The sequence below is a fragment of the Chlamydotis macqueenii genome, chromosome Z (assembly GCF_036417535.1).
Source record: "Chlamydotis macqueenii isolate bChlMac1 chromosome Z, bChlMac1.mat, whole genome shotgun sequence".
In the NCBI taxonomy this organism is placed as follows: Eukaryota; Metazoa; Chordata; class Aves; order Otidiformes; family Otididae; genus Chlamydotis; species Chlamydotis macqueenii.
The window spans coordinates 32,470,629-32,614,807 of NC_141593.1; the positions used below are offsets into that span (position 1 = coordinate 32,470,629).

Here is a 144,179-nt window from a genome sequence, read left to right on the forward strand (position 1 = left end):
CAAAGCTTCATCACCCTCAAGCACTCAGGTTAAGTCTCCAGGCTTGAAACCAGCAGCTGACTGCATAAACACTTTTTTTTTGCTCTTGAAATACGAAAGGAACACTCATGCCAGCAGCGTTACTTTGATCGCTGGTGGCCAATGGCTCGGGCAGTTCCAAACACCTTTCACTACAGAGAAAAGCAAACAGGCTGCCAGGAGCCAGCAAATACCTTTGTCTCCTTGCTCCTTGTTGCCAGAGACTTTTTCTTGCTTCATTTTCTCCTTGACATTGAGAAGGAAATCAATTTAATTCAGGCTTGCCACTTTTGGGCTTGGTCAAAGAGGTTTCCTAGCTTGGCCAACAGAATAAAGGTTTGAGCTCAAGTTTGAGTGTCAACAATACATACAAGTGTACAAGTTCAAACTAGCAACTGAGTAAAATTAAGTACAGTTCCTACATTAAAGGGAACAGTCCTATGAATATGAGATCTTTGACACGGGCCTAAATAAAAAGCTTTTAGCAGGGAAGAAGTCTGCAGTGTATTCATACTTCATGAGGTCCCCACAAACACTGCACCAGTATCCCAGATACATCAGTATCCCAAACGTTTCTCAACTTCAAATCAGATTTCATTGCCCTGAAAGTGCAAACTGGAATGTACTCCATTCCTAAACACACTAGGCTAGTAGAAAAGATGTACACTCACATTAGAAAAAGGTTAATTTGGAATCGTGATAATCACAATCTAACAGAGAAAAAACAGATAATCCCTCTGCTGTAGTTCTTCCTGACATTAAAATACATCAAGTATTTACTCCCTTTTTAAAAATCCTTTGAGATCTACGGATAAAAAAGGATTAGAATGCCTACTATAATTTCTTCCATGAAAAAAAAAAATAGAAGTCATGCCTAGAAGGAAATATCTGCAGGGTAATAATAAGCACTTGCACAGTACTATTTCCCAAACTATACATATTTATGCATATATATACATGTGTGTGCACACACACGCACACCGTGCCTCTGACATCCTCCCCTCACATATAAACATCCCCCCAAACACACACACAAATCAAAAGAAATGGGACCAGAGGGAGTGCTGACGGGAATGGTTTGGCTGCTGGCAAAATAAATGGCTTTGAAGAGTCTCTGACTTCTTAGGGTGGAAAGAACATGACACCATAAACAGTAATACAGCAAACAGTAAACTGTTAATGAGTTATTTCTACAAAATGCTAATACATTCCACAAATCTGCACTTAAAGACAAAAGTCTAGTTATATTTTTTTTTTCTCCCAGCTCTAGTGACCACAACAGGAAAAGTAAAGGCCTTTTTTCCAGAGGGCAAGAGCCTACATACATAGAATTCTGACGGTCAGCTGCCATTTGAGACGAACAAAAGCCAAGTTGTTCTTAGGGAGATAAGGCACAGATTGAAAAGCGAGCCTGCTTAGTCATAATAGGAAGTTCAGCGCAGTCCAGGAGGTTCCCACCTTGTCTTGAGCAATCACTTTCCTGGCCAGGACAGATTTATAGTTATTGCAAAGGCTTTGTTAGAGATGCAATTTAACACACAGGCAGTCACTACTGTTATTCAATGTCGTGAAAGGCACTCTAAAAGCTTCACCAGGAGACTGTGTCCACAAACATTATTGCGAAGTGATAACACACATATTTGGTTAGAACAACCTCTGACTCTACATTAACAATAAATTCACATGGATTATTTCTCCTTACTTATATGCTTAAAAAAGGAAGTATATGACAGAACAGGAAATAAAGGTAGAACAAATGCAGGCCCTCTGCATAATCTTTAATTAAAGTCAAGACATTCAACACTACATCTTAAAAAAAAAACCCTACAACCAACCGACTTCTAGGACTGCAACTGAAGCTTGTTGGATTGGTGGTACACATCAGTATACCAACTGAGGAGAGCAGAGTACACACCAACCCCATCAGTGAGCGCCCCGGAGCCTGCTGCATGCAGGGGTGGGTGTCTAACCATGGCATCTCTTAAAAAGCAAGTCCATCAGGAACAATATCAGAGCTTCTGTCCACCTCGGACCTGAAATTAGAACTTTTCATACAGATAGAAATCTACAGTTACTCTTCCAAAAGGCTGCCGGACCTTATTTTCCATTAAAGCGTGACTTGCAAGGGAAATGGTGGAGCCTAAGCTTGCTTTACAGGAACTTTTCCAGCACATGGGAATTCAAGCAGTGAGCCGCCTAGGTGCACGCAAAAAGAAGCAGCTGCAGATGCAGCTGGTATTATTTAAGACCACCGCGAAACAACACTAATTTACTACCTTAAATGTGTCACTTGTCCTATTTAAATTCCTAACTATCAAAATTGAAGTCTCTGGCCCAGACTTTTTTAGGTTTGGAGTTGCCTGGATTCTCCAAGAGAATTCCATCATTAAGAGTGACATTCTCCTTTACTGCCTGTATATATTCATCAAAACCAAGAAAAATGACATATTTGAAACAATCACTGAGTATTTTTTTTTTATTTCAAGAATATCAGAAGACTAACACCTTATTAGCTCTTTGCAGGCACTTTACACTTGGATGAAGTATAAAATCTGGGAAGAAGAGTTGTTATCGACTTACTAAAAAAGCATGACAAAAATATGCAAACACTATCACTTCTAACCGTCTTCTGGTCTTGCTGGCAGTAACAAAGGCTAACACTTTCCCCATATGATAATCTTCATTATCATCTGTTCAGCGGTTCCTGTCGCAAACGGGATTTTCCAGTGAGCATTTTGCTGCTTTAATCATTAGGATTATATTGATATTTATAAAACTCATCTGCAACACTGACCTTTCTACTCCCATTAGACATATTCACATTTAAAAGGGGGAATGAATAAACTTTTTCAAGCCAAAACATGTATGTCTTCGATAGTTTCAGTCAAAGATTCTCCCTGAACAGTGAATAACTCATTTCCTATTAACTACTCAAGATGCTGCTCCCATTGCTTTTTGCAAAATCCCCAATAATGTGAAACTCTGAAGTGCTGGACACACTGGCTATGGGATCCCTGTGACGAGAAGGTACTTGAAAAGTTACAGCATGTAACTTTCATACACCTTTAATGTCCCTCAGCCTAAGTGGTCATGGGAGGAGCTCAACAGGAAACTCAGGCTTCCTTATTTCTGTCTGGCGTGCAGTAGGGGAATCCTGATAAAGCATCCTAAAAATGTACACTGGGATCTTGGTTCTCCCAGTTCTGGTATTGTGTACTCCTCTGTGGCTATGGACAGTGAGGAGCATAAATAAACACTACGAAAACACAACAAACTATGACACTGTTGCTGACCACTGCTGAGTCTCAAAAACATATCCCACATCCTGTAGAAATACTCATGAAGAACATTCACTCCCTTTTAGCTATAATGCCTACCTTGCTTAGTCGAAGTGTATTCTTAACTACACCGAACTACACTTAACAAAGTGTAATCTTAACTAATAAACTGCCAAAGGCTGAAATACCAGAAAACATTAACAAGTGCAGACAAATTCAAAGCCTCTCATCTTGAAACAAAAACGTTTCACTTGTCTATGTAAACTGGCCATCTAACTGCAAGCACTTAAAATATCCAATGTAGCACTCAGCTAAAAACACATATAAGATTTATTGTATGTGATTCAAACACTCCCTTTATGTAATAATAAAGAAAAAGCTACATATTTAAACTATCTGAAGATCAAAAAATTAGACTGACCAGAAAGTAGTGTGACGAGAAAGACTCAGTGAAAGCCTTCTTAGTTCACTTTCTAAGAACAACTTGCTGCTGCCACTTAACAAAAAAATCTTGAGTTAAAAATTAATAATCCAGTTTGGATAACTCTGTTATCTTCAATGGAGACATAGGCAGCTTTCAGGATCAGTAGTTTATCAGATATTATTCTCCTCTTTTTTCTACAGAAATAAGAGAATCAACATCTATTTTTTTCTGCCCATTTCACATGACCATTTTCGCTGGCAGTAGAAAATTAAAAAATGTTGTGGAAGATTTTTACCATAGGAGAATGAAAACATACGGTAAAAAGTTAGGAACCTTGATCTACTTAGGCATCACCTTTCATTACTAGATACACTCTTCTCAAGTGTTTGAAATGGATCAGTCTAACCTGACACTGCTAGCATTTTCCAGAATATTGGTGGCATGACTTCATAAGCAAATACATAATGCTGCAATAGTGGCTATGAACTAGAATGCATTAAATTCAAGATCTACACAACTGTTGAGGAAGATGCATTATGTCCGTTTCAGAAAGAAATAAAACCAGCTTGTTGAATGTGCTAAGGACAACAGTGTTAACAGCTTGAACAGCATTTGTAAAGGAAATGAAAATTTTTATGCATTCTTAGTAGTTTCAAGTGGTGCGTAAGACAGAAGTGCTCCCTACACATGGATGTTTTAGATGCTTCAAAGAATTTGTTTTTAAAAAGCAAGAGAATGGAGTATGTGGGAGACCACTGCCAGCCTCTTTCCAATGTCACTCTCACTTTGACATAAGGCCTTCTTTGCAAAACACTATTCAAAATAATAAGTTCCTCCACATTACTTGCAAGTCTTTGTTAGTAAAACAAAACATCTTTTTGCCACTTAAGAAGAAAGATGACAACTTTTTTCTTCTTTTAGGTTTGTTTTATTTTTTTAGGAAAGTCCATGTTTAGGTTTACCAAATATACAGCTTCTTTTCTTTTAAAAAGAGGCTGGATATGGTCAAGAGAAGGGGATCCCATTGGCTACTAAATTCCACCCACTCTCTGAACTGAGAATTAGCAATACCATTGCTTCCAGAAAGGTAATCCAGCAGAGGAACGAACAGGAAAGCAGCCAGGCCAATGATACTTGTTAACTTCAAGAAATCAAATATGTGCATTCCCATGAGCCAGCTGTCCTTTGTCCAGACCCATGCTTACAAAAAGTGAGTTTCCTTCATTAATGCCACTCTAAGATTATTAGCATTGAATAGCTGAGAGGTAAGCAGGGTTAAAATAAAGGACTACGTATCTGAATGGACAATGGGCTTGAGCCAGCTATGTCCTGGAGATGCCAGGCCCTTCAGCTCCAATCCTGTCAAGTCCCACCGTTAACACGGTCACACAGAAGAAATATAACCAAAACCAGAAGACTTGGTAGAATTGAGGCCATAGTACCTAGTACTTTACTAACCCCTGCGATGTGAAAGTTGCGTTGAATACAAAATGATAAAGAAAACCAAACATCCTAAGCCTGCAAAGTTTATTATACCTCATGGTGCAGTGCATGGCAACCACTAAGCAGTGGTCATGCAACAGCTTTCCCGGCATGGGCCTTGGGGGAGAACCTGTGCTCTGAAGCAATGGCACGGGTCACAGCTAAATGCCAAGTCCCACGCTCCATGGCTTACTCTTTTGATCCCCCATGGCAAGTCTCATGCCTGAATGAACGCTTTTTAAACACAATGAACAACGATTAATGCTGTCTGTTTTAAAAAAGCACAGCAGCTTCATATTAATTCCCAGATAGTTTTGGTATCTGGTCTCATGTACTTGCTAAGAGTTTGCAAGCAAAGGTAAAATCTCAAAATCCAAACAAAGCCATTTCTGACAGATGCTTTAAGGTTCACATAAAGAGTAATGCTATTTTTATCTTATTAATTTATTTTTTTAAATTAATCTTTCACTACAGAATGAACAACGCAAGCATGCCATTGTAAAAGAACCAGAAACACACTTGCAACTTCATTTTTTCATCATGACAGTTGGGAATTTATTCACTTAAATCCTCCATTTAGACACAACAGCAGTAACAAAATATCTGTACACTACTTCTGTTACAAATAGAGATACTATTTAAAGTGACTTTACATACTCAAATGTGGGCATTTCTCACTCCAACCAAGGAATAACTATAGAAGAGCACTGAACTGATAACAACAGCATCCAATAACAGTACCATCTGTTTTCTTTCATCTTAGCCTATCGCAGTGTAACTTCTAGAACACTTAAAGAGACAAAGAGGTCGGGTTTTTTAGTTAATTCACTTAGACCTAGCTATCAATTTGTTAACACTATCTCACAAACATTCCTAATACTGTTTTGTGTCCCACTAAAGCAAACGCTAGTCTTTTCTATCTTCCCCTAATAATGGCTTGACCATTGCCTGCATTTTCAGTCCAGATTTCTCTTAAATTAAAACCAACATGGTGGCTGCCTTGATACAATATTTTTTGCTAATTAACAAAAAGGGTCTTGGTGCTAATTAGCATGCTAATTAGGTAGGTATCTTTCTCCCTCAAAAGACGTGGCAAAACTTTTCTGCAGGAAGGTAAATTATGGGCAAAATCTGCTGTATTTGCCCGATTCCTAACAGCCAGTTTGAAGGAGCAGAGGCAAAGGTAGGCTACAATCAGCTAATCGTTTCAGTGAGTGTGGTTTTTGAATAAAGTTTTAGTGAGGATCCCAACACAAAAAAAAACAAGGATGTTGATAAATCTATTGATGACACTGCTGCCCAAAGAACAGCTCCACAGTTGCATCAGACTTAGTGGACGCTGTCTTGCACTTGTGCCTCTGAAATTAATAGCCCCGAACTAGTATTTCTGGCCCTCAAATATCTTCTTCTGCTTAATGCTGATGCAAAAAGATCTTCACTGCTCTCTTACTACTCACCTCCACTGGGAAAGATTTTCAGCCTTAACCCACTCTCAACTCCTGGTTTTACACCTCCTCAGTCCAAGGAGAACTCTACCTTAGCTGCTACTGATAACGGCAGCAACATTGTAACACCAAATTCTTCAATCTTGCCTTAATCAATATCCACAAGTCTCTGCGGCGAAGTAACCTGCCCTGAGTGGTCTGTTTACTCCGATTCAAGCAGCTCGCAGAAAGGTCTGCACCGTGTCTCTGGTTAAATCTTGCATGTTGGAAGAGGACAACCTTTGCTTACAGACATTTCAAATTGGGAAGGTTGCTTTCACACCCATAGAGGCTAGAAAACACTACTGTTATAAAGGAAAAGTCTAGTTCCTCTAATACTGCAGTTGCTGGGTGCTCTCGTTCACCAGGAGCAGTTTCCACTAGCAAACAGATTTTTCAGCCCTGAGCACAAGTCCTCTCCTTTTAAAACAAACACACACACCCTCCTGCCTCAAAAAAACCACCACCAAAAAACCAAAAACCAAACCAAAACTCTCATACCTAAGTCAAACTAAAACATAGTTTTCTTTTTTTTTTTTTGTGGGTACACTATGACTTAAGAAATTTAAACATACAGAGAAGCAAAAAACTCCTCTCCAGTCACCCTCCCAGCTCCTAATTGGACATTGTGAAAAAATACAAATAACCATCTATGTCCATTCATCATCTGCCTCCAGGTTACATACTTTTCCTTCTTTTCCCAAAATTCCATATTTTGTTAATACTTTTTTTCTTCAATAACCTTATTTGTTTTCTGACTGCCCATGCAAGCCCCTTGTTGATTTGGTGCCTTTACCATTTTTCCAGCATATTTCAAATAACCAAAGCCTCTTAGCAAAACATTCCAGTTTTGTTGTGTGGTTATTAATGCAAACATTCCTTTTTTTTTTTTTTTTTTGGTTGCTTACAAGCATTCATTACAATACTGACAGGAAAAATATCTATATCTTTCCATAGTTGACATAACTCCATGCCAGTGGTTTGACAGAAAGATAAATACTTCTATTGTATACAAAAATATGGTTAAATGTTATTTTTCTTCAGTGTTGTAACACAGGCCTGTGAGGCTGGAAGAGCAAGAAGGCTATATAAACATTTCCATTCTCTTTGCTATGTGGAATGTAAATAATATAGTCTTATTGACTCTACTCCTTTGGGGAGCCAGTTCATGACAAAACAGTCAAAGTGACCGTTCCTTTTGTCCTTTTCAGAATAGCAACTGCTTCCTCATGGGTCACCCCTTCTAAAGTCTGCCCATTCACAGCAATGATTTGATCCCCTCTCTTCAGGCGTCCATCTTCTGCTGCTGCACCCTGAAATGATACAACATGTAATGGCAGACTCATTCATTTCTTCTTCTCCTTGCTACACTGTCCTTACGGTCTGAATAAGATTAGTTCAGCGCACAAAACCCCTTAAAACTTTTATGTTTTTCAATGATTCAATTACAGTCAACTGTAGTACTATCTGCTAGTGCTGCAGTATGACCTGCCCTGTCTAAGTTTCCTAATATGTAGAAGTTGGATCTACAGGATTTTTATATTCTCTTAACCCTATTCATCTAGCTAGTGCAACATCGACATTCTACTATCACAGAAGTAAGACTTTCAAGACCTGAAGAAGTTGTCAGCAACTGGTATAAGAAATTCAGTAATCAAAATCCAGCTCTGTACTTTTATGGTAAATCGAAGTTTGGGATTTTTTATTCTATTTTTTTTTTCTGATTGAGCACTGTTTCCTAGGTCAGTCCAAACTATAAAATCTAGGACAGTACCTGAGCTTCTCCAAAGGTCTACACTGAGTTCAATTATTTTATCTTGGTCTACCTTTCAGACTCCCAGTCAAAATAAATAAAACAGTTCCTTCTACTACCTGAAGAAAAGAGACTCTAAACATAAGGCAAGGGGGCTGTTTTTCTAAGTATGCGCACAATTCTACAGTTTTGAGACTTGAAGAAGACTCTGTCACGTGCAGAGTCATATGCATTTGAAAATTCTGAATCTTCTTAAGACTACAGCCTTCAAATGCTGCAAGTGTATTTTGACCAGCACTTGTACTAAGTAAGAAAAGCTCTGAGAAACTGTAACAATGCTTTGGTTTCAAACTCAGGCCAAAATTTAAGATAGCATCTGCTGTGAACTAATAAATGGATTGACTGAACAAATGTACACTTACCTTTGCAAACACTGTCTTCACATAAATGGGTAAGTCTCCATGCGGACTGCCATAACCGCCCACAATACTAAAACCCAGGCCATCTGGTCCTCTATCCAGAGTAATGGTTTTGTACTGAGGAGGTCTAGGAAAAGGAAGAGTACTGTGATGTTGTCTGACCTTACGATTTAACATACAAAATATTGAACAAAAAACATTCTTCCTTTCAAGCTAAGCAATACATTTCCCTTTCCACTATAACTAGAAATGCTTTTATTATACAAACTGGATATTTTAGCTGACATAACACACTGTCTAATGCCCTCATTATTACTTAAAGGCAGCTATTTCAAACATCTTTTCCATCCAGTTCAGTGCATAGTTACAGCTGCCATGTCCCACTACCAGTGTTTACTAGCAAAGTAGACATGCAACACCCGTACCTCAAATCTCTGCAGCAAACATCTACTTCAATAATTCTGTAACCCATTACACCTTCTAAAAACATCTAAAATTAGCCCTAGTAGTTTACGTTGATAGGTTTAATTGCTTCTCTCCTCTAATATATGACTGTGTATTTGTATGTATGCATTTATACAGACCATCTATAGGTATATTCCCCAAATATACTTTAAGACATTTTTACATTCTATCTTTTCAACTAGATCTGTGTGGCTAAAGAATTCCGTTCTCTCTTTTCCTGCTCCTAGAAGAAAAATGCCTCAGATTTATGACAGAGTTTGAGGCAAAACTTCTTTACATAGCTGTACCTTGCAGCATATCCAAAGTAGTATTCCTTGTATACCAGAAAAGCTCAATGCTCCTGATAGCCTAGTGCTAGAAAACACATTATGGAAAGACAGGTACCATTGTGGAAAGGGCTTTGCTATTTAAGTTGGAGAAAAAAAACATTTTGGATATATCAATTCATCTCAGCTACTAAGGCTCAGTGAAACAAAGGAGGCTGTATTTACACAGAAGTCAAAACACATCACTACTCTACAGAGGGGTAAAACAAGGCAGAAGAGCAAATCACATAATGCAAAATGCAGAAGAGGACCTATGGCCTACAGGTCCCACGTATACCAAATGCATAAGTCACAATTCATCCATTATTTGCTAGAATTTGTAATGTTTTTAGGTTGAGTTCCACCTAAAATAACAGGATATAGAGGTTGTATATTCTATAGTTACTGACCCTAAATCATCCTGAAAAATGCTGGTTGAAGTTAGTCCCGCAAACGAAAGACTGGACACAGGTGGATCCTGCTGCTGACCAGTTACGACACTTACTTCTCCTCCAGCTACAACCTAGGAACAGAGTTTGCAAACTAGTAAAATAAGAATGCTGACACTAAAATAATTAATTGTAGCAGCTGGCAAAACAGTATTCAGAAAATATTCCAAAGGTCACTGAAGATTTTTTACCTGCAACTCAATAGTGCCTGAAGCACTTTTTAAGAGACTAACAGCCTGGGAGTGAGTCATGCCCTCAGTAGATGTTCCACAGATGCTAACAATCCTATCCCCAACCTGCAGAAGAAAATGTAGAAAACCTTACTAACAACAAGGTTAGTTACACAGATTTATTTGTCACTTTCTTTCAACAATAGCACATCTCTGTATTTACATTTAGCCAGATTTTATCAGTGATACAGAGCAGGAAGAACAGTGCATCTTCTCTTGAAGGCAAATCATCTTTCAACTATATAGTGACCCAATACAAAGGTAGAAAATTAACAACACAATTAGAAAATTATGCTGGGTTACTGTATTCAGTGTAAAAAAGTAATGATGCTTTACAGAATCGATCCTAATACTCCAGAAATAAAAAGCATGTAAAATGAGGTGCATTTTGCACATCATCTGAAGACAAGACAGACTGAAGTAGTAAATTATCAGAGACTGTATGTTTGAATTCACCCTGAAATAACATTGTCCACTTTTCAAGGAGCATGAGTCAAATTCAGCCACCTCTAGTACCACCTCTGGTACAGACTCAATGCAGTACGCATGTAAGTGCTGTATCAGATAAGACCTCCTACTTTAACTCAGAACCTAAAAAGTACTATCGCTATCCTAAGACAGATAAGCACAGAAAACATGAGAGATAAAACAGACTGCATACATGCAGTTGCAGTAATGACCACCACACTCACCAGTGGAGCTCACTTACAGAATCCATTATTCTGAACCACTCTCTCTACTTTAAATTTTCACAAGCTGATTACCTCTATTATCCAAGATTGCTTTAGGATCTCCTTCCCAAAGTTAGTATCTTTCTGCAATTACCTTTAACCATGCTAGCAATCTGAGTTACTGTTTTGTCAATCGAAACAGCAAAAAATCTTGTCACAGCCAGAAGCACTTATGACTATATCATTAAACTGCTAATTTATTGCCTGTCTAAAGTAATTATTGCACATTACCCATACAATCTTTACAATCTTCTTAACCATTAACTTACTCTGAGTTTCTGAGTCTGAGCTGCAAGTCCATTTGGATGCATCATGGCAATAAATATAGGAACATCTCCAAGAGGACTTCCTACACCTCCAGCAATGCTCACTCCCAGCGAATCTGCAGGGCCCTGTTATTGTCATGAAAAAAGATTAGATCTTTCCAGACAGGAAAACACATACAGAAAATTGCAGGCTTATCTCTAAAAATATTATATATATTATATAATATATAACTTACACATTATATATATCTTATGAAAATCAGAAATCTTATGTCTCAATAAATTTTTTAAGCTAATACAGTTCACATCATTTTAAGAAAGTGCAGAGAGCCCAATATATATTTCTTCCTATTAGTGGTAGGTGACAATTTGCTGACTTAGTTCTATGTTTTATCATAACCAAACTAAATACTTACAGAATTCAGCATCAGACCCTTGATGTCAACATAGAAAGTCTAGGCAAGGAAAACTGGACAGATGGGATTGCTTGTCCTTAATACTGTCTGTATCAACCTACTATTATGAACCTCCCGAAGACTAGAATTAATCTTTATGCTCCCCCTAGTGTCCTATTGTTGAAGAACAAAACTAGCTGTTCACTACTGTACAACATCCTACTACTTAACTGCAAAAACTGCAATTGTAAACTGGTATTTGCAGGTTCTACTGTAAAAAGAGAATGGCTGAATACAATCCATGTAATCAAGTGAACTAGATGCCAAGCAATGTCAAATAAATATTTTGGATAATCAGAAGCACTCTGTGACTCAGATCTTATACTCCTGTAAATATGGAAGTTGACTGAATTTCAGAGTTGAAAACCTGGCAGCTGTCATGCAAAAGCCTACCCTTTAAAAAGACATGTGAAGAAAAATACTAAATACTAAAAAATGGTCTTGCAACTTTAGTACAGTTCCTGTGACTCCACTAAAACAGAGTCTGGATTTAACTCAGTCTAATAACAATAAAACTAGGTCCCATTATCTCTTACTAACACCTCCTCTTGCTTTCAAAACAGGTCACAAAATGTGAGAATATATCACACTGATTTTACACAAAAATCTAGGCAGTGGAGATCACACAGTCTGGATATGAAAAAACAGGCAAATTAATTAGCTATTGCCACATTAATTCCTCTCTCAAAATGATTAAAAGGGCTGGACTTCCTTTCTGTAAACACATCTATTGACAATAGCTACAAAACCTGTTCCTGATACATACCATTTCATGTTGTAACTTACCTTTTTTATTTCAACTGTTCTTAGTCCCTGTATTTCAGAAGCTGCTGTCAAATGAATTTCAAAAAAGGAAAGTTAAACTAGCATTTTTAGGAAACTTTTCCATTATTTTCACTATAATGATTCCAACTTTCTGCTGGTTTATTAGAGACATATGTTTTAAGCAGATTTTGAAGTTGCTGCCATTAAATTAATAGGACTGAAGTACTTCTAGAATGAGTGAAAAAGTAATTCATTCTCTCAATTTAAATAACTTTTGAATAAGACTGCTAAGCATGCTCAAACAGAATAGAAGAAAACTAGTATTTGCTAGCAATACTTTAGTCAGAAGTAACTGTTCTAAATTTGAGCATGAGATAGCTATTTCATATCTATTCTAAATTAACTATATTTTATCTGTATTTCTATGAATGGACAGCTTGACTGAAGATGTATTTAGATTAAATAGAAAATTATGGCTCAACTCAATACCTAAACTGTGGTATAACAAGCTCCTGGTTTCTTTTATAAATTCACAGATATATATGATGTACTGTACCATGACCACCCTTGTAGCGTTTTAATGACTAAGGAATCACTTTCAGGCCTACAGCACATAATGACAACATTTTAGAGAAAGTTAAATATCTCGGCTACCAGTGCACATGAACAAAATACTGAAAGCACCAAAGAAACCTTACTGGTATTCTTCTTCAGACCACTTTCAAAGACTTCAGGTGCACCAGACCCAGAAACTGGGAAACTGAATGATGAGAGACTGCCGCTTCCTTCACTGACCTAAATACAGTGTTAGACTGGGATTAGAGAGCAGCTTCAGACATGCAATTGATAAAAGTAATACTGTAATCCCCTGTATTCAGTGGATTTTGCTGTATTTTACTTTTTCTGTGCCCAGTTAAAGCTGACATAGCGAACCTCCACATGTTTCTTGGTCACTCTAGAGGGCTCCTTATTTGAAGCATTATTACACCACATGCCTATAACCCCACGCAACACTTTGAAGCGCTGCTTCTGAGAGCCAGACTATGCCCTTGCATTTGCACCTTCTACCACCTCATAGAGAACTCTCGGTGCAAAAGTTAGCCACGGTTATCAAGGTAGGGACAGAATACAAAAGAGAGATCTTTATACATTCTCATGTGTATTATCATGTTCACTCACTTCATCAGCTAAAACTAAGATTAGGCTTTCCACAGTGAGACTCGTCTGCTACCTGTTACAGACTCCTCAAAACATTCAACATTCTGAGCTTGTTTTAACTTAACAGCTTAGATTAAGACCACCCAGGGCCTGCAGGTTTTCATTCTGTTTGGAATTACTTGTTTTGAATAGAGCCTAACATTTCATTCTTATCGAGTCTTAACCTGCTCAGTTTAAAATGTTTAATTATGATTTGTCTTAAAACTATTTCTACTCAATATCTGATGATCTGCATACCCAGTTAACAACCAGAGAAAGTTCTAAGGTAACTCATGAGCTCTCAAAAATACAGCTCCTACTGGAGAGAATCACAATGTGAGCTGCTACCACATGAAGGATGCATTCAAATGCAGAAACAGATGTGCCTTTGTAATACTCCACCATTAGATGAACAATAAAACAAATAAATCTGAGAGAAGCCTTATGGAAAGGGTGCAAGTTTCCTGCTTCTGATGATCAAGATTACAGTAAGAATATGTAAGGATTGGAGAAATTCACTGAGTTTACTGAAACAATACTCCATTGCATTGCCAAGCACTCCTAAAGTAACAAAGAGGTTTAAAGTCCACTCTAAGTTCTTCTGGTATTGATGAGAATTAGAGCTGTCTCTGCTTCCCAGGCTGGAGCCATAAAAATCAGACTAGGTAGTACAGCAAAGCCATTTCTGGAATACATTGTTGGCGGGATATGTCTTTAACAGATACAACATGCTAAAGTGAACATATAAAATTATTACTGAAAAGCTGCAAAGTAGATAAAAACTACTTTTCTTCATCTTGGATCAGATATGTGGAAAATTATTATCATTATAAAAATAATTATTCTTATTTGCTTTCATTATTTAACACATTTTATTTCTTCCCCACTAAACAGTTTTACAGTTACACACCTGGCTGCTCTGTGATGTTCTCCTCTCAGCGTGGAATGGACCAGCTTTTATTCTTCCAACTTCTAGTCTTACCGTACCTAAAGAACACTAAAGAACCAATCATTTATAACACATCTCTTCCATCTACAACATCTATGACAATATTTAAGTCACTTATTAGATGGTGGAAAAAGAAAAAAATCTAGACAGAGAGGAAAATAACAGGCTAACAATCCTGTGATGCGCACTAAGCAGACAAGAGCTCAAGGTAGGATCAGAGCCACACAAACTGAGTAGACCATGATATTCAATATGAAGCAGGATACTTTTTGGATTAAAGTGTATTACAATACAGATGCAAAAATTACACAAGACCACTAATTCTGTTACCTGTCACTTAACAGGGAGCAGGTTTGGCTTCTCAGTTGTAACGTTAACATATATTCTCAAGATGGCATTTTTCAAGGAATAGTAAAATTGTCTATTTTCACCACAAGCACTAAAAGTAGTATAACACCTCAAAGTACTAATCATTATTCCTGTTGATATGACTGAGAACATGGAATTTAAACTGGTAGTTCATTATCTCTCTTCCACTCTTGAAAATAGCTGTTATTCTGGATCCATAGCAACATAACTAAAGAAATTTTGAGCAGGAGGTTTTCGAAACATCTATCTGTATTTTCACAGTAAGACATAGACCAATATATCAAAACCAACAACAGAACATACCCATTCAAATATGGTTTCCGTACCTCATATCCTCTTGCTATTCTCTTAGGGGCAACACTAGAAGAGATGTATTACTAAATTGCTTTTTATTTTTTAAATAATATTGACTTCTCTATATCCTGGGAAAGACTTGATCAAAGCTCAGGCAAAACTGTTCTTTCCTGCTTGTATGAATTGAGTCGTATTAAACCATACGGACAATTCTTACCCAAAATGGAAAATCAAGGAAGTAATGTACGTACCTAAAGTTACCATATCCTAACATAAAATGCAGACCCACACATGAGATTCAGAAGTTATAATGTGTGAAAGTGGGAGGTAATACTTTCCAATTGAAGTTGTGAATAAATCAATTCATATTTAGTTTTATTACAGCTTTCTCTCTCTTCCTGAAATCTCCCATTTGATAAATGCATTGAGTCAAATAAGAGGAAAAAATGATGAGCTTCTCATGTTTTAGGGATACTTAAAAAGAAAGCCTGCAAGAATAGGTGGGATTCTCAGCCTGACGACACATTCTAGTGGTCTCATGCTACTTAAAATACTTCAAGATTTTCCAAATATTCTAAATAATTTTCTAGCAAAATACACTGCAGGCAGTTCAAGACAACTCACTCCTAGAATTTACTCTAGTGAATGAAAACAGAACTGATACTTGAACAAAAAAAGGTGACTTGCCTACATATGAGTGATTGTGCTTTGCTCTATTTATACTATGTGAACAAAACAGAATAATTTATAGTAACGTATCTGAGGCAATCCCAGACACAAATACAGGCTGGGTGGAGAATGGATCGAGAGCAGCCTTGAGGAGAAGGACTTGGGCATGCTAATGGATAAGAAGCTCAACAGGAGCTGACAGTGCATGACTGTAGCCCAGAAAGCCAACCGCATCCTAGGCTGCACCAAAAGAAGCGTGGCCAGGAGGTGATTCTACCCCTCTACTCTGCCCTATGAGGACAGGCTGAGAGAGCTGAAGCTGTTCAGCCTGGAGAAGTAGCAGCTCCGGGGAGACCTTATAGTGGCCTTCCAGTACCTAAAAGGGGCCTTTAGGAGAGGAGGAGAAACTCTTCAGCAGGGTCTGTTGTAATAGGACAAAGCGTAACGGTTTTGAAACAGAGGGAGGTAGATTTAAGTTAGATATTAGGAAAAAATTTTTTACAACGAGGATGGTGTAACACTGGAACAGGTTGCCCACAGAGATGGTGGATGCCCCATCCCTGGAAACATTCAAGGCCAGGTTGGACGGGGCTCTGAGCAACCTGATCTGGCTGGAGATGTCCCTGCTCCTTGCAGGGGGGTTGGGCTAGATGACCTTTAAAGGTCCTTTCCAACCCTCACTATTCTATGATTCTATTTTATCAGTCTCATTTCTCATGGCTAGGACAATTAATTAGTTAGTAGGATGAAAAATTAAAAACATGAATATATGAATGGTAGGTGGGAACTAAGAACATTCAGGTCGATATTCCAAAATGCTTGCCAAAACTTTCCATATAAAATGGCATTTTAATTTAGAGGAGATGTAGAACTGCAGCATATGAAGAAGAAACACATTGTCCTTACAGAAAATAAACTATCAAGTAAGAACAGACAAGTACTGATAACACACAAGAGTACAGTAATGAATTCACTACGAGAACACAGACCTAGTTCTGGCATTTCCACTTAGAGGCATATGCTGAAAATACAGAAAAAGTGCTCCTACCTGACCTTTCTAACTGCTTCCCAGACCTACAATTAAAAAAAAAAAAAAAGAAAAAAAAACCTCAAGACCTGGAAAAATATACCTTTGAATGTGAGTGCAAAGAAGCATGATCACGTGTCTATGTATCCAAGAGTCAGCTATGAGCTATGAGCAGTAGCTGTTAATTTTTTTTTCCAGTGGAATGGTTTTCCATTGGAAAATGCTGACTCGATGGAACCTTTATCATGCAGCAGGAATGTCTCAAAACCCTGGATGGAAAACAGACAAGCTGGCTAACCAGCCAGACCACAGGAAACGTTGTATATCCGACTTCATTCTGATTTGGAAATAGGGGGAGGACACCAGAAGCACAAAATTTATTGAGAACCAAAATTCTAGTTCCAAGGGCTGCAGATAGGAGTTGACCTCAGTTATCCTTGTGAGAAAGCAATTGCTTATACTAGATGCCTTGGTTACTGGAAAATGCATTATAGTACTTCATGGATATAAGATGACACTAGATATATGCAGGAAAAAAAAACCCCGAAGATTATCCACCGTTAAAGTTAAAGTAATCACTTTTTGGTACAACTACTCTGATGAATTCTCCACCATTTAAAGTTAGTTCTATGTATCTTTCTAAAAATTTGAGATAATTAACCAGTTACCAATTTTCTGGAGCAAATACAGTGTTAAGTGTTAGGTTGTTCTAGGTAGTGGTCTTCTATTGCCCTACAAACATACTCCACAACCATTACTCCCACTTTCATCAGGCAAAGTATCAAAATCTCAATGCTCTAGACTTCAGGAAGCTTAAATTTGGATCCACAGCTCCTTCTCACTGACATCTCAATAACAGTATGAACTCAGTCTGAATAAAACTAAAGCTTTCAAAAAATCTAGATCTCAGTTCTTCATTTTTATCCATCTTCTCTTTTCCCAGTACCTTTAGTAGAGCTGCAACAGCCTCCTGGTTAGCATTTCGAACATCTTCCCCATTCACTGTCAATATCTGGTCTCCTTGCACCAGTCTCCCATCCGTATCTGCTATTCCTCCTTTGACGATGTCTGACACAAACACTCCCGTATCATTTCTGCAAATACACACATGGATTTTGCATTACAGTATTGTTTGAGGGCCATTTGTATGGCTTGCTGTTGAGAACACAATAAATGTCACAGTTTTCTGTTGAGTAATGTTGGGCTAGTTCCTCTAGGAATGGTCAATTAGCTTATGCACAGAAACGACATGTGTGCCTTCAAGTCCACAGGATCTGAGCACCAGACCCCAACAGAAACAGAAGCATACCCAGGGACATTGACTTTCTAGGTACATTCATACCTTTTCCCAACAATACTCAGCCCAAGGCCTTTGCCAGGCTTCTTTTGGAGCTCTATATTGAGTACATCATACATGTCTTCCTCCTTGTACTGGGCCTCATCTCTGTACACAGTCAGACGAACTTTCTGGGGAGTCTGTCGGAGGACGTTTATCGCTTCATCATGTGTAGCATTCCTGAGATCAATTCCATTCACCTGCAACAAAAGCTTACAATGATAAACTGTGCCAGACTTTCCAGTAGACAAATAGAAGATGCCTAGCTAGCAAGTGACAACAAAAGTGACCAAAGAAACCACCAGACCTCTAATATCTGATCCCCAGCCCACAGTCTCCCATCTTTAGATGCTGCTCCTTCTTCATATACTTCATGGATAATGATTGCTCCCTGGGGACAAATAAAACAATAATAAATTCCATGATGAAAGAACCTGTCCCTACTTTGAACCAAGAGCAACTGGAATTCCTAATACAATTCATCAGTGATAAACAAATCAGTGAGACGTATGATGAACAAATTACCAAAACATTTAAGAAGTTCATTTATACTTCCAATTTTAGAAGTGCTTTCTTCTTCCCCCTCCCTGAACTGGTATCTTTGGTACCATTCTATAAATGCCAAAGATACAAAGGAAGAAAAAGTCCCTTCTATCATACATTTTAATTTCATTATTGTTATTTCACTTGAGTGACACACATATTTTTCCAACCAACCAGCAAAGTGTCTGCTCCTCCAACAATGCTCAGACCAAGACCAGTTCGCCCTTTGGAGATATCAATAGTTGTTTCACATCCAGGAATGATAGGACAAGTAGCAGGGTCAGAGGCTAATGTGGCTGGAGTTGAAGATCTGCTTGTGTCTAAAACAACAGTTAAACACCCTGGTTAGAGTAAGAGGGCTCAATATGAGAAAAGTTACTTTAAAACAGCATTTTGAGACTGCATTGACAGCTCCACAGTAACAGCTTAACAGCTGACCTACAGAGAATGCTGCTGCCAACTCTCACTTTCCCTCAGACAAGTACTATCCTGGAGTTTTAATCACAGTTGTCATGTTCTTATACCATCACGTGCCTGGATCACAGTCTGGATAGCCAAAGAAGCTACTATAAACAACAGATTCTATTTAGGATAAAATTTAATTTAAAAATCTGTATCATCAACTATGCAATATAGATCAGAGATAAATGAAGTGCACAATATGTATTAAATACATAGATTCCAGGATGTCAGCCCTGCACTTCTGCAATGGATTACGTCAAGGTCCATCTAACCAAATATTGCATCTCAGACTCAGATCTGTACCATGAGAGAGAATGTTACGTAGTAATCAAATATAGTGGTATTTCACAAGTCTAGCGATTCACAGTCAAGGGAAAGGTTTTATACACATCATTACATTTAGCAGTCCTTGAAAAGAACTGGCCACTGATGCAGCTTTTCGAAGCAGTAGGTTTTGTGATGCAAATATATATTTGCATAGTGCAAATATATATGGCATCCTTATGTAGCAATTTCTCTGTAAATTCAGTATCTCTGGTATGTCACAAATGAATCTTCACTTCAGTATTTTAGTCAGTTCTGTGTCCTTCAAAGGAAAAAAAAAAAAAAGCTAAAAATACTGGGAGGGGATATTGTGTAACAACTAAAAGCAAGAAGCAGGAATCAAATCATTTGGGATGTTCAGATTATCTCTATCACTGATGTCCTCGGTGCTTTAAAGAAACAACAAAATTACATTTTTTTCAAAAAGGTAAAAACAGGCATCTAAATCCTTTTGAGGCATTTCAAAAGGATACTGATTAAAAGAAGTTCCATCAACACTAACAGAGGACTTGATCATTCAGAAATTTGCATTTATGTTAGAGAAATACTTAGGTATAGTGTGAGCAATAGGTCCTGCAGGAACAGTCAGCCTCAAAACAAAGAGCCTTGGCCTCTGAAGGGAATCAGAAGGACAATTAAGACTTTTTAAGGGTAACGCCTCAGTACAAGTATAGAGCAAGCTACTCTGTTGCTCTGTTATGCAAGTTCTTCATAGGTATGATGAGCAACTGCTCACGCTTAGTTTGAATTAGTAGGGGAGTGAAGGCTTAAGTACAATAATTCTGTCCAGACGGCACAAAATATATATGAAATACACTAACTGAAGAATTGGAAGGGAGTCTTGGCATGCAAGGTCGACCTCATCTATATAGCTACACCAGTACTGGGCCAAAAATTGCCTATATAGCACTGCCTGAAACACCGAAGTTGGGTAGAGATGTAGTGGAAATCAGACCACTAGGGAAAAAGTAGTTAAGAATGAGTTGCTTATTTGGAAAAAGTCTGCAGAGAAAACAAGGTGCAGGGGCAGCAAAAAGGTGGGCTTAGTAAAAGAAAGCTGAAGAATAAATTATAAAATCAAGTGGAGAACCAAGAGAAGGAAGATCCTTCAACAGCTGGGTTGTGGATGCCTGTAAACAGTAGTGAAGCCAAGTCACAATCACAAATCCCCAGGATGTTGGAGGGAGCACTGCTGAAATCTCCATCAGATCTTTATCTCTAAGGCTTGCTGTGGCAGGGTGAAGATAGAAGGGATAGATCTGGACAAAGAACAGATTTTACCCTAAAATCAAATGCAGAAGGGAAGACAACAGAACTATTACCTAGTAGGTCTCCCCTATGTTTCTCAAGATTTTTTTATAGTAGTATAATTGCGTATCAATACTACTGCTAGTAATAAGCAATAGAAACTTGACTCACTAACACTTGTAGTGATGCAAATATAAATTAATTGTGATGTGTGCATTGCTCAGTTAAGTTACTATTAGCTTCTTAGTAGAGTGTGGCTTAACCAATGACCACCATCAATCAGTTGCACCTTGACTCTCCACTCTAAAGGAGGAGACTCAAACGTAGCCAGTCACAAATGGCAAGACAGTCTCAATCATTCCGCTGTTCTGGGAAAGACAACATGACTTTTCTCCCTCACTTAAAGGAATGCCTCCCACTTAGTTCCAGACAACCATGACAGAGGCACCTGCTGCACAGCCTTTGGGAGGGAGGAGAAAACCTCTCCATCCTCCCACTTCTCCAACAGACCAGTGGGAAGGCAAGAAGTAGGTCTTTGGTGTGGAGAGTCACTGCTTTATTTAGATGGATCTGTAATCAAAAAGTACTAGAAAATGAAACTTAGAAGACAGCTGAGTGCATACAAAAAGAGAAAACTCGTTTGCAAGCTGTGTCTTCATTTTTATGTCATAACCCCACTGAAGATAGACACACAAGGAGAATCTTACTTTTGACTGCTTCTGGTTCTGGTGAGCTGGAAGAGGGGACAGTTGCTGGCAGCTGCATACTCCTCCTCTCTGCTGGGGCACTGCAGGAAGAGACTGGTGTTGCAGTCAGGCTATCTGTCTCTGCTGAGTTGATTGTAAGCCTCACCATAGTTTTGGGTGTCTTCAAGAGACTAATAAACTGAATGATACAGCGAAAAGTCAGTAAAGAGTGTAACCAGACTAGTCAGCTGTAAAACAAAAATAAAGCAGAAGAACTGTTCTGCAAACTGTAGCTACAAGCCACAATCCTGCAGGTTTTCCTGGTAATGAACAAGGACAAATATTGACGTTTTTTACAAGAAACGGCAACAGAGTTAACTGTGGGCCACATTTGGTTGATGTTAATCAAGTAGCTTCCATGCAACTTTGACAAATTACACCAGATGAGAATGTGGCAGTCTTTCAATGGCTTCTCTGGACAAAATATTGTGTTTATAGCAAGTATTAGAAAAATTGAAAAACTAGTATTGTCCTTTAATGCTTGGGTGGAGTCCAATTCTGATCCCACAGAACTCGATGCCAAAAGATCTACTGATTTAAATAAATATCCTACTGCCATTCTAGCTCCTTAATCAGATGCAGAGCTGAAAGGAAAATTTGAAAATACTATCTGAACTATGGGAGGGAGTGAAGGACAGCATGGTATAACACAAAATCTAGTTCAAAGGGATACTGAAAAACCTTAAAAATTAATTGCCATCTCACAGAAAAGACAACAAATCCTCCTGAGTTTACATTTCAGTAGAATTAGAAATATTTTCAGAAATTACTTCCTCAAACTGTCTCTTCTTCCAAAGCCTACCTACTTCCTTGCAGGCAGCTTCACTATCTCTTACTCATTTACTGCTTCAGAAATAGCAGTGCATCAAAGAGTAAGATAGATGCTCTCCTAATTGTCCTTTAACAAACACAAAGCAATCCTCTTCTGCCTAAAGCATCACTTTCCTTGGTAGCAATGCAGATGATGGAAAAAAGCTCTCCTTGATTATTTACAGAACCCAAACTGAGTTTGCAGTGCTAGAAGTTAGAAATAAATCTTGTTATTTAGGAATGGAAGCAGTTTTCTCCAAAGGGTTGAAATACCAGGCTTGGAATACAATGTAGCCGTTATTATAGACGCTACCCATGTATAAGCACAGTTCCTGACCTGATTTACCACTGATGCAACTCATCCATGTAAATTTACACATACTAATTTTACTTGTTCTAATACTTTTAAAGTGGAGCAGCTATGAAGAGTCACTATTGAGCAATAGCTCATGGCTTTTATCCTACAACTAAGTGCCTCTCGGGGGAAAAAGAAAAAAAAAAAAAATCACATTTGTAGCACAGAGACAGATGATTAATTTAGTGCATTAATGTAAAATAACAGTTGAGCTTTAAATTCAGGCTTTAGCTTATTCTGCAGTAGTTCACTTATCCAAACAATCCCCGCGGACCTTTGCTTCTTTAGTCAGCTTTGAAAATTAAGTCAGGGTATAGTCGCAAAAACCTCACTGGTTTGTTTAAGACACAATCACCTCATACATTAAGTGGTGTGATTTCTGAAACATTCCTGACACTTTAGAAGTACCTTTTCTATTGGATATCCCACAACGATTTCATCATCCACTGCCAGAATCCGATCTCCAACTTTGATTCGTCCATCCTGGAAACAACATAGAATAAAAAATATAAGCTCTGGATGCTAGTCCAAAAGCATTTCCCATTCCCTATTTGGATTTTAAATGTTGTCATACCTTTGCTGCTGCACCATGATCTGTTAAGCTCTTAATAACTACGCCATTAATTGTGTCTTCTTCACTAATGGCAATTCCCAAGCCTCCTTGATCCTGAGGCAAACAGAAAAATGCAAATGGTTAGGTACTGTGTTTATCAAAATGTTAGAATACATTCACTGGAGACTAGCGAAGCCTGCAGATGTAACCAAAGTTTGGGATTTCACAATGCATCAATAATTTTATCTTAAACTAATCTATATCTGAAACAGATTTTGCCAACCTACAAACAGTACATTGGCTATCCAGATAAATATGAAAAACTTCTCAATTCAAATCTAGTCCTTTGAAAATTACAAGGTCAATTGTGATTCAGTCATTAAATTCAGAAATAGGACTAAGGAACACAAAATATTTGGAACTGAGGCAAATAAAACTTCATGATATAGATTAAATTCATTATTTGAAACCACAGAAAAAATACACACAAGTGGAAAAAACAGAGGACGGAAAAATGTATGCTCATCTTATGAAATCAATAAATATTTGTGGCAGAGTGAATGTTTCCCTAATGCTTTTACCTAGGTCATCTGGATACCATCATCTGCAAGATATTCTCCTCGTTAATAATGGAAGGCTAGGTGACTTCCAAGGAGAAAAACTTACCAACAGTTCACAAGTCTCTATCCTTATGTCTACTGAATGCAACTGTCTTCTCCATGTCAACAAGGAGGAGCAGCAATTTCTCCACCCGCACTTGGCAGCCTCATAGATACAGAATACCTGGCCATTTTCTCCCAGCTGCACAATTTCCACTCAAAAGGTATGTAGTATGGGGGGATTTGGTGCTTATAATCTGCTAATTCATTTACTTCAAATAACCAAGGCAGTGATTTTACCTGAGGCACCACCAGTAGCTGGTTACCAACAGTTTTGCAAATAGGACAACAGGTGACTTCTTGCAGAGACACAGAGCAACTGGCAAATTTTGTGAAGTTAAAGAGCCTCATCTGGTTGCCAAAGACAGTCATTACATCACGAAAACTCAGGGGTCCATTCACAAAGAAAGAGAACACCTCTAGAAATCTCTATTCTGACTTCTAGTAAGTAAGAGACAAAGTTTGTTTGTCATAAGAGTGATTCTATTAGAAAAAAAAAAAAAACAAAAAAAAACACCCTCAAAAAAAAACCAAGATAATGAATACAAATGTGGCTGAAGTAAATGTAATTTTAGGCGCATACCTTAGGGAGTTCCACATACTGGATGTTTTTACATGAACTCAAGTCAGGACAAGCACTGGAGTTCGCAGCACTGATATCAACCTAACAGAAAATGAAAACATAACTGTGAGAAACTACATTCAACATTTTGCGTCAAAATAAAGTAGCGCACAAACATTTAAGGTGTGTCTGATCATTTTCTGCATTCTTTGAAACTGCTATAACCCTATTCATGGGAATGTCAGATTTACTTCATAGTTCAGACTAACATAAAGTAAAACAGAACTGAGCACAGCTGTACTAAATTTAGCAGCTTTACTAAAACCTCATTTGTTTTACCCTTGGATTTCTTTTTCTTTCGTAGTACTTGCCAAGCAGACAGGGCACTCCTCTATCCAGAACAATGTTATTATCTCAGTCAAATGAGAAAAACAAAAATTTACTTTACTTCTTGATGTTGAAGTGTCCCTGAAGTACACTGTGAAGACTCCACCGACTTTGCAGGGCAAACAGCCATCTGATTTACTGCATCTTTATTTCTACAATAGATTCGGTTAAAGAATGTATTAAGAATGTAGTAATACCATATTTCTTAGAACAAGTTTAAGTCCAGCACTTTCTTTTATTTCTGGCACTCACAATGCAAACATTAAAAACAACAAACTCAAGGCATATTTAACTAAGAACTGGGTTCAAAAGCACATCTGCCTTACTAAAATTAGAAATAAAACAGAAACACTGTATGCAAAACTTGACCATATTAAAAATAAACCTTTTAAGACAAACTTTTATCTAGAACTTACCTGATAAAGATTATTTTTACTTTAGATGGTGCACATTTGATTATTGAGGAAGCATTCTGATGAGTCCTTCCATAGAGTATTTGTCCATTTATCTATATAAAGGAAAGTAGCAATTATTTCTCATAATATTCTAATTCCCTTTTACTTAAGCTAATTTTTAAGCCTTTAAAAAAATCCATTATCTCACATTACTGCCTAGAGCAGCAACTGTATTGAAATAACAGAGTATGTTGTGTATGTAGTTTCACTCCCTTCTTCCAGTAAAAAACTCCTTCTAGTTTGACTTCAGAGATTTCAGACTAACACTGTCACAGCACTAAAAATGTCATTCTCTGACATGACCAATGTGATAAAGCAAGGCCATAAGAAATTCTAACCATAACAAATAACATATCACTCACATTCAGCACCAAGATTGCTATTATTTATCGAATGTTAGCTCTCAGCCAGGCACTTTATACACAGCTGTCTGAACACTGGGGCATTTATAATCTGAAGATTTGACCTGACAATTATTGTCTTCATTTGGCAGAGCAGACTCACGGAAACCCCTTGAAGCTCCTATGATTCAGATATGACTGGAAGTATCAGTGTGAATTTGCAGAATAAGGCCATTATTTGCTCACGTTTTATTAGTTGCATTTGCTCTTGGAAATCAAAAGCTACAGTGAGAAGTCTACTCTAAGAAAGGGGAAATGATTGGAAAAGGACAGCGTGGACCTACACAAAGGGAAAATAATGCAAGACACACTGAGATAGTAGTAATAGAAGCAGAGAAGCAGAAAAGCAGCGAACAATGAGCAACAGACGCAAGACACTGAACTGAGGGTTGAAGCATACCAGCATCCCCTCAGCTCCCATGTAGGCTATGTCCACCAGGCATGGTCACATGCACATTCAGCCCTGTCATATACACTGGAGGTGGCAATCCAGATACAGCACTGCTTCCAGTGTTTGCCAACGGCTTGTGAATAACTACGGTCAGGCTGACAGCTGGGGGACAGGGCATTTCCTGTCACAGCTGACAGACAGCTACTTGGGAACACAAGGAGAAAGTTCAGATGTCTCCTCTCAGGAGAGACAATCTCTTAGCATCAGCTTGCAGGTTTACAGCATGGACAGTAAGCAAGAAACCACGTGAAGGCAGACTCAGACAGATGTGTTTCAATGTTCTCTGAGGACACTCGGCATCTGTAACACCAAGGTTTTAAAAGCAGACATTTTAACTAATTCAAGAGAACTGTCTAGCAGGTAACGCTGGACTCTGCAACTAGTAAATCCCTCCAAGAGACTAAGTCCACAGTGTCACAAATCCCATAGTTTCTCTCTTAGTTTGGAACTGCCAGCCTATATAATTTACTCTCTCAGTGTCTCCCTCAAGCTTTCTTCAGTCTCACCATTCCCTCCCTGTACCATTGCCCCAGTGCATCTTCAAACACCTCAACACACAGTTCTGAAGTTACACAAAGCATTTCTGCGAGGGCAGCGTTACCTACTTCTTCAGAAAGAATGGGAAAAGCTATAGCAGAGAATACACCAGCAAGTACCATCAACTGAACTGCGGTAATGTAAAAATATACTTATGTTCATGTACATATGGGAATGTTAGCTGCACATTCAGTGGTTGGGTCCCTCCACAAAGCCAGTAGAAAATAGCCTGAATGTGTTATGAGATAGAAGTCCATAATACAAATTAATCTGTTCCTGTTTCCCCAATTTAATTTCCACTTTCTATGTTACACAACATAAAAATATTCTGGTATTTTTACATTTCCAGTAGACAGAAAAGTAATTACAAAGTTTGGAGCACTCCACAGATGCATGGACTACAGGACTTCAATATTTTCCACGGTCTGTAATGCATTGCCCTTCCATACATCTCCATAACCCATAAACTGCTGCCATCCTCCTTTTTTATCCATTTTAAATACACATACATCTTTACTTAGTACTACTATAACCAGGAAAAAAAAAAAAACCAGCTGCAACTATATGGCATACATCAGAATGAAAATCCGGTATCATAATTACATCAATTTGGATAATTTGGAGATTCTGAAGTCCACTGTAGAACATCTACATTGCAGCAAGAATCTAATACTTTAGTACATTTTAAGCCACTATGTTTGGGTTTCAGTATAAATTGCAAAAACTCACCTCTAGTAACTCATCTGCAATCTGTAACCTGCCATCTTTGCCAGCTGCTCCATTTGGATCAATTCCCACTATAAAGACACTCATCCTGGATCGGTCTTTGTTACCAGCAAGACTAAGTCCCAGACCTGTCTTTCCTTTTTCCAGCTCAATCATATGTAGCTCCCCCGGTAGATTTCCATAGCGCTGCACGATCTTTTCTAAATGTAAAAGTGTGGGCAGCAGAGGTTGGGTTTACATTAGAAAGTATCATAAGACACCTAGAGAGTCAAGATCAATGTCCAGCAGGCAGTATTTGACAGAAGAATCCCAAACTGAATGAGAAAATTTTAAGTGTATAGCACTCTTTCCTTTAAGCTAAGCCTTAGGTGATTTATAACAATATTTCTAGTTCCTTGCTTTCCTTCTAACTTTGCAAAACATTAAAACTTCTCTTAAAAAAAAAAAAAAGACTTTTCACATATAAAAGCAATAATCTTCCATCCAGTAACAGCTTCAGGTAACAGAAGGTATCACATCAATCGCTGCCATCAGTTACCTAGAGTACAGTGAAATTCTTCAAGTAGTCTTACATGTGAAACAGTGAATCCGGACCACAGAGGAGAACAGAGATTGGAGTGCAATGAAGAAGAACAAATTAGTTTTATATCTCACTGTGTGCATCTGACCAAGCACAACCGAAAGCTGACAGGAACACTTAACACCCAAACCACAAAGCACACAAGAATGAAGTAGTTCAAATTGGACCCCCCATATCTTCTGCTACAGTGCTATTTCAACACTGAATACTTCAAATATTATCACAAAGGATAAACTTACTCCAGCTGTAACCAAACTCATCCTCCTTCTCCACATCCTCTGGGACTCTGCTAGAAGACGACTGCACAACATCACAGCTCATTCCTGAAAACGCTGAAGGAGGGGGCAGAGGAAAGTTACAAAGCGAAGTCTTTTCTGGCTCTAAATCGGACTGACCAAATGCCTGTGGAGAATAAGAAAAATGCAGTGGCTAAGCAGATGCAGACTCTGTGTAGGGCAAACTAGTATACAAAAACGTCGAAATGGCAATGACTACGGCTTTGAAGTTTAAACACCAAGCAGCTGGAATTCTAAAGTAATAACACAGCACAGAAAGGCTGCAAGAGATCAAAGACAGAAACAAACACCAGGCAAAGTAAGAGATAACATCACTCCAAAATGTATTCGGAAGCAAACAGAACTCACAATAAAAGCCCAATTCAGTAAAGTTTTATGTGCCATTTTACATTTCAGAAAAAGTCCCTTACGGAGACTCAAGCAATTTTTTTAATGCCATATTTGTAAAAGACTTCTACTTCATTTTATTTTTAAAAGCAACCACATATGATTTCTTCCTATGATATGCTTTGGAAGCCAAACAAGAGAACAAGAAAAGGAAACAAAAAACTTGGTGCTTCCAAAAATGCCTCCAGAAAAAAAAAAAAGGAAAATAACTGAATTAAATGAAAGGACAATTTAAAAACAAAATGAAACAGATGATAACTGAAGAAATCCACAGTAATTGGACTTTTTCAGCCTTATTTACTGGTTTCCTATAAGCTGCACAGAGGAGATCAAATAAAGGAGGATACAGATTAAATCACAAAGGAGAAAAATACTTTTGGTCTTCATGTACGTGGTCTATTCATATTCACAAAAATTTAAGACTATAAACACACAACTACTGCAATATAATGATGAAATGCTCAAACCCACAATCTGGTAAACCTCTATTCAAGTCAGTTTCCCTAAGGAATATGGATTCTAATCAGGGATTTAGCTAAGTGTTTGCAATTTATACTATTTTGGCTTGCTCAGAGTAGACATGTAGGCAAGAAACTCTTGTCTGAATATCATCACTATGAAGCTTATGCATGCCCAAGAGACTTTGATACTTGGCAGATCAGCTATTGATGTAAACAACAAAAACTTTAGATGAAAACCAAGTATTTTTCAAACACCAGGATTTTCAAGTGTTGCCCTAGCTTCATAATCCTGTTCTCATCATTTCACCTTTCATCCCCTCTATCAGCAAAAGACTGCATATATCATCTCAGATGGTGTCTCTGGATGCCAAGAAAACTATGACAATTTCTTCATCAGAGGCAACAGTGAAGTGGATAACAACATACACCTTGGAAGACTTCAGTCTGCTTTTAATTGAAAGTGTTGAAAAAAGCTAGAAAGTTACCAATTTAGTCATACTGAGATTTAAGGAAGGTCCCATCTCTCAGGGAAAATGAGTTACCTTCATTCTGTGTATGCTCCAAAGAGGTAAAGAAAATGCAAATGCCCTGTTTCAGTTCTCTCATTCTGCTTCTGCTTGAAAAAGATTTTCCTTTCATTGAGGAACTTGTTCTAGGAGCTTAACTAAGATGTCACTAAATGTCAAAAGTGTGGGAATTTTTAATATGGCACTCAAGCCAATCATTTACACAAAACATGCCACATAAATGTCATATGATTTTTTGCATCATTATATCAGCCACGTTGACCTATGCTTCATATCTATGACAATGCCATCCTGCTGAGATGATACCTTCCATCACTAAACTTCATGTAGGAATTATTTACAGTTCATGCAAATTATACCCTAAAACATGCTAACAGTTACAGGACAGACAGAAATCTCAACTGAAGCAACAAAATTCTAGCAGAAATACTGTTACCCATCAGAATCAGAGCAGGGCGGAAACACTACTTAATAACATTCAAAGTGATCTTTATAATCAAAAATTCAGGTCTCCACCATGGAAACTGGTGAGAGATCTCTATCTCAAGAAGTGAAGAGGACAGTCATTCTAGAAACACTAATTTTTCAGAATGCTTCCGAGAGTTTTAAGTAAAGAGCTACATACCATACAGAAAAAATGAGGAAAAACAGTGTGAGAGCAGACCAGATCAGCAGATCAGTAGTCTTTGTGTTTTAAAACCAAAATCAACATATCACTTCAGTGGTACTCTTGGTAAACAACAGTGTCCAAGAACTTTGCAAAATTAAAGAAAATATGACCAAAAAAAAAGAGCAAAAAATTCCTGTCAAGGACTACTGGAAGATCTACAAAGTGTGGATGTATGGCTACAACAGATTAGCATTAACAGATCAGCACCACAAAAAAAATGCTTCTTTCTATACCTCTGTGCACGTATATATAAATCCGAACATATCTATTGCTTAAGGAAATGCTGGAACAGAAGTAAAAGCAAGGCTCCTTTGTGAGACGGGTAAAAAGGGTGTTACAATGCCATTTGGGTGGAGGGGGACCATGTTCTGCCCCCAGAACCCAGTCTGCCAAGCAGGTACTGCCAGTAGTAGAAGCTGGCCCCTACAGTTTACACACACATAAGACTTTTGCTCCCTGAATCGGGCCACAAGTAAAAAACCTAAAATGCTTTAACTCATGAAATACTTTCAGTGTGCCATGGCACAGTATTTCATTCAAAATGCAAAGCATCAGACAGTGCATGAACCCACTTGACTACCACGGTCACTCCAATCACAGCCAAGCAAATATTATAAATTTCAGAAGTCTGGAGCAGTATCACTTTCAACAAAGGAGGCACAGATGTAGGAAGCAGCAGTACTCTGGAAGATATCACAGGCCATGTACAAGCATACAGCACACATACATTAGGACCCACTCACTGGAATCAAGACAAACCTTGAATGGTGTGGGAGCAAAAGGGTTAGTTGGGGAACAACGGAAGGTAACCCTAATTGGATTCGATACCTCCTACAGTGACAGAAAACAGCAATCCACAGGTTACAGCACCTTTGGCAATACATAGCATTATTAATGAATAGCTTGTTTTCAATTTTGGATTCATTTTACTAACTACAGTAACTTTATTAACTCAATTTATAAATGGACAAAAGTATTTAAGAGGTTATTAAGGACCCTGATTCAGCAAAGTTTCTTATTGTACATGAACTTTAGTTTGACAGAAGCAGGAAGAGATGACAAGAGGCCATTCTTATCTCAATATTAAAAAAGGAATTATGCAGAAACTGCAAAAACATTAGGTTTTCTCTAAAAATACGTGTAATTTTTTTTCAGAAATACTTTTGAAATAATAGAAAATAAAAGCCATCATTTGTTACGCTTCTACTCCCTTTCCTCAGAACTGCAATAAAGACATTTCAAGAACACACGTGCAATTATACACCACATATCATATCATCAACGTCCATTGTACATTCAATATATTTGATAACATGGGAAAACAGACAAAGGGCATAATCACTCCAAAGATGTATAACCAGCTAGAAATTATTTTATTAAATCAGAGATGCATGCACATAAGAATTAAGTCTTTATTTATTATTCTATTAGAGGTTAACTCTGTTCCCAACATGAATAGCATGCAGTAAACACTAACCACAAAAACCAGATTCTAACTTTTTCTGTTTCCAAAGATGTCAGTATCTTGTTCATGGTGCATCAAAAGAATTTTCAAGAAGCAGAGGGAAAATACTTTCAGCATCATAAAACAAAAGCTGTCAATGGTTTTTTTCATGCAAAAAGAAAAAAAGAGGTATGAAAGCTGGAAAGTGCTAACCACATAAAAAGAAAATGAAGTACATAGCAGCAAAACACCTCACACTGATGAGAGTGTTACACTCAGGTGGATATTTTAACACATACCACAGGGACTGATTTTGTAAGTGAGAATCTACTCCTTTGGTAGCTCTGATTAGATCAGATTTACTGGTTATGATTAATGGAGCTGGCATTTTTTAACTTCTTCAAAACTTTTCTACGTGCATGCGTGTCTGTGTCTTTTTAATTCACTACACAGAATTTCCACTCTCATCAGCACAATATTTTACCCAAATTGGTACAAAAGTATTTAAATTCAGAGAGACACTAATGGCAAAGAAGTACACATATAATGTTTGGTGAGCCAAAAACAGAGAGTGTGTCATTACCCAACCTTGTTAGTGTTGAACTGAGAAGAATCAGCAAACGGGTTAGTGCTGCTGAAGACAGTTGGCCTACACAAAAGACTGTTCTGCGGGAAAGGCAGGGAAGGGTTCTAAAAGGAAAATACAATAGAAACTAAGCAAAAATGTTTTTAAATTAACCCTTAGTGACTCATGAAACAAAATATATTTTTTAGAAGGTTGTGCTAACCAAACAAGGTCCACTTCCTGCGCTTTGCTATAGACATGTGAAGGTAAGCAAAACTGTATTTGCCATGAGTTTGTATCACCTATGTTTAGCAGAGCATAGAGGAAAAGCACTGATCCTCCTACCTGTTCTAGCTCACAAAGTGCATCAAGTGCAGAATTCAGCAGCATGTACAACAGAAAACCTACTTGCTGTGCTATTTGTACAATTTTGTCCAAGCATCTCAGCATATGGAATACTCCTACACGTTAACTAATTATAAAATTGTGGGTTTCTGGATTAGAATAAACATAATTCTTTGTAATAATGCAGTAGGTTTAGTTTTATTTTGAAAACTACAGATTAATTCTCGTAATTTGATTTACCTCTTGTGGTAACACACTGACTGTATTTTGCAAAAGAGAAGGTTTAGTAATATTAGGTATCTCTAAACAGACTTAATATCTAATAATAACAACTTTTACAGACCACTTTGTATCTGTGCGCATGCATCTATTTTTTCCTGAATTTATAGTGTAATGAAACTACATCCTCTGGTCTTCTCCTTAAATAATACAAGATACTTTTTTATTATTTAACATTAAAAAAGTTTTCATATTTAGACAAAACTAAAGGATGTAATTTGACCATTTATATTCTTTATACAGTTTTTGTATTACACTCTACTTTGTGTAATATACAAAGTATAGCTTGTTTAGTAAATAGGGGACACCTCTGATTTTGCATACTATGTTGGAAATACTGTTCAACGTATACTTAAAAGTAATTTCTACACTAGGTGTATCCATCTGGGAACTGCCTAAATGTCTTAGGACTCTAACACTGCTTGAAAATAAGAAGCATTGTAAGTGGAAAGGAATGCAAAAGGCTTGCAGTATGAACTGATATATTTATATCACAGTAATTTAATCCAGATATATATTACTGTTTAAAAATTTTCTTAAAGCATTTTGTTTTTTTAAATGCTCCTGAAAATAGAAAATGCATTCCTAAACATTTATTATCAATATAATTTTGCAAAACAAAATTGTAATTTGGTAAAACTACATATGTCTGGGTTCTAAGTATCTTCAGCAATACAAAAGTACAGCTGTGCATGAACAAGGTTCCTTCACTGGCGAGTCTCTCAAAGTCAACAGGCAGCTTCCCTCCATTATAAGATTTTCTGTTTATACATGCAATTCACATCTGATTTTGTCTTCTATAAAGAGAAGTTTGAGAAAACTAATCTGCCAGCGTAATGATCCTATTACACTTTAATCATTATGTTTGTCATCTGCGTAAAATTTTATATGGGATCTTGATGAAATTTTAAGCAACTAAAACAAGTATCACAAACATTTCATACATAAACAGTGAAATCCTAGTAAAAGAGAAAACAAAAGATCAGCCACAATAATTCAAAATCTTGCCTTTTGTATTTTGTCAAGATGGCATAGCACCTAAAATACTGCTGCTTGCTCAAACTCTAACCCATGCAACAGCATTGCATTAATACGGATTGACTGCTGTGATAAAATATGGAGTATTTGATTTTGCCTAAGCAGTTAGGTTTTAAATAGTGTGCATGAAGTATGCTTTCATGCACAGTCTACGACAAGAAAAGCAAATGCTAAAATACAGGGCATTTTTGCTTTTACTGGGTTTTTTTTAATAAAACAAACCTAGACTAACATGACTTATTTTGCTTACTTTTTTTTCCCCTCTTTTTTCAACTAACCTCTATTCAGCATTTTCTTAATGTGTCCAGGATGCTAAGGTATCAGAAACTAGCTTACATTTTATATAGCATAATGCTGTAACCCTACACATTATCTGGGACTACAGCCACTGTTACAGATTAGTTCTTACTCAGGAATACCCAGAGCAGTATCAGCATGAAACACAGATTTGATGGATAACTGCTTGCTAGCAAAACTATCAGCTAGCTTTTTACAGCATATTTGCATTATTTGGGCTATTCTGGAGTACAGTTAGGATCTCTTTTAACTACTATAACAGTCTGAATGAAGAAAACAAAAAGGAAGAAACTGATTCACTATTAGCAACATGTCATTTGAAATTGACTGCCTTGCTAAACACATAGTGGTACCGTATTAAATATAGCTACTGTGTGCAGGCAGCAGATATCTGGGTGACTGCATATGAACAAAGGCAGGAAATTCCCTCAGAAGATCTTATTATTAAGTACAGATGCAAGTTTCAAAAGACAAAGACAATAAATATAATGCCATTTACAAAGATCACAACACAAAGCATGTGTACAGTAAGAGCATTTCCAATGTTTCTGCTTAACAGAGAAACAAGAGTTTGTTAATAAACAGTCAAGAATTAACCAACAAGCATAATAATTAGAAAATGAAGAGAACAAAGAACTACAATTAAAAAGAGTAAAGAAGCACTCTCTATATAAAAGTAAGTTGTGATAAAGTAATGGCATCATTCCCATCCCAAACTGGCCTATACATTCGGCAGTGGCAATTTTGTTCACACCACAGCAAACGCAAAAGCCTTTACTTCAGTAGCTTGAGTATCAATAACAACATTCAATAGAGCTTTTTCATGCAACTTTACCTTAGATGACTGACGATAAAATGGATTAGTAGTTTTCTGCCCACAGGGAGCAGAAGCTGAAGAAGGGCTATAAAGAGACTCTGGCTGGGGAACAAGAGTTATGAGACAACTAGTAAATAAACATGCAGCTTACACAGACTCTACAATGAGGAAGTTTAGTTTCTAGTGATGCAAGCAACTTATATTAAAGCTCAGTAGCTTTTGTCTGCAATGTCCATGCAGCTTAGTGACGGAACACTTTCGTGTACTTCTAGGTCCTTTCATTAATGTCCAATGAATTTTTTAAAGGTGCTGTATTTCTGCATGCGCTCCTCAGACATGCTGTCAATCTCTAAGAGCTGGTTTTAGTTAAGACTCCTACTCTGCCCCCCAACAAATTATCTTTCTTGACGCTTTTCAAAATACTTTGAGGACGGCGTGCTGGAGGGTAATTCCAAATCCAAATCGATTTCATTCTAAATGGAAATAATACTTAAATCAAATCTTTCATCCTAAAATAGCTGAGATGGAACTTTCAGGATTAAATATCCCATTCCCAAACACCACCACCTTGAATGTTTGCTTCATCTATGACTACATATTACATCTCTTCTCATATTCTTTATGCTTACCCTTGGTCTGCTTATAATGCTCTGTACCATAAAGACTACAGGATTGCCTGCCTTCCGTATGGCTTCCACAGCTTGTTCATGGCTTGCATCTCTGAGGTCAATTCCATCCACCTGTAATTGGAAGGCCTCATCTTAACATTGCAAAAAGCTACAAGAATCATGAGTCAGCTTTGGGTTTTGGTTAGGGAACTTTGTTTAAAACTTAAGCCCAAACCTCCATTATTGGTGGAAAGGTTTTTACTGACTTTGCCTGAGGACTCTCACACCCAAGTTTAAAATTTCCAAAAGCACTCAAAGGACATCAAATAAATACTCTCCATAGTTTTAAAAACAGGTTTTTCAACATTCTTGGTTCAGGCTCCATATATTTTCCCACAGGCAAAGTCACAGAAGAGGTATGATAATAAGAAGACATACTGTAATCTGAAGAGAATAATAGGATTTACAGGAAGCAGTATTTGGCAAATGCCGTCTCGGAATAAGCTACCCCAGGACTTTATGAGATATACAAATTGAACCTTGTTAGGTGCTGCAGAGTCTTTCATTACGGGGTATTATGTCAGTACAGTGTACTTTTTTCCCTTTATTTTCAGCTTTTTTTTCTTTTTTTTCAAAAAAAAAAAGCAAGATAAGACCAATTTTAACTACTAGAGACTTTGCTCAGAAGTCGAATTTTTAGGTCACAACTGAAAAGCTTTCTCTCTTCTAGAAGAAAGCATTTACAAAGGATGGCTAAGGAGAAGTTTTTGTCTGGTTGCTCTTCTTCATGTCTTCATATGTACTGGTGCATAAAACAGTTTGTCTTGCAATTCAGGTAAGAACCATGTTATGGTGAGGTTAGCATCAGTAAAGCATTCTCACAATAACCACAATAAAAGCTAGAAGCTAACACAGAAAGGTTATTTGTTAGTGGCAATTCTTGCACATAAAATTATAAGAGGATTACCCCTACCTTCCAAATAATCTAATTCTACCTGAAATTTAATCATCCAGTGTAAATAGAATTAAAACAATCACAGAGAAAATTCTGAACTATGAGGAACTGAAGAATAACACTAAGGCTCTCTGACTCCCCACGTCTGAAATAATGTATGCACTAGTAAAGAGAAAAGCCTAGATATGCCACAACTTGAGAAACTGAAATAATCCATTCAGAAATAGTCACATTAACACAACGCTATTACTTAATTTCACTCAACTACTTCAACTTCTGCAAGTATCATAGTCAGAGACAATTGCTGCATTCATAAAAATCCAAGTATTCAGATACAACTGAAGTTTTTCAACTTTATTGCCATCAAGCAAAATCCCGCCTCCCAACTTGTTATAAACTCGAAACTCTTCCTTCCTGTTGTAGAAACTGCTACCTATGTGAAGGTTATTAATTCAAGATCCTTTATATGGATCTTGCAGTAGACGGTAAGCTGCAGTTTAAGCATCACCACGTAAAGCAAGCCCAGTCTGATCCAGAGGAAGCATCACCATCTCCATCACCTTGCTTGTCATGTTCTTACTGATGGATAGTCAGCTAACAACATTCAGCAGGGTGAAGAGCAGTGCAGTTCCCAATTGCCTGACACCGGAGCCAGAGTAATGTCTGACTCACAGATAATCATCACAGGAAAGACATATTCCTTTCAGTATGTTCATTCTTCACCATCTTTAAGCGAGAAAGGGGAAGTGGCTGCATGCACAAAGAATTGGCTAAGTAGAAGAGAAATCTAGACAAATTCCCCTCTGCAACACTACTGGCTACCCTATCCTCAGGCATCGGCACAATGCTCTCAGCTTCCTCTATATCAAATCCAGCTTTCTTCATGTCAGTAGAAAAAAAAATTGTGTCTCTCAATTCCTGCATAAGATGCACAAGAATTATATGATCTGATTAAGATTTAAGAGAGAAATAAGGTCGGCATTTATGTGCATGATTTGTTATTCACTGGCCATTTCTGTCACTATCCAATATGCATAGGTAAAACCTTTTAGCTACCCCAAATTTAAGCTTTTTCCTACACATGCTGGCTTTAAAGCAGACAGGCAGAACTGCTGGCTTTGCAGACCCCTGCTCACACAGTCATCTATGCTTTAGGTTGTATATCCAACTTAAAGCTATCCGCACATAAACATCAGCAGATGGTACTACACTCTGTATGGCTCAAGTAGTGCCAGCTGGAGCAATTACACAGCTGCTGGCCCAGGACCACACGTACATCTCAGTGGATCCTGACAGGCTGGGGGTACTGCAAGTAAAAGGCACTCGGCTGGTACCTCTACAATCCGATCTCCAGTTTTCAGCGTTCCATTTTTGCCAGCTGGGCTGTCTTCCAGGATGTGCTTGATAAAAATCCCTCTCATCACTTCTCCATTACTCAGGCGGCTTCCCATCCCTCGTCCTCCAACAATGCTGATCCCCAGTGACTTGCTAGGCTCTCTCCAGAGTTCAACCCTGTTGTTACAAAACAAGGACCAAAATAAATGAAAATCTATTGTGATTATGACAATGCTGCACATCAAAGACACTTGGATTTGCACAATAGTTTAAAAGCATTCAGAAGTAACTCCTCCTTGGAAAGTTTTGTCAGGAGTTATCTACTGAATTGCTCAGAAAGTCTGTAATTGTGTCTAATGTTCATTTTATTTTGGATTCTAATCAAACTTTGAATCCACTTCATCTCTTCTTACTGGCTCCCAGAGAGCCAACCTATAAAGATAAATTACTACAGCAATCAAGAAACTGCTAGATTGCAGGGAGTTAGCCCAACAGCTGTAAAAATCAATGGTGAATTACTCTTGCAATGCACAATATACATAAGTGCAGCAATTCTGTAGTTTCCTTATTCCTCTTAAAATGTATTACCGGTTTAAAAATTCTTGAATTTCAGATGAGATTTTATACTGCGCTACTAGATCTGCACTTACTTTCTGGGCTGGTTCCAGTTACTGAATGTTGCAGTTTGAAGTTCACTTTCTTCTCCCTCCCCCTCTTCACGTTCTGGAAGCTCTGGGAGTTCCCTGCTGATTATAAAGAACATGTAGTTCATTTTTAAAGGACTCACATAATCCCTAGATTTCACTGCTAAATTTCATATATTGGATCACTCTGCCAGTATTAGAAATTGTACACAGGATTAACGTAAAAAATGTCTTTGTCAGATGTCTGTTAGAATACATACTGTGTTTGGGGATCCCCTGTTGACTCATCTCCGCAATTAAGTTGCTACGAACTTACTATCAAAGAAAAAAAAAAAGACTCTGCATTTTGGAACTAGAATCAAATCAAAGCTGCAAGTAATTACTTATTGTCAGGCTGAGATAATTGGGGCTGTTCAGCCTCAAGAAGAGAAAGCTCTGGAGAGGCATTATGGCAGCCTTCCAGTACCTAAAGGGGGCTTACAGGAAAGATGGGGAGAAACTCTTCAGCAAGGCCTGTTGTGATAGGAGGAGGGGTAACGGTTTTAAAATGAGGGAGGCAGACTCAGGGAAAAAATTTTTTACTCTGAGGGTGGTGAAACACTGGAACAGGTTGCCCAAAGAGGTGGTGGATGCCCCATCCCTGGAAACATTCAAAGCCAGGTTGGACAGGGCTCTGAGCAACCTGATCTGGCTGGAGATGTCCCTGCTCCTTGCAGGGGGGTTGGGCTAGATGACCTTTAAAGGTCCTTTCCAACCCTCACTATTCTATGATTGTTTCCAAAAGAGAACAAATTACAACAGTAGCATTCAAAAACAGTTACTGCTTTTGGAGATTAATTTCAAGAAAACAAAAATTATTAGTCACTTTGAATATTCTGGCCTGTAACTTTAATTAATTTTTGAAACTCGTGGAAAAGGACAGCATAAATCACTCTTTCCAGTATAAGTTCTGGAAAGACCAGAAATGCCAAATTCTTCTCTTGGAAACACTGAATATTTGTGGTGATACATAAACCAAATTGCATGGTATTTAAAAGAAGTTTAGGATGAGGCAGTATTCAGTCTCCTTTTTGGGAAGATCAAAGACCTATAAAACAGCCTTGTAAAAATGTCAGACAAAATTGCTAGCCAAAGCAAAAATTTTATTCTGAACAGCTTTTAACTGTAATGGCTGCTGGTCTGAAGAAAATTATCCATCTTTCAGGCCTTCTAAAATAAAACTTATCTTCCTGAACCGTGTAAAGTGTATGGTAAGAGGTCATCTGAGACTCCTAGGGGAGAACAGTAAGTAACTCACCTGACAGATTGTGAAGGAAAAAGTTCAAGTAGCACAGCTCCCTCTGTCTGTTGTCCCAAACTGGCCCTGTACTCGTCTAAATTTTCTGCTGGTACATACGTAATACTGCAATAAAATGGGACATGATTAAAGTAGCATGAGGACTGCTGGTCCTGCCTTCGGTGGGTGTGACGAAGGGATATGAGGAAACCACTGAAGACTACTTGATGTTGTCATTGACTTCAAAGCCACAAAAACTACTGGTATGTTGGGAATACAGAGCTATATGAATCCTTTGTGACTTTGGAACAAATACGCATTTATGGTCAAATTAGGCAGCTGAACGGCATGTAATTTTCTGATTTCTGGCCACTCCATTTTAAGTAAATGGTGTTTCAACAGTGACAAGACAGTAATACAGACAATTCAGCTTCAGTTAAAACAGAGATTCCTCGTGCAAAGACAAACACTGAAGGATCTGTGCGGTGTGAGGCACCACTACCATCCTAAATGCTGGCTGAAAATGCTTCTGGAAGCCGGCATGCAAGACGTTTTGTGCTTTCCTGGGTGGTTTTTTATGTATTTTAGGCTTCTATGCTTTTCATGAAAAATATTGCATCAGTTTGGATACAGAAACATGTTATAGCACACCACCTATGCTGCACGGAGCAATTCCCTTCTCAACTCCTTTCTCCATCCTTTCATGCACTTCCAGCCAGCTTGAAACAGTCAGACAGTCATGTTTCACCAGCCAAATGACATGCAGACTCCTGAACCCCTGGTATAACCTGATCATATTTGAACGCCAGAAACAGAAACGGCCCAATAGACTGGGATGGGGGAAACAAAGAGAAGGAAAAAAGATTAAGGTATGAAGAATATTTCTTTAAAAATTCCTTCTACAGGCAAAAGGACATCATGATCTAAATAGGGCTACTTAGATGGCCCTCCTTTAACGACGCTTTGTCTTCTGAAAAACCTTGAGTTGTTCATTAAGCAGCTTAGCTATCAGATCCAAGTCTGACAAGAAGTGAGGCTGATGGAAAAAGAACTTTTAAAAAAAGGCTGTCCTCCTGTGCATCACATGATTAAAAGAAATATGAACACCCAGGGAAAAAAAAAAAATCTTGACCAATTCACAAGGACATATATAAGCTGCTGACAAGAGACTCCAGCTCTGAGTTTCTCACTTACTTGAAGCCCTCTCCTGCCTCTCACTCCCTGACTGGAGTCCTATTCTATCTGTCACTCCCTGACTGCCATTGATTCCCCCTCTCATTGGTTTCCTGCTGAATACAGCAAGTACTAGAAGGCAGAGCAAATAAACTTTCACAAGGCTGATGATGACTGTCCAAAACATTCTAGCAAAATTAACATAAGAACCATCTTTCTTCATTGTCTATGTCTCTGACGAAGCATGTTCTCTACCTCCTCTCACATCTACTGTGTCTATGCAGAAGATGATCATTAACAAGGTGCCCAGGGTGATGAACAGGAGGAACTCTTGAGTTCTTTTTAACTGCAATTTCGAGATCATCTATGTTATCACCAGCTTATTTTCTCTTTCTTAAATCTCCTCTCTCTTCTGCTTTGGTCTTTTTTCAAACACGCAAGTGTTACATGCTTTTCACAAAGTGTTTTTATTCTGAAGTGCTGGGGAGTTAACATGCACTAGGGAACAAACACTCAGCAGAAGGTTATTGACCCTTATCTGTCTTTCCTGAGGGCATTCCAGCACTGAGAAACACCAATACAAGCAGCAGTTATTCTGTGAAGCCCTAGTAGTGAAATGGAGAGAAGCAAGAGGGAAAAGAGTTTGTGAAAGTAATCACTACTACTTCTCACCCATGTCCAACTCAAAAAAGTGTGTTGAACTATAACAAAGTGCTAGTATTATGGTCACAAAACTCTCACAGGGCAAATGCTGCTGCAAAAGCACCACCCGGTAAGCCCATAAGAATACCTTGCCTCTACCAAAGCTACAAGATGTGCAAGCTGCATTTCAATGAAAGAAAATGTATCATTCATCCAGTTATATTAATCAGTTTCATCTTGAACAACTAATCAATTCTCCCTCCACAAAAATATCTATGAAATAATGTATTTTCCCTTGAAAGACAGCTGCAGTAAAGAAACTAGAACTGCAAGTAACATTTCTGCTGGCTAGAAGGCTTGGACAATCACCTTTATGCTAAACTGCAGCTGGAAGCTATTGTTCAAAGTATGGAAAGGTGAACGACAGGCTCCTAAAAAAGAAACAGCCATGCCCAGATTCAGCTGGATATAAACAGTAGAATGTGATCAAGCAGAGCATCCAACACCTTTCAACTCCTGTCCAGTCCTTTTGTGCAAGGAGCACATAGCAAACAATTATGCATGGTCTCAAAGTCCAAGAGTAATAGTAGTCCTAACCCCATACTGCTCTGCAACATCAGCATTAGAGATCAGCTGAGGGGGAGGCAAACCATATGCACAGCAACTTCTGGGATACTCTATCATTTTTCATCATATGAATGAATTACTAACATTGTGCTGGGATATTCAAAAGGTAGAGCTCAAAGGATGCTCTCAAACAGCCTTTTATGCTACTTACAAACATCTCCCAAAAGCTCTCGTAGACAGGTAACCTCCCATTTCTGTGTACAGCAGAGGAACAGAGAAGAAAAGAGGTTCACTCCACTATTTAAAAAAATGTATCTGAAATTGAGCAACTGAATTACCTACTTGATTTCCATAGATGGAGTCAAATTTAGATAGTATCACTGTGAGTTGTTACATTTTAACACATTGGAAAATAACATTATTTCTATTCTAGTGCTTAACTACAGTTCTAATTGCCTAATTTTAAGCACTCAGAGAAACATTCAACATGTTTTTACCTGCTCATGCTTATCTACAACTAAACTTCCATAATGCTTCAGCTACTTCATAAATATAAATCAGAACACTTAATTGCATTTTGCAAAAAATAGCACAGAAAACCAAATTATGTGGATCAAATGCATGAAAAGGTATACTCTCTGTAGGAGTTCACCTTTGTTTCTTGCTCACGATTTCCAAAGCTCAGTTAACTGCAAAGGTTTCCCCAGCTGCTCTTACTAGCTAAGCTCTACTACTGACGTGACTATCCTCATCCCTTCTTTCCTTCATCTGTTATTGTTGAAATGAAAAGTTATACAAAAAAATCTAACTCTGCTGAAAATTAAGAGTTTCATGAAATATACATACCAGAAAGCAGTCTGTGCTAAGCGGCTGGCTGTCCTGCTCCTGCTTTCTGTGACACCGAGCAAGGTCAGAGTATACTAAGACTTTGTATTTATATCTGCCAATAATTTTTTCCCTGTTTAGTACCTCATGGGCAGGCACCCCACAGTTATCAAATCCATTATTTGCTGGATCACTACTGTAACTCACTTCTTTGAGATCACAGTGAGGTCTGAAGACAACCAGACCAGTGACTAGGGTGATGAGGGGTCCAGAATAAGAAGGGTGTTGAGCTCCTCTAGTCAACTCTGTTGACCCTTGTGCTTTAAAGTGGAAATAAAAATCCACCCAGGCATCTGAATGGTTCATCTCCAAACTGAATGATGGTTGCCTTAATATGGTGACAGGGAAGAGAGTAAGACAAACAAGCGTCAGGAAATAGGAACGAGGACATAGAAAACAGGAAATAAGTGTCTGCTCTACTGATGTTTCATTTCTTATCTGCAAGAGAAGTTAAAGTTCAATAATTTCAAGGGAAAGTATACGCAGGGTGTAATCATTTCCTCTCTTTCATAGCTGTACAGCTTGAAGGTGGAAGTGTTCTCATTTCCTTTCTTGAGAGCTACAACTGCCCTCCTCCCCCCAGAGATATGCACTAGCAATGAAAGCAGTGACAATGGAAACACTAAAGAGTGTACATATGAAAATATCTTGCAAACACAACATCACATGCAGTACAGAGGAACATTTATCACATGCTTGACTGAACAGCCACACAAAACCTTGGAACACCAACAAATCAAATAACAAAGTATGGAAAATGTTCAGGACAAATTATGGTCATTAACACTTAAGGTCTCATTTGAACCTTTTTATACATGAAGGAAGTAAAACGCAAGTGCCACAGAAAATATGACACTGAGATTAATCCAGATATCAGTACATTACACTTATGCCAATTCTAGCAGCGAACCCTGTACACACGCACACACATGCATATGTGCTCTGAGCACGTCTGGGGTGGCTGTTATAGATGAATTTAAAAAATATTAACAATATTTTTTTAGAATACAAGTGTTTTTGTTCCAGTGGTAGGAAGTATGCTCCAATCTTCAAGTTTAAAGCCAAATATATATACATATATACACACACACACACACACATACTCTCATAGCTTTTTAAAAAAATACAGACACCCACATATGCAGCCACATGTGCATGCACACACACACACACACACACACACACAAACAAAGAGAGAAAGAATATGTACCTATATCTGGATATATCCCTGACGTTACTATGGATGTCATAAAAGCATGGAATGATTTTACAGACAAGTTGCAACATAGAGCCATAATGAGGTTCTGAATCGCCAATACTCACACATAAAAGAGGGCCTGATCATCAGCAGGTGATGGAGAAGATCTAGAATGTGAAGCATATGATGTAGCATCTTTTTACTATGGTGTTAACAAATGTCAGTGTCTCATGCTGAATGCAAGAGGCATACTTATGTAGTTAAACATGTGAGCTGCTTTTATTTTTCTTTCTTCTTTTTCTTTTCTTTTTCTTCGCATTCCACCTCCACTTCATCTACACATCCCCCTCAAAGCATCTGTTCTTTGTTATTGTTTATAGCAGTGATTATTAACAAGCATGGAAAATGGAATTGCAATCTAGCTTTCATTTCTTGATCAGGAATTCATCCCCACACTTTAGGCAGGTGAATTCTGATTCAGCTCTGTAATTATCTGACAGATGTTATAAGCAGCTGCTGCTAAGCACAAAACCCTGGCTATTATTACAGAAATACAAGAGCTCCTGGCAAGGTGGATTGAGAAGTGAAACAGAATGCATGCTGGTAAGGCCATGCATCTGGTTTTCCACACACAAAGCAGAAAAAAATTCAATATCTAAGTCTGAAATTCAGACTGCTTGTTCTTGAACTATTCAAAAATTTCCTTTAATAAAAAAACAAAGCCTATATGTGACAAATAAGAACAGCTTTCTGTTTTCTCAGCAAATAATGTTTGCCACTGAAATACAGCCCTGAAATTAAAATATTTCTGCTTAATCACTTTTTGAGAGTACCCTGCTACCCAAAAAAAGCTCAGTCTAAAAGTTAAGGTGCCAGCTTTGCAGCCCTGTACAGATAAAACAGAATGACACCAAGATGGCCACACCTGAGTGCTTGTGCACTCTTGTTTCCTAAGGAAGACACCAAAGAGATTCAACTTGCTTATTTGAAATGCTGGCCCTTAAATCGTAAATCCTGCATGGTGGTGCACAACACTAGCTCTGAAATGACATCTATATAGATGTGTATCCTTCTCAGCCAACAGGACGAATTATCATAAGATAATGTTCCATATGTCCAAAGTTGTGATTTGGGACATTACCCACATGTTTGCATCATAATACAAACATGTATTATGTATACATATTTTTCTGGGATCCTGTACTGTTCCTGAAAGTAGAAATTACAGAAAAGTTTAATTATGCGAATAGTTTTGTATCAAAACTATGTAGGTCCAAAAAGACTGTCCTTATTCTTCAACACTCCTTTAGAAGCTACCAAAGGATTTGGTCTTTCAGTTCTTTGAAGTGCAGAAGACAGCTTCACTTTAACTTCTTATCATGGGAATGCACCGAAGAACATAAATTGAAAACCAGAAGCAAAAATTTTAAGAATATAAATAGCAACTCCCCTTTTCTGTGAGCTGTTTCTGAAAGGGGATGCACTTTTCTCTGGAAAATCTGGATATTCACATCTAACATAAGATTTTGGTATTTCTGACATATCTGCAAGAGACTAAGACTACAAAACACAACCTATAGTCACATAGTGTAAAATGCAGCAGCTACAAAAGGATAAGCACAAATAATGAACACATCTGTGTTTGATCACGTAACTATGGCACTAATAAAAGACTCCTCACAGAAAAATGGTGCTGTAGCATTTATGTATCTCAGCAGATGTACACACACATGCATGCGCACATACCAACTGATTTCAGTCATGGCAGTCAGAATTATAATACAGTCTGAAAGCCTATAATAATAAACAGTGTTACATTTTATCAGCATTGACTCACTCATACTCATGATAGGATTGACAATAATGTAATTCATTATATGAGCATATCCCATTATTTAAACCAGCTTGCATTAAATCATAATCCTAAACACATGACAGCTATGGGGCAGACAATTAAGCCTGTCACCCACAGTGATGACGCTTTGCCTACCTGTTCTCAAAATGCCAAGTCTTTTCAAAGCTAGAATACTTCTGGGGAAGAATGGAAGGCCCTGTAGTCCATTTTGGACTGACAGAAACCACACAGTTACCTGCAACCGCACTGGGACTGAACTGACCCCTCAAAGGCTACCCTCTTAAAGAAGCTGAGACTTCTATTACCAACAGCTCCACTAATCCCATTTGCAGACTTGGCCCAATCCATGTTACCATGGGTTTGAGAAAAACAGCTACTAGATTTTTGGAGGTGTAAACGCAGAATTGGTGTATCTAGAACACTGTCCACAAGCTTAGGGACAACCTCACTTCCAGATGGTGCATGTGGGCAAAGTTAACTCCACAGCCATGACAGCTAGAAAGAACTGTACTTTAAGGGAAAGTTAAAATTCTGTAAACTGAGTGAACTTGGTAAGAAGAAACTTCATCATCAAGCAAGCAGATTTTTCAAAATTTGTATTAATTACAGCAAGTTTAAAGTAGTACTCCCAAGAGTAGATATTTATGCACTAGAGCAACAGCTCCTTTGTACGTACTAATAAAAACTTGGAAGTGACTTCACAAAACAGACTGTTTTTGCTGTTTATCACAGATGTACTGAAAATGTGTCAAGTATTACTTTCCTGCATCAACATCACATGTCATACTTTCTGTCTGGCAGTCAAAACCAAAATCCATTACAAAGATCTCCATCAAACGAAATCACTTGTGTGATGGCCAGGACAGCCCACTCTTGAGAAACACAAACACCTTGAGGAAATCCTTACTTTCTTTAGAAGAGTCATACTATGAATGTAAAACTCTGACTAATCCCATTCCTTCAATAACAGCAGGCAGGGCAGTAATGATGATGGTTACTAATGACAGTAACAACTTTTCTAAGAACATCCAAAGCCTCTCACACAAGTGATCTTATCTTTCAAACCCATGAAGCTGTAATCTGAAGGTGAATCACCCTCCTGAAGCTGCAACTTAAATTCATGTTGTAAAAACAAACAAAATTTTCATTTACAATACTTGCATAAATAATAGAATTTTGATTATTATCCTCTTCCTACCACAATTCATCATCTAGCTTTACCTACTTTATATCTGGTCCAATGAGCGAATGCCTCCTTAGCATAGCCCGGGCTTGTGCATTGGTTAAATTAGTAGTTGACTCTTCATTAATGGACAGGATGCAGTCCCCCACACCAATCCGTCCATCTCGACTTATTGAGCCTCCATGGATGATGCTGCGGACTATCATTCCTGAGCCATCTTTATTGGAACTCACCGTCATCCCTACAGTGAAAAATACATGAAACAGTTAGCAGTATCTTTGAGCCCCAGGGCCGAGCACCAAGGGAAAGAAATGTAACCTGGGGCAGGAAAGGTAAAAGCCAGCCAGCCCACCTGCTAATGTGTCAGTAAGTCTATAAACATTGCTTTTATTCTCCTTTGCATTTCCTTTCTTCCAACTGGAGATGGTAGTTACAAATCACAGTCACAGTATCTTTACTTTACCTTGTGTCATTTCACATACCAGGCTCAACATACAAAAAAAAAACCCACTAAGACAGTGGAAAACTTACGCAGAAAATAAACAAAAAAGTAATTAAATTGCTTCTAAACCAGGCAAATTGACAACTCTTCTGAATGGTACACTCATTTATACACCACATTTCAGTTTAGTTTCTGATAGTTCTTTTTGGAAAAGAGGTGAAATGATTAAACAGCTAATTAGGAGCATAGGGCCGATACAACCACACACTTTTATTTTCAATAGAAAGCCCAAATCAGATACCGCTGAGATACCGGCTGCCTTCCCGCACTCCTAGGTGAGCCACCGCTTAGGCCCAGACAAGCATCCTGACTTTTGTGAGAGCCCATGCACTACTGATGGATACAGTTCACTACTTGAGTTATACCATGATCCCACCTATGTCCCTGTAGGACACTTCTTCTCTATGTTTATAAACAGCATTTGACTCCACTTTCTTTTCACTAATGGGAAACGAGACAGAGATGCTCTTCCCCCCTGGGGAGCCCATGAGGACTTACTTGTGCTACTGGGCTTCACGTGTCCTTGCGACTGTTCTTACATGGATGAGTTGTCACTATTACTTCCAGGGCAGCTGGTGCTCATGAAATAGGGGTAATGGTTTTAAAACAGAGGGAGGTAGATTCAGATTAGATATTAGGAAAAAATTTTTTACAATGAGGGTTGTAGAGCGCTGGAACAGGTTGCCCAGAGAGGTGGTAGATGCCCTATCCCTGGAAACGTTCAAGGTCAGGTTGGATAAGGCTCTAAGCAACCTGATCTAGTGGGGGATGTCCCTGCTTCTTGCAGGGGGATTGGACTAGATGACCTTTGAAGGTCCCTTCCAACCCTAACCATTCTATGATTCTATGACAGTTTGTCCTGGTTCTGGCCAGGATAGAGTTAATATTTACCTGAGCTGGCTGGAGAACTGAAGCTGGTAGCCCCTATGGCTGGGATAGTTAACTAATTAGCTAACAGCTGGGGTTAATTTACCCAAATTAGCCAAAGGGCTATTCCATCCCATCTGACATCATGCTCAGTATATAAGTGAGGAGGGTGCTGAAGGGAGGCCCTCCTAGTTGCAAGAGACTGGATGTAGAGATCTGTTGTGAGCTATTATACTGTATTTGTGTTCCATCACTCTATTGTTTTCTTCTGTCATTACTGTTAAATTTACTTTTTGTTCAATCTCAACCTGCGTGTTTGGTTTTTTTTTTTCCTGGTTTTCTTTTGTTTGTCAAATCTCCTCCTATTCTCTCGGAGAGTGGGGGGAGTGAGAGAGAGACTGCGTAGTCTGGTCCCCGTTGGGGCTGAACTACGACACAGTTCCAGGAAAAACTCTTCTTCACTAAGGCAATGGAAAGGTAGCTGAAGGGCCAGCACCCTGCAAGTCCACCCAGTGGGGACTTCCACTATCTTAATACTACCAAACTTGGTTTTATTCTTCTTTTTGCACTAACATGGAAGCTTTCCTGTACTAACAAGATGAAGCCACTGAAATAAGAACACCTTACAGAGGAATATCTATTAGAGAAGGAGGCAATGATCACTTCATTGTGTTATCCACCACAAAAGAAGTTTTGTATGTAAACATCAGGCTAGCAAGCACTGATTGTGCAGTTGTGTGTCTGTAAGCTCTTACCTTATTGTCCAGACTGTGAGTGGAAAGAAGATTATAGCTACCCAGAGCAAAACCTCCAAGGATACTGACTATGAAAAATTCTAATCTTTTATATAGAAACATAGCAACCGAAGATAGAAACTGAACACTTTACTCTATGACCTTAGACCTTGGGAGACAGACTGGCTGAACAGAGTTTAGAAGGTAGCTATAAGCCTCAGGCTACCCAAACTCAGCCAACCATACAAAATCTGCCTAAACATCTGTCTTGGAGGAGAAAAATAAAACACTGTAACTATTGAAAGAGCAACACTATTCCAGATACTAATTTATGCTTTTTAGGGCTCCTTTCAGAAAACAAAAATCTCTTTGATGTAAGTGTTGGCTCCTCACATCCACTTGTAGTTAAGATCAACACAGCTGTCTACAGTATGACAAAGGAGCCCTGACTAGCAAGGAACTGCCCAATAAGCTTCTTAGATACAGGAACACATGTATCCCTCTACTTTAGTATGTGGAAGACAAGGTTTATCTTTTGGAAAAACTGCAAAATCCATCTTCAGGATGGCAATTTATATCAAACTGATGAAAGAATTTGGTGTTACCATTGACTGGAGATTTGTATTTATGATTAGCAAACTAATTATGTCAACTGTGGTCAGGTCTAATTTAAACACAGGTGCATTAGACCTCTGACACACATAATACCACTGACGAATTGCCTTGCTATTAGAAAAACTAGAGGTAAACTGTCTGCTACCTACCCCTTAGATTAGTAATGTTACAATGTTGAGCACATCACAGATGGATGTGCACCTCCAGCTCTGGAGCCCCCAACATAAGGAGGTGGACCTGTTGGAGCAAGTCCAGAGGAGGGCTATGAAGATGATCAGAGGGCTGGAGCACCTCTCCTACGAAAACAGACTTAGAGAATTGGGGTTCTTCAACTTGGCAAAGAGAAGGCTCTGGCGAGAGCCTTCCAGTACTTAAAGGAGGCTTATAAGAAAAATCAGGACAAACTTTTTAACAGGATCTGTTGTGATAGAACAAGGTGTAATGGTTTTAAACTATGAGGTAGATACAGATCTGACATAAGAAATATTTTTTTTTTTATGACGAGTGTGGTGAAACACTTGAAGAGGCTGCCCAGAGAGGTGGTAGATACCTCATCCCTGGAAACATTCAAGGCCAAGTTGGACAGGGCTCTGAGCAATCTGATCTAGCTGAAGACGTTCCTGCTCCTTTCAGGGGGGGTTGGACTACATGACCTTTAAAGGTCCCTTCCAACTCAAACTGTTGAATTATTCTATTATATGATTCTACAGTATTTACGGGTGGCGTCCTGGGGCGGTTCTGCCAGCATTTACACTCACATACTCCTTCCAATAACCATCTCTTGACAGATGTGCTCATACACGTTACTCAGTCAGACTTGAATGTAAACATAACTCTGCAACAGACTGGTCTCCACCAGAATACAGGCAGTGTGCACAGAAAAGCGGACTGCCAAGGAAACAGCTGAAATGTGGTTTGAAATTATGAAATTTGCTGCCTGGTTAAACCAGTAACAAACACCACTATTCCTGAGGCTAGAGTAATAGCACTTCAGAAAAATATCACTCTCAGTTTCTATGCCGACATCCTCATTACAACAGATCTGCAAGGCTGATGTCACACTTTGGATAGCTACAGTTTCAGGCTGGAAATGCAAATGCCACTGTCAAGTTACCAAATGAAGCACACAGGACAACAGCATTTCAGCTCTTCTTTCATGTGGGTCCTTTGTCCTCTTACCTTTTAAAAATCACAACCAAAAGGTTATCGCTCCAGCTGTGGCTGTATTTGAAGAGCTGTTGCAAGCTATGGGTGACACCATTTAAAAGGAAAAAAGAAGTGCCAGTTCTCAACTGAAACAATTGATGCAGCTGGAGGTTTCAACAGCATTCACAGCTCTTGATTTAGCTCCTTTTGTAAAAATGAAAGTTAAAAGCAGTGCAGCCATGTGTGTAAATTGGTTACTGTGCCCAGGCAGCTTCCCAGGCCAAAGTACAAACAGACTGGAAGAAAAAGATTACAGTTAAAAGTCAGGAGAAGGCATTTAGTCATAGTTATACCATGTATACATGAGAGGCCAGTCTCACTTTTCAAGCACCTGAAGTCTGCCAATGTGCACCCTGCCCCAAGTTTGTTATGGTGTATTATGCTTGATGTGAAATTTGCTTTGTATGTTGACTGCACTTAAAATATCCATAGAGATACATGAAAAACACTGCTCCATTGAGTTAAGAGGTTATTGCAAAGAAAAATTTTTTTAACAAAATCCAGATGTCTGGAACTGCACAGTGACCTCTACTTTATACAGCCTGGCAATGAGGCTAGTAAAGGTAGTAGTTACCCAAGCATCTCATACTAATGAAAGTCAAAACTTATACCCACGTCAGCCTTGCCTGCAGCTTTGTATTTCGGGGAGGCTGATTTTAAATCAGATCTGTTCCTGATCTAGTTTGGAGGTTGGCTGCGTCACAAAGAAGAGAATGATAGAGGGTAGAGTGAGCATCCAGTCATCAGAGGGAAGTTCATTTCAGGCAGAAGCACCCACTGAATTACAGCATCACAGCACTCCACTCATCTCTGCACAGCAAGGGATTCCTGAGTGGCAGCTGTTTATGAACAAGGGGCCCATGAGCTGCTTTCAGCGTGCTTTCTGTGGACAACCCATCTTAAAGTATTTTTGGAGTCACCGCAAACAGCCAGCACCCATGCAGCCTCCAGCCCTACCAATACCAGAGAGTAAATGCAGTTGGCCAGAAGAAATGGCATCAGGAACCTGAACCAAAACAAATAAACCTACTGGTCATGAACAGGAGGGGAGCACCACTGCCTCCCACCACAATGCCTCCCCTGTACCAGCTCTGGGAACTGGCCTGGGAGGATGCTGTCCCCATGCTCCCCCTCACACTGCCCAGAGCCACATCAGAGACCAGCAGAGGACATTGAAAAACATTTCCCTCGGTTCTGACTGTTCACTCCAAAATGTGCTTCTAATCAGTATGGTCAGGTAGTTGCAGATTGCAGATATTTAAAATTCTGAAATTCTCTACAAAATGAGGAAAAAAAAAAAAAAAAAAAAAAAAAGGTCTCAGTGAGACTGGACACTTTACTTCTGTGTTCATGGTGACAGTAAACAGATCCAGTGCCATCACAGCCAAGCAGGCAAGAGCAGTAAAGAATGAATATCCTGTTATGCTTTCCACACTAAAAGGAAAAGGTTTAGACTTTATTAATAAAACAGGAAACATATGAGAAAAACAGGTTACAAAAATGTTAGGTACCTTACCTAGACTTGAATTGCCTTTTGCAATAGTGATAGTCTTCTCATAGATGTTTTTGACTGAATTTGGGCTTGTGGAACTTGCCTCTAAAGATACTGGGCATCTCTTTTCCATTAAAAGCACTTGATCCTAACACAAGGGAAAACAGCATCAGTTCAGAATACAAAGATAAAAATACGATAGGACACATTGACCTCAGCACATCTTACTTTATACAAAAGCTAGGCCATACTTAATAGATCCCTTATACAGACATTTGAAAAGTCAGTCCCTCAAAAATCAAAACACACATCAGGTTTCTGTTTTCGTTCAGGTAACATACCAAATCTACCGCGAAGTATGCTTTCAATTTAGGGACATCAGTTACACTCTTAAAATTACTGTGATGAGTTCAAGGGCTCAGTCTCATTCACCACAGATGTCTGACAATCTGCCAGTGCTAAAGTAACAAATCTTGTAAGAAATTGTATCTCTTTTAAAAATTTCTTAATAAATCACTGAATGGAAGAAAAAAGAAACATGACAGTGATTGTCATATAAAGGAATACTATGTTTGCACACTGTGGCATCACAGGCTAGTTCGTGAACTGAACTGTGCAGGCTTGCACAAACACCAGCATGCAAGTCTTCCACACCGCTCCCCCTTGGCTTCCCAGGCCTGGTTTCCAGTTATGCACCTCCTCCTTGCACCCCTGTCTCTGCAGAGGTTAACAGGGGATAAGGAAAGCCCTCTGGCCTGCCCAGTAGGTACACTGTGGTTCAGCGGTGTTTACTGCTGTGAGGTATGAGCAGACTTTTATACACCCTTGCATTACTAGTCTCTGGGAGATGACTATCTGGATGCCATACATTATCTCCTCTTTTGGACAGGTATAAATCTGTAAGTTTTGATGTGAGGTACCACATCTGATGGACATTTATAATCAAAGAACCATCCAAGGCTGCTGGCCAGCATCAATTTCTGTAGGAGATTGTATGGTTTAATATGGCCTTTCCATAGTTTTTTTTTTTCATCATTAGTTTAAAAAAAAAAAAAAAAACAAAAACAAAACCCAAACTTTACTTTTCCAGCAGGATCAAGCTGCACAGTAGTAGGAAGGCTTGTACTTTGTGCAATTTCTGCTGTTGTCTGAGATCCAGTCCATGTTGCTGTGTTTTCACTTTCATTTTGGTTGATATCGGAAACATCTAGAGGCTGAAGATCCTTTTTAGCGAAACCAGTTGCAGTTTCTAGGCTATTCCCCACTATGGACTTTTGCTCTCTCACTTTCTGATTCAGATCCATGTTGTACGGATTCTTGTCAGATACAGGGAAATCATCTGCAGCATCTGAACATTCCTCTCCAAAAGACTGCTAAGCACAGGAGATAATGAACAATCAACATTCCTTTGTAATATAATTTAAAAGTACATTTCAGGCTAAAATCTTAAACAGAAACTAGTCTCACAGAATTTAAACATGTTTGTTGTAATACCAGTGTCTTCAGTAGATCCCTACAGGTATTTTACTGTAAGTTTTACTTGCTTCCTCAGAAAAATTCTTCTGTTTTAAAATAGCAGAAATCAATGAAAATAAAGATACTGCCAAAGGCCGAATTCTAATTTGGTACTCATTAATAAATCTCCACTAACTTCAGCAAAGTAATGTCCACTTACACATTCTCAAACCAGACGTAACTCCAGCAAGTTGTTAAAATTAAAACATCCAATTTTCATTCTCAGGTAGAAGAACTTTGCAAGACCAGGGTATATACTTTCAAAACAGCAAGCAAAAAGCAATTTCAAGCAGCTCAGACAATAAGCATACAATCTAATCATGCATTTAACCAAGCAGAAACATATTTAGATTCCCCTTCCACATAAAGAGGGAAAGTAAAAATACAGTCAAACCTCAGCAAAAAAATGAACACGGATATTTTGAACTGTGATAACAACGAAATATAATGATTCAGCTACAGAGGCTCAGCAGTTAGCTGAAGTGTATTGATTATGCCTGCAAGTGTATTGATTATGCCTGCAGTACCTGGATTAAGTTCTCTACAGAAAATTTGTCCAGACTTTCAAGATTTCAAGGTCTTACATTAAAAATATTTCAAGGGAATTCAATAATCGCAACATTCTGAAAAAAATATCTTCAAATATCCTTCAGCTAAGCTCTCAAAACAAGTAATTTTAAAAACATGTAGGCCATTAGACATTAGAAAGATATATCAAGTACTTAAAAACTCTATATCAATTTCAGGAATTTTCCTCTAACTTGTAGTAAATATAGACACAAGAGTGTCCACCTCCGTCTGTCTTAGTTGTTAGCCACTGGTTCTAACTCTTCTATTCCCTTTTCAAAAAAGTGGGGAAAACATGTTTCCCATGATTTTGGGATATTTTGTAACATTTCGTATCAAGGGCCTTATAATCAGTTTTTCTCATCTTTCAAGTGTCCAGATGCTTGCTCTGTCCTCAGACAATAATCAAAAAAGGTTCACCTGTAAACAACTCGTTTAAATAACATCTGAGAAGATAATTGGGCAAAGCCTAAATAGAACTAATCTGCATGATACAATCAATGAGATAATTTCCTACCTTTTTGGAGAACAGAAGACCAGGACCATAATCTATTTAAATTACTTCATTAGATTTCAAATAAAGTTGCGACATCTACTTTTAAGTCTGTTTTCTATCTAATTCCAAATCAGTGAAAATAAGACCCTGATCGTACTCAACATCTATTCCATATGCCATATACATGTATTAGAGTTGCAGTACAGGCCTATCTTTTATTTTTGTTTCACTTAAAGAAAAGCCAATGCTGTAATTTTTGAAGATAAACATGGTTTCAGGAATTTGTTACTACAGCAACATGTGGTCTCATTATAGCATTTGCATTACTTTGACTTTGGGTCTTTTTTTTCCATCATCTGTTTTAAAAGTGACACCAAAGGCATTCAGAACTTGTCAACTGCACTGCAGCCAGAAATACCTGGAATACTTCTGCATTCCTCATAGCATCTAATAGCAATTTTTTCATTTTTACTGCATTTCACTTCCTTCAGAAGTCTCCTTTATGAATGGATTTTCTCACTACATTTACTTTGTGAAGTCACTCATAACTGCAGAGTACAAAATGTTACTTGATGAGAATTCAATACTCACTTCATACTGATGCACAGAGAGGGACACTGAAAAGTCAGTCATAAAACATGCAAACTGAAGCATCTTTAAGTCAATGCTGAAAATAACTTAAGACTTTCCAGAGCCTCAACGTGATATATAATGTAAATCCAGCCTCTATCTCATAAAATGCTTCTCAGCATGCAAAACGCATAATCCGTTTAAGTAACAATTACAGAGTTAAACAATGCAATCTGTCCCACTGGCACAGCGGAGATGTGCTCTTCTGTGGATTAGGAGAAACCATTAGAAGATTAATTTAGCTTTGCAACCAGTGCCTTGTAAGGGCCAAACATACTCCAGAAGGGATAAAGGGAGTTGCTGCAACTCAGGTGTGGGGGAAAAAGCAGCAGCTACTCTATGCAAGAACGCAGACTGCAAATCCTGGAAGAGATCCCTAAAATGTTACTTTCAAAGATGACTGCTAGGAGAAATTACTTGGAAAAATCTGGATTAGCAAAATAAATCTATAGATTGTAAAGAAAAAGGAGTATGAAAAACCATGGAGAAAAAGAAAACAACTCTGACACAAACAGTCATTATGGTTATGTGACCAGCAAGAAAAGATACTGATCTTTGCAATACTCTTAAAGAATTTATCTTAATTTACTGACTTTAAACAGAAATCATTAGTAATCAGAAGTTTGATATACACAGATTTACTTTTAATTACAGTATCGTTATGAACATTTGGTTCAAGAACACATTAAATGAACTAGGAAACATACTAACTATGAAGCATAAAAGCAAAGCTTAGGATGAAAATTTACTCTTGTTTTTCATACCTAAAATACTGCAGAATAATGCAGTTATTTTGCATTAACAGCCTTTACTATGCTCTGAAGTAGTAACAATTCAGTTTTTGTGGCAGACTGCTCACCACAGTAAACACTACAAACATTTAGTCATACTTCATCTGGCTACACAAAACACAAATCCAAGCTTTCTACCTTCTAGCTGCCTCTCTCTAAATCACAGACATCTGAAAGACACCAGGACTACCCTAAACAAAACCAGATTTTAATCTGGCAACAGATAGCGCAGTTTGAACCAGGATGACATAAAATATTTCTACCTAATAATGCAGCCTTTTCACACTTATAATCAAAGTTTGTCATCAATAAAACCACCCTCCTTTTTACCTTGGGAGTTGACAATGGAAGAGAGAAGCTGTAGTTCAGCTCACCGCTACAGGTACTGCCATGCAGAGCTATCATTGAAGCCTGGAAGACGTCACTCTCTACAGAACACTGTGATTCAAATGTGGACTCATCCACTAGATCTGCCTCGCCGGAGTCCACCTAACAACAAAAGCAATTCAATCAGCCAGGCTATCTGTTACCTTCACACCACATAAGCCCTAACACATGCACCTCCGCCTCTACATACTGACTGACACTTTCCTTCTTTTTCTTTTTTTTCCCCTCCATGTTTTACAATGAAGTTATATTTGCACAGCACAATAGCAAACATTTCTCCTTCCAGTTAAAATTCACATTGCAACTTCTTCAGAGGTTGCAAAGAATATCCAAAGTAAACTGAGAGTCTCAACTGGAATGAGCTGCAGGGCTGAGGCACACTGATGTCTGTTAACAGAAGTAGGAGGTGCTGGAAGAATTCTGCTGTACTCGCTGGCATCAAAATTTTAATTTGTTTAGGGCTTTTTTTTTCTTTTTAATTTTATTTTATAAGAACTAGCACTGAGGAAATAGTAAGCTTCATCTGAGTGCCACCTGTCAGGAATGTTCCCTCTATTCAACTTCATAGGATTGGTTGTTTTTAAAAAGGTACAAAAACCAATCTTCTGGAAACTGCAATGCTTTCCAATATATTTATAAGGTACATTCATGACACGACTTTTAATGATTTCCAAAATATTCTACCTTTGACAATAAGATTAATATGAACAACTCTCCTGTCTTACATGAGAAATAAAATTTTAAAAAGAGTTCCAAACATGGACATGAGCAGTATATTCTGCCTTTTTTTTTTCTTAAATGAAATACATTTTTTTTTTTCCAAGACTCATATACTTCCAACTACTAGAAAAAAAATTAAGTCCTAAAAGACTTAATTTCTAGTGCTTCATACACTACACTGGGATTATAATTTCATCTCCCCTGGCAGAGCTCCAGAAAGCAGCGTATGCTAACAAAAATGATCACTGAATTCAGAGCCATGATCATTTTGTAAACTTGTATGAGGCAGCCAAGTGCACCCATCTGCAGAGATGGGATCTAAGTGTTGTTTTCAGTCCCTGTGGTTAATCATACTATGAATTCATTATGTCAGATTCAAACAGCAACTGCAACGACCTGCAAAGTTTCAACACAGTGATTCCTTTTTGAGGTAGAAATGATCAGTTTCTAATTGTCGCAGCCTTAAAGACTTAACAGCTAATTCCAACTGTTCCTTTAGTGTAACTTGTTCTCAGCCCATCTTCTGGAAAATGCAGACTACTGTTATCCAGGCTATGTCCTAAAAAAAAGAGTTGTGAAAAACAGGGACAGATCTGTAGACTCTGAATGTAGATTTATGAAAAACAGTATCTCATAAGTGCACTCTGCAAACACATCTTCAGCTGGGTGACTGCACATTCAATTTCATATTTTGCACATTTAGTTAGACAGCTGACAGAGCTTACAACTTAACCACATTATTATCTGCCATATATTTTCACTGTTCTTTCACAATTTTATTTTTTGTGTGTGTGAAACAGATAGAAGTCAAATTTTTAAATACTTAAGTTTTAATCTGATCTTTTCAACGTATTTTTAATGAAAGGATATTTACAATATATAACCCATCTTCTTAATACTTCTTCTCAACTAACAGAATAAGGCAAATCCTATTATCTAACTACTGTAACCAAGGTAACAAACTGTAGAAAAAAAAAAACCAGCCAGTTTTGTTTAAAAGCAAGTTATTAAAATCAATTTGTCATTTACAAATGTGAAAAGACAGCCAACATGCTGAAATCAGTAATTCAGAGATTTTTGCTTGGAAGAATCCGTTTCAGCTTTTTGTTTGGTTTTGGTTTTTTTTCTTATGAATTAAGTTCTGGTGTTTAGTTCAAACTGCTTCCCTAACCATGTCCCCAGAAAATGAAGGCCAAATAACTTCAGCACCAGGCCCAGACCAGTACAGATAACTAGATGAAGACACACTTAGAATATATTTATACTCTGGTTTAGGGTTTTTTGGGGGTTTTATTTTTTGTAGGTCCTATTTTCTTTGTCTTTTTTATCTGAGTTTTTATTGGTTACCTCTGAGCTATGTAAGGCACTGAATACTCAGGTAAGCTGCATTGTTTGTACAAGTGAACACCTTTTGACCTTGTAAATCTCATAATCACTGATTGATGCTGAAGTCTAAAGAATACTATTAGGAGGAATCATTGGCAGCTTTTGAAGACAGATAGCATTCCTCTTAAGGCTGGCTTACATGCAAAAAGAGAATTCCAAAAACTTTTCAAGCTAGAGAAGTCATGTATTATGATAAATTAGCAAGGAGATTTATTTAGAAAAATGAGCACAGGAACATTTCTCTACACAAAGTGAGATTTTCAAAGGGATACTCAGTGTATGCAAGGAGAAGTGTGTAGCCATGCACTTTTGAAAATCTCAGTAAAATATTTCTTTTTTTACCAGCAACTAACATATCATAGGTCAGATTCACAGCTCATGCAAACAGCCAAAATCTCCAGATGCCAGTTTCTACCATGTGGGGATCCATCCCAACTATGGTGGATGAGTAATGTGGTGACAGTAAACACTAAAAACCAAGCATGAACAGTGACAAAGCAACCCTTTTCATTACAAAATGCAAAGACTCAAGAAATCTTTGGTAAGTTGGCCACTAACCAGAGCCAGCTCAGCACGGAAGAGGGCTGCATCAGCTGGCCCCTCCTCCTCAAGTGACTGGGAAGTGTAGAAAAAGCAATCTTCCTTAGCAGAGACATAGCCCTCCTCTGGTGAAAGCTGCAGAAAGAACGAAGCTCTGAGTTGGATGAGTGGCAGGACACAGGGTGTGCAGAGTGCATTATGTATGGGCGTTTAGAAAGACTACTGAATTCCAAATGCAGCAAAGAGCTCATTTCAGTCACAGTCACAGTCACGGTGTTGGGTATGCAGAGACATTTTTTCAAATTTACCTGAATTGATTCAGCTTCACATCTCACATCTCATTTTACATCTCCAGATAATGAAAAAGGCCTATCTAGCTACACCAGAGCCCACAGCTTAGTCTAAACACATTTTCAATTTCTGTTTTTATTAAACATATACTAAAACTGCCATCAGAGCTGCCACCAGGGAAAGAGTCTAACAGCAGAGGCCTTTACACCTTGCTAGCCAGAGTAATCTTGTTAGCAGGCAGGAAGACTGCATCCACTGTCTTGTGTTTTAAGATTGTATCTGCTGAGTGGAACAGCCTCAAGAGGACAAAATCTAATTCTGACTATGAACCAGTAGCTTTTTCCAACATAGTTTTATGCTAGGTGCATTCATCCACTACTGCACAGAAGCCAGTGATTATTGACAATGTTTGATTAACTGGCAAGCATAATACGCGAAATATTAAAGTGCAAATGTTGAATGTTGGCAAAATGTTGGGAACAGAAACAAAATCTCCATGCACTTTCTCTTTTAGAGTGACATCTTCATAAATATGAAAACAGTGATTTGCAAAACATTTTCATTTGTAACACAGAATCTCCACTACAAAAAATGAATTTAATAAAGCAAGTTTAAAAACTACCATCTTACTTTGAAAGTTTCTAGTAACTTTAACATCAGCCATCCCCTCTCACTCCACAAAGATCCACTAAGAGTGAAAATTTGATATCTGCAGTCGCAAGGATTACAAGATTTTAATTTCACAAAAAGCAAAAACAAACCCCAAAGACTGCACCGGGGCTTACAAACATAGTGATTTACTGATTCCAATTTAACTGATTTACTGATTCCAATTTAACAAAGCTGGCAGGGACTAGTCCATAAGCATCTTTACTGACACACGTTCTCAATAACCCTAGGTCTCCTTCAACCTCGTTCTTTTAATTGTTACACACTACCTTCTCAAATCAAGCCTGAAATTATTTATGGCTATCCTAAAATAAGTGGTTTGACATATACGAACTGAAGACTACTCATCATTCTTTAAATATGAAATGCACAGTCTAAATACAAAGACTGCACATGTATTATACCTTGCAAAGCAAAGGCATAGGCAAATTCCAGGCAAATCACAGAAAATTGACTTTATGTCTCCACGTCAAACATTCAGAGAATCTCGTAAAGCATGCAAAACTATGCCTGGCAACCTTAGCCCTGAGAGACTGTGCTGGCTTCACTGTCTTCTCAGGTGCAAGACTGGTGTGCTAGGTCCTGCAACCACAGCACCAGTCATACACTACACATGCCACTTCTACATGAAAGGAGATACGGGAATCTCTTAAAGACAGTTTCCGGATGTTTTGAGCCACCCAGCTGTACACCAATACACACAAAGTGTTTGCAGAAGTCAGGATCATCATGTACCAGCTAAATGACATGAAAAATTCAAACCCATTGAATTCCCAGATCCTTACAGGCAGTGGTTTAGCAACTCCTATTTTAACTGTTCCTGCTGGGGCTCCTTTCAGTGCTTGTACTGCTTCCTCCAGGCTGCCATTTTCCAAGTTGATATCATTGACAAACATAAGCCGATCTCCGGGAAGAAGTCTGCCATCTTGCTCAGCCACACCTCCAGGAACTAGTGAGCGAATCACAATTACAGTGTTTGCTGGATCAACTGGATCCTAATTAAATAAAAGGAAGAAAAACATTTCATTTTACTTACTCTTCTATGACTTGAGAAGCTAATTTTTATGCAGAGTTGGGTTATTAAAAACGCTGGAGCTCTGCTCCAGACGGACCCTCACCAGGAACATAGCCTCCTATCCACACTTCCCATATGTTTAAACATCCACCTATTCTTAATTCTTAAATATGAAAATTATTACTCCTTTCTAGGTGATATGCCATATCTCCAGCATATAACACTGCTAAATTGCAAAGCACTGTTCATACTGTAATGAGCAATTACACACCAGAAATTCAAATACTTCCTACTGCAATGACCGCATTTCAAACTTCATCCTCCCTTACACTCACTGGTTTCCGAATTAAGCTGGGAATGCAGCCTGGGGCAAAGTTAACACGTGCACTCTGGCGGAACAAAGGGCTTATTTTCAATAACTCTTATACTTAATGGCATCAGATCCTGATCGGCTGAGAAAGTACTTTTTAAGAGGCAAGTCCTCGTGCACGCCTAATTAAACATTTTATGGGAGACAGGAGCATACCAATACTCTAATCAAGACACAACAAAGCGGCGTTTGCTTTTAAAAAATAAAACTGCTTTGAAGTCTCCATTCTTCAACACACTGCTTGTTATGAAAACGCTAGCATCAAATACTCAGAACAGGAACATATGATTCTGGTATAACGATTATCACAAGTGCACACTTGATTCTTACAGCATAACTTGCATGTTTCTTATAGAACTACATTCCCAAGGAACATCATTACATGTTAATACTTCCAACACACAGCAATTCACTTGAGGGCATGCACAGAAAAAAAAAAAAAAAAAAAAAAAGGCAGTGTACTAATGTATCGGCTTTACTCATAGCAGAAGGAAGAGAAAAACAAACATCTACAAACTGGCATGCAACTGTAACAAGTCTCCATGCCAAGATGTACATCTGAAATGATGCATAGCATCAAGGAGAACCCAAAACCACAGGACTTGGAGACTGACGAAAGCTAGTGTAAGAGAGAGGCGTTGAGGGAGGGAGGGATGGAAGGACACCAAGAAGACCCTTAACTCCTCATGGCAGTTAACACAGTAAGAAGAATGCCATGGAGCAGTAAGACACCTCACAAGCGGAAATACAGCTAGCATTGCCGAACATAGTGCTTAAGTCTGAACACTGACAGCTTCCTCACTATTTTAACAAGTATTTACAGTGTCACTCTAGATGACACTGCATGACACCTTTTTTTTTTTAAAAATCACCTCTCTAGTGTATGTGATAGCCTTCCCTGGGGTAAGGAATTATGTAGATTTTCCTACAGGCCTGTCATTGTATAAAACATAAGGAATGCACTACCGTGAACATAATTGTCCTTAACTTTAGTCACTGTTCATTGAAAATTAATTGAAAATTTGATGAAAACAGCAAAATACAAAGATAAATCTCACTGTAAATTCACTGTTCACAGTCTTAGATGGAAGTAGAAATTTCATTGACAAAATCAAGTGTTTTAATCACTTCTCAAAGGAGAGAATATAGGACAAACCACAAAACTATAACATTAAGTTTCAGAAAGCTGAATACAGCTGTAGATATAATTAAACTCATCTTTGCAAAATATATAAAACAAAATTTAAGGTACTTCTCACAACTTTTCAGTTTTACCATCCATAAATAAAATTCAGTAACTAACTAACCCCACAGGCAATCCCCATTTGTGTCAACACTTCAGAAGAGGCTGAAGTAAAAATGTGCTTTACTCCATGCTAATGTGAACTCCAAATACTCAGGTTCAGCTATGGTGTCTCACCACAGAACATCATCACTAACACATTAAAGAGTGATCACTGTTTTGTAGAACAGATACTTGACTATGCCTTTATCCTCCAGATTATTAACTATACTGCTGATCACCTTTATCAGTGGGCAAATGCAAAGTACTACTGAGGTACAGAACAATTCTAAGCAGTGCTCTACGGGCACAGTTTTCACCTGGAAGCGACTTCCAGATGCAAAAGCACATACACTTAAGTGACAAAACCCAGTAGAGACCTGGGAGGAGATCAGGCCCTGCAGCACCACCAAACAGCTGGGGAAAATCCTATGCTGACTGCAGGGAGAAACTACGTGACCTAAACAGATCAGAAATTATACACTGTGACTACTGGGAACAGAAGGAACATTCATTCTGGGATCCTGACCAAGTGCAAGCAGGAGACAGGCACTGAGCTGCTCATCAGGACACACCAAGAATCACAGTTTGAGATACCCAGGAATTCTGAAGTCAAATACAGAACGAATGGGAGGTTTAGGCACAGCCTGGATGGACAGCAGCTAAGCAAGTGATTTCAAAATCATGGTTCTGGATTTTAGTAAATCCTGTTTTAAGCACCTAAGTCCTTTATTGGATCTTGCCCTAAGCACCTCACTGCAGATGCAAAATACATGGCTAAATGCCTGAACATTCTGACTACATCATTCATTGATTGCCCCTGGGGCACTAGCAGATAAGCTTTCTGAAGAACTTAGTATATTACGGATTATCTAGTTTTCTGAACCCATTTTACTATTATCATTAAAACTTACAGTGTTAATACAGTAAGAGGAATAAGTAATGTAGCTAGTAGTGACCTCCATTTAGCTTTACTGTATTGCTTGGTTTCCATTAACATTTACCTTTAAAACATGTACTTAGATTATATTGTGAGATCCAAACAATACAATATATTTTGTCCTCTACTCAAAGAAAGAAGTGCAGAACATACTTGGTAGTCCAATATGCTAAATCCAAGTCCCATACTCCCTTTCTCCAGCTCAATGTGTTGTACTTCTGTTTCCCACATCGCCAAAGACGAGCTTTGCACCTCTTCCATACTCTGACCCTCATCAGTTATTTCCAAAGCTGTTCCCTCTGTGTTCGAGGAGCCAATGAATCCAAGATCTACGTGAGCCTGTGAAAAACAGTAAGTTTTCACAAATAAAACGTGTATGTTTGTGAATCTGCAGAGACAAAACTCTGTTCACGAAGAACAAGACAAAATCTAAGTTATGTTTCTCTACATACAAAGTGCAAGCACTCAGTAGAATTAACAAACAAGTCTGATAAACCTAGCATAGAATTCACATATCCTTGTAATAAAAGAGCTATGCTGCAAGTATACGAAAGTACTACTGGGAAAAAAATATTTACAAAACATAATTTCCATCAAACTAAAAATTTCAGAAAAATTCATTAGCACATGTATTGAAATATACAGGAAACACCTGTTATTAAACAGTATGTTTAAAAATATGCCTTTATCTAATCAGAGTAGCACTTACAAGAGTCAAAACATCTGAAAAACATACATATACGTGCATGTATGTTTTTCTTTTCCCTTGGTTTCACAGAAAACTCAGAATTAACTGTGTCTCTCTTCATACAGAATCACAGAATTATCAAGATTGGAAAAGACCTAAAAGATCATCCAGTCCAACCATCACCAATACTTCTCAGCTAAATCATATCCCTCAACACAACATCCAAACGTTTCTTGAACACCTCCATGGTCGGTGACTCCACCACCTTCCTGGGGAGTGCATTCCAGTGCCTGACTACCCTTTCCGAGAAGTAATATTTCCTAATGTCCAGCCTGAATCTCCCCTGGCGCAGCTTGAAACCATTGCCTCTAGTTCTATCACTGTCTACACGAGAGAAAAGGCCGACCCCTAGCTCACTACAACCTCCCTTCAGGAAGTTCTAGAGAGCTATAAGGTCTCCCCTGAGCCTCCTCTTCTCCAGACTGAACAATCCCAGCTCCCTCAGCCGCTCCTCATAAGGCCTGTGCTCCAGACCCCTCACCAGCTTCGTAGCCCTCCTCTGAACGCGCTCCAGGGCCTCAATGTCTTTCTTGCAGTGAGGGGCCCAAAACTGAACACAGTACTTGAGGTGCGGCCTCACCAGTGCCGAGTACAGGGGGACAATTACCTCCCTGTTCCTGCTAGTAACACTGGTTTTGATGCAAGCCAGGATGCCGTTGGCCTTCTTGGCCACCCGGGCACACTGTCGGCTCATGCTCAGCCGAGCATCAATCAGTACCCCCAGGTCCGTTTCCTCCACACAGTCCTCCAGCCACTCCGCCCCAAGCCTATAGCGCTGCCTGGGGTTGTTGTGGCCGAAGTGCAGGACTCGGCATTTGGTCTTGTTGAACCTCATCCCATTGGCTTCAGCCCAGCTCTCCAGCCTGTCCAGATCCCTCTGGAGGGCCTCGCTACCCCCAGGCAGATCCACACTCCCAGCCAATTTGGTGTCATCTGCGAACTTACTGAGGGTGCACTCAATGCCCTCATCCAGATCATCAATAAAGATATTGAAGAGGACAGGCCCCAGCACCGACCCCTGGGGAACACCACTTGTGACCGGTAGCCAGCCGGATTTAACTCCATTCACCACCACTCTCTGAGCCCGGCCCTCCAGCCAGCTCCTTACCCAGCCAAGAGTGTACCCATCCAAGCCATGAGCTGCCAGCTTCTGCAGGAGAATACCGTGGGAGACAGTCTCAAAGGCTTTGCTGAAGTCTAGGTAGACCACATCAACAGCCTTTCCCTCATCCAGCAGATAGGTCACTTGATCATAAAAGGAGATCAGGTTGGTCAAACAGGACCTGCCCTTCATGAACCCATGCTGGCTAGGCCCGATCCCCCGGCCATCCCGCACATGCCGCATGATCTCCCTCAAGACTATCTGTTCCATAACCTTCCCTGTAACCGAGGTCAGGCTAACAGGCCTGTAGTTCCCCGGATCCTCCTTACAACCTTTCTTGTAAATGGGAGTCACGTTGGCAATCCTCCAGTCTTCCGGGACCTCACCAGTCAACAAGGAGCGCTGATAGATGATGGATACAAATGATACAAATGATATTGCCTTGCATACTACACAGCAGACGATTTCTACATGGTTAGTATATCTGGTTGACCAGAGCTTGGCACTTATGAGTGACAGAAATGTCTCTCCTTGTATTTGCCAGTGAATGCTCACGCAGTTCTGCGCTACACAAACCCAGCAAGCAAAGTTCAAAATCAGGTTAAATATGTTCAGATTCTAAAGAACACATAGTTCAGTTTGCCATACCCTCATGGCCCTCCTGCAGAACACAAGTCCTTGGGTAGACAGACCCACATCCCAGAATATAGAATCATAGAATGGTTAGGGTTGGAAGGGACCTTCAAAGGTCATCTAGTCCAACCCCCCTGCAAGGAGCAGGGACATCCCTGACTAGATAAGGTTGCTCAGAGCCTCATCCAGCCTGGCCTTGAATGTTTCCAGAGATGGGGCCTCCACCACCTTTCTGGGCAACCTGTTCCAGTGTTCTATAACTCGCATCGTAAAAAATTTTTTCCTAATTTCTAGTATAAATCTACCCCCCTCTATTTCAAAACCATTACCTCTCGCCATGATCTACTAGGACTGATGTCTTCTGGTTGGGCTAAAGTACAGTTGACTACCATTACTTGCTTTTTTCTATTCATCTAGTTCCAACTCCTAAAATATGAAAACGTATTTCTAACCTTGTACAAGAACTTTATATGTTTTTTCTCAAGGAAACAGTCATTTTGTCAGTGATTTTTTTTAAGACAAAATACCTTTTCTGTGAGCTGAACTTCAGGCAGACTTAGACTCTCCAGTACTTCTGGATGAGCGATCGGAGGAGCTACTGGACGACAGCACACCATTGTCACCTTAATAGGCAGTTCTTTCAAGATATTGACCACATCCTTGTGGTTCTCTCCAAGCAAAGAGATATCATTCACCTCAATAAACAAAAAATATACAGTGTTTAGAAGTACAATGAACAAAAATGGGTAAAAAAAGCACCCAACCCACTAATCATCTGATTTAAAAAAACAAACAAACAAAAAAAAAAAAAAAACCAAAAAAAAACCACCACGCTAATGGACGTTGTCAATCCTTAATTTCTACTCAATTTGGTAGACTCAGAATCAACACGAAGATAAGTTTTAAACCGAATGGAGAGTCTCACAGATTGCGTGGAGTCACCCTATAAACCTCAGATACTCTGTGACTTCATGTTTCTTGCATTCACATGAACCAAATTCACACTTTAATTTTAAGAAAATTATTTAGAAAAGTAAACAGGTATTTAGTCCCTTCACTGTGTAGGGATATTCTTACTAAATATTAATGCTTTTGCTAGGCATTCTTCTTTGTTGACTTTGAACCAAACGTGAAAAATCAGCTATCAGCTGAGAAACGCATGAAAGCATATGCATTCACATAAATATGCATAAGTACATATGAAGTGGCTGTCAAGCACTTATGGGTATGGCTGGTATGCAGTCAAGACATGCTACATTCTCGAAGTCACAGCCTGTGAGAAGCAAGTCAGTGCTTTAAAATCTTACTGAATGCTGACTAAGATACAGTATTTTTTTCTTACTTCCAGCAGCTCATCTCCACTGAACAGCTTCCCGCTTCGTCCAACTGGCCCCTCGGGTAAGATAGATCTGATGAAATGATGCCCCACCGTAGCTTCAAGGCTTATCCCTAACCCACTGCTTTCACTAAATTTGTTAACTACAGCCACCTAAAATAAGATTAAGAAATGGTTACTTTTGACATATTTACATCTGTACCTGTTACTTTCCATTTCAACTTATATACAATGAGATAAATATTCCAGAAGTGAGAAACTAGAAATATTGTCATGTGTAATACAGACTTTTAGACTGCAAAAGCACCCAAAGTTCCTAGCTTAGGTTTTTCAACAACACTGAGGGAAATAAGAACTCCAGCTTGAAAGAAAGAAATCAACTTAAACTTCCCAGTAAGAAAAAAAGCATTGAGAGGGAAAAACAAATATCAGAAAAAAACTAAAATCTGCAGGCCATATTTAGTGAAAGTTACACAATCACAAAATAGCAGACTATTCTGGAAAGGAAACTACTGCTTTATTTTATCCATCAGGGGGATGGATAAAATACTTACATATGTGACAAAGTCACAGAGTGTTATCTAGGCACCACAACAGACCAAAGCACCAGGGCTGGAGTAACACCACTATGTTGCCCTATGCATGTGGACAGAAAGCCACCATGATAGACCTACTCTTTTACCTCTCTTCACACGGGGCTTCAGTCTCTTATCCAAGAAAAGCCCCTTAAGCACGGAAACTGAAACACAGCCCAATCCAATATGATCTATGCCTGATGAGGAAGAGGCTTTGCATTGCATTTGCGTAAAAATGGGATAAATGCTTGTATCAGGGGACAGTTAGATAAAAGCTGAAACTTTGATCACATATCACTCCAGCATAAACAAGTTGAATTGTGTATGACAACAACATATATATTAATACATACTTTTGCAGTGACTACAGCTCTGGCACTTAATTTTGAAATAAAGTCCTAAACTCAGATACTGCTTTTCAACTGTACCTATCATAAATGCCCTATGCATTATTTGCATCATTACATCAAGCACTTCATTCGTTATGCTGAATGGGTAAGATGTTTCAAGCACTAGCTTCAAATTCTGGCTAATGGAGCTCTGAAGTTCACGTTACATATTACTTTTTCCTCTAATACACATTTATCCTCTTAACGCCAGGAAATCCGTGAAACAATACTCATAGGCACAGTAACCTAAGAAGCTTGTGATTATTTTGCCAAAAATCAATACATTCAAAATTTATTATCAAAATAAAAGAATCTCAACAGACTAAGAGGCATATCTATGACGTTTATACATGAACACATTCAAATACAGAAATATTTGTATCTGCATGTTAGCAACATAATAGGTAGACAGATCAAAGGGCATTTAGTAATAGTAATCAAAGTTTACCTACCACTATTTCATAATTCGAACCCATAATCCTCTGCCACTTTGCCTTTGTAGCTGCTTCTTCTGTAGTAGTTAGCTGGAAATCTAAAAGTTATGTCTGAGATTACTGTGACAAAAAGTAAAATGTCTTGTCTATTCCTGTAACTGATAAAGTACATGGACCATGAAAGACTACACAATCACTCTCATGATGCCAGAACTCTCCTAAATATCACTAAATACTGAATGTTTCCTCTTAGCAGGCTTTGGTTTACCAGAGGAAAAACTTCTAAAATAGTACTAGATCCCAGCCCTGCAAAACTCACTCTGTATTTTGAAAGACATGAAGTCCAGTCAAAAAGTTTAGTGTGAACGACTGGAAAGAAAGGACACATATTTAAACTAGCCTCAGTATTGAGTATATTTAATGCAACTTTACAAGATAATGGGCATAAAGCAAATGAAAAAGTTACATCCATGCTCCAGGCATTTGTTAAACCAGACCATATGCGGGCTAATCAGACTGACCCGGGGGATGGATAAAATACATACGTATCTGATACAGCATACTGATCCTTTCAGACAGACCCTGCATTTTACAGAGAGCGTCCAAGGGAAGTTTTCAAACAAAATCTGGAGGTTTTGAGATTCTGTACTTTCAAAACTATGAGCATAACTGTAAAAGATTTTTTTTGAAACTGTAGGGCCTTAGAGCGCAGTGAGAGAACTCAAATCCTAACTTTTTCTTTTTTGCTTTTTTTTTTGTTAGATTCACTTGTGTGCACACACACAATAAGAAACAATTCTAGCAGCTAAAGAGCAGAAATTAAATTGGAAGGAAAGGAGGGGAGAAAACTAATGATGCTGTGAAAAATACAGTGACATTCTAGGCAGCAAACTGCAGCAACTTTTAACTTGATTGAAAGTTTTATCTGCATGCCGAAAAAGCAGAGAAATGCTTTCCTCCTGCTCATTTCCCCCTCATTCACACTATTTAGATTCTAAAGCAGGAAATAATAAAAAGCAGTATTTAGATACAACAGTGAGTAGATTTAACAGGACTCTACATATTCAAGGCCCATGGTCTGTGCTACATCTACAGTAACTATCCAAATAAACTCCTCAGATCTGAACGCTCATCACAGGCAAAGACTAGAATTTTTATTGCAAGATTAAGTTCCCAACTCCCATTGAATTTTAGTAAGAATTTAAAGTGACCTACAGCCTCAGACAGTGTTTTAGATCTAGTCGTTGCTCAGAAACACTAGTAAAAACAAAGCCAGGTGTTATGTGGCATTCAAATATAACAACACTTTCCCCAAAGCAAAGACCTTGCAGTATCTGAAAGAAAGATGCTAAAAATAAATTCTTCAGCCATCCAGAATAATTGGAAGCATGAGTTATGAAAAGACACGTATTACAGAACTCATAGAAGGGATGCTTTTCACTTCCTCTCTAGCTCTGGAAGCCAGAAAATGCACATCAACTGCATTAGAAAACAAGAATTTCCACAAAGAGTACGGGAAACATCAGAGCATACCAGTGCACCAGAACTGACTGAATTTCAAATATTATTAGACAATACAGATTGAAATGAATGCAAGCTCAAGAATTTGTGAAAAAGAAGTTTATCAGAAGAGGCAGAAGTCCTGGAACTGCAGCTGGGCAACTCCAGGCAGCTAGAAGGGTATGTTATGTTGGGGAATGAGGAGGGGAAAAAAGTTTAATACAGAACTAGACTAAAAAGAGGGCTAAGCATGTAGTAAAAGCAGACTGCTTCATGTGACATCTTTGAAATGTAATTACTTTCAGAGATACACAGTATTCAATGCGCTTACTGCACTCAGAGTACATGCTTCCAGGTATGATTACTTTCACTTTCTAGCTGTACCTCAGCTATACAGCACACAGGAGATGGAAAGGCACACAGAACACCTGATCTTTGTGTGAGATCACCCAAGTACATTTTCACAGAATAAAATATTAAACATTGCGAACCTGTTTCCTGTTGTTTCACGTCCTCTCCAATATTTACTGCACCAGCACTGCACGGCAGTGATGGGGATCCCTGTTCTGTTTCACTGTTATCTGGAAAAAGAAGAAGAAACCTTTTCAGCTACTTTATGTGTTGTAACATTCATCAAGCTCATAGGCATGCCTCAAGGCACTGACTGCCTCTTCCACTGGACTTCAGAGGATTCATATTTAGCAAATGGAATCCGGCATGAGGGGCCCAGAAGAAATGCCATATCTTAAAGATATTTTGTTTTCTTTTACTGTTTTGCCTTCTCCAGTGAATTTTTCAATGAAACAAGAAAAATAAAAAGCACAACCACCACTAGCTGCATCTCTATGAACAAAAAAAAAAAGTTACTGAAAAACATATAACATTCTTTATCACCTTTGTATTACCTTTTTTTCCCCATCCTCTTCTTTCCTATGTGCCATTCAGGAAGCTGACACTGAGAAAAGAAAATGCTACAGATTGGAATATCTGCATACCTGACAGACTTCTCACTTGCAGAATGCCTTTCCTAACATAGAGTTCTGTTAAATATGTTGGTGGCTCTCAGCTGTCTTGAACACGTCTAGGCTGGAGAAACAGCAGTTTCTGAGCATTTCCTCTGTAATCTTTTCTAAAGGTAGGAATGAGAGGATGATGCCATACAGCTAATATAGTACTGGCTCTTCAAAATGTTGTGTGAGGTGGGGATTATGCCTCAGTCTATTAGTTGTGATATACTTCTGCTGGCATTAACCTATAACACAAATAGCTGAAAAACATCCCTTCACACATCCAGCCTCTGTGCAGATACTCTGTTCAAACACACTGACTTCCAAGATACTGAATATATACTTCAAGATGTGCACAGTTTAAGATTCAGCTTCACTAACCTCACTTCATCCACAGCACAACTAATATTGGTCATTGGCTTCTGATCCTTGTACACATACACAGCTGATGTCCTATCAGATTATTAATAATCTCTAGATATATGCCACTCCTCTCATACCGTAAGCTTGTGACACTGACACGCAAGAGTGAAAGGAACTGAGATCTGCTTTTGCGCATTGCGGAGGATATCCATTTGCTTGCTCTTGAATGCAGCTCTCACCCTTGAGTACAAATAAAACATTCACTGCCTTCTTACCATTTGAAGACTCGCAGGATCAAAGTCTTGAACCAATTCAGCCAGAATTGCAATGCAGTGCAGAGCTTTCAACACTTACTTTGAAAATGAAGTAAATAATACCACTGTGTCTGAAAGATTAACCAAACTACAGTAGTTCAAGTTCTCCTCTTATACACAGTGGCTCTGCCAACAGTAATAGCTAACAAGAATTAATTTGGCCCATTTTATTTCCATTTTGCAATTGAGAAGAAAAACGTTTCAAGACATCTTTAAAGAAAAGCCAGTTTTGATTACCTTTGGCTATGCTACTATCCATTGTTTGGAACAGTAAGTCCTTTTCAACAGCAGCACTGAAGTCCTCCTGGGGCTGAATATTATTTTCCTGCTTAAGCCCTCTTCTGATCAAAGTGAGCCGCACTGTTTGTCCTGTGTGCCGCAAAACGTCAACTGCTTGCTGGTTAGTAAAACCCTGAAGATTTGTTCCGTCCACCTGCAGGATTAAACAGCTTTTCAGCTCCCAAGACACCACTCAGGGGGGAAAAAAAAAAAAAAAAAAAAGTCCAGGGCAAAATAATACGGTGAGCTTTCACAATCTGTAAGCCTGAGTACAAGGTATGTGCAAGGACAACAACAAAAATCTGGACGACATAATGACATTGGATACACTAAGCACTTTTACTGGAGTACTGCACTGCTAGGTAACAGCCAGTAGCATAGCAAAGTGAGGAGAAGTGCTTCAGGTCCCCCCCACAGTGGGGCCAGGCAGATCTGCTCTGTGAGGTGGGAGAAGACACAGCACGTGCTGTGCAGAGCATGCTGTGCAGCCTGTCTGCTCCACCACTCCAGGCATATCCACCTCTCAGGAGAAAATACTGGGTGAATAAACCAACACAGTCATGGCCAGGAGAGCTGGGGAGAGGAGGCTGAAGAAAGGCACAACTGTCCACTCTGGTAGGAAGAAATACAGACTGTAGCTGTTCTGAGGCCAAGTGACCATCAGACACAGTGAAGTCAGCTACTGAACATCGTGAAGTCCAATTTCCCAATTAAACACTGTCCCAGCCAGACAGACGTTACCTCTGGTCCATCATTTTAATATTTTAAAGAACAAGACTTTGGCCTCTTCTTTTGGAAGTTTTCTCATTAACTCAAGGTTTTTTTCTGAAATGTAAGACTTTGGCTTTGCTCAACTTCATCCCATTGTCCCTAGTACACACCACTTCTTATTCTCTTTCTCCCTGCAAACTCCATTTTTCCTCTATACTTACGGAAATCATATTTAAAAAATGCTTATTATTCTTTTATCTGAAGTCACTCAAATATTTTCTTCCTTCTGCATCTGCAGTAGAAGAAGTTAAACCTTGGAATAATTAATTTTAACCATTTGTACACAGTATACAAATCACTATAAAAACCATACATAGTTTTACATACAAACACGCAGGTATATTTGTACTTGGAGAGACATCATAACTTGTTCTTAGTCCTGCCTTCATACAAATGCAAGGCCAGATCTACAACAGCCACAAAAACGGGGCTCCTGCATTTACAACCTGATTTTCACCACACAACTAACATTTTATGCATAAAAATATTTTCTTCTTTCTCCGAGCACCTAAAACTTTAATAAAATACTTTTAAAAATAATTTTGAAACAGTTGCTTAATTTGAATCAAACTCTGAAACTTTGCCTTTACTAAGCAGTCTCAAAGCTGCTACTAGTAACATACTCACACACAACACACACTTTCTAAAGAAACACAAGTTACACACAGGTAGATAGCCAGAAAGAGAATGTGATCAAACAGTCAAAAAAAGGACTCACCATTTCAACAATGATTCTGAATATTTTAAACAAGTACTACCTGAGCATTTTTTTACAACTTAAAAGAAGTAGAGTTTTGCAGACAAGCAACCTAGCTTCTTTCTTTGTCTACTTACAATTATAATTTGATCTCCCACATGGATTCTGCCATCATGTTCAACAGCACTGCCTTTTGTAATGCTTTTCACAAAGATACCAGAAGGTTCTGGGATGAAAAAACAGAAAATTAAATTAACTAATATATTAAGAAACAATTTAAATAATGCAACAATCTCCAACTAATCCCACCAGGCAAAGGGAGAAAAAGAAAGAAAACACAATCTCCAGGTAAGATAAGGAAAGAATAATCAACACAGTATATGCTTTAAGTAAAACATTTGTATTATTATTTTCCTAAAGGATGAGCTTGACTAATGTCAGCTTGCATTGGACCAGATTTCACTTAAAATCTTACAATGCCAAATTCCCAATTCTTTCTGCAGAAGAAGAAATATTCTCATTTATTTTAATCTAAACGTTGAAACCCACATCAACAAAAAACGTATCTCTGACTTGGCCTGATTTAGAACTGCAGGACAGAAAATTCCGTTTGAATACACTAGCCTGGTAAATTCCGTATTTTCGATGTACTTAATAACTGCTTAAGATAACCAAATGCAGAAAATTGTAAGCAAGCAGGACTACAACTTAGGTTTGAAACAGCTTTTAACTACAGCTGTAAGTCGGTATTTGATCAAATTTTAAAAAAGACAAAATATAAGAAAAAAAAAATCCAAACCCCTAAATAGAACCATTTTAGACAGCTAACGATTTTGAATCAGAAGGAAATGTCATATATATAAAACACCTACCAAAGGGATATTTTGCAAAAAGTTTCAGGAAAAACACACTGGAATTTGAGACAACTTCAACAACTCAGTAAATTGAAAATCTATGGAGCTCCCACATGCATATTTTGCACAGTATACATGATATTGAGAAAAATACTAGCAAGAACTGGCATGAAATCAGGTCTGAGGCCCACAGGCTTGTAACATTGATATCAGAAATTTTAACAGAATCTACTTCCTCTCAACTAATGTTCCAACTCTGTTAAATGAGTATGTTCAACGGGAAGATAACCCACCACAAAATGGGTTTTAATAGCTGTCAAGACACCCAGTGCCTTTGCAGATCTGAAATGCATCTTTCACTGGATCTCAATATGACAAAATTTAGCAGGAAGGAGGGCTAAATATACGTTTTGCTCTAATTACTATATTCAGCTTAGGAAGAATAGTACTACAAATATATTTAAGTCATGACATTGACAATTCCTTTCTGGTTTTCCTTAATTTCTTGTTTCCCCAGGTTTTCTGAATAATTAAATTGCTGGTCCTACTAACTTCCACATGTTTTTATATCCTGTAATAGCTGGACGGCAACATACTAAGTTGCTGTTTCTCATTCATGAAAGTTTCAGCTGCAGATCTTGTTGTCCCATAGTTTTACTGCTGCTTCTCTGAAAGCAAAGTTGTTCTTTAACTAAGTGCTAAGTCACAAAATTGAGATACCCAAATAGTTCGTAAGGTAGGAATATTTTCTAATGAAGTTACATGCACCACAATAATTTAAAACCAAAGACTGGCAATACTCCAACACTGAATCAGTTTAAATAGTTTAAATACTCTATCAGATCTATCACATGTTCTACAATTTAATTTGTCTTTTAAAGATTCAGCTGGAAACTGAGACCATTTCATCCTATGGAACAGATTGCTAAAATTTAGTCTCAACTGCAAACTTAAATTTAGTTCTCAAAGCCAACAAATTACCTCTATAAACTGCCAATAATGTAAGATATATCTGTCCATACATTCTTCTAAAAATATATACATGGGTAGAAGACAAAACACCAGCTCTTTGGGAAGTTTAACAACACATTCAATAACTGTCCCTTCCTAATAGTATTGCACTTGCCAAAGCACCTCTAGGGAGGCATAACAGAGTTCTGGATCATTTTTTTGACAAATGTAGTGGAAATTACAAGTAAAAATACACAACGGTACATGAATACTGTTGCATTTATTTATTTAAATCATTTATTGTCTGCAACAGTCCGAAGGGCAACAGACATTTATTGTATCCAGAAGTCACCAAGGAACTCTTGATCTCAGCAGTGCTACACAAATAATTTAAAAAATTATAAAAATATCTCCTAAAACTACTCAGAAAATTAATGTACTATCTTGTAAGAGCCTTTTAAAGATGAAAATGTAATTTTAAAAGCCCAATCTGTTCTAAAAAAAATGGCTCAATCTATTTTAGAATTGTTTTGCAAAAACATGTAAGCACAAGTTTTAGCCAAGAATGAATATAAAAATTGATTTAAAGAATCCTGAGGTGAGAATTTATTATAAAACTGGTTGCTTCTGCTCTGAATAACACTACCATGAAAGGAAAACAATTGCTTTTTCTTTACAAACTTTACAAATACTTTGGATGGTCAAGGCTTTTTGTAGAGATACTATACCAAAACTAAAATTAAGTCTTTGATGCACTTACATCACAGTACACAACAGATTGTACAGTAAACTGCAGGAATCAATAATTACCTGAGGTTTTGTCTCCAATATAACCAGCAATAGTTATTCCTAATCCCTGGACATTTTTAGTGAGTTCAACACTAAATTTCTCCCCATCTTCACAGCTATCAACAGAAGCATCTGCCTAGTAAGAAAAGTGTGATTAGAAAGGAAGCTTTTCTTTTTTTCTTTAAAGATCCACCACATTATTTTACACCATCAACATGTAAAATTGGACACAAATGTAAGAAAGCAAGCACCAATGCTGCTTCCGTTCTTGTTTGGTATTCAGCAGGTAAACTAGATACAGGTAACATTCCTCACTGTAAAGCAATACCGATCATGCCCTCCCTGTCCTGCTGCCCCTGGGATATTACCCTCTAACCTATAAAATAACTAAAATGACTGGTGTTATTTGTACAAATTCAACAATGAACCTCTTGTACAGTACGTTACACAAGCCATGCTTACATGTTAGAATATGTAGCTTGCTGCCCTTCTGGGACTTCCTTAGAACCAGCTTTAGACTGCTGTGTTATTTAAAAGAAGAAAAAATATCAAAACTATACTTTGTACTATATTTGTTTAAATTCCTTTTCAATAACTATAGCTATTTTTTCCTATGCATGCCAAGTTTAAAACATAATAAAAGCTATCCCTACCGAGGCAATTAAGTTTCTTGGTTTCGAAAGACTTAAAAATTCAGGTTTAGAAAGTAGCAATTATACGTCCAGCTCGTTAAATAATGACAGCCTCTGCTAACACCTACTACAACTCTCTGAATTTCAATAACAAAGAAATTTTGAGGCAACAAATTCATTTAATTATTGTTAACAAAAGTATATTAAAATCCCATTTCAATAATATAGCTTTCATATAAAAAAAAAAATCACCTTATAAAAGTTAACTTCAATTTTCAAAAAAGTTTTTTAAAAATGTTTAATCTTTCAGTTGTCTAAAACAGAGACTTACTAGCCTCTTCCATAGCTGATACACATAAGGATATGATTACATATACCAGGCTTCAATTTTGTTGTCTTTATGTGGAAGTCAGTATTTACACAGATATTAAAAATAGGAATTCACAAATATACAGAAATCTATCAAAATCCTGTTATAATCCTGTTTTATTCCATCTCTTCTGCATGACAAAGAGCAGCTAATATGTTTTGAAGTGTCAATACAGCAACCAGGCAGATACTAACTAAACCCAGACGTCAGGAGAGCTATGACACCACTTGCCAAAAGAGAATGTGACTTTGGGTCTTCATCTGAATAGCTCCACTCAAAACCACAATCGAACACAAGAATTTCTACTGCTTTAACCAACTCTCTGCTTGATAATACAGGATTATTTTGACCATAGGTAATGCCACTAAGAACTGCTCAAATTTCCATGACCTCATGAATTTTTACAGGACAGACATCTACAATAGAAATGATGAGAAGTGCCCATTTTGGAAAGCCATTCTGCTCTCATTAATAGCCTTAAAAGCATCATGAAGTCTTCACCCATCCTCTGTCTGCCAGGAAGAAATAGACAAACCAAGCTGTTTCTATCATTATCTTAACTCCAAATTAATAAGGTTGCAGCAGTATTAACTAGGTGCTCCCTCCCAGAAAAAGACTTTGTGCCACCAGAACCAGTTTAAAAATAGCCTGCCTCCTGCCAGGAGAGATGTACCAGGAACAAAGTGTAGAAAAGGATGAAAATGGAGAGGAAGGTGGCAAAAAAAAAGTCAAATTTTGCTACTTGGTGCATTTGAGCTATTTCCTCAGCACTAGAAATCCTATATATCCTGCAGCTGCAGATAGGGCCTTCAACATTGCACCATATAACCTTAGAAAGGCAAATACTGAAGAAATACACACAGATAAAATCATCAAATTCAGATTCTCCTTTGAGACTGTTGCTTTTCAGATAAATAATATTTGGGCTAAATATTGATCCCTTTATCTAAAATACAGCCAGGTTTTCATGCCTCTGAGTGCTGCAGAGACACAAAAGTACTAGTCTATCTCTCTTCTTAGATGCCTAGAAGACTCCATGTTAACTTTCTTTGCCTTACGCCCACAATAGGGGGGATGAATCAATGTTTGTTTTCCACAAAAAAGGCAAAATAACTGTAATCATGCAAACATTGTTAAGGCTTTTTTTTCTTCCAAAGTGGCTTATCTGAAATGTAATTTGTAATTGGGAAGAAAAGGTCTAGAAAAACAATGGAAAAAAAGTAAAACAAAAACATTATTTGTAAGGCATAAATTCTATCCAGTTGTAGGCTCAAAAACAACCACCTTTTTCTCCTCTCATTCACTTACTACACATATTCACATTTAAATGTATCTGGTCATAACTACATGTGACAGAACACTGCTGTTCCTGGCTCTCATGAAACCAGGCTTTGCTGCAAATAGGCAAATGACCCATTTTGCAGAGATTTTGAGCTGAAAGGATATGATAATATTCATAGCAATTTTTAGGTGGCTAACGGTTGTAGAGGAGTAACAGCACAGAGAGTACAATGATCAGCAAAGGAATAAGGATAGCAGCTGGCTGACTTTTTTTGGAAGATGTCTAGCAAATGAGCAATGCCAAGAGACATAGGAAAGAAGGAGCATCTGTGTGCTGGTTGGCAGAGGGAGGAACTGTCTGAAGGACAGCTGCAATGATACAGAAATAAGAAATGTTCCTGGAGAGCAAAAGGACAAGCAGACCGAGAAATGCTACAGAGCCAGCTTGCTCAGTCTGAAGAAGAGACTGCATGGCTTCAGTTGTTCCCAGTGTATTACTGCACAATCACAAGCAACCCAGAACCAGAAGTCACTCAAATCATACTCATGGAAGAAAGACCTAAGCCCTCCTCCCAAAAGGCTTCAAGTATTGTGATTCATGTCATTTAAATTCTCCCAGACAGCCAGCTGAGAACACCACTACTGCAAAAGAAAATCTTCACTTTTGAGGACATAAGCGTGAAAGACATTCAAGCAGTCATTCAAAGAAAAGGAAGTTCAACATAATATTTTGCCATGAGTTAAGAATATTCACTGTTGCTTACCTGTTTCTCTGGTGTGGCGATGGGTACCGGTGTACCTGGTGGAACTGCTGGTGGTGGTGGCTCCTCAACAGGACCTCTTGCAATTACCAGTTTCACTCGATTTCCACACTGCCTCAGAACTTGTGCCACCTGCTCACTGCTCATTCCAGCCAGGTCTGTATCGCCAATTTTCAAGATGTGATCTCCACTACACAATCGCCCATGCTGGAGGAAGAATAATGATGAAAAAATATCTATTAACATCCTGCCATTTCTCCCACATACCATACAATCACAAAAAGATCACACTTTTAAGACATATGTCACTTCTAAGACATATGACCCAGGTGATTTTTTTTTCAGATGCCAGGTAAATACCCTGGTAACATGGCAAAGAAAAGCAAGTTGCCTAATGACACACTAAATTTTACTAGAAATTTATCCAGAAATATCCAAGACATTCTTTTTGAAGTACCCAGTCACCTGCATATAGTTCAAGTTACTACCTACTGGTATTTAACAACTACATGTAGGTTAGAGAACTTCAGGTTTCATTTCCAAACACATTTCCAAAAGACAGCATACAAATGTGTATTTAATTACATACTTCTATTTAGAAACTGGTCCTCAGGATTAACTGTATCTTCAAAACAAAATACATTTATTCCTCACCGTGACCCAGTTATTTATACTGCTTTACACTGGCTTACTCTCCTAGCAATTTACCTTTAATCCATAAAAAAGAGCTTCACATTAATTTAGCCCATTAGAGACATGTCTGAAAAAGGAAGCCATCGACCTGCTCAGGGAAAGAGTGCAGCAGTAAATCCTTTCCATGCACCTTCAGGCTCTGTTAAGAGGCCACTACTTCTGTGGCAGGACTGACCAGTCTCTGTACTTATTCAATCCTGGACAATCATCACTGCAGCCCTAGACACCTGTCCAACAGACAAGCTTGAAATGGGCTACGATCACCAAATTCAATTCTCATGAGCCCTTCAGGTAGGAGCAGAGCCTGTGTCCTGAAGCAGACACATGAAGTCACATGCCTGCTCCAAGCTTCAGTAAGCTTAGCCGAGAGAAGCAGATGCTTTTCTTAGCTGTCTGGGCAGAGAAAGCAAGTGTTTGATATACTCCCCATCCCTGGATTACAACCAGTACATTCATGTAAGAATAAGGAGTCTAAACACATCTGCTCCAAACACACATACAACATAACAGGTTTGAAAATGTGATTTAGAGCCTAGTCCAGTTTTTACATTAAAATCTACAGATCTCCTCCTCCTCTCCTCAAATTACTGAGGATAAATTTCACCACTTAGTCTCTCTTTTCTACACTTACAAGGAAAAAAGCTACCATTACTCAGTATGATTATAAAAGCAAAGAGTAACTTAACACCTTACTGAACAGTAAATGGAAGCGTAAATTGAATTTACCTGATCAGCAACCCCTCCTGGGAGGATGGTTTTAACAATCACTCCAGTTGACTTTCCTCCCACTATCCCAAACCCCAAACCTGAGCCATCATTCACCAGCTCAATGGTCTCCACATGCTGCCAGTGAACCTAAAAGGAATAAATATCAGCATGTAAATTATTAAAACAACAATATACATATTAAAACTTGCAAAATATTTTCTCTTATTTCTTGGGTATGTTTTTGAATAAAGGAGGAAGGTAGAAATATGAGACCTTTCTAACAATTACTATTAGGTATAAGATTACACAATATTTAAGCAATAAATTGCTCATTCCGTAACAGTTGGAATTTCCATGATACAAACCAGAGCTGGGTAGACGGTCAGGCCTTTCAAGAACCTGCTGACTGAATTTAAGCAGCAACCTAGGACCATCCACATCCACTGAGTGTTGCAGTCAGTGAGAAAAATACTGCTGCTGTGAAATCTCACAAGACTGGAAATTAAAACCTTCATATAAGCACATGTTCACACCAGCCATTATAATAAAATACAGGAGAATGCATAAACTGAATTCACAGGTTAAGGCTGAAAGCAGCACCAGGTATTGTGAAGTATGCATTAGCAGAATTGCCCCCTGTGTAATTAAGAAAGATTTCTGAGTTGTATGATTTCAACAGCACTGGAATGAAGTAGCTCTCATGGCAGGCTTCACGTTCTGAAAGATGCAAAACTGCTCTGAAAGACAGACAAATGCTAGCTCGCTCAAGAGGGGGGGTACTGAAGGCACCACTGGGAACTCCTGGTATTGTTTTGTTCCTGAAGAACAAACCATATGATAAACTCATTTGAAATTTAAAACTGGAGCTGGTGCTTCATCAGGTAGGATCTTGAAAATAAGCAGTTATTTTGGAATAATCAAGGTACTGCAAATTCGAAGCCCAAAGGTATCTGTTTGGGTATCCACAGTCTTAACACAAACAATGATCATCAAGCAAAGTCTGAAGGAAAAATAACGGCCCCAGATAACACGCTCTTCCTCAGCATTTGAAAATGCAGGGGACATACGGACTGAGAAAGGTATACAAAACCAGAAGGAGCTGTGGTAGGTTTGGAAGGAACGTTTTTTCAAGCAAAGGAAGCTGTTCAGAGAATACAGAGGCAACCATACAGAGAAATAAGTGTGTCACAGGAATACTGGCAGAGTGCAGGCCTCTCCTATGTGCTGACAGGAAAAGTTAGGCCAAGCAGCTTCATTCCTGCACACAGTAAAAGAGTAATTCTGAAATTCCTTCACTAAAAGTTTTATGCTAATGATTAAAATAAACACTAAAATAGCTGCTTTTTCCAGACTGATTCCTCTGTATACTTCTAATTCTCGACTCCCACAAAGAAGCACCACAGATGACAGAACAACAAAACCTACAGAAACCAAAGACAGGCCATTTCATCCCAGGACAAACCATTACATGAGGAAGATACCAGGAAGAGAAAGTGCAGTTAGTATAACCATGTTTCTGAGCTATACCTCTACAACTAGATGTATAAAAGCTTTCAAAAGAAAGGAAATGTAGCAGAGCTGTTTTTTGGGGGTCCTAAAGTGTGTCCTTATAAGTGGCATTTTGACGGCTCTTTCTTGTTGCTTTACTTGAGCCCCACTGCTAACAGACAACAGAGAAACAAACAGATAAGCACCCATCCAACCAGTGGTACAGATCAGATTGCAATGTCTCAAAAATTTCTGTTTGCCCAAGCAGAAAGCAAAGAGAGAAAAAAATTCCTATTGCTACCTCAAAATAAAGCTTCATACAGTAATGTAAATATGCTGCATTTGCATTGGTGGACACAGGGAGTCTGGCAGATTGGAAGATGGAATACAGACAAGATCAAGATTCCCCCCAGCAAGCCTGTATATTTTCTACTCTTTGCATGGAAAAAGGTACAACAAAGGTAAACAGAAGAAAAATCTCAAGAACTGTGAAAGAAATACAGATACAAGTTAAAAAAAAAGTTTCAAAATACCAGATGCAGTAAACACATACACGCCCAGAACTGAATACGTAGATGGTTTGGGGTATACTCACCGGGTTGGAATGGGCGGAAACTGTGCTAGCAGCAGATGGAGACCGGGAAACTACAGGACTGATGAGCTGAGGGAACGTGCCCCTGGCCACAACTAGCTGGACATTATCTTTTGCTTTCTGTAGGATGCTGATAGCCTGTTGATGTGTAATGGTCTGATCAAGGGCTTGTCCATTAATAGCAAGGATTTGATCTGCTTCCTTCAGCTTTCCATCTCTGTCATGTATGTGTAAACAGGGAAGGGAGATGACAAAATAAACAAGAAAAAACAAGTAAGTGTTGCCACAGAAATTACAATATTTTGACAACTTTCCAGTATTTTTAATAACCTGTTCTCTATTCCCCCCCACTTCTTAATCTCTCCCTGCAGTTTTGCTGAAAGGAGCTGATGCGGCACCCTGGTGATCGCTTCCTTTGAAGCTAATCCCACTGCCGCTCTCCCCTGGCTACTACCCCCTAGCTAGCTTTCTTCTCCCTGTACTCCATCCGAGACTAAGTATATTAGATCTCAGTTGCTCCCAACCATGGCCTGGGAATTTATGTTTATTCTTGACTTTGAGCCTCTTGCTTAACAGATCAAGTGCTCCACTTTGTTCAGTGCACCCTTTCTGAATATTCATCAAACCATGGAGTGGAACAAACTTCCATCAAGATGTTACGGAAATAAATTTTGTTTTGCACAAAAACAAGGGAAAAAAAAAAAAAAAAAAAAAGAAGGGCAGGCAGAGAGAAATGGAAAGAAAATGATAAAACAGATCCCTTTTAAGTGAGGAGGAAAAAAGCCCTGAGCAAATTAAAAAATAACACTTCACTTTCTGGAAAACAAAGCACTACCGTAAAATTATATACTGAACCCTTCCCTAGATCTACTTCAAAGAAACACAGACGAGTTACTCTCTGCCTCCTCAACCACTTTTATTGCTTCCGCAACAAACGAGCAAAAATTCTGGAGTCTTGTCTTCAACATCCTAAGGTGGCAATGCTTTGAAAACAAAGGGAGGCAACAAAAACAAAAATTTCTATCACACCAGCTTTTGTGAGCACCTACAGTATAGAAGCCCAGGTACTCCACAGCACTCAGGTAAAAACACTATTTAGCTTCAACCTACAATATTGTCCTTGTGAATTTGAAGTGCTTTTCAGAGCACTCTCAGAGACTTATTACTGCCAGGGTCTTTCTGATTTATGAGCCCCGTAACAATCGTTGAATGTTTCTCTTCTCGCTAGGGCCTGATTCAGTAAGGACAGGTCTCAACTCCATGGAATAAGAGAAGTAAAGAAAGAGAAGTAAAAGAAAAGACCTCTTGAATGGGAATAAAAAAAAAAGAAAAAAAAAAAGAAAAAAAAAAAAGAAGAAAGTCAAATTTAGGTAGGCTAAAAAAAAATATTGTAATGACATAGAGTATGGCACTTTTTATAACCAAATTAACTCTGTAGGCCACACTCTCCCCTCTGTTAAAAGGACAGTGCTCAGATCACAAATAATAAAAAAAAAAAAATTCTCCCTAGATTACTCAGCCGCTCCACACAACATAGAGAGTACACCATGAAGCAGCTCTGGCCAGGATCCTGACCAGCAAATCCATACACAGTGACACATCCCACTGGTCTGCAGCAAACCAGTGCTGCTGCCATTCAGCACTGAGTTCATTTGTTCCCTTGGGCTGTTCTTACAGGAGAAATCCATTTCTCTCAACATTACTTGTCGAATCAGGATTAAAATCTAAAGTATACTTTCAGCAAGCTATTGTTATTGCTGAGTTTCTGGTAACATCAGCTGAATATCTCTTCTCAAGAGTCCAGCAACTTTAGGACCTTGATCTAGAAGCTGGGTTTCACAGCTGCTCAGTGTCGTGTTAACATTTGGTACAGAAAAATATTCCAGTAGTAATCTTACCTATGTGCCACACTTCCCTCCTGGATTTCTTGCACAAATATTCCTAGTTCTCCCCTGTTTTCACTCTTGAGTCCCACAACACTGAAACCCAGACCACCACTCAAAGGTTTAATAAGCTCTACAGTCTCAACAAGACGACCCTGTTCAGTACAAAGAAAACGGTACAAGTGTTAAAAATGTTGAAAAGCAGCATTAATTAACATCGTAAACAACTTGAAAATTAGTTCCAAATTTGACAGCTACAGCATGACAAGGCTACACTAGCTAATAACCGAAACATAGGTGTTCAGTTCCAATTTCTTCCTATCATACAGAAAAGCAACAATTAAGAAAGAATGGAGAAACAAAGATTATCATGGCCCAGAGGAAGAAATCAGGAAATAACAGCTAAATATACAGAGTGTAGGCTTAGTAGTGACTGAGATATATGTGTTTGTAAAATTTTAGAGGGTACAGGCCAACTCTCAAGAAGTAGAAAAAGAGGACGAAAGGACGAAATTCAGGAAAAGGGTAAAAGTAGGACTGTGCAAAAGGCTTTCCAGAGGAACAGCAGAAGATTTCCCATACCTATCTCAATTACTGGTTAGTTAGAAAAATGCTAGAATATATGCCCGGCCATTCTCAGCTTCAGCCATTGAAGGTACTCATACACTGTTTCTGCCTAGCAGAGGAAAGCAGTAAGATTACAGAACAATGTGCAGCAAAACGGAATTTTCCATCTTATTTCCAAGCAAGTCACAGAACTAGCTTTCATTAGTTATGCATACAAGAGCACGCTCTGACAAAGCATCTCACTCACACACAGAGCTGTAGCCCTACAATAGGCACGGAAATATAATGGCATGCTGATCTGTGAGAGGCACACTGCCCAGCTAAGGACAATAACTCAGCAGTGACAATGTCAAGGGTACTCTTCCAACTGTTTTCTCATTTACCAATTGTTCCTCAAATTAAAAGGTTATTTTTGTTTTATATAGCAAGTGAGCTCTGGTTTGCTTAATAACTCAATTGCTTTTAAATGAATATACCTGTATTTTCATCTTTCAGATAATCAGTGATTCACATTTTGTGGTTACCAGACAACACGCTTACCTGGGACATATTTCTGATCAGCTGCTCAAAGTCATCACTAGAGGACTTCCTATTAATCTGGGGTGTAATGGATCTCATCGATGCCTCTAGCACATTAGCTGGGCTGCCATTCTGCTGAGCCAACAAATACGACTCATTGTGTGGCAAGGACCCCACATTCACACCGTGATGGAGAAGCTGGGGGAATTCACCAGTGGAATGTATGGAAGGTGTAATATTTACCTGCAAAACATTGATGGCAACATACATTTATAGACACAGCAGAAATTTCTTCCCTATCATAAAGTATTATGACAGGTCAATTGCTTGTTAAAAATGTCTGAAATCCCAATTTGCAATTCTGAAGACATTTTAAAAAGAAGAGCAATCCTTAATATTTATGACCAATGTAAAGCTGTCAACTATCAGCGTAAAACATGAAAGAAATTGATTAAAATAATACAAAATAATTTTCCATATTCTGCTTAAAAGTCTTCTGCTGATATCAGCATAGCAGCTTGAAGTACTTCAACACAATAGCAGAAGTAAATAAGTATGAACTAATTTTTTCTACACTACCAATATTTTTAAAAACAAATTTATCAATTATTTTACAAGAAAATTTCAAAAGTATGTGTATTTTGATGAAAAAAAGAAAGAAACCTCACCAGCTACGTACAAAACAAATTTCACTGGTCAGGATTTCTGCATCACTATGCACTACAGCTGGCAGCTCTACATGAGCTAGAACTAAGTACAAAATTACTGAACAAGTCTAAAATCACCAGGCTGATGTGAAAACCACAGTCATACTTTTTACACAGACAGCCGTGACAACACACTTCTCTTAGAGCAGAAAAGAAAACAAGAAAATTCTCCATTTTGCCCAGCCATAGTAAATTACCTACTTTCAAGCAGGTCTCTGCCAACCAACCTCAAGAACGGCTGGTTGAGGGGTAATGGAGATACCACTTTAGACAAGTGTATAAAGCTCAGGTGAAGCAAGAGTCCTCATTTGGCTGCTGTCCCACTTGCCCGTCTACTGTCAACAGGCACCGTTTTACTCCACATTGACCTGTTTCATACCTGTCTGGCACACTAAGCACAATGTAGGACCACAATATTGCAACTTCAAATACTTTTCACCGTTTACAGTGCAAATTTTCTAGCATTCTGCACCACAAAAGACTGAGATTCCCCTTCCTTATTTTTAAACTTCAAGTATAAACAAAAAAATCTCAAAACTCTAAACGTACTCCAAAATACCTATTGCACCAGTCTCGACTGTTTAAGCATAATACTTCCATTAGGTTTATAAGATCATTCTCTCAACAGTCCAATCATTAAAATGTCAGTATCATTCTGCATGACACAATTCCTTCTCATCTAGGTGCTTTAGGAAAATATAACAGAAGAACAAATGTCATTTGTTGAACATTTTATGCGCCTGGGAAGAACTTCAAGTTACAGAAAAAGTACCATGAGAAAGCACTGGAAAGAAAAGTCCTCAACAGCACTTTGCCTGCTCTGCCATAAAAAAAAAAAAAAAAAACCCCGGAAAGAAGAAAACCAGGATGTTTGGAACTCAGTGATTTTCACCACACAGTGAATACGCTCTGTTGTCCACATCTGTGAGGAATGACTTGGGTTACGTTTCAAACAAATTGTAATGCCTAAAATGTGCACACATGCACTTTCTTTAATCACATACAATCATTTCAGCAAGCCTGTAAGGCACAGGTAGATAAGCCTTATTTCACAGTTCATTACATGTAACACCACCAGAAGACATAATAAAATTCTGCCTTTCCATGAACACAAGACTCTCCCTTATATTATACGCATGGATTTGAAGGTAATAAAATCTGTGTCATACTGCGTTTCTTATCTGCATAAGTCCAGACAACAGGTTAATTCACCTCCACCTTCCCAATGCCATCCATTTCAATGTATAAAAATATATCACTGAACTTCGTCAATTTATGTGCCTCATTTCCTGTTCTCTTCCACCTTCAAATCTTCTTAAACACCCTGCTGTCATGCTCATTCCCCAAAAAAAAAAAAAAGTCAAGGCTCAAATTATTATTTGTAAGAGTATCTAACACCACTGTAATTAGCTGGTCTTGCACTCCTTCTATTTAAAAACATTTTTACATTTCCACAGTAAGATAAAGCAGTCTAAGAGTATACAAGATGCAAACCCAAACTATTTCTCATGTGGAGAAGGGACCTTTAAAGGCCATCTAGCCCAACCCCCCTGCAAGAAGCAGGGACATCTCCAACTACATCGTGTTGCTCAGAGCTTCACCCAACCTGGCCTTGAATGTTTCCAGGGATGGGGCATCCGCTACCTCTCTGGGCAACCTGTTCCAGTGTTTCACCACCCTCATTGTAAAAAATTTTTTCCTAATATCTAATCTGAATCTACCTCCCTCTATTTTGAAACAATTACCCCTTGTCTTGTCACAACAGGCCCTACTGAAGAGTTTCTCCCCGTCTTTCTTCTAGGCCCCCTTTAGGTACCAGAAGATATGCAGGGAGCAACACCGAAAAAATCATGCAATATACAAAAAAATAGATCAAGCAAGCCACAGTAATCCTAAGATGTGACATTTTTAGTATGGTATGAATGATACAAATGGTGTTTACATCATGATGTTGTTTTTCTCCAACACACAAAAAAAACATTTCCCTGTAGGTACAAGCAGGAAAGAAAAAAAAAAAATTGAGCTGCACATCAAAAATAAAAGGTTATTGAGTATGGCACACTGCCCTTCCTATGAGTTGTATTATATGCCTTCTATGAATCTAAAATCCTTCTGGTACCCCTCAATATCCCATACAGCACAGCCTTCAGTATACAGAGGAGCTCTGTGTCCATCCTGCACTATGTTCCACATTACGTTCTGCTGGTACTGCTTAACAGGGGATTGCTTTAGGCAACTCATTTCACTACTTGTGATATTCAAACAGCAGGCTAGTCGTGATGGGCACCCTAATTTCCATCTGAACATGAACCCAGTATCATCATTTTCTTCTCTAGGTTAAGCTTGAAGTTCTTCAATTAAGATACGACACTCTCCCTAGGGACTCAGGATTTTCTCTCTGGTGTAAAAAATCACACATCCCCATGCTAAAACAGAAGTAGCACCAGGCCAACTCATATTTTAATTTTACATTGTATGTTTTCATACAACAAATCATGTTCAAACCGGCTATATAGAGCCCACCTTATTAGTCTGACACTTCATCCCTTCTGCATACTTGTATGAGCTGGAACACCACTGCAAACAGGAGTTGATTGACCTCTTGCATTCCTTCTGCCTTCCAAACCAGAAGATGGATTTTTTTTTTTTCATGCTTTTCTAAGACATTTCCCACAAATAATTACTAACTCCACTATTGTGAAGACTCTGGATCAGTTTTATCTGCATGATGGCTGAAATACCACTAGAAAGAAGTGCTGCACACTATATATAGCAGGAAAATGCAAAAACCCCCCTCCGATTCACACTAGTTAACTAGAACTTTAAAAAGCTTCACCTCAAACCTGCAGCACAACTGTGATTACAGCATTGCTACAAGGCAGTAGGAAACAACACCTCTTCAATAATAATTGATAGCAACACCTCATTTTCATCATACCTTTTATAAACAAACACAGCTACACATCCAACGGAGGATGTGCTTATCACGAGAAGCCTACCTCACATAAAGTGGCTTCTGGCCTGTAAAATGCCAAGAAACAATGAATGTCAAACTGTTAACATAATAAAGTTAGGTGTATGTCTGTGCAAAGAATTTCAGAATGTCTTCACTCCCAAAATACATACACGCATTTATACTTTAAAAACATTTCTGATTTATAATGGCATTTATAATGATCCTAAAGGTAGAAATTCAGAATCCTCAAATTACAAGCAGAAACACGACAATCACTCTCTTCGCTGTCCTCCTCAAAATACACGCTTATAGTATGTAAAAGCTAAGAAGAACTGGTGCATATTCTTGCTAGCCACGTAACTGTAGGTCATTCCAGGGGGAGCAATAAACTCTAAGTGGAAATCTTAGAAAGATGAAGCTTTTGTGGTTGCAAGAAATATTTTTCATAACATATGAAGTGCACTACTTTGCAGTAATAAAATCACCATAATTCCATCAAGAAGTAGTTTTACAGTACCGTGATTGTGTAAGCACTGTATGAAAGAATATTGCTTTGTTTTATAATTTGGCTTATGCTAATTTTCCTTGATTGGCTTTCTCCTTACTATATGTAACATCTACAATGTGGACATAATTTGATATAATACAAAAAGGAAAATTCAAAAATACCGTTGAGTATGATAAAACTTATGTTACTGTCACACATATAGACACTAAATGCAATCAAATAGTGTTTACATGCAGTTGTTTGAAGTATTTTTTTAATAAAAAAGGAGCTACCCAAGTCATGTCTGCAGTGTATCAAGATGTAACCTGCATTGCTCGCCCTGCAGGGAAAGCCCCCGTGCTCCCTGGGAACAGGCACTGGTACCAGCACTGCTCCAGCACCACCCTGCTGGCTGCTCCTTTACATCTCTGTCCCTGGGGCAACTGAAGCACATCCCAAACTGGCATTTCTTATAAGCATTCCGTTTCAAAATACGGAGCAAACAGCATTGTTGCAGAAAGGGGTTCAGGGCAGGAAATAAAGGTCTCCTCTAGTTGTGCAAACCACAGAATTAAGCGACTGTTCAGAGGCAATATGAAAATACAGTTTCTCCACTTCTTCCCTAAATCTACTCTACTGCTGACACTCAGCTACCCTTTGCAACCCAGTACGTGCTGCGCTGCAGAGGCACTCTTCAGCACTACTGCATTGTGAATGAAAAACTCACAAGCTAAAAAAATCTGAAGAATGTAGCCCAGCCGAAGGAAGGGTATTTTGCTCTACCAGAGCCTTGAGTGGAGTGGAGGCAGGAGGAGGAGGGAAGGAAGAGGTAAACAAGGGAGAGACGAAAGGAAGAGAAGCAGGAGAGGACTGTCAGCACAATCTAAGTATTTTCTTTAAAATATTTTATAAAGAAATGAAAATACTGAAAAGTTCAAAACATGACAAGTTCTTATTTTTCTTTTCTGTCACTCCTTTATCTTCAAAGGACAGGACTATTCTTCAGCACACAAAAACAAGCATTCACTGAAGAATAAGGACACAAAGAGGCAGAAAAAAAAAACCTAGTTCCTTCATTGTTCCTCAACTCAAGTGACTAGTGAAGTCAGGATAGTAATTCTGAAAAAAAAAAAAAAATCCCTTTGTTATGCTTAGACTTTTCCCACTCCAGTTCTTAACTTCACAAGGACAAACTGGCAGTGCAAATAAATCCTGCTTGCTCATGTAAGAAATAAAACCGGTCCACATCACTGCATGTAACACAAATGCAAGCACAAGAGGCTCTTGTTAAGCACACACCAACAATGAAGGGGATCAATTTCCAATTAACACATAGAAGCTTTAAGGAAATGGGACAGCAAATCTAAAACACCTCCATGAATGTGGAAACACACACTTTTTCAGATCTTCTATTGGTGCTTAACCAATCACTTACCTATAGGAAAAAAAAAAAAAGAAAAAAGAAAAAGGAACTCTATTATTTAAGAACATAAAAAAAGGTTGCAACAGCTCTCACTGGAATACAAGGAGTATTTGTCTGCTAAAACTGTATTTGCCTCCTATTTTTTGCTAGGAAAACATGACAGATGTTTACAAGATTTGCTACCTTATTTCCCAGACTCGCCGCACAAACAGAAGACTAGGCTATCCGTACCATCTCTATGCCTTCCAGACACAGTGCCTCAAGACAGGAATACGTCCTACCCTCAAATTTATCAAGTCCACTACAGGCCCATAAGTAGATCTCATTTAGCAACCTACTTCTGCTGAGATGGTTGCAAGGAGTAAGTTTGAATTAGAAAATAAATTGCCATTACTGCTTCTCTGCTCTCACCCTCTCTTTCAACCAACACTTTCCTAAAAGATGGCTTTCTACTGAGAATTTTGCAACAGTCATGTAGCTATTCAAAAACTCAAACTAATTAAAAACACATGAGCAGTTTAAGACTGTCACTTACACTCAACTTGAGAAGAAACAGACCCTTGTTCAACTTTCAGTGCAACTCATCATGAAACATGAAAAAAAAAAATAAGCCATCTTAGTCTCAAGTCAGGAGATGTTACCTCAAATACATATATTCATTTAGACAAAATAGAAATAAGATAGGTTATGAAATAATCACTTTAGAAGATAATTCAAGGATAGAAAAAACTAACACAGAGAATTCTTGAAACGCATTTTATCCAAGGACTGTTTAGACTATATGTAAAGTTGACTTATTTTTGCTACTCAAAAAATATTTGAGTAGCAAGGACACCAGACAAAGAACACATCAAGGCTTCTTCGGCATTGAAAAACAAGAAGGCAGCAAGAAAAACAAGAACTCTGGTGTCCTTAAATTATGTAAACCATACAATGACAAAAGGAGTAATGGTACTCTTCCCCAAACGACCACCTAAGACCACCAGAGACTCCTGCGCAGGAGCAAGAGTTTGGAATGATTGCCAAAGAGGGTAACTTGTCGTGCTTGCTCAGCATAATTAATATCTGTTAGATAGGCATGCATTTGTATTAGAGAGGTGCAGTATTTTAACTTTTAATGTATAAATATAAACTGAAAACCCCAGTAGGTGTGCTTGATTTGTGGAAATCTTCCACCTTGCACTTTGCGCAGAATAAAGCAATGTGTCCTCTCTAAACCTACTTTGTATGTGTTTCAGAAGTTATTTCCAATTGCAGATAAAATAGAGACTGCAACACCTAGCCCCTGCACAGCTCAGGACCACTTGTCACCCTGTCTCAAACACAGCTCTGACTGCAAGTGCTTGGGAAACAACTTGTCTCCTTCCTCAGTCTGACACAGCTTGGCCGAAAAGCCTGCTCACTATTCATCTGCCTTGCAGCTTTCATCAACCTGTAGTTTAAGAGTTTCAAGGGCATAGTGCCTTCCTAGCCATAAAAAGAAAACTAAAGGGTGGCCTTGAACAAAACTGAGCCTTTGAAAATGACAAGAAACATATATTTTTTTTTAACATGACTGCCTATTTCCTGATTTTATTCTTTGTCCTGTTTCAGTATGCTTTATAAACATTTAAATAAAGCAGGGACAGACAATCTAATGTATTGTAGGGACGACATGATTCTGTAGAGGAAACACAGGACACTTTCTGGAGAGCTGACCCAAATCTAAGCATAGCTAGAAATATCATACATTTGCACATGCAAGTGTCCATATAAGCACAAATCAAGAAGGGAATTCACATTCAAGTAGCTCCTCTGTCATGAGACTGGATATATACCATGCAACATGCACAGGCCACTAAAGTTACTCCACAGATGAATCTACAGGGTTAGGGCTGAAGGCAGAATTGCTACTTGCTTTTTAAAAAATACACGTCTGAAATTACCCATCTGCAGTATCAGCTGCTTCACTTTACCAGTGTAGCTGACTATCTAAAGAGAAGCATCCTTTAGCTTCACACCTAATGTCTGTAAGTGAAAATTCAATTTGCCTTTTCACCAAATTCCCATTAATGCCTCAGGCACAACTTCACTTTTCACTATATGTTCCCAGAGTCATCACCACATAATTCACCTAATTTCTGGACATCATTGTTAAATTCTCCTTTTCAAACAGCAGAGCAAACAAACCCTCTGAACAGTTTTGGGGTTTTTTTTCCTATATTTTTTTAAATCACTTCGATGTCATCAAGTCTCTACATATCAAAGGTGCAAAATTTGAAAAGCATGGTCACGTAGAGCACTGTAGACACCATTCCAACTTATTTATTTCCAGTGCAAAATAGCATGCAGATGATCTACAAGCAGCAACAAAGAGCCAGATCATGCTCTTCTGCCACAAAGCTGTAGTATCATCAAGAGCATAAGGATTCCTCACCAGCTACACTCTGGTCAGGGACCAGATGCAGCTCCATGCTGAGGATAAAGTCAACATGCAGGAACTGCATTCTCCACTCTGGCATTTATGCATACCAGCCACAGAGCTGCCCATGTTGCAGGAGTCAACAGAACAACTATTTGCAAAGCCAGATGCAGAGTGTATTCCTAATTTAGTTACTGAACTACTTCTCACATTCTTCAAGTTCTTACTCTGCTGATAAGGCAACTAGTCTACATAGCAGAATTGCTGCCCCTTTTCTCATCCTCACTAAAGATATGCAGAAAAAGTAATACTTTTACTTAAAACCCTGAGAAAGGGAAAAGTCGGTAGGTGTTCTTGCTTCTCTTTCATCTTTTATTCCTATACGAAGAAAAAATAGTTCTTCTTTTCCTTATGAAGTCAACATTCCACAGCTTCCCTTACATATTCTCATTTTAGCAGGATAAGACACAAGAAAGTAATAAAAAGCTCCTTGGAAAAAAATCCTAAGACCTCACACAAAACACGTTCCTTTTGAAGGACAGAGACAGAAAGCCTTATGTTAACTCCCCAGCCAGTATCACCTACTGTGCGCGTCATAAGTACCAAACACATACACAAAAAACACGCAGAGACCCACACATTTTCACACCTTCTTAGCAATTTTTCTTTTGTGCCTGGGAGGCTGCTTTTCCTACCTGATCTCTCAGTTGTTGAACAGAAGTCTGAAGGTTGAGAATCTGGTTAAAGAGAGGACTCTGCAGCACTGATTTTAGTAAGCTCAGTTTCTCCTCATTTGCACTGTCACCTCGATCTCGAAGCTTTGCCTGTAAGCGCTCCATGGCCTGGAGAGCCCGATGTGTATCTGTTGCAATAACCATTCCCAGTCAGTAGCAGTTCAGAAGCAGCAACATACATGCAGGTAACAGGTTTAAATTTATCCCTCTTTACTGCTCAAACTACAGAGGACTTAAATGGTTCAGATCTGAACAAAAATCCTAGCCCAAACATGTCTAATGAATCAGGAAGTTAGAGGCAGAGCACAAAACAGAAGACAGTGAAAATTACATTTTCATCCATCACAAACTGGGTTACAAAAGTGAAAGTGCCTTTATCAAAATTCAGTTGTAGGAGCTACGGCTACAGATCACTGTAAACAAGTAGTAACAAAAATAGCCATAACAGAAAACATTTGTCTTTTTCATACAAACTTTTCACATACTAGTAAAGATTAAAACAATGAAATCAAGACAACAGGCTAAAAATTAAATACACTAAACAAATGATGGGACATTTTTTGCTTTCAAATACAAAAGACAAAAACCCAAATACATGTATTCCTAAGCACAGTAGATACTTTTTAAAAAACCTCTCTCAGCAGCGCATAGCAATGTCCTAAATCTATCATGCACACTTGATCTGGCAAAAAAAAAAAAAAACAGTAATATAAACAAAAAAAAAGATTACCAATTGTTTCCAACATGTTTTCTGCTTCTCAGCTTCTATTCCAATAATGGTAAAATGCAACAAATAGAGTATTGCCCTGAAAAATAAGAGAAAGGGAAAAAAAGTCACATTTATAGCAGGACTAAGCTCCGAAGGAGAAGAAGAAAAGCTTGTCTTCTGAAAACAAGAAGCAGCCCCACAAAATAACAATCCACAAAACCCATATCTCCTTGGATAATTAAAATAACTTAAAAGGAGACCATATTCTGAGTCACTTTGGAGCTTAAAACCTGACCCAAAATTGCTTTTAGGAATATACTTTAATATTTTTGCATTTCCATATCAAAGCTGCTGCCTGCATAATGTTGTGCAACATGTCCTCCATTGCTTTAATCAGAAGCTATGAATCAATGCTGTCACTGGTACTTTACAGTTTCATTGCTTTCCTTTTCAGTGATTCATAAAAAACATTCCCTACGGGATCAGTTTTCAAGCTCTATGTTGACAATTTCAGGTGCATGAGCCATAGCACATTTTTTTTTAAAGTCACCTTTTAAAAAGAAAAGTTACCTAAGTCACAAAGCCTTCATGCTACACAGACTTGCAGGACCCTCACACTACATCTTCCACTATTAACCTCTATTGGAATTGAGACTCAGATCTGGATTGACAGCTGGGTTTTCGCCAGTGTGGGTTTCCAGGCAGGAAATTCTACACTGGGCGGACGAAATTCTGAAATTCCTTTGTTTATTCTTTTTTGTTGCTTTTGGGGGTTTGTTTGTTGTTTGGTTTGTTTTTTTTTTTCCCCCAACAGTGTGTCTGGACTTGCTCAGAAATTTGTAGGAACAGAGTATGTTTGATGGAGATAGATAGCTGAAGAGCAGTGAGGAGATCAAATATCACTGCAGCTGTATGAACTGAGCATTATGTCTTATCTTTCACAACAGTGCCACTGTTTTCTTGAAAATAGGAAAGTACTTCAGTATAGCATCCCATCTTAAATTTGGTGAGCTTACAAATACACAAAGAGCTGTGATCTCTAAGCACTTAGGAAGAAATTAGGTTTTCTTGAAACTTTGGAGAATAATAGGGAAAGGAACAGTATTGACTGATCTCTGGGTAAGACAGCCTAACTGAATTCAACAGAACCATTAATTACGGAACTGGAGCAGGACAAGCACGAACCGACCCTCACAATAAAAGCAAGAAAACAGGTATTAACAGAGATTCACTTAGAAGGAACACATGTCAGGGTGAACATTTTGACAAGCCTATATTATTTGCAGCTTGCACAGAAAACCCAAACCAAGTGGGCTTAAAACAGTTTCAAGTTCCTATCGCCGAGACTTCCCTAGTTTCAAAATGCCTGGGGCTTCATATCAGTGTGTTCAATGTGTCACCCTACAAAAACAATTTTAAAAATCTCAATTTTACATGGGAAGGGCTGGATGAGATTATTTAAACATTATGAAAGAAGCTGGCTTCCCCAAACCTTAATTACTCATAGCTTTTCCTTCTAGATTAACAAACTACTATCACTTCTTCTATTCAGGGCCCCTGTTTACAAACAGAGGCATTTATGTCATGTTCACAGTTGTTTTTCTCAGTGGCAATGCCAACCAAAGCAGCTCTTCTCTGTTTCACCATTCCAATTCTTCCTCTACAGCTACTCTTGGGGCTGTGTTGTGGATGCAACCAGAAAAAAAAAAAAAACAAAAAAAAACCAACAAACGTGAGTATTTTTCAATCATTTCAGCACCATGACCCTACTTATCATGATACTACATGCAGAAGCACATAGCATGATGTATGCAACTCTCATCTCCAGAGGAAACTAATTAGGAAAAATGCAGGGTTACTGTTCCTCTTCCGCTTTAGTTCCCTTAGAACTAAAGAACCGAGAAGGGATGCAGCTGTAAAAAGTCTGTATCTTTTGGAATAGCTGGGATTGCTTTATATTATGATTGTACTTCCCTAAAATCTCATTCTTGCTGTGCTGTGAAAGGCTTATTTTATAGTGACAGAATGGACAAGGTCACCACTGTGATCATGCAGCCCCAGATGACTGCACTCTGATGATTTATAATAGAAGCTTTCTAAAAGCAGACACAAGTCCTAAACAACACTTTATAGATGGAGATGATCCTGTCTAATTTGCAAGGAAAAAAACTTCTTAGCTCTGCTAAGACACTTATGATACACTTTCTATTTACCTTGTGCTTTACAGGCAGGAATACTGCTCAAGAGCTGTCTTAGCATCAGTAAATACATTTTAGGTTATCCGTTTAATTCTCCTTATTTTGTTTATATTAGCAGGAAATCCCTCCTCAGCTGACCAACTTAAGCTGCCATCAGGACGTTTTCCTTCAGAAGACTTGCTTTGAGGCGCACCAGCATTTCCACATGTCGCAGTCCAAGATGACCCCTGTTTGCTCTCTGAAATGGCGAAAAGCCACGTGACTGTGCTCCTGCTGTGCCACATCCACACTAACAAGCGGGATCTGTCAGCACCAGCTTAGTGGCATATTAACATAGCCGAAGTACAGGGGAAGCAAGCACACATCTCTCCAAAATGCACCACAGAGACATAACCATAACCACCAACAATCAGCACAGCTGCAACTCCTGGCCTTTAAACCAGCTTGCTTCTAGGTATTTTAACAATAATGCACCGGAGAGAAGTATGGAGGCATGCACGATTATTTCTTGAAAAGCATAAGTCTATCATTTGCTATAGTGAATACTTTTATAATGCCATCACAGACTTCTAGATGCACAAATAGGAAGTTTAGCTCCAATTCTCTCATTTTGCCTGCCCCTGGTAGTCTGTATCACAGGAGCCTGAAGCTAAAATTAGCCCTTCTACACATGATACAAATACTGTTTACACCTCAAAGAGCTTACTAGCTTAGCTGAAAGTAGATTTCACTATTTTTGTATTTCAGTGCTAAAGTTCATTAATCTCCTCATAGTAATAAGAACACAGACTGACTGAGTTAAGGCTTTTTTATTGGCAACTAGAAGAAATATTGTTAAACTAACAGCAAGTTAAATTCATTTTCAAGTTTTTAAAGCCACAGGTACCTGAAAGATGTGGCTTTAAAAAAAAATAAAAATAAAAAAAAGCCATCTTCTACAAAGCATGCACAAAATTTAAACATGATCCCTTTCAAACCTGTACCTCTGAAAATTGATTCTTCCCATGCTAACGAACAAAAACGTGTTACATACACATTTGTCTGCTCTTTATGCTGCCCTTCTTCTGTAAGTTCAGTTGCCAGAAAACAGTTGGCATGCTGCAGCTCTGGTTTCTTTGTGCCCACTCCTAAAACACTAAAATCCACAGGTGTCAGAATTTTAAAAAACAGACTTAAATTTATGTTGATCACCTCGTTTCCACTGTAACCACACAAGCCACCTAGCCAAACAGTGAAAAGATTCATGAAAAGGGAAAGATGACCCACTTCCAATGACTACTCCTTCACATCTATCTGATCATGCAGTTCCTACAAGGAAACTTATTCCGTTTCATGGACAGATACTCCAACTACTGTTTTACAAAGTCATTTCAGATAACACCCTGGAAACTAATGCTGATAGCACTGGATTAGCAAACATGCGATGCCAAAGATAGAAAGCACAGTAATAGGCTTTGCCCTGTAGCTCCCGCATTACTTGAAGTGCTCTGAGGATACAGAGGAAATGCCTATCTTAAGAGTGATCTCTAGGCCCAAACTTTAGCAAGGAGTTAAAGATTTAGATTAAAACTAAATCTATTTCAATTAAGCAGCACAGTAATCACAACACACATATTATAGCTGCTAAAAAGAGTATTTCAAGACTTCTAATTTAAATTTCCACACCTGGGCCTGGATTTGGCTAGGCTAGAGACATCCTTTTGAACTTGCCTTTCATCCCGCATCGTTCCCCTCCCCTACTTTCTGGCTATCACTCAAACAGGCATGTTGTGTTAGCACCACCTGGCCTGGGAATGGAAACCAAACTGCACAGGAAGTGGAAGATACTAATTACTGCTAAAACTTCTGCTTTGACTGCAATTTCCAGGAGCTCTTCCATTTCTCCTAATTACCTCCCGCATGCTGGCTGCCATCCCCAGGAAGAAAATTAAGGTGATCCCCAGACTCCTTGGGAGGGGGAGTCTTGTCAATATAAAGGCAGCTTTCACGGTAAACTGAAAGATCTTTCCTATGCATTCTTCTGCTGTCACAAAGGTGATTTTGCTGTTGCATACAGCACTTTCTAGGATTACAAGCAGTTTTACAAGGACTTGACAACTGTAGCCTGACTGGTATAGCGTTCATTACTCGTAATGCAAGTGATACATATACTTGAGCACATAGCGAAAGGGTGTGGAATTAGAGGTCGGAAAGCAGTGACCAACAGGGAAAGGAAGATAAATAAAAAGAAAAAGGGAAAAAGAAAGAAGTGGAAAAAAGGCTAGCCTACCGTTTTACTGACAAGACATCAACTTGCCAAATCAACATCAACCACTTGGTTGCATCAGCCAAGAGACCTTGGGCTTCACGCTTCTGGATGACAGAAGAGGGTACTGATTAAAATTAAGGATTTAATACAACCAAAATTAACGTGCACTGTTCCACACTGAACAAAACAGATTTCCACTGACTACATGGAATGTAACAGGCAAGGATGAGAAGCCTGAAATTTACATTTCAAAGCTATGCTAATGAAAAATAGTTCTGAAACATTTAAAGCAGAAATAAAAAGGCAGTTCAGAAACTAACGCATGGCCTATATAAAAATTATAAGCAGCTTTGTTTGAAAAGTGACATTACTAGCCTCTTGAAATTTAGCACAAACCTGAATGCATCAAAAAGATGTAAAAAGATCATAGTAGTGGTTCTGCATGTTAGAGAAAATACTCTTGACAGAGTTGAACAACACTATGCATTTTGAAGCAACTATGAAACTAAAATATTGAACATTCAGCCATTTTTAAGCTTCTGTACACATCATACTAAAGTATTAAGAAAACTTACAATGCTTTTGGGTGTGCAAGCAATCTGCTCACTCGTGTTTAATTAATAATGTTCTGTAACACAGTAAGGAGCCCAAGATGAGCGTAATATGCACATCAGCTGACTTGCAAGTTATAATTGCAATTTGGAAATGGGCCTAAACTGTACACAGTGTTTTAAACTACTGATAAATGTGTATGATACAAGGTATTCAAAAGTAATTTGTGAAGAACATTGCAAAAACTACAACACAGTAGGGAAACCTTTTTCTGATGGGGTTTTGTTTTTTTTTTTTTAGGTTAAGGAAACTAAAGATTATCTGTTTCCAATAAAAAGATCTTTCAGTAAATATTTTAAATTGGGATTAATTGGAATCACTTTCTTCTAAATTTTGAAATATAGGATTAGCTTCAGAAACTGAAATGCATCTTTTCACTATATGTAGAATGTATGTGACACTACATATACTGAATTAACATATGAAGCCCAGGAATGGTTAGTAGAGCCTCTTTATGTTTTCAGCATAGGAAATGGATTACCATATTCATTAACCTCAGTTAAACTTGAAGAAACACAGTTCCTACAACAGACAACAATTGCACATCTTATTGTATACTAGATTCTTCACAGAGGTGACAACAGCATACATAAATGAATATGAAGCCCCACTGAACAGTTGCTAGCAAGCTTCACAAAAGAGTCACTATTTTCCTTGCAAACTGAGAACACAAACTTCTCATTGTACACTATGACAACAGCAAAGCCGAAAATCATAACAGCATGTAACAAGACTACCATGCAAGGTGTCTCAGATGCAAGGATGGGGTCTGAAAAGCCAACAAAAGAAATACTCCAATACTGTCTAGCCAGTTATTCCACAAGCAGCAACCACCACTCCTCTGAAGCAATTTCTACATGAAAAAAACGGCACTGAAAACAAAACGGTATCTTTATATATTGACTTGTTGAGAATGACAACGGTGAAACAAAACTGTCCTTAGCAATGACAATACAGTATACTTCCAGCATGGCACTGTGTTGGCTTAAACTGCTTCAGTCAGCAGGGTCCTCAAATACAAAGCCAATTAGAAAATTTACTTGATACACTCCATAGAATTTTAAATTTTCTTACATGAAACATGGAGTAGATTATTTAAAAGGTTTTTATAATAGTTCTCAATACATTGATTAAAGTGTTATCTATTAAAACAAAACAATTTGCAGCAATTTGTGCAACTGAGAAGTTGTGCGGCATCCCTCTCTGAAGAATTCAGAGACACAGAACCAGATGGAATATAAAGATCACCCATTAGTATGTAAGTAGTACAGTTCTCTTTTCCCTAGTGCTGATACTGATCTAACTTTCCTGGTGCACTTTCATGCAAAGAGAGGCAAGAATGTATCCAGTTCCTGATGAAAAAGCTTCTTGAAAGCACAAAGGAGGCCATTAGAAACACTCGTGCTAATCAGTAAATGTTATGTGTATTACTCTTAACAAGATACGGAGAGATAAAAAATAAGTGTCCTAAAAATGTAAAACAATTTTGAAAAGAAAAAAAAATAAGGTGAAGTCCTCTGCTGTAAAAAATGCTGCTAGTTAAGGTGGATATGTCCTCAGATATTTTCATTCTACGTTGTTTTCTTCTAACATTATATTACTTTCCATTTCCACCAGAGCATCAAATAACATTTCCCAAAAAAATATTTCACCACTTTCCTCTTTTCCAGGTTAGATTCTTCCCTCCCAGTGAGTAGCTGTTAACTTGGAAAAGGCAGTGCTGATGGGGAAACCACAAGGCATTACAGAATAGACTTCCGCAATGTCAGAATTCAGACCCTTCAGCTCCACCACGGTAAATCACTGCAGTGGTCCGGTAAGAGACTCCTGCTACCCGTTCTGGCATCAAAGACACTAAGGACGTTTTCTGTTCAATAGCTTATACTACCAAAATCTTCTGCATGTGTTAAGAAGCAAAAAATACAAAGGGATGAGGCAGTGTTTACAAAAGCAAAAGAAAAAAAGAACACAACACTGTTCAGCCAGATGGCAAATCGAATCTGTTAAGTGTGGTACACGGAGTACAGGTGGTCGGCTTTGTGAGGTGTGTTTTTTTAACATTCTTTCTTCCCATTACGCTTTCCAGTAAAGTAGGGAGGTACTGGCAGCAAGGGGGAACAGCACACGAGAAACAAATCATCCCAAAAACCGGACCCTTGCCTTCCCACAACCAGACCCACCAAAGGGCACAGACAGAGGCTTGCGCCTCGCCCCTCCACTTCCACTCTGCCAAAACGGTCACCTTTACACGCAGACCCCGGGGGGATGCGAGAAAGTCGCAGCGGGGTCCGGACCTGCCGGGAGCACCAGCACGGCAACAGGTCCTGGCCCCGGTACTCGACCAGGGGCGACCGCCGGAGCCCGCCCGCCGCGGAGGAAACCGCCGGCCTGGCCGGGGCCTGCGGGCAGCCTGTGGCTCCTGGCGACTCTCAGCGCCGCCGACCACAGGCGGTGGGCGAGGGCCGCGGCGCCCGGGGGCTCCCCCAACCCCGAGCCGCAGCCGCCCGTAGCTCTGCGACGGCAGCAGGTGAGGAGACCTCCCCCGGCATCAGACACTCCCGCGGGAGTTAAAAACGGAGGGGCGGGAGTGGGGAGCGGAGCTCGCTGCTGCAGCCGGGGCAGGCTCGGCTTTTGTTTACGTGAGGACGACTCCCCGCCAGGCCGCCCAAGCCCGCGGACCGCCCGCCCGCTGCAGGCCGGAGCCTCGGCACGGTCCTCGGCGCTGCTCCCCGCCGCTGCTCCCCGCCGCCCGCGGACAGCTCGGCCCGGGGCGGGCACGGAGAGGGAGCGCGGGGGCGGGAGGGGGCCGGGGGGGGGAGAGCAACAGGCTCAGCCCCCACCCCGCAGCTCCGCCGCCTCTCTACTCCTCCAGCCGCACCCCCCTCCCGCAAAACCCGGCTGTTCAGCAGTACAATAATAAATAAAACTTCGGCAGATAAAGACGTTTTAAAAGGCCGCTCAGAACTCCCGCGGCACCGCGGGACCCTCCCCGCCCTGCCCGCACCCCCGCAGCACGGCACGGGCGGACTCGCCCCGCCGCCCGCCCCGCTTACCCCAGCTGCTCGGCTGGCCCCGCGACCCGGCCCCGCTCTCTGCCTTCGCCCTTCCCGCCCCCAAGTAACGGCGCCGAGCCGCGCCGCGGGGGAAGCGCGCTCAGGCACGCCCCGGCCGCCTGAAACCTAATCCTGCGCCGCCGCCGCCGCCGCCCCCTCGGCCCGGCCCGGCCCGACCCCGGCCCCGGCTTCCCCGCCGGCGGGTCTGCGGGGGCGGTGCCGCTCCGGGCTGGTTCGGGCCGCCGCATCCTGACAACGCGGGGCGGGGGTACCAAGGGGGTTGCAGGGACCACGCTTGAGGGCCTCCAGGCCCGCTCCCGGCCCGCTCCCTGCCTGGCGCGGCGTGTCCCAGCCCTTTCCAGCAAAGTTTCTTTCCCGGCGGCTGAAGGGGAGGCGGCAGTCGGGGCCGAGCGGCGGAGTAGCCGCCGTGGCGGGAGTGACAGCGCGGAGCTGGGCTGCCGGGGTGTCAGGCCCCGGGCCTGGTCCTGCGTGCTGCCCCGCCAGCCCCAGGCCTTCCCCTGCCTGGCTCAACGAGATGAGGCCGGGCAGGAACGGAGGAGAATGGGAAATGTTTGGAAATGGTAAAAAAAACCCCAAAATCTAACCACGAGAAACAAAACCAAGAAACAACCCATGTTGAAGTTAGCCAGAATGATGAATACGGTCGTAGGGCTCATGATGATTTTCCCTCTAAGCAGCAGCTGGTTAGTGCCTTGACTAAAAGCAGAGATGTCTTGTACATTTCACATATGTATAAACATTGTAAGAACAAAGCAGATAATGCAGGAGTGTTTGCAATGACCACAAAACGTTAAGTTTTGCAAAAAGTCAAAGTATTTTGCTGTTTGTTAACGTTGCTTCACCTAGCAAACATTATCACAGTCACGGTCTCCCCTTTTCCTTGCTAGGAGATAATGACTCGCTGCCGATGCACTCGGGGGGCTCAGTTGGGCTAACACCCTGCACAGAGAATGGGGTCCGGGCTGGGTTCTGCTGGGCACTTCAGCCCTGGCTCTGTAGAGGCTTGGTGTGCTCTTCGTCTGCTTCCCTTCTGGTTTGGCTTGGTTCTTTCTCCATATTTATTTCAAATGTAAGCATCATCATATGCAGGTGGTAGTTGTTTCAGGTGGCTTTCTTGTCCCACAAACAATTTAAATAAAGTTATTGTTTTTGGAGACAGAATGGAATACTGCCCTGTTTATTTGAGAGAGGATCCATAAGTGCAACCCCGGTACAAACACTTTCATAAGCAGAACATTTATCATGTGAACTTGAAGAAACACAGCTCTTTATAAATTGCATGTTTTCTTTTTTTTATTTGGAAGATTAACTTCTGAAAAAAAGTTGACCCTCTAAACCATATTTCTCTTGCTTATTACAGTTGGAGATTAAAGAACCCCAAATCATTAGCTACGTTTTCCTCTGCTGTGTATTAAAATATGTGTGTAATTACACCTGATTAACAAACATTCTTCCACTTCTTAACTAAGAAAAAATACTTTTCAAGATTTTATTTCCAGGTTAGATTGATGAATCCACCATGTGCTGGTGAGCGTATTGGTTTTTTAAATCAAATATAGAGGCTCTGTTTGCTACAGCTGGGACATTCATTGAATGCTCTATAAACTGTCCCACCGGCTTTCTGTGTTACGTGAGCCTTTATTGAATCCAGAATGAAATCTTAAAAGTAAGGTGCCTGTGTTCAAGAAATAAGCCACAGTAGATTAGATAAGGGCAAAATCAGGCTGGTATTGGGGATTTTTTTTGTTGGTTTTTTTTTTTTTCTGTTGCTCAGGCTTTAACCATGGCATCCCACTGAAATAAAATATAGTGGCTCTAATAAGTTTATTTGGAGCTAAAACCAGGTCAAAATTAGGTGCAATGGTACTTTACTCCTGATGTGTAACAACATCAGCCATGTAATAATTCTTCCCAGTGCCATTTGTACTTGTATGGGATATACCTTTCACATAATTTTTTAGCATGCAAACTGCTATTCTCAAGTAGAATTGCATTTTCAGTTATATTCAGATTTTGTCAGGGCCCTTGAAGTGTATATTAAGTGGATTATACCTACTGAAGTTCAAAACATCATGCTACCTTAAGCCTTGCCTGCATTAAAAATATTTGCGTGGGTATAATTACGCTAGCATAGCTGTGCCCACAAACCTTGCCCTGTCGGGAAACATATAAAACATCTGTAACAAGAATTTGCATCACAGTGATATAATGAGCTCTCATGTAGAGTAGCCTAGGACTGATGAGGAGTCGTGCAGACGTGTTTCTAGCACATAGCAAAGCAAACTATTAGGAGCTGGAGTACAATAGTGATCTTGTGGACATACCTGCTAAGAGCTTTAGAAAGACAACTAGAAAGACATCAGCAATTAGCACTTACTCATTTTTTCCTTTTGCCAGAAGTGTTATCAAGTAGGATAAGAAGATAGTCATTTCACTGATTCCACAATGAGGAAACCATGTTACCCCTCCAGCTCCTTCCCAGAAAAAAAGAGAGTCTCAAAGTATTAATGATTCCCCAGGGTGAGTTAGGTGATGTGCAGTGACACACGATATTTAAATTCTGGCATGGCTTCCTTAGTGTAAGTAGTGTGGCCATTAATATTGTGTAATTTTGAGAGATGCTGTCCTTAAATCATCCTTAAAATGTGAGGAAAGAGAGTCTACTTTGTATTTCAACTCTAAATGTGTTTACAAATTAAAAAAAAAAAATTATATATCTACATACATTTATCCATGTGATTTTAAATAAAAACTGCAAACAGTTTTTTTGAAAGGTAAGCTTTCTTCGAAAGACCATTACCACTACAAAATCCATAATGTAATATTCTGTCAGAAAGGATTCTTAAGGAGAAGATGAAGGGGAACTAAAAAAAAAATATTTTATATTCACCAGTATTAATCTCCAGTAATATTTCATTTCTCAGGCCAATTTATAATATCCCCATGGTAGAAGTATCAATATTGGATGAGATGTCTGCCTTCCTGATTTACTTACTGCTGGTGAAATAGCAACGATTAATATTAATGATGTATTGCTTAGATTTATTAAAAAACTTGAAGAAGAAGTAAATTCAGGAAAAAAGTCTTTACAAAAATAACAGAGACAGCAAAAACAAGGCTATGTGTCCATTAAATAATTCATTAGACCACTGTTGGGAATACAGTCTTTTAAAATAGTAATGGGAACAGGATCTAGCAAATGAAATGAGAGTGAGAGTCTGATCCTGCTCTATCTGAGTCACTAACATTGACTTCACTGTGAGAAGGATATTGCCTGTGAAACACATTTGACAACATTTATGGCACAAGTCAGTTTATTTCCTAACAAAAAAAAAAGATGTGTTCAGAACAGTAACTGTTTACTTTTGTCACTCTGGGTGGTTTGGTATGGGCATTACTCTTGCATGCCCCACTGTAGAATGGGTAGAATATGTGTTTTAGGAACATAGAAGAATTCTGAGAGGAAAGACTCAGAAATATTTACCTGTTTTATATTTATGTTTGAAAAGTTCCATCTCTGAACTTAGAATAAAATACCAAATAAACCCTTTCACACAGACTACCTTAATTAATTGCTTACTCTTCAATATTACAGCATCATTTTGTTAATGTATATTAATGTGTATTTACATGGATATACATACAATATTACACTTTTCAGCAGGGCATTTACTCAAATTTTAGGTTAAACACAACAAAAACAGTCTTCCTTGTTAGAAAATGGTAATAATTATTATAGACCGAATTTTATTCCCAGATGTGTAAACCGAGAATAATCCATTGCATTCAGTGGAATTAAATTGTAGAGAACCAATCTGAGATCAAAGGTAGCTATGATCCTAATTACTATAGCTTCTAGTCTAAATATATTAAGTATGTGGTTATGCCTTCTATCCTTACCTGTCCAAATAAGGGTGGATCACCATCTTCTTCTTTTTCATGGAGCTCTTTAGAATACAGTATTTTTGGACTTCATTTTGCAGAAGTTATGCTAGTAGAAGGCTACAGTCAAATTAAACCTAACACCCTTCTCCTCTGTCACCTCAAAGTAAAAGTTACACTTCAAAAGTCAGATGGCAAGAACTAACTATGCAGTTGGAGTTAACACCATGCACGTTGTTAAGCAGAGTTAAAATTAGGAACTTTCTCTTAACTTTGGTGCTTGGAATTTATTCAATTTTTGGATTATTATGCTGGCAAGTACAGAATATTAGTTTCATTTACTGGAGCATACATGTTGGCAAGAATGGTGCATACATTTACATTTTAAAAGTTTTTAGGGAAATTGTCTCCCCTGGGGACATACTTCATAGCTGTTATTATTGCTATTGGAGGTTACACATGTGCGTAGAAGAGAAAGTATGCCCCGTAAGGTAAAACAGAGTTGAAAAATCATAAAAGGTATGTTAATTATTTATAACTACACAACAAAATACTTGAAATTGTGGCAAATTAAAAGGGCATTTATTTACACACAAACAGGATTGTTTAAAACCACAGGCCTTGCCCGTAGCAGGGAAGTGAAGCCAAGTAAGTGACAAAGCATATTAACCTTATCGTGGATTTTTCAGATGCCTAATACCTACAAGGAGAGTCTGGTTTTGTCAGATTAAGCCTTCTTATTCTTTTTTTTAGATGTTGTGTTTTGCCGAAGGTGGCCACATATTTGACAGATTCCACTCTCAGAAAATCTAATATAAAAGGCTTTTTTTGGAAGTGCCTCAAGGGACACAGTCCAGAGCAACATGTGATCTGGGGTAGTTGTCAATGCAACAGTTGTTCCACTATTTGAAAAGACAACACGAGATCTCATTAATAAATTTTGTGTTAGAAAAATTGGTAGGTCCTACATTGTATTTCCTTGGATGTTAAAAAAACTGAGAATGGGAGGAACTGGCATGACTAGTTCAGGACTTTGTATGCAGCTGGTGATGTTAATGTTAGGTATTGAAAGTGATAGCACCTCTTCCCTAAGTGCTGGGATATCAGCACAGTGACATAAATTTGTCTGGAAAAAAAATGCCATGTTATTAACCAGTTTATAGCCAGGTCAAGTACAGCACACAATAGGTGGGAGGGAGCCATTTTTATAGGAAGGAAAGGAAACGTCTCTCTGCTGGGTTTATTTATTTTCAGAATAAATCCTCTTGAAGATTAATTGGTGAAACTAAAGCAGAGCAGTACATATAGATCAATTTGTCACATGGCTCTGCAGTTTATCACTGTCTAAATAGCTTTTATTTTCCTCTGTACGCACTATTTAGCTAATCAGCATCTGAGGTCCCACCCTATACAGTGTATGACGCACACCAGCTTTGAGAATATGGGCCGTCTTCAATTCTTTGCTTCTGATTCAAACTGTGAAATTGGAGAGGTGTGTCTGTTCCAGTGGTTTTCAGAGTTAAAAGCTTAGGAAAAATACAGCTCTGCATCTGCAGTCTCGAGCCTTTTATTCCCAGAGACAGTCATGAGATGACCCATTTTGGATAAACCTATTGGACCATCAAAATGGTATATCCCAGTCCCAAATAAGGACCAGCATCAGAGTTGTCATCTGTTTGAGAGAGCAGTGAAGATTTAGCAATTGCTTTGTGAAGTCATTGTGTGTACAGAGAGACCTTGTAAACAACTCTTCTCTGTGACCTTCCCCAGCTGTGTTTCCAAGGGGTCTGTTTCCAAATGGCTGTGCTCTCAATTTTAAACGATGTTTAGAGAAGAGACCAAAATATACATCTGCATCCTTCTTTCCACCTTGTTTATGATGTAGCTGCACTTCAATTTAGAACTAAAACTGTTAATATTACTAGTATTGTTAACTGCAGTTAATAACATTAGTACATAGTTGAGTTGAACATCTGATTATTACAGACTAAGAATTACCACCAGTGTTGGTGTTGGTGTTGGTGTGCAGGTTTTGAGTGTAAAATCCAAACACGCCAAGTACATGTCCCTCTGCCTAGGAACCTGAAAACTACATATTGCTCATTGACATCAGCCCAGTCATTTGCAGATGGCAGGTAACATCTCCAAAGGAAATAGCTCTAATCTCTGGAAGAGGCTACCCAGGAAAAAGGCTTTATTAGCCATTATCCCTGTCATCCTGTTCCAATGCTGTTTGGTCTAGAAAGATCAGCACAGGAGGAGTGGGGAGAACCTTTCCCAAATTGAGAATATCTTCTATTCAGTGAGCTGGATGAAAGGAGGAAACTTCTGGTGCTTTGTGCTGCAGACTGTTGGCCCAGATGTGAATGAGCACATCTGTAACTGGACAGGTTTTTAAGGTCTCAGGTAGGTTCGATGATGTAAAAATCCTTACAGTTTGGTTGGTGCTGGACTTGCCTTACTCTTTAGGTGCTCGGCCACTGCAAAGGGGTTCACCATTCCTACATGCCACCAAGGAAGTGCTGAAGACTTAAATACAAAATGTGAAAATTTTCCCTTAGCTGTAAGTTCCAGAAACATCGACCATAAGTAAAAATAAGAACGAATATTCCATATAAAAACCACGCAACTGTAGGAAGCTGAACCTCACACTTTCAGCAGTAAAGTGGTTGCCCATCTGTGCTCACAACTTTGTGTGCAGAAAACAGTTCATTTTCTAGCCAGACGCTGTTGCCACTGTCATTGGCTAAGTCTCCATTTTATTTTTTTTATTCAACCTTTTAAGGATTCATACAGTGTGTAGAGCACAGGACAAGATCTCAAGGCACTCATGAACTTTCTCTAGTTTTCTGGCTTGAGCCAACATCAAGTCTACAACCAGTCAAAATCTCAAAATGTGTTATGCAAAGACAGGCTCAGATGAGCTGCAGGGTTTTTTTCATCATATGGTTGCCTTTTAATTTTTGTTGCCAAGGGGACAAACCAAGAGGAAATGGATTTAACAACTGCAAAATGATGAATTTTAAAGCTGCTGTTAATAATGTTTGAACTCTGAATCTAATTTGTGTGCAGGAGGAATGAAGAATAATAATGTAATTTCAGAAAGTAAACAAAACCCAACTAAACAAAAATCACCCTTTCCCTCCCATGCTGTTCTCTCTCATGTCTGTATCATTTGAGAACTTGAGCTTTGAAAAAGAGAACTAAATGCCCAGGCAACTATAGAAACATGGGAAGGTACATTACATTTGTGACATTGAATTTACCTAGATGAATTTACCTCCATCTTTGTTTCATTATATTCTTTTGGTCTACCCTAGGGTAAGCCCTGCTAGAATTAATAAACCAGACATTTTTCTATCTGATTTTGAGGACTGTACCTAAATGTCTTTGTTAGAGAATATCTTCCTGCTCATGTAACACAATGACCGAGGGGCAGCCTGCTTCACCATTTTTAAGGAAGAATTTGGCAGTGAAACAAATGAATTGAGATTGCTCTTGGAAGGGCTTTAAACTCTTGCAGAAATAACCTAGACTATCCTAGGTAATGGGGTTTTGATTTCAGCACGGTCCCTGCATTTGACACCAAGACTGTTCCAACTCGCAGTCCTCATGCATGTTGTTATTGACATTTAAAAACAGAAGTCTTTAACCTAGCTCACTCAAGGAATGTCATAGTAGTGTCCTTGATCAAGAGACCCCTCAATCCAAACAAAGGGAGGAATTCTAATTGAATTAGGGTCTACTACAGTCCAGGTGGGGAGCCTGCCCACTGAACTACTCTGTGTGTATGTGCATCTCTACTCTGCATGAAAAGGAACAAGCTTTCGTTTCAGGTGTCGACTAGCCAGAGAACTTCATGACTGGTAAAACTTACATGATAGATCCCAGAAAGGAGAAAGATTTGAATACCCTTGTCAATGTTTTCACTTGCTAAGGCAGCTTTGGGCCCGCATGATTTCCTTAGACAACAAATGCTCTCTGCCCATATCTCAGGACTTCAATCAAGGCCTTGAAAGCTATAGCAAGGTATAGGCATCTAATATATTTGCAAGCATGTACCAAGATGGACTAACCACATTTGCTTTGGATCCAGATGCAGATTCATCACCTTCTGCTTTTTGTCTCAGGAAAACATCCAAACAGGTTTCTTACTTCATATAATCCTCTCAACTTTGGGAATATCTTTATTTGAATCCTTTAGTATGAATTGTAAAGAAAATGCTCAAAGTATTTTGAACAGGCAAATTTATCTTCTGAGTAGTGTAATAAGACTTACTTTGCCCCTGCAATTTTATTCAGGAACAGTATGTTTATACCCAGTTATAAACATTTTTGAGGAAAAAAAAATACCAGTTTTGCCTTCTGACTTTCAGCTGCCTCAAGCTTTCGTTAAGCCATATCCATCAGCAGTCTGATAGGGGAGTGTGTACCAAGTACAGCAGTGACAGTTACGCATTGCTTACAAGGGTATTTTCCTTACAAGTGTGGCAGGGGGTAAGTGATTTTTCAACCTCAATCAGAGATCTGAGAAATCAAATTTTCTGTGTGAACTGTAACCCAGAGGTACTGAAGACACTCATTAAGACCAGAAGGGAATTGCAAAATTCAGAAATTAAGGAATTTTAACATCTGTTAAAACTCAATAAGCATTTCTCCAATGAGTGAAATAGTAAATCTGGTAGACTCTCAGCAGAGAAGCTTGGAGAGAATCAACAAAAGAGATGTATACTTCAAATTAATTTGGCAGATGGCTCAAAAAAAGCGTTTCTTAGTTTCTCTTTGAAATTGTAAATAAATCCATTGAACACTCAAGAAAAACTAAGGAAAATTTAAGGACTACATTTACCAAGTGTCAGATGAGGAGAGGCATATCATGTAATCGCGTATCCGTCACTGCAACTTGCCAAACCTGTTACAAGCTGATAAAGCAGGAAAGGCAGCAGTTCCCTAGTAGTTTCTCTGCAGAATTTGTCCCCAAGGTGGTCCAAGCTGCCACTGGGACCAGTCATGACTTCTTGTTGCTACCTAGCATTTCAGATATGCCCATGTGGCACGATGCACTGCTGTGCAGAGATCAGCAATGTAGCTTCAGCTGTTCAGAGATGGCTTATGTAGAGGAAACACTAGATCCACATCAGTGCGGTACCTTCACTCAGCTGATTAGTTCTGGGCAACAGAGCATTTTAGCCTGGGTGGACACTGTGCTGATGTAACCATCCTGCTCCTGGTACCCATGTGGTTGCATCATGTAGACATATGTAATTATCAAATATGCACTACAGAGAATGAACAATCCACAATGCATGCAGACAATTAACATACCATCAGTATTTTACAGTACAGTAAAATACAGGCAAAGTTTTTAGTGAAAATGATTGAAATTGAAGATGTACAGATTAGTTGACTGGTGCAACATCAAACATTTTTCCCCAACGGATGCTGTAATAGCTGCTACAGTCTTTCCTTATAGGAAGCCAAACACTGATTGAGAGACGGTGTAGAGCAGAAAATGGGACAAAGAGTGAAAATGGGGGAAAAACATTTATTGTCTTTTCCACTGCAAGTACCAGGAGACCTCAAATTAAACTGAAAGTTACTAATTAAAACAGAAGGGATAAATTTTTGTGCAACATGTGGAACTCCTTGCCCCCGTACAGAAATTTTCATGTGATCAATACAAGTTTAGAAAGCTATCGTGGAACAAAATCTATCAATACTTAAATATGAAGACGTGAAAAACAGTAAGACAGAGATAAAATATTCATTACATTTATGATCATGATTTTCTCATACTGTTCATTAGAAACAGTCAGATAGTGCCTGGATGCCTTACTACAAGTGTGGTAGCTAACTAGAAAGTATATTCCGTTAAAATAGATAACAATGATCTGCACAAAAGAAGACACTATGTGAAATCATAGAATCATGGAATGGTTTGGTTTGGAAAGGCCCTTTGAAGATCGTCTAGTTCAATTCGCTTGCCATGGGCAGTGTTGTCTTTCACTAGAGCAGGTTGCTCAAGTCCAACCTGGCCTTCAACTTTTCCGATGATGAAGCATCCACAGCTTCTCTAAGCAACTCGTCCATCCTCAGTCTAAATAATCTCTTCTTTATGTCCAGTCTAGGACATAAAGAAGCCTCTTTCAATTTAAAGCTGTTATCCCTTGTCCTATCACTACAGGACCTGGTAAAAAGTCTCTCTCCATCTTTCTTATAAACCTCACTTTAAGTACTGAGAGGCCGTAATAAGAGCCTTCTCTTTTCCAGACTGAACAGCCACAACTCTCTTAACCTTTCTTTGCAGGAGACATGTTCCAGTCCTCTGATCAATTTTGTAGCCCTCCTCTAGACCCGCTTTAACAGATCTAAAATTTGATGCCCGAGACTGAAGAGGAACTCCGACTGCCTTGCCAAAGGTTACCTTAATGGTTACAGCATCATTGAATTGACAAGTTCATGCTGGAACTCTTGTTTGGTGACAGTCCTTTAAAGCTGAGTGCCACTCCACTGTCCCTGAAGTACATGGTAGATCTGACCATAGGTGGCAAAATTTTACAATACGTAAGATATATGATGGAAAATTTAGTCACATAGGCATTTAAGTGTAATACCTAATTGTCTTAGAAGTTTCTAAAAGCATCTTTAACAACTTACTGGTATCCTTACTTCTGTCTCCTTTTACAAAAAGCAAGGTCTATTACAATATTCTTACAGTTGGAAAATAAAAGCCTGTTAAGGAGTACTAAATTCCAGTTTCCAAATATTTATGTTTTCTAGGTACAGCAGCATTTCCATAATATCTTAAATAAGTTCTTTTTTTGCAGCCCTGAATGTCAGTTTAGATTTTCCATTACCACAGCCCTAGGGATTATTGAATGATATGCAAGGATTATTTTGTATTGAAAAATAGAAAAATATGTAATTCTTATAAATTAACACTGTAAAAGAACCATATTTCTTAACTGATACTTGTGCAATACTCAATTGGAGGCTGCAACTAAAAGCTGCTTTTCATATTGTTACTGTCTACAGTAACAATGGATTTGTCTTTTAAATACCTTTTCAAATACTCTTAAGTATTTTAAAAATAATAACCATTTATTATAAATTAGTTTATATTCCTAATGCCTCGCTCTAATGCCACACTGAGGACATGTCATGTCAAGATGGTTAGTTTGGGACGGATTGCTTGTGATTTGTTGTCATTTTTCTAAAACACATCAGTAAAAGGAAAGCATTTAATATGGTTATCGATCAGCAGTTTCTCTGAGCAAACTATAGTGAGTCATGTATCCTTACGGAAGCATACAGACTGAAGCATAAAAGGATTTATCTAATATAATTGTGATGTTTAATTTACAAAGAATATGAGATCTTCACATGCACAAAATATCCTCATGTCCAAAGCTACTGGTAATCAAGACTTCTATCAGTATTTTCACTTCCCAAATTAAGCTTTTAATCACTTATGAAGACTACCGCTCCTCCATCTTAAATTTCGGAATTTCTTACTGTTTTGATAAAGTCCAAGATTTTGAGATAAAAAATATAATCTCATTTAAGAAGTGTGTAAAACTGCAGTTCCTGTCTGACTGCAGGTAAAACATAAATCAACTGTTTCAAGTGTTGCTCTGTTCAACCTAGCACAGACCTCTGATTTGTTTTGTTGGTATTTTGCACATCTTGTTGATGAAGTAGATCTAATGATGAGCATAGACAAAAATCAAGCAACAGCTGCTATAAATACTGTAGCAACTTTCATTATTAATGGAGCTATTCCAGTTCTTATTAAATCTCAGAGGATCTAATTTCTTAATCTTTTATCTCAGTTTCTGAACTGGCACAGTACCCGTTGTGTCTTCTCCTCTGGTGAAGACAAAAATGTTGCTCTACAATCAGGAGGCTCAACGAGAATTAGAGAGAGCATTCCCAACATTGGGGGTTTTTTTTTGTGAAATATGAGTTGAAATCTAGCAATGAAACATTATTTAAAAGGTGGTACCTTAGCATATCTTTTTCTTCCTCAGGTTTTGAGGAAAAAACCATTTAAAATACAGGAAAAGTTATCTATTAGAAGGTTACAGACTGATGTTTGAAAAAAGACTAACATAACCTCCTTCATGTGTTAAATGGCTGAGGACACATTCCATTGGAAATTTTACCACACTTGAAAATTCTTGGTTTTTTTTATCTTTTTGTGTTGTAAATAGATGATTTGTGAAGAGCAATAGTTCATGTGTACTGTTCCCCTGCCTATCAGCTTTTTAGTATGTTCATTTCTAATGGGATTCCATTCCATTTCATCATGTGCTTGGTCAGCTATAAATTAAAAACTCCAAGAAGGGTCGAAACAACTTCAGTCAGAGGTGACTACAGGAGCGAGTTGAGTGTTTTTCTATCCCTATGCAGATGCCGTGCTGGAAGACATCTATACTCCCAGAGTGATAATATAGTAGTTCTGATATAATACTAGGCCTATTTAAACTCTGACTCAAAACTTGTGCCTACCATTAAATTTGTGTTCTAGTATCGAACATTTGTATCGAATTAGCTTGTAGCACCCACAGTCCCTTTCAATGCGTTACTAGGGAATGTTAAAAAAACAACCAAAATTGGTTAATATACCAAGCAACAAAAATACTCAAATTGCAACCCTGGCAATGGTATATTTTGTTACAGCAGACAGTGATGTTTTCTGATACCAGAAGTAACAAGCTTGTAATTTTTAACCTCAAATATCACACATAGTACTTAAAACTATTATACCAGTAGGTGTCAGTATGATCATTGGACTCAACTACAATATAGCAGAGTATATTCTTTGTATTCACTGATGCAGACAAATGAAAATGTACTGATAAAAGTTAGTATATCATGAAGCACTTAGTCTAACAGTTTTGAAAGAGACTGAGTCTGTACTTTTAAAATGGATTAATTTATAATATCAAGAGCTTGAAGAGATTTTCAGTGCTAAAAATTTCAAAGGTATTTTCTAGGCATCTTCTTTACTTACTGAACAACAACTCTAATTTTCCATTTTCTTTCCAAAACTATTTGCTTGTACTTTAGTGAGTTCATAATATTTACGGAACTAAGTATTAGGACTTGACTTTTTTTTAACCAAAATCTGGGATTAGAAATCCATCCAAAGGCATGGCTACAATTTATCAACAATAACTGTGGTTTTCTCTGACCTTTCCATTGCTCTGGCTTATGTTCCGTTAAGTCTATAATAAAAAAAAAATTTCCTCTGACTTTCAAGGGGATGGGGACGTTTGAATAAAGCTTGAGGTAGTCAATAGGAGGAGACCATGGAATGGGTTAACTCTCAAAGTAAAGCGAAGGTAGGAATGGTAGTAGCCTTAACAAATGCAGAACTAGACTGTTTCTACATCAGATCTCTCCGTTGGGGCATGGCAAACTCCCATTTATCAGCTCTGGTCTGGAAAGATTGTCTTCCCACAATATTGTCATACTGTTTCATCGCCTCTTGTTCACTTTTTAATGTCCTGCTCCTTGGGTTGCAATCTTGACTAATTCCTGTCTTCCAGGAATTGCAAAGAGCAGCAGAATTAACACCATGAGTAGCACCAAAATAACCAAAAATCTATATTTGGGTCAACACTGAAATAAGCCCAAAGAAATGAAAGTCATTTCTGACCAAGCTAACTTCCAGGTGCCTGGATGTCGCTTGCTGTGGTTACTTTCCTGTGAGCACACTGGCATTTCCTTGCCCTGGAGACAGGAGGAAAGACGTGGGGATGTCGGGGAGAGCATGGTGGGTATCTGTGTGTCCCTGGTACAGCACCCTGGGGCAAGGTCAGGGTGTGAACCCCCGTGTGAACTGAGCCTAAGAAAGACAAGAAAGCCGAGGAGGTAGCGCAGGATCTCATTTCCATGCTAGTGCCATCCTCCCTCCCTACTGGTGAATATTAATTGAGCAGTGTTCTAATGGACTTCTCACTCTTGTGCCAGTTTGGCTATTTTTAATGTCCTGTTGTGGGACTTCTGTGTTGTTTACATGACTGATTGCTTTTGGACACCTTGGCACAACTGTTGAAAAGAGCACTTGCACTTAATGTGTGGCAGTGAGCAGTTTTCTGCTCTATTCCTCCACGTGTGGCAGATACGCTTTTCCTTCAGCTTTGCTTGGATAGGTGACAAACTGATGCACAGAACACAAGACTGGAAATACAGAGGCCTGGCTTCTGTCTCTGGATTTGAACTGCTCTGACAGCTGTCTGCCCTACTGCTGCTTTGTCATCTGAGGATAGCAAAGTGTTTTACAAACTGGAGGGAGAAACAGCAAATGTTACAAGAGGCATTGTTAAGCAGAAAAACTTGCAAAGAAATTTTATTCATGCAAATGATGAGATCCAAGCTAAGGAGAAAGAATTTGCTTTAGTTTGAATCCCATGCACATATTTCATGTTCCTCTTATACTTCTATAAACATCTATCTTTTTCACAAATATGCATGTGTACAGTGGCTTAGGTAGGCAATTAAGTTGGTGGGACGAGATGTGTTGAATTGGTAGGTTTATAATCACATTAAAAGTGAAAGTAGCTGATGATGCTATGCTTCCTTATTTTAAGTTTTTGTATGCCAAGATTGGGATTCTTTTTTTTTTTTAATGCAATAGCTGATGATAGTCCTGACACCTAAAGCAGAACACAAAATTAAATTCCCCTTTATGATTTAGCTGTTAGTGATGTCATTAACTTTTGACAGAGAAACGCAAAACTCACTCCAAAACCCAAATCCATAGGCATCACACAGAATTAAATCAGTTGAGAAGTTTACCTGAAACCAAAGAAGGAAAAGCAGAGAGAAGAAAAAGTGTCTATTAAATGACTCTTTTTAAAGAAACTCAGACATACTACTATCAAGTTAAACAGAGTCATTATAGGCAAATTTCTCTGCTACTTCAGGGGTTTAGAAATTCATGTGAGAACCCTCAAGGTGGAATGCAGATCAGAGTGCACTGAAATGGAGGAATTTCCCCAAGGCACATGCTCCTGTCTCCTCCCTCTGACTCCTGTTGCCTGTGTCTCAGCTGTGTACAAATACCGATTTCCTACAGTGAGATGAAATATTTCATGAATGGTTTGAGAAATGCACGTTGTTCTCTAAAGATGCCAGTCTAACCAGCAACAGGTCTGATCTTGACTAATGTACTTCTTGGCTTCATGAATCATAGGAAGTTTAACATCTCTTCATAGAACTTAACAGACTGTATTGTTTACAATCTCCACAGTTCTCCTGAAAGCCAATAATCAGTCCCACATTGCTGATCATTACCAGACAGCTGGCATTAAGATGTAAAATACCCAGTACAGGAGGATTGTTACAGAGCTTGGGATGAATATACTTCAGTGACATAAAGTTCTTTGACCAGATACGCGAACAAGAAAGAGAGCACTCGGGAGACTGTACTTAATATACAGTCTGGGAAATGTGGTTAGGATCAAAGATAGACAAGAATAGATATTCTGTATTAATGGAGAGGCTGGCCTCTTAAAATCAACAGGCCCCTGAAAGCAAATGGAAAGTAACGTGTATCACTGAAAAGCCTTTTGCCCGTTTCTCCAGTACTTCTATCAATCACACAGCAATAGTTACTACATGAAAAAGACTTGTCTCTGTGAAAGAAAAAAAAATCCACTTGTTGCTCTCTGAAGAGCCAAACATCTAAAATTAGTTATTGATATTTTGACAAAATGTGAGGGAAAACTTGGTAATTAAAGTTGAAAAGAGAGATAAGGTTTATAACCATCAGAGAGAAGATGAATTTCACACAATATAACATCACAAGTACAGACTTTCTGGGAGAGAGGGTTGTATTTGGTTAAGCGCTATTGCATTTTACTTACACTTAAAAAAAACTTTTAAAAGTGATATAAGACTGCCTGTCTTGCATTGCCACACTGCATAATCATTCAGACCTTGTTTGTATTTCCTGAGTGAGTGTTAATTTTGTCATGCTTTTGCCATATGAGTAAGATCTTCATGCTATTGCATGTGCAAGAGCTTTCAGTGCTTTAATAACCCTTTGTAGCTTTGGCCTCACCACTAGGTCATTAAATTCACCGCAGCAAGGAAGTCATAAAGTCCAAGAGAAACACAGAGCATACCCAGCTAGCATCTCACTGTCACAAGTCTCCTCTATTCACTACTGCTTCCCTTCACACACCCTGGCTGACCCTAAGACAGCTGTCCTGACCCTGTCCCTAGAGAGGCATCTGTCCAGACACGGGTGAGCTGAGCTCAAGCTGTAGCCTTTGAAGTCACTGCTCAGTCACACTCAGGTAGAGTGTGTCATGACAATCTGCTGTGAAAGATGGTAGCTCACCAGATGGTGGCATCACTTAACTACATATGCAACTTGGCTAAGCCCTGCTTCATCCTACTTACTTCTTTCCAGGAATTCAGCAAGTGTCAGTTGTGCCCCAACATACTGCCATGCCATGAGTTAGCAAGATGCTCCAGTTTCTATAGCTTTGAACATAACTTGATGAGATATCCAGGATACGCAGCATTACTAGCTTACTCAAAGGGTGAGTTGGAGTGGGCAGCCATGTGTTTCCCTGCCCTCCAAATTGCATGATAGTCTTGCAAAAAGCAGAGGAAGGGTGAACTGAGTCACATAAGGAAGGTAGCAGTTCCTCACTTCTTTTTTTCCCTCCCTTTTGAAGGCTGCTAGACCAGTCCTTTTACTGAAGAGGGTCTTCAATTGTGAGAGTTATGAGAGAGACCCACAAATGGGACATGAAAAGCAACCTGCCCTAATAAAGCTCTTCACAGCAACAGAAATAAACAAGCCCTGTGGTTCCACCAGCAGTTTTTTGATGGTTTGCCTCAGTGGTACAGTGGCTCATGGCAAAGGCAATAGCGTCATGGTGCCAGAAGGAAGACATTGAAGTTCAAATCCACAAAGCGTTCAGGCAGCCAGCTCCTAGCCCACAACTGTTTGAAGAATTGTGCACCCACATCATCTGAGAAAAGCACAAGGGTATGCAAATCAGTAGCAAAAAAAAAGTGCAAGGGCTTGCAAATTAGTGGCAAATATAACAAGGAGTCTGCCCTGTTGCAGCCTCCCCCACTCTTTTTTCTAGACAGTACCAAGTGCCCAGCTAATCAAGGTTGGCACACAGCAGAGTGGGCAAGGTTAGCTTAGTCAAAGTTCAATTTGCTGTCACACTACTTGGTGCTGCCCTCAGGACTGCACTGCCTTGGCCCCAACAAATTGGCACCAACAAAGTCTCACAACATTCTAAATACTTGGAATCAAACATGCTGAAAGTGCTTGTCACAAAAGTAATAAAATTGCATATGAGTGTGCATTGATGGAAGCAATATGATGAGTTTGACTGCTGATGCTTGCCAGACCCATAAGGCAAATTAAAAAAATTAAAGATTAAGAGAGAGCATATCTACATAATATGACTTGAAACACAGGTTACAGAGTTCATGTCCATGTTAGAGCCGACTGAATATTTTAATTCACAGAATGAATAAAGTATATCATTTACAGGGCACCAAATTATTCACAGGTTAAATTGGTCAAAAACATACATTTAAAAGGCAGAAAGAAGAGTCTTCGTAGAATTTTGAGGGAAAGGAGTTTTTTTTAAATAGAGACTGGCTGACTGAAAGCCACAGATGCAACTAAATATTGAAGGCACTTGGAAACCTAGACCAGATGCAAATTTCGCCTTTGTGTCTGAAACGTTCTAACCTAAAAGTGAGAAAGGAATTATCACGGAGTCTGGAGGTGAGGTAGTAATGGAAATCTGGGTGTGAATTCTGTGATTCAGATGTGTGTCTTCATACACATACTACTTTTGAGGACACCCCCATCTTTATGTAAATGATGGATTCCTAAAATGTGTACCATATGATTTGCAGAATGACAGTGCCCCAGTTTTGCATAAATTAAACAGCAGATCCTGATAACTAGGCTTTCCCATTTACATTATGCCTCAGTTCCAAATCCATGGGATATAAATGAGAGCAGCATATGGTCTAGAAATAGGAAAGCTGTGGGACTTTCATGTATGCACCATGGGAGCAAATGGCTGTCCCACAGATGGTGGAGTATTCAGATGGATCTCTTGTACGATGGATGCCAATGCGCATGAGGATGGAACGGTGAGCTGCCTCTAGAGGTCTCTGCAGGCTGGTGTGCCTAGGACAGATGCTAGATCAACACAAAGGCTTTGCAAGGATAGCTCTTCTTTTTATATCTTGGCTTCCCGTTTTCAGTGCTTGTCTGTATGTGGAAATTCACAGCATAGCTGAATGATCTTTCCATTAAAGCTGTACTATAGTTAGAACTTGTCCGTGAGATCATTAATAATAAAAATAATTTTATTTCAGGTTAATTGCTTCACTTCAGTTTTTTCCATGAGCAATGCAGGGAGCAAACACAATTTTTTTTTCTCTCTTGGCCTGAGGCTGTGAAGAAAAATTCACAGGGCAGAGCGGATGATAAAGAAAGATCTGAGAAGTTACTTCCATATCCCACAGTCTTCCATAAGCACAAGTTACACTGACAGAGGCAAGCATTTAGACACAGCCAACAGGGACAATATCATTGGAAGGAAAGACAGAAAAATCTTTATGTGAAGGCTAAATCAGTGCACTGGCATATTTTGAAATACCAAGCTCAATTCTTTGGAGAAGACTTTTAGGACATAGAAAAAAAGACAGAAATCCCCCCAAACCAAACCAAACAAACATTTTATTTCAAAACCTACTTTGTATTTATCTGTGAATCCTTAGCACACTGGTGTATGTCCCATCAGCTGTAATCAAAACATGCATAGAAAAACAGAAAAAAAAATCATAAAAACAAGAGAGGAAAATATTTGTGCCAAACTACAGCGCTGCCCTTGCTCAAGCGAAGTACCGTGAGCATACAAAATTCCTCTCCCTGGCTCTCTTCCTATGGCTGACCACATCTCCCACACCCTGCCCACCCCATGAGCACTCTCCTCCTGACCCCACTCTCATTGCCTGCTGCTGTGGCCATGCTCCTTCACCCTCCAGATGCATTTGTGAGTACTTACAGTGTTGCTGGCATGAGACTTCTTACTACGGACTGGGAACTTGAAGTCCTTTTGATCATGCCTAGCTGGGCTGCAAGAGGCAGGCTTCCACATGGGTTTTGGAGAGCGTAAGTGGTGGGAGCTAGGCCAGGAGCTGAAAGGATTGCTCCTTTTCTGCTGTCAGGATGGGGATTTCTGGGTCAGAGCCTGCGTAACAGAATGCAGAGCAGCGACATGCCAGACCAGGCTTAGATGAAGAGATGGGGTAGCAGTAGAGTGCATGGGTGGCTCCGTGTAGGGCAGTTGATGCTGTTGGGGGATACCCTGTGCTAACACTGCCTGGGACACCGAAGCCTCCTCCAGCATAGCACTGCAGGGATTATGTTTCTTCACTCTTGCCTCCTTATCCTTCTTTCCCTCCTTCTCCAAAATACAGAGAGTTTTCTTTTGTGGCGCAATTAAAGTGAGTCAGTAAACTTCCCTAAGAGATTATCATCTCAGCCCTTCAAAAAGCTAGACCAGCACTTTCTAGGGGTAAGGAACAAGAAAGAGTAGAGACACTTCGGGATTTTTTCCCCTTTGTACTGGTATATGTAAAATACCAGTTCATCCAGAACATATAAGAATATAATAGGCAGAAGGAAAATTTTATAAAATCTTGCTGTATTTAAGATCATACATCAGATGTAGATCTCAGATCTCTCTAGCAGGTACACTGTACTGGTAGAATCCAAAGAACAGATCTTTTTCTCTGGTCATTATCTAAACCAATAGCAGACTGTATGTATGTATGTTATAACAATTCTAATCCTTGACTTTGGGAGTTTTTTCCTTGTCTTTTCTTTAGCTATTTCTCTGAAATTTTAATTCAGTTTGTGTTTACAATTAGTTTTATTAAGGACATTCTCCTTCATCCTACTTTTCTGTTCCAAAGATCTGTTTTTCTGATTCTACTTTGGTTTTTCCCGCCTTCTAAATAATGGTGAATCATTTTTCTTCTTAGTCTTTCATCAGCCTTTTCTCCGAAGTGTTCTGAGATTTTTACAGAATTGTTTTTTTTTTCCTATGAAGGCCTTTTCCCCATTTCAATTCCATTTTTGAAAGAAAATCAGTTCAGTCTCTCCTCTTCTGCCTTCCACTTTTTTATCTTCAAAATCTTACGGTTTTTACCATTAAAATGCCTTGCCAGAGATTACTTAACTGAAGACAATACAGATTGAAATGGAAAGTTAAATTACATCCCTGTGTACAGAACTCTCAATAAGAAGCCTGTTGATCTGCAGCAGATACCTTAACACCCATAGATATCATATGCATATATATATGACATTGTATAATATGGCAAGGTGTTGCATACTTGGATGTTTCATAGCTAAATGTGCATGATTGTGTCAAGTCAGCTGCCCTCCCCATCTCCAAAGGGGTCCCATAGGGGATCACATATATCACTGATGTAGCTGCACGATAGTCATTGGAATAATACAAAAGTGAAATCTGGCACAGGGTGTTCTGGTAGAGATCAAAGACCCATAAAAGATCTAAATTTATAAATTATAATGAATGTTAAAACTGAAGAATAATTACATGCATAACTGGATACTTTTTTCCTAATTATTTACTTTCTATTATGCTATTGTATTTTATTGTTACATTTACTCAGTAGGATGTTCCAGTTACATAGTTATGCACATGACAGCCTGGTGAGCTGGATTTGATACAGGCAGTATCATGAGTTGATTTACTAAGCATTTAATCATTAGACCCACTTTCACTATTAAAAAAAAAAAAGGAAAAAAAATGCATTAAAGGATAGCGAGATTGCTAGGCACTCACAATAAATTTCCAAATGAAAAACATATAATCTCCTCAGTTACAATAGTATAGATAAAAGTGATGACCTTTTATTTCCAACAATTTAATTGAGAAGGGAATTAGTCTTAGGACTTTTTTTTGCAGTTCTTTTGTTCTGTGTAAGATCACAAAAAAACCCAGTAACTCAAGTAAAGCCAGGACAAGCAACTTGTCTCTTAATATAGAAAGTGTACCCTAATAACTCAAGTGAAAAAAGAAAAAAATCCTGCTTGTCATGAAAATGTAGCAAATGAGCTCTTGGCTTTCACCGCATTTAAAGTTCCAAGGTTTAAAGTTGACCTGTTTATTGGCACCCAACTGAGTAATGGAGGAGTTTTATTTGGAAATACTTTTGGAAAGTATTCAACTGAGTTTTGGCAGCATTAATTTCACTGTAGTTTGGGGAGATTTTCACCTTTCTTGGAGTGTGTAACTTACTGGCATTAACCCAGGTATAATCTAGCAGAATCGTGTAATCTAGTTTTTAAACATGTTCAATGAACATTTTGGGAAGAGTCACTAAAAAGACACACAATATCTCTTCTGTTTCGCATGTGGTGTCTTATCTTTTGGTCTTAAATTAAGAATTTCAAAGCCTTAAGAAGTACCCTCCATGGAATGAAATATTTTTCACAAATGCAATATGGAGTTATTAACATTTAGAGTTGATCTTACGATTTACTTACTGCCCCCTATCTCACTGAAATTAACCTGTTCAGGGACAACTTCCAAAATGGAAAAAGAATGCCATCTCTGGCATAAGTTATTTTTTCATACAGCTACTCCACCCCTTAAATTCAATTTTCTTATATTAGAAACATAAAGAAAACTTACTTTTCATTTGACTTAATTGTCTCAGCCACAGAACCACGGAACCATAGTGTGGCTGAGGCTGGCCAGCACCACTAGAGATTAACCAGCCCCACCTCTGCTTAGAGCAGGGTCAGCTAGAGCAGGTTGCTCGGAGACATGTCCTGTTGGGTTTGATTATCTCCAAGGATGGAGATTCCACAACCTCTCTGGGCTCTGTTCCAGTGTTTGACTGCCATAGCATTTTTTTTTTCTTATGTTCAAACCATACCTACTGCATTTCAGTTTGTACCCATTGCTTCTCATCCTGTCACTGAGCGCAACTGAGAAGAGTCTGGCATCATCTTCTTCACTTGCCCCGTCAGATATTATACATGGAGATAAGATCCCCCTAAGTCTTCTCCAGGCAAAACAGTCCCAGCAGTCTCAGCCTGACCTTGTATGACAGATTCTTCAGTCCCTTCATCTTTTTTGTGACTCATTCCAGTGTGACTATGTCTCTCTCATACTGGAGAGCTCAGCACTGGACCCAGGATTCTATGTGTGTCCTCACCAGTGCTGAGTGGAGGGAAAGGATCACATCCCTCGACCTGTTGGCAATACTCTTTCTACTGCAGTCCCAGATACTGTTGGACTTCTCTGTGGGAAGGGCACATTGCTGGCTCATGGTCAACTTGGTCTCCACCACAACCTGTGGGCTGCTTCTGCAAAGCTACTTTCCAGCACGGTCTGTGCTGATGCATGGAGTTATTCCTCACCAGGTGCAGATTTTACATTTCACTTTGTTGAACTTCATGGAGGTCCTGTCATCTCATTTCTTCAGCACGTCCAGGTACCTCTGAACGGCGACACAGCCAGCTGATGTTACAGCCAGTCCTCCTGGTTTTGTATCGTCAATAAATTTGCTGATGGTTGCACTCCGTCACATCATTCAGGTAATTAAAAATGTTGTTAAACAGTGTTGGATCAGTATTGACCCCTGGGGTACACCAGTGGCAACTGGCCTCCAGCTGGACTTTGTGCAGGGATTAAGGTGAGACTGACCAGCCTGTAGTTCCCCAATTCTTCTTCTTGCCTTTCTTGAAGACAGGAGTGATATTTGCTGTCTTCCAGTCATCAGGGATCTCCCCTGGTCACCACGACCTTTCAGAGAAAATCAGGAGTGATTTCACAGGGACCTAGGCCTACTCTCTCAGGCCTACTTGTGGGTGCATCCTGTGAGGTACCAGGAACTTATGTATGTCTAGTTCACTTAAATGTTCCCTAGCCCTATCCCCCTCCAGCAAAGATAAGTTTTCTTTGCTGTAGATCCATGTCTATTGTTTTCAACTGACTCTTCCTTGAACTTTAAATTATTTTGCTGAATGGAGTTAGTCGCATGACTTACGACATTTAGTAAGCACCATGAGGCAAAACTCCTGCATCACTTCTTGAAAAATCATCACTAAAACTTAGTGATACTGCTTTTGTAATTTGTTGACAGAAAAGTTAAGAGTTATATAAACACAAAGGATTTTTGTGGGCATAGTGGGAAGAGACAGGTTGGCTGGTTAGTGTAAGGGTTTGAGAAAACTAATGACCTAAAAGGTCCTTCATGTGGAGGTAAATAGTTCAAATCATTGAAATCAGAATACAGTGTTAAATAAAGGTTACACCAATGACCTTTATGAAATAGTCTTTTCTCAGTTCTTCCAGATAAGCAAAAAAAACTGTTGTAAGTGGCACTTCTGTTGAACATTCAAGCTGGGTCCAAAACAAGAGTGAGCAAGATATGACAACAGAGTTCTTTTTGAGAGCTGTACCACCAGGAAAAGGTCAGTGCAGACTAGTGGATTTTTGCAGGTCTGGATCCCATCCATGCTAGAAGAGTTTACTAGGGAAAAAGAAGACTTCAGTTTGTACTGCCATCAAAATGTCATCTTCTGCAAATTCTAAGATTTTAAAACAGAAATGGCGTTATTTTTTAAAAAAATATATATTTTAAATATAAGGAATTACTTAAGATAAGGTAAAAAATGAGTACCCTGAGCTTGAAGAGTTATAAAAAGGCTTATCCCAAATAATAAGAACAATGAATATGCAGACCTTATAAAAATAAAGTTGCAAATAAAATGAAACTTCTGTGCGTCTGTTAATGCCAAAGCATTATCTTATGTGCAACCAAAAGCCATCATGTATGTGCTAGACATGAAATAAGCCTGGACAAAGCACTGGAAATATAGTGCATAGGCAAAGATGAGGGACTAGATATAACTTCAAAGTTTAGATTCAGCTCTGTTCTTCCTTTACCTTTAGGCACACCACCAAATGCCGTACGGTACATAGCTCAAAGTAAAATAAAGAGTGAGGAAAATTTTGATCCATACCAGCTGGCAAAGAGCTGTTTTTTGCCAACTTTAGTAGGACGTGCAGGAGCTGTGTTGGGATTTAGTGGCTCTGCAAAAATATCTGTATGCTGAAACATCAACTCTCCAGAGTTATCTGCTTCTGCTGGGTGTTACCTGTCCGGAAACAAGTGTTCACCACCCAGAAATGTACTTTACTTTGATACAATTCAGGAAAGAGTGTGCTTTGGGGAGAAGGAAAGCCGGAAATTATCTGGGAAACAGTGATAAATGTTGAAATCAACCATCAAATCTACATACGTATAAATATACTCAGTGTGAGATCAGGAAACAGGAAATGTGCCTAGTGTTTATTACTGGCACACAGAAGTGAGACCAGCTGGCTATGTGTCCTGGAGTGACCAGGATAATCCTGTAATTAACATCAAACTACAATGGGAAAAAAAAAAAATCCTGCTAGTCTTCTCATACTTGAGAATGGAGGTGTGGCGGAAGAGGGCAGTGAGCAGCAATTAAATACTACTGTTAGGAATTTTTGAGGAACTAACTCCACACCATGTTCACAATGCAGTATTCATGTGCACAGGCACATCCTCAAGCAGTCCAGAGAGCTTCTAGGGGTCCTGCGTCAGGAGATGCTGTTTCCTAACTGCAGAAATACAAGCTGTATTTCTCTTGGAAGCCAAAAGGTGCTACTGTAGAAATGTAACACGACATAATTCTGCTGGTGACTGGAGGCAACAGAAATATAAGAATATGATTTACTCTCTAAAAATTTATTTTTATGTAACCACCCCTAGCTGTGAAAAGTAGAGGACTTCATAGATCACATTGCAATAGCTGAATGAATGGACATCACTAGAAGGCACAACCCCTTCTATAGGGATGGCAAAGGCAAAATTATCCTGGAAGACACAAAACCAAAAAAAAATAAAATCGGCAAAATCTGAATTTTCAAAGGATATTCTATGCCTCCCAGTTTCTAAGAAGGCTATTTTCTTCAACTTCTTTTCAAATTTAATATGATCAGATAAATCTTTTTGGAGAAGGTTCCTAAGTGTTACCTTGGTAATAGTCCTGCAGAACTACTAACAGGTCATGTCCTTTCCTTCTTCATTCACAGACATACAGTAAGATCACCACTAAGCAATACAGCAATTTGATGTTAGTTAAAGACTGTTTTACCATGAAGAGATTACTTTCTTCCACTGATTTTTGCCAGCTGTAAGAGAGGGTAGTTTGATGGTAGGGCTGTGCGTAAGGGAAGGCATGTGTGAGTCCAATAACTCATGACAACTGAGTCTCACCTGCAGTGTTTTAAATTTAAAAGCTTGGTTTGTGCAAAAATGGCCATGCTCATGCCTGGTTTTGTCAGGGTGCTGGGAGTTCATAGTCTCAAAACTAAAAGATAAAATAGTAACGATTGTTGATCTATCACAGATCGGCACTACAACACAGCCTCCCTGGTTTGACTAACCCAAGCTCTGCAAAGGAGAAGGGGGGATTAGGTTTCTGATTTTAAACAGGGGTAGTCTTCTTTCTCTGTCTGGTGGGTTTTAGCCCCAGATATTACCAGAGAAGAACTACAGCCCAGCACCTCTGTCACTGAGCAGCAGAAGAGCTAGTTTGAAGATATTTCCTCCAGACCCCTCAAATCCATAATACATCTCACTCCCCTAGAAGGCCAGACAGTCAAGGTATGGCAGCTTTTCTAGCTGCTATCCCATGCACACACTTAAAATCACTAAATGATATTTCACTTGGCCCTGTCAGACAGTGGAAAGCATAGTGGGCATGCCCCTGCAGACCAAGTCTTTCGTAGTTTTCCTCTGCTCCCACAGAAGACATCCATTTCACTGTTTTACAGTCCCCCTTGGTGCTGGATTTGTCCCAGGCTGTTTGTGATGTGAATGTCAAAGCCATGTCATTGTGATGAAGAGTCAATAAATAGCACACAAATTCTCAGTGATGTTTCACTTACATACCATAATGGGAATGTAAGGCTTTAAAAATGCTGTGCTGCATTCTGCTCCAAGTGCCTGACAGTTTAACAAGAGATGAGGGGTTAAAAAATTTACCTTGTCCTTTCAGAAGTACCACTTTTGTTTTACTCTTAAAAACAAAACCTCCAGTTCATCTGCGTCTTCCAAAAGGGAGCTGTTTGCAAACAGCTCTTTCCTTTTCTCCCTGCCTGCAGCCTCTCCTGCACAGAGTGGAGCATTCATTCTCCACTGCCAAGGCAAACGAGTTGCAATTCCCCTTGGATTTCATCCACAAATCTCCTTAATTGGCACGAGAGATTGCCGCGGAGTGGTGTGAAGGACTCTTTCCTCCACAGGGGCTGATTGTGCCGCCTCCGCAGGACTACCCACACCTGCCAGCCGGCAGAGCGAGAAGCCTGCGTTGGTCATCATCAGATATGAGCCTCCTGCCTAGTTAGGCTACAATGCTTGAAAGAGCATGTTAGGAGGAATATGTGGTGTGCGCTTGAGTATAGCATTATTTTTTTTGTGGCTAGCGCTGTCGCAGTTGGCACTCAAAATGAGTAAATGCTTACAATACAATGTCCTTCTCTTTCTCGATGGGCTGCAGTGTGGATTGAATAGAGAGTATTTAATGCTACCTACCCAGGGGTGTCATCAAGGGATTACAGCCAGAGAAAAAGGGCCCAGCTAGTGATGAAGTGTCAGAGGTCAGCACTTTGTCTTCCATCTGTATCACCCATACCAGCACCCATTACATTCCTCTTATCTCCAAGACAGCGGCTACAGGAGAAAAGGTTTGTCCATAGGCTGTATCACCCCGGGGAAAGCAAGCCAGGGGAAAATACTCAGCAGCATCAGTTTCCCAGCTTGAGGGTACTTACCAGCAGTGAATGTGGAGAGCCATGTCAGTTGGCAGCAGTCAGTTCTTGCTCTCAGGACTGTAATGTGCAATGCACAATAGCAACTCTTTTCAAGCCGGTGCAGCTGTTCAGCTCCATCAAGCACCTACTGAGTTGAAGGGTAGGCACTTCATTTGAACACTGCAGCCTCAATTTTAAAAGGCAAATGAATTTCCTGAAATGTGCAAAAGTGTTAGTAAGTCATGCAAATAGCATGCACAACTTGGTCATGGTAATTTGAACACTGAATTTGGATACCCGTTTTCTTAATTAAAAAAAAAAAAAAAAGAAGAAGAAGAAAAAAAGCCCTGTGCTCCATCTGTCTCTCTAACTAGCTGGTCATTTTCAGTCTGTTTGCAGGTCCGTAAAAAAACATGATCCTGGGAAACAAATGCAGGACTGATCAGTTTTATAACACTAGTTAGAAACAAGCAAATACTTTATAGAAAAACATCTGACTGGCAAATTTCTTATTTTAGCCATTCATAAAATTCCTGCAATCATATGTCTTTCTGGGAAATTGTTCCTTTGTGTAATTCTGGTTTTGCACTTTACCTGACAGTGTGCAGTTCGACCTCTGTAACTTAGCAATGTGAAGTTCAGATTGTCCTGTTAAGCTTTTGCCGGGTGAACATGCATTGCAGTGGGGAAGGTTAAAGCTAGTTCAACCCATCCTCCTAACTCCCTGTTCAAACATACTAGTGCAGGGCTGAAAACTAGGGCTTGACAGGTAGCACAGGGTCTTGAGCCGATGCGTCTGAATGGTTTCTAGTGTGGTTACAGGCATGGCGCTCATGACCCACTTTCACCTACCTTGCTAGTCATGCTGTAGGAGTGCTGATATCTATCTCAGCTTTGTAAGGGTAATAGAAAAGGACACCTCACGTGGCAGTCAGTACCCGTGCCTGTGGCCATGAAGCAGCACAGATGGCAAGCACTGCTCAAAATGACCCTCGCACTGACCTAAACCTTGCTGAAGGAACAGTGCTGTATTTTCATATTCATGTTTACACAGAGGAGACGTCATTCCTGCATCTAGAGCCTCCGTGTTTTGCTACATGGTGACTGCAGCTGTGTCCCACCACCACAGAAAAGATTTCACATTTACAAGTTCAGTCTTTTTGGTTACTTGGAGATACTCACTTAAAATTTAAAGTTTCCTGAAGTAATCTGAGACAGAACATCCGCCATGAGCAAGCACTGAAAGCAAGGAAAAGCACTGAAAACAAAATTAACATAAAATGCCCATGGATATTGGAGAAGCATGTTGGCCTTCTCCATTGTGATGATGCAGCATTCGTTCTTGTAGCAGGAGATAAAGCTCTCACATCTCAGAGGAAGAATATTGAAGTTTATTTGACTTCCTGGTGCAAGCAAGATTTCTGTAGGACAACTTGAGAATTATCAGAATACTGCTGAAGACCATTGTGCTGTTTGGTCACTCACCTCAGAAGTATTACGTGAAATGTAGGTACGATAGGATCAGAAGCAGGCTCATTGCACAAGAGAAAATTTTATCCAAAGACAATAAAAGCTATGAACGCCTGGAAAAAAACCCTGCTGCATAGTTTGTTCTCTGGACTGGATGTAATTCTATAGAAATGTAGCAGTCTGGCCAAGAGAAAATTAAGGAAATTAGTTTTGGTATGGTATGGGGTTTTTTGTTTTGTTTGTTTTAAATCAGAGAACATTATGTCTTTGCAAATGAAATATTCAGACAAGAAATTCAGAGCTGGGAAAATAGATATCTTGAAAGATGAGCCCTTCTTAATTAAATAGAATGTCAGCTATTGAAAGAATTATTTTCTAAAACTAGTTTTCCAGCTGAGAGGTGATTTCTTTTTTTTCTTACACCATGCTGCCTAGTAGACAAAAGTGGGAAAGAGGACTGAGTCACAGAATCTCTTTTTCAGCATACCCAGCAGTATAACTTGCAGCTCCAGTCCTGCAAAAACTTAGTCTCACCCCGTCTGCATGGTTTCAGTGGAACTAGTCACAATGCAGACAATTCATACTGGTGTTCAAAGAGGTCTGTCTCTACATTATATACGCCCTCACTGGGAATTAGCTGTTAAGGAAGAAAAATGAAGGCAGAAATCTAGACAATAGAAAGGAGGGACAAGATTTAGAAATGCAGCTCTGTTACGGGAAAGGAGGGAAGCTTCTTGTTAATGGGCTAAAACCCTGGTTTCAATTGCAGTTAAAACTCACAAGAAGTTCACTCCAGTAAACCTAGGTAAGAAATTATGTAGTATGAAAACACAAATCTATTGAAAGGCATGGGTAATACAATAAACCAAGACAGTAAATCTCTGTCCAACTCCCATCATCTCCATCTTGTCCTAGCACTGAGTTACTGCTCAACCTATGCTGGCACATCTATGCAGACAGCATCTACTGGGGTCTTAATTCACAGTACTGGAGGCCAATGCTCTCATTGATGCTTTCTTCTTAACCTCCCCAGGCAGGTAGTTCCAGATGAACAGTTTAGTAACACCAAGTACTACCACAATTACCTTGCAGCTTTGTAGAAAAATGCATTGCACTTGTCTCAAAGGTGAAATTCTTGCTTTAATAAGAACCAACGGGAATTTTGCTGTTAGCTTGAATAAAGCAGTTTGTCAGACCATCCCTTTCACTGTAACATTTTCAGGCGATGTCACAATAATTTGCAACTACAGCTCCAAACTCTGATAACTGACAATATTTACATATATATGCAGTTACCTCTGTAATCTCATTACTAATGTTGTATGTGCAGGTACCCAGGTATGAAGACTAAGTAAGCTGGCTAAATTCCTCATTTGGATATGCCTTCTCAAGCTTGATAACAGTAATCTTATGTAGCAGTATTTAGTGTCAGTTGGAGCATCCAAGATTCAGCCATCCAGTTACACAGCCATCTGAACATTAAGCTGGGATAAAAAGCACTATTATTTCAGCCCATTAAGTTCTGCATTTGATAACTCAGAATTCAACCTTTTTCTATCCCTTTAGTACAAGTGTTCAAAATAACAGAAAGAAATGCTACTTTTATGAAGACAAAGATAGTATCTGTAAATATTTATTGACTTTGCCCAATTTTAACTGTTTTGAACAAATAATTAAAGGTGAGAGATGGATAGATAAGAAATTACTGCTTTTTCTTTCCCAGTACTAGACTCCAATTCAGCAAACCAAAACAATTAATTTTCTTGCTAAGTGACTTTTCCACTTGTTCATAAGAATGTCTGTTATTCACTGTCTAAAATATTTATTGAATAAAGATTACCCTGGGCCAGAGGGCATGCAGAAACTTACAGTCATTGAGTAGAAAGAAGAAAAAGGTGAACCGTCAAGAATTAAAAATTATATTTTTGTAATGAAACTCTTTAACCTAAATTCCCTCTGCTAATAAGATGTAGGGAAAAAGTGAGTACTTCTATTGTTGTGCCAGACTCCGTGGGTGGTTAATCCTTACTTGAATTCTGATTCAGTTTTAAATGAGTTTAAGGAGGGTGGAATATTGGACTAGAACCATTTATAGTGAAATAAAAACTCTGGAGAAACCTTCATGCAAGGACATCTGCAAATGCCTCTATCTGGCTGAAAAAAAAAAAACCCCAACATTTATTCTTTTTTTTTTACTTACTCTTAGAATAATTTTTTTTTCTTCACTATATGTGAAGTTTATTCTAGAATGGCACAGAAGCCTAAATACTATACGTCTTAAAAGAAACAAGACTGTGCCATAAGTAGTCATTGTCAAGACAAAAGTGTTTGGAGTCATTAAGCACATTTTAGGTTTCTCTCTTGCATGCCCGTACTTTGTGTAGGGGATGGAAAAGGGAGGAGCTGTATCACAGTTGCAATTTCATGTTAAAAAATAAAAAGGAACAAGAAAGGAATTTAAAATGCTTTGAGTGTAATGCCTCATATAGTATGTGAAGGAACAGTGCTAGTCAGTATGGTATCAAATTTCTTACCTGCTGAGTTTTGATGCACATAAAATTTTTACCACATACATATCACATTCTGATCGTCTCCAAAACAAAGTGAGCATAACAGAGCAGTTCACAAACTGCCTGAGAAGTTAGTACTCTTTCCTAAACAGTACCCAAGGATAACAAAAAACTGACTACGCTGAGCATGCTCTAACTTGATGAAGCAACCTAAAGACAAAAGGGACAGTCTTATTCTTTAGCCACATTGTTTTCAAGCAATGTGGTGGTAACAGAGGAAACAAGAATAAGGTTAAAAAAAATTCATATGAAGTTGAAGGAGTATTTAAAATTTGACAGCACTCTTTTAAAGGTGAAGTTTGGGAATAGAATACTCATCTTTTTTTTTTTTTTTTTTTTTTTTGTGCTATGGTCAATCAGACTGTAAAAAACAAATCAACCAACCAATCAACCAACAAATATGGTCCACAAGTTGTTTGTTTCTGCTTGTAAAGTAAATACATAAAGTAAATACAAAACCCTCATGTTTGATGCCTTGAGAGAAGTCAGCATATACTTGATAATGTGCATGCAGCCTAGCTTTGAGAACCACTGAACCTTCCATGGAAACCTGCTGCAATTTACAAGAAAGGAAATTACAGGTATCCAACCCCTATAGTCACCTGGGCCTGCAGGATGCTCTTGTTGTGCAGCAGTTACTGGAGAGCATCATCAAGGCCCCAGATGCAAGCACAGCCCAATGAGACTGTCCTTGCCTTTCAGGTGCCCACACAGCATGGGCATGTATAAACCCACCACAGAGCAACAATTAGTTGTGTGTAAGGCAGGAGTATCCTGCCAGGGACATATGGACCTCCCCAAGCTGATGACAAAACTTGATGGTGCTAGGACATGGTCCTGCGCACAGATCGCCAAACCAATCTGTAGGGAAACTCAGCTGTACCCTGGCTCTGACCCCTCTTACTGGTTCCAGGATTTGCAAGCAGGGATCTTTCTTCCCATAGTTGATCCTGCTGACCTCTGCTCTTCCTTGCAGCCTGAGGACCATCCGTATCCACCTTTGTCTCAGCTCTTATCTTGGCAGTCCCGGGTCCCTCATCCTCACCCCATAGCCCACCGACTGGAGTTTCCTGTTTTCCACCTCTGCTCACAGCAATCTCTGCCTTATCTCCCTGCTGGTTTCATTTTCAGCTCCATCTGTTCATTTGACATTTATGAACCTCATCAAGGGTTTGTTTTCAAACCCATCCAAATTTAAATACCTTCCATTGTATTTGTGCTCGCTTGGTTCTCACATTTGTCACTGGGATGATAATTGTGCTGAATAACCTAAATTTGGTTCTGACTTAGGCTTCCATCCTTTTCCAAAAGCCTGCCATGCTTTCAAAGCCTCACAATGAGGTCCCCATGGCTAAAACAGTCCTTTTTTTTTGTGCTCAGTGCCTGTCAGGCATTCTCCAGATGCATGAAACTTCTGATGTAAATAGAGCTCCTCATCCTGGCCCTTGTCCTCTCCCAGTCATAAAATGTATTTCTTTGTCTTCAAACATCGTCTGATTTTGTCATACTCCCTCAGTTTTATGTGTTTAGTGGCTGGTTTTCACTCCTGTGAGAAGCATTTTTTTTTTACTGTTACAGGATGATTCTGGCATCTCTGAATTCAACAGGAAACCTTTCCTTCACCTTGCCTTCCTTCTCAGCAGGGAGGATAGGTTTGAATAGAGAAGGCTTTTGAAAATAAAATAGCTCACTCCTCACTAATGTTTATATCTCTTGGCTGCTTTATTCTCATCTGAAATGTCTCATTCCTCCATAGTTTTAGCCGTAGTGAAGTGTCACATAGATAAAGGCAGGAAGGAAACATAACTAGCTTAATTTATCCTTATTTTTATCTCAACTAAATCTGACTTAAATCCCTCAGTTATTGAACCGGCTCCATTCCAAGTGTGCCACCTGCACAGGATACTTCAAGAAATATGCTGCAATCAGAACTCCAGCTCAAGAGCTGAAAATTAGAGAAAAAAAAAACCCAGACTGCTCAAAACAAACAAAACCTCGAAAGCAAAATAAACGCTTCAAACTTGCAAAGTGTGGACTGACATTGAGATCCTAACTTTGTAGATCATCATTTAAAACTCCTTGCTCTCCAGTCACCTTACTAAAACATCCACAGAAAATCCATACTTCGCTGCTGTGGGTTTTTTAAACCCACAGACTGCCTATTTTTTCTCTTTTTTAAAATAAATCTAATCCTAGTGTCCTAAGTTAGAGCCTTTGGCAGTACACGGATATCCTTCAGACTACAACAGCTATCAACTTTTCCTTTCCTTTCTACCCTTAAAACATTTGGTTTGGCATATTCCCCACTAATGCCTGCTTTGTTCTTCTCCAAACAATCCTAGAAATGAACATTTTTCTTCCCAGGTACCTAGTAATGGTTCAGTTAGTTTTAGTGGGTATTTTTATTTTAAACCAAGCCAGTTTAGTTCCATTATCAGCTTTGCTGCTCATCACTGAATTTTATTTAATGTATCTGTATTTCATTATTTTTCAGAACTGTTTAATAATCTTCAGGACATAAATCATAACTCCTCCCATCTATGGTTTCCCAACAGGCTGTCTTACTGTAAAAAAATTTTACACTTAAAGATGTTTTTCTCCTTCTCTCATATTTTGCAGCTTAGCCCATAAAATGATCAAAACACAGCCAAAGAATTTTCAGAACATCTCTAAAGATCAATGATGATCATTTTGCCAAGGCTTGGAATAAAATTATGATCACAGCAGATATTGCTATGCTAGGATAAAACCCTGGCCCATCTTATAAAGTCAAAGGAACCCATAAAACTATAGAACGTTAATTAACAGGAGTATCTTTCTGAAATGAAATATGACAAAGAACCACAAGAGAAAACAGAAGCAATGCCATAGCTCTGAACTCAGTATTTCATGACCAACATGTGATCAATTAGCGACACCTGTATTAATAGTACAGCTATCTTAGAGCTGACTTCTGACTTTTCCAGGGCAAGACATGGAACAGCAGGATAGATTTGTGCAATTAAAGTGAAAACACCTGTGCTGACTTTTAAAGACTAGATGTGCTTCTATTAAATAAGCCCTGAGGTTTGCTTAAAACTAGCACCCACTTCCCAGTTGCATACAGTCACCCGGGTTTCAGCGTTTAAGTATATTTTAAATTTTGAGTGTCTTCAGTTCTCTTTGCACAGGAAATGCCTGTATTTAAGCACTTATTTGCAATAAAGCAAATTACCTTGTCTGCATGGTATGTTCCAAATTTCATTCCCACCCTTCAGCTTCCTTCTAAGGTTTCTCCCGGATATTGTAAAACAGACAAGAGCTAAGAGCTGCCCATTGCGCTGTCCCTTAGTCCTTAATTATTTTGATACCTTTAGCTACCATGAACAATGAAAAAATGAAAGCAAACCTGTAGTGAGCCAGCACTGCCCATTAAGCTGGAGCATCCCTTAGGCCACGGCAAAAATGGCAAACTTAGCAGCTCTACTCTAGTTTCTCTTGGCACCTTGCAAGCACGCTTATGGGCTCTGCCTGGCAACTGCCTGGTTTATGGCAACGCGGATTTGACTTTGGGGCTGAGCACATATGCATCCTCTGACTAGGGACTCCCTCATGCCATCTGTTGTGCACCAGCTGTACTGTCCCAGCATGTACTGAAAAAAAGCCCACATGGTTTGAGACTTTCAGGTAAGACAGTGCCAACAGCTGCCTCCTGGTGAGCAGACTCATAATCAGAGGAGTAAGGCTGTCTGCAGATCCACATAGGGAGTGAATAGCATGGCTCCGTTCTTCAACTTAATAAATCTTAATAGATCTCCATACTGTACTTAGCAATATATTTATAATTTTTTGGCAGCTTAAGAAATTAGCTAGATGATATCCCAGTTGACATCTCTTTCAGGTATTAGAAGAAATGACAATTTCAGTGTAGATCACAGTCTGCCTACTTTACCGTCAGCCTTTGTCAATGACAGATAAGATTTTTTAAAACATCAGTTTTTGTACCTAAGAGCCTCAGCTAGCATAGGATGCTGCATGATTTTAAGGTGTTTTTAGTGCCGAGTGGGATTTAGGATCTAGGAGTAGGGCAAGAAAACAGGACTTACTTTTTTTTTCCCCAGCAGTGTTACATGCTCAGTGCTTAGCTCTGCAATCTGCAAGTATCACATGCCACCTGTCCCAGCAAGTGATCTAATAGAACAGTGCAGAAATACCCTGCCTCAGTGAGCAAGCAGCCAGCACTTTCCAGGGTCTGCCCGGTGGCAGGGGGCTAACTGGAAAATAAAGTGGCAGCTGTACTCAGTAAGGCAGCATAAACTGTTACATGGAAGCAACATGCTTTCAGGGTGATGAGAAAAGCAAAAGTGGCCTTGACTTACAATAGAATGGGCAACCAGCTCCCCAAGGTTCTTATCTCCAACTCCCTAAGGCATTGTGTCACTGTCTAGGACTTCATTACAGTATTCAAACTATCTTCATTTTTATTCTGACCCCTCTTTTAATCTTTCTTCTCAAACAAAAAAAAAAAACCCTGTGTTTAAACACAGCCTAGAATCGTATCACTTCTGAATCTGCAGGAACTGTTGTATCTCCAGGGCAGCAAAACAGGAGCAGAAAAGCAATCGGTGACTATTTTTAGCTGGGTGGCTGTGGTGAGAACAGATATTTGATGATTTGCCTGGAGCCTTAGCATCAGCTTTGAAAGTGTAAGATACACAGAGAGTGAGAAGAGGGACGTGAAATGTTGAAGATGTGGTAGACTGGCCTTTTGCAGTGCCTGATGGAGCTGATGGGGAAGTGGATCATTCAATTTACCCAAAGGTGTTCAGCTTGCAGGAGCAAGAGAGGAGCTTACACCAGTCCTTGGTGTCAAGAACGACAATAAGCATGAAAAAAATTGTGGTTCTCAGTCTACAGTGTTTTCAGAATGACTGAGATCACAGCTATTGGATTTCTCCAGATTGACAGGTTTTAATCCATTTTGTCGTGTCTAGAACACATCTCAGTAGCACTTAACAGAATTACAATTCTTCCTGCTAGTGTGGAAAGTGCACAGACATGGTGTACACGCATGCACTTGTACATACCTAAACACACAGACACACATGTATAAGGAAAAATGTGGAGCTAAAAATGAGTTTAATTTGGCTGTCCTTCTCTTGTTTTTAATGAGGTTCTCTGGCAGGAGTATGGTAAACCTCAGAAACACAGTATACATCAAAGGAACAAGAGGAGGCATTTTGTTGGTATTTTGATAGCGTAAATCATAGAAATATGACTGAAAGGATCCTTTATTCTCTTCACATAAAAGCCCCTTTTTCTTGAGCTAAGTCATCTGAAGTTGTGAGTGGTGAGTGCTGTGCTATTCATTTGGATTAAATGCCCCACGTTTCTGTGTGATCACGTTTTGTGATCTCCAGTTCACAGTTTTAGGGAAAAGGTGTTCAAGGATTTAGTGCAAGGATTCAGATTGTCTTTTACCATGGAAGAGGAGGAGAGAAACTTGCCTCTTCTGTCTCCCTCTAGCAGCAGAGGCTTGGGGACCAGATCCAGTATTGGCAAGCTCTGCCAGGACCCTGCCTGCCCCTTTTCCCAAGACATTTTTCTTCAGCAGCACCCTGCTGCCCCTGAAAGCACAGTGCAACTTGGGATGCAGGACCAGCATGTGTCCTCTCCAGTGGGCAAGGCATTGCAAACCACCAAAGCTGCACGCTGCTCCCTCCTGCGTCCCCACTGGGCAGAGGCATAAAGAGATTGGAGGGGAAACAGATGGAGAAATAATTCAGAGAGGCAGTTTTGCCCCAGTACTATGCAAAGGCAGAGTACAGTCACGTGGAGGAGTTCTTCGCTTACAGAAAGCAAATTAATTCCAGAGATGCGAGTAGGATATGGGGCTGCAAATTGGTGTGTGCATGGAGAAATTAGCTGGTGGAGACCAGGATTTCCAAGATGCTTAGGCAGCCACAGATGCAGATAGATATGTAGCGCTGGATCCTCTGAAATATTTAGGCATCTACCTCCAGTAAAATTAAAGGAGCTTAAGTGGGTGTCAGCATCTAATTAATTTGCATGCTTTTGGCCCTTGTGAGTTTTGAAGAGGTTTAAGGCCTTTATTGGATTCCTCAGGTACCTGCATACCTTTACAGATCTGTCCTCACATGCCTAACTAAAGATGTGAAATGCAATCAACGCTGTTATTTCACTTCCTCTAACCTGTGTCAACAAGTCATTTCTTGACAATTTAAGCCCAAAACTTACATGAGTGTAACATAAATTCTGACTGAATTACTGGTAGGCTGGTCCTTTTTAACCTCCAGATTTTAAATTGGTTCTTATATAAGAGTTACTGGCACTAGTCCATATTTTTCCTTCTGGATCTCATTTCCCTCAGTAATATTCCTTCATCTCTTATTTTTGTCTACAGTATTCAGGTCAGGGCTGGATAATCTTGCTTTATTTTTTGAAATTAACCATTTATTACATTTTTTAAAAAGCCAACAAACTTGCATAAAACACATTCAGACATCTGGGTCTGACAGCAAGAAGTCAGTGCTGCCTTATGGTCACATGTAATTGTCACAGATCTGTCTTACAGCACATATCCTAGCATTCAGCATGCATTAGCCGTTCAGTGCCATTTTCTCCTTGCCATCAGAGCTGCACACAGCAGCATTTCCTAGCTAGGTCTTGCCGTGCTCATTTTGTTTCCAAAATAACTTCAGCTCTCCGTTCCTCTGTGACTATACTCAGTGATCCACTTTGCCTTTTCTTTTTTAACCACTGCCAGAATTGGCATTTTGACAGCCGTGAAAACTGAAGTCCTCTGTTCAGGGAACAGCTACAAGTGCAGGCAGGGGTGTTGAGTTATCCCAGCCCTGCTCAGCCTTTATACCCCAACCTCCACTGGAGAAACCACTCTCAACTGCAAGAGTCTTTTTCTTTATTCAAATCATTCAAGTCTTAATTTCCCTGTAAGGCATCCTGCAAGCAGGGACTGGTTAATGATGGCTACAGTGGTATCTGTCTGACAGCAACTTGACAGTGACCACTGGTGTCATTTTGGACCAACATCAGATGGCAATGTGGTTTTTTTTTTTTTTTTCACAACTACCTTAAGTTGGATATGAACTAAGGACCTGAAGGTGAAAGGCAGCATTTCAGCCTCCTGAGGCATTCAGTACATCTATCTTATAATCACTGCTTTCCACTACACCCTTTTTTAAATCTTCATTTTTTTTTTCATTCCTCTTTCAAGTTTTTGTTTGTCCTGCTTGAACCAGAATTAGGGTTCTCTACAGACCAGAACCCACATACTCCAGGATCTCTGTTGCACCTTTAGAGTTCTCCCCTCTGTTCTTCATGTCACCACCTTTTCCATGGACAGAAAGAGCTCAATGTCTTTTCTGTCTCCTGTTTACTCTCTTTTAATATAAAAGGTCCCATAATGCCAGTGGTTTTGGTGTTAATGGGTACAGTTTCTTGGTTCTGAGTTTGTTTAACAATGCTAATATACTTCCTGACCGTGGGGAAGGTCAGATGATATTTCTGCTTGAAATATGTGCCATAAAATTAAATTAAATAAATATTGCCTGTGTCAGTAATACATGATTTTAATGGCACACTTAACTATACTGAAGTATAATTTAACAGCAATGGAAGCACTTACAGCATCCAACCTTACTATGAAATAAATTCATACCCGTAATAATGGTGTGACATTGAATCTTTTAGACAGGGTGCTCCCCTGTTGTATTTTTCTATGAATTCCCCAAATAACAAAAAACAGCTTCTAAAATTCACTAGTTTTTTTTTTTTCTGGACGCGTCAAGAACACCAGCAGACAAGACTCTCCTGACCACTCTTTGTCAATACTCTGTTCCAAATTAAGTGAGCTGGTGACACTCCATTTTTCTCTACTAGTTACAACTGAAAAAAAAAAATCAGCAATGTTTTTCAATGTATTGCACCCATGAAAACCAACTAGTACTCCCTCATTTACCCAGCTATAGCTTGGCATGTTAAATATGTGCATGTGAATCCTGAACTCTTCTGATCACAGTGACCTGTTACAAGTCGTTAAAACCAAGAACTGTGATAGGGTGTCAGAGGGCTGTTAGCAATTGAAAAACAAAACCTGTGATGTCTGACTGAATATGTTGTCCATCTGGTGGAGATAATTTATGATTTGTTTTCATTTCTTTGCTGAACTGCCATGATCTAACCTTTCTGACCTCTCATTTATGGGATTTGTGGTTGTTCAAATCATCATCTACATTCATAAATGCTCCCACAGGTAATGACACAAAGCAATTCAGTGGGAATTTATTGAGGAATTTTGATTAAAACCCAGTCCTGAAGATGTGAAAGGACTGACCTCCACAAAGTTTTATTTGAGAGGCAAAGTTTCTTGAATCCTAAAGCTTCTAATATTTTCCAAAGAATGTGACCACATTAAAAACTTAATTAGTCCCTAAACTTAAGAATCATTCACTTACAGATATTATTTTATTTTCATGCATGATGCCAGGTTAACATAAAGTACTTTTGCAGTAATTTTCCTTTAGAGTTCTTTTTTTCCCCTCTTTGAGGTTTTTCTTTGAGGTTTGTGTAGAATGTGTGTGGGTACTGCAACTGTTATATCAATCATATTTAATCGTTCCTTTTTACAATGCTATGCACACACTGCAAACAAAAGAGCCATTGATATTTAAAAAGTAACAATTATTGTCTAAAAACTATTACAACTATTATTATTTTACCTGTAGAATACATGTCAAAGGATTTATTCATTGTTACAGGCTTGCAATAAGATTTGCTTTGAAAAGAGGCAGGCTATTTCATATCAAAGTTAGATGGTATTATGGAAGGATACAGAGCAGTTTTTCAATATTATCTCTTCAAAGATATAAAAATGCTGGACAGGAAATATGTCTTAAAAGATGGCATTTTGTATTTTTCATAGA

General features: G+C 39.0%; 1 protein-coding gene across 5 annotated transcripts; it reads right to left on the reverse strand.

Annotated features, from left to right (window-relative positions):
* Window positions 1–5,728: 5,728 nt before the first annotated feature.
* On the reverse strand, window positions 5,729–104,466 carry MPDZ (multiple PDZ domain crumbs cell polarity complex component). Of its 5 annotated transcripts, XM_086769911.1 has the most exons (50): window positions 104,391–104,466; window positions 96,301–96,376; window positions 95,532–95,698; window positions 86,884–87,105; window positions 85,792–85,931; window positions 83,897–84,110; window positions 81,832–81,960; window positions 80,416–80,619; window positions 77,390–77,504; window positions 74,912–75,000; window positions 73,265–73,460; window positions 71,835–71,924; window positions 69,862–69,941; window positions 68,452–68,598; window positions 67,637–67,804; window positions 64,780–64,965; window positions 61,805–62,014; window positions 60,078–60,194; window positions 57,357–57,515; window positions 54,110–54,397; window positions 53,052–53,175; window positions 47,654–47,852; window positions 44,699–44,740; window positions 40,130–40,234; window positions 38,839–38,934; window positions 38,188–38,365; window positions 35,920–36,030; window positions 35,309–35,392; window positions 32,538–32,639; window positions 31,265–31,336; window positions 28,404–28,566; window positions 27,588–27,784; window positions 25,431–25,522; window positions 25,076–25,166; window positions 24,649–24,729; window positions 23,428–23,520; window positions 23,262–23,336; window positions 21,650–21,827; window positions 19,083–19,228; window positions 18,673–18,756; window positions 18,372–18,565; window positions 17,976–18,123; window positions 14,632–14,718; window positions 13,223–13,319; window positions 12,546–12,589; window positions 11,308–11,430; window positions 10,269–10,373; window positions 10,039–10,151; window positions 8,862–8,985; window positions 5,729–7,999 (listed from the first exon to the last, which is right to left on the reverse strand). In XM_086769911.1, exons 2-50 carry the CDS (start codon window positions 96,314–96,316, stop codon window positions 7,853–7,855), a joined length of 6,432 nt encoding a protein of 2,143 aa, XP_086626037.1. In that variant the 5' UTR covers window positions 96,317–96,376; window positions 104,391–104,466; the 3' UTR covers window positions 5,729–7,852. The 5 variants fall into 5 exon arrangements, with proteins under 5 accessions (XP_086626037.1, XP_086626034.1, XP_086626033.1 ...); XM_086769908.1 differs by lacking the exons at window positions 31,265–31,336; window positions 32,538–32,639; window positions 35,309–35,392; window positions 60,078–60,194; XM_086769907.1 differs by lacking the exons at window positions 31,265–31,336; window positions 32,538–32,639; window positions 35,309–35,392; window positions 60,078–60,194 and having other exon boundaries at window positions 54,110–54,400.
* Between the last annotated feature and the right edge of the window lie 39,713 nt (window positions 104,467–144,179).

Coding starts and splice junctions, on each gene's coding strand:
- MPDZ (XM_086769911.1), bottom strand. Junction 44,741..47,653: donor CTCATTGGACCAGATATAAA/GTAGGTAAAGCT, acceptor TTCACATTCTAG/ATCTTCTCCATCACCTGCTG. Junction 19,229..21,649: donor AGAACCAGAAGCAGTCAAAA/GTAAGATTCTCC, acceptor CTGTTGTTTTAG/ACACAAGCAGATCTTCAACT.